The following is a 121896-nucleotide window of genomic DNA, read 5'->3' as shown; positions in this document are numbered from 1 at the left end:
TCAAGCTTGAGTGGTGTGATTGCCGTGACTGAATGCTGGGGGATTTTGAACTCATGCTGTGGAAGGTAATGTCCACTTGAATCAACGTCAGTGACCCATGATTGCTGGATTTAAAAAAGTAGCTTACTATTTATAAGAGCTTCAGTCTCATTAATGACTCAGAGGTGATAATTACATAAAAACTGTCGAAGCACTGGAATTTGTATGGGTATAACTTAATGGAAAGCTGAATATTCAAAATGTAATGTTTTTCACATCATGTTTACTTAGTCACGCAATCAGCCTCTTCATGAATTATTCCAATAACTTGATTGCAACCAAAGTGAACTGGAGTGAGATTGAGTTGTTTTCTTCCTTTGGAAAGCTACTTCTCAGCACCATGAATGACTGCCTTCATCCCCATCTATTTCTTTTGCTCTCTTTTCCTTTCTCAAGGACAACTGTCGGTTATTCACAAGTATGTGCCCTGGTCTCTAAGATACTGTGTGTGTGTGTGTGTGTGTGTGTGTGTGTGTGTGTGTGTGTGTGTGTATGTGTGTGTGTGTGTGTCTTCGCATGCTTGTGTGTGCCTGCCAAGTTTCATTTTCAATTTTGCTGTGTTTATCCAGCAGATTCTCTGCAATCTGTTGACAAAAAGCCGGCCGTGACAGCTAGGGCAAATGTGGCGGAATTGCTCAAGAGGCTGACAGAAAAAGTGAAACTGATGGCTGTCAACCCTGAACAACTCTTTATAAAGAGGACAGATCTATAGAGACACTATGGTTGAGTGCTGTACCGTGAATGAAAATGTCTCCTCTGACCTACCAGCTGAACTGCACCATATGTTACGTAGGTGTTCAATTTTCTCCATTATCACGCACCAAATGTTGAGTCCTGACGTAATCAAAATATTATTCTGCATGTTGAGGAAGTCTTTGGAGGTTTTGAACAACTGGCACACTTTGGCCTCTTGAAATGGTTGGTGAAATCATTTCACTCGTGACAGGATTTTCAACATACGGAGGTTTACTGAGGATGTGCAGGAGGCAGTGTTGCGGGAAAGAAGTCTTGGGGTGATGAAGACATTGATTAGCTTCACAGCTGTGAAATATACAGGTTGTGTCAGAGATAGGCAGCTTTCCTCAGCTCTGAGAGGCGATGTTTCCCCTTGTCACTGACGTCCTCGGAGGCAAGGAGGGTGCCAAGGTTGAGGACTATACAGGATGCGGTGTGTGTTATGAGCGGAGTGGGGGCAGGAGCAAGTTTATGATTTCAAATTTATCGCAGTCGTGTTTGAGGAAGATTACTTTCTCTTAAAGCAGGCAGTTGGGGAGGAATTAGGAGGTGTCAGACATAATGAATCTGGTGGCGAGGTGGAGCTCGATCCAGCAGTGATAAATTCAAATTTGTTTATGGAGATATATCATCGTCTGTCACTACAAATTTGACTGCGGACCAGGAGGAGGATGTGTCCCACGATGCCAAGAGCTGACTTAAATTAGAAGTAAATGCTAAGTTGTCAAAAGCAGCACTCCAGGCCAAAAGGACGATGACGTAAGTTTATCCGGCATCAGGACAGAGGGGGGCAACGTACATGCAGTGTAGGAGTCTTGAAGGTGTAACGTGTGAGATATGGTCAGAATTCAAAGGTAGTTACAAAAACATAGGGGGCAGCATAATCACCAGAATAGCCGATAACTACAGCTCATTATATTCTTAAATGTAGCTGTCTTTGACTGTTGCTAGCTATCGTTTGCAAGTTGAGTTAGTTAGCCGTGAGGGCCACTAGCTGCCCTATTAGCTGACTGGAACCTGTCTTTAGCAACCTCCCAGTTAACATAGCTGAACACCAGACTGGGACAGGACACAGCCTCCGAGACCGTTTGAAGACACAGTACGGAGGCGATTTACAGCGGCTCTCACCAGGACTTTGACTTCAGGGGTGAGAAGAGCGTGCATCAGCAGAGGAGCGAGAGAGTCGGAAATAAGCTGTGGGCAAAATTGGCGCTTATAGAGCCAGAACTTTGTCACATCTTATCCTGTAAATTAAGAAAAAGAAGAAGAATTTATTTCAGCCAAACCAGAGATGATGGGGGAAAACCAAACCAAGACTGTTTTAGTGACTTTTATGTCTTTTCTGTATGTTTTATTATGCATGAACAAGAAAATTAAGCTTGTCTTAACAGAATTCAGAAAGCATAAAAAATGTTGTTTTGTAAGGAAAATAGGCTTAACAATTAACCTTTACATTTTGAGTTTACTTTGCTTCAGACTTCAAAGATGTCTTGACACAACATCAAAACTGTTTCTTTACATTCTGTTGATAATGTTAGTTCATTTTTTCAATTTTTTCTTTTTACTAAAATTCTGGCAATATCACACACATTGCACCTTTAAGGTGAGAGTACAAAAACTTTCCCCCTTCAGTAGATGAATGTGAAAAAAGCTGTCTAGTGCCAAACTCTGCACAGTCAAGATTAAACACCCAAGTGTAGCAACAATAAAAAGCTAAATTTATGAACGGAGGAGCACGATGTTGTTTCAGAATAATTTGATTTCAAATTAATATGAGCAATAACACACTTGCTGTTATTTTACATGGTATTGTTATCTGATCGGCTTAAGAGATCGTGCCCTGGCTCAATGAGATCCCTATGACAACATCAGCAGACCAATTTTAAGTCAGGACTTTTGAAGAAAACCCTTTGGGCAACAGTGCAGAGACAATCCGTCCATCTAGAGGCTAAACTACAAGCGTACTACTCCACTCTCCCGGGGACCAGCTAGACACTAGAGCTGGTTCTTGGTTTCAGGATTTAACAGAAGAGCCAGTCTGGGCTGAGACCTGAAGGCTATGTGAGAGCAGGTGTAGACACATTTGCAGTATCAGCATGCAAATGTCCTTTTCTGTATTTACCTTAATGCCCTCTATCAGAGACCTCCAGGACAGACTTTGCCTCTTTGTCAGTGGCACAACATGCAGTGGTAACATGAAAGAAGTAGATGAAGCAGTGGGGTGAACAAGATGAAAATTAATTGGTCACTGAGGGAGCTAAAGGCCAGGAGACCACTGGCCTTTAGCTTACCCTCAGGGTAGCTGAGCCACAGAGCGGGACCAGCAGTCTCAGGTGGGGTGCATGTGAACCGCCACACTGTACCAATGTTGCAATTAGCCAAATGTCATGAGTCACAAATCAGCCGTTCAAGGCAATGTTACACATAATCATAGTGAAAAGGTTGTCCACCACATGTTGGGAAAGTTTCATGAAATGGTGCAGCTCATGCAGTATTGAGATCTAAAAGAAAAGGGTGACTGGTTGCTTTTCTTCTCCCCTTAAAGCAGACATAATGAATAAGTGCAGAGTGAGATACTACAGCAGTTCATAAAGCTTATACTGAATCTAATATGTGGCTCGTGTGCAGTATTCAAATGCTCAACAAAATAAAGTATAAGGAACGTAGTCAGGTGCCTGAGCCTCACACTGTTAAATATAACAATCTAATTTGCAATTCATAATGTGGGTCGTGTTTCAAAATATACAGTGGAGCTTTACAAGCTCTGTCATCACACTGTCTACGGTGAAAATGTATGATTCTGACATTTCTTATGTCTAAAATTGGCTCCTCAGTCGGACAGCTCATACAAATATGCTAATAATTTTTGCATGTTGTTATATCTTGAATAAATATGACTACTGTCAGAATTGTGTGAGGCTGATTCTGCTAATGCAAGCTGCAGCCTGTGTTTATTTACTTTCATCTAATTTCAAGTTCAACCAGATGAGAGGGTGGTTCACTCAGAGATTTTTCCTTTTTTGCATCCATCAAAAAGCCCCTCTCACAGGAAACACTGATGGATTTTGTTAGAATTACTTTCAATTTTAATATCCTCATCTGGCTAGTTTTGCGGTGGCAAATGCATCTGCAGAGTGACGAAAACCAAAACATTGGGTTTGATGTGGGTACTCACAATTTGTTGAGATGAAGTATGTGATTTTGTCAGTGTGTTTGTCATTAACCTGAAACGGCAGAGGGTTTGTCACAGGATCACGTGATTTTGCAAATTTCAACAGCCTCACAAGGTAAGTTTGTCATAGACTCTGCTGAATAGAGATCAACCCGTATTGTAACTATCCTCTGCTATGAGAAGGAAATAATAATAAAACATTTAACCTGAAAAATTCACAAAAAACTTTCTTTTGGCTTTACTAAAGGCAGAATGTTCAGCTCTCCTGCTCCTCACCCCAGGTCTTCAAGTTGAAAGAAACAACATGAATTTTACATTAAAGATGAAAAGATAACAGAAAAAACACGACTCTTAACACCCACTCATTCAGTGGGTTCCAACACCTTTCATCTTCAGCTTTAACTTTTAAACGAGGTGGAAAAGGAATAGATTGTTCACACTCACTTTATCACATTATTATCAGTTTACACCTGGTCAGAAGGACGGAGGATTTCAGTCATGGAATACAAGAGGTGTTTGAAAAATAATGGATCTTTATGTAGATGGACTTCTTTTGATCAATTATATTGGAGATATCAAACCACTACTTCAAATAGATGCAGTTAAAAGACTACAAGTCATCAAAATATGTTGTATTGTATTGTTTGCATAATAGTACTGAATCAACACTAGACAAATAAAGTGCTTACTTAATTTACCTAGTCCCTTTAAATTGACATTACGTAACTGTTCTTCCATAAACTAACAGCTTCAAAATCGTTTTGATGGTACAGTGTCTTGTAAAAGGGCGAATGGTGTCTCTGTCTCAGCGTTGCATTCATGTTTACTTCAAGATACAAGTTTTCAACACATAACATTGTTACAATTTTTTGTTTGTAGTTAGCACCTACACCTACCACATTACGTCTGACAAATTGTCACAGACCTGGGATTTGTATTTACAACGGTGATGTTTCACTCAAACTGCAGGGGGCGGCAAATTGCAGAAGGTGACAATTTTTACATAATGTTGCTTTAAATGCTAAACTGTGTTTGCTTGGGATGCATCGGTTATATAAGAGATTTTAAACAATGGAGGGAAATGTTTTATTTGTATCCTATTCCAAACCAGCAGTGCAAATTAAGTGTGTGTGTGTGTGTGCGTCTGTAATGTACATATTACTGTTGTACTGTTTCTGTATGTTTCATTAATGAGATGTTATAACATGAGGAAGTGGAAAAATAAGATTATTTCTTTTAAATATGAATCCAAAATAAAATGATTGAATTATGGTCCCAAATGCTTCCTGTAATCTTTTCTACTCATGCTTTCTGTAGATAAAAGGTTGCCACTACAAATAGTTTACCGTCTTTTGTAGCAATGTTCAAAGAAAGTGAAGCAGTTTGAGGCCAAATTGCTCCCTTGAGTGCTGGGGAAAAAAATAATAATCCCAGCAGTAAATAACGGTTACAGGAAACTGCTTTTTCATCCAATCAAAAACCACAACAGCCCATAAAGTGAGTGCACCATTCCAATGACGGTACTGGAACTCTGTGAATGCAGGTGGAGCCTCGTAATTGGCCTCTGTGGGCTCGGCTGGCTGTGTATTTCCGCTCTTCCATTAAATTTGCGTGTACTACAAGCCTGGCAAATTAGGAGCAGCTGACTCACGATTTGGTGGTGGGATTGTGTCGGGGGAGGGCGGTCTGGTCAAGGCAGCCAAATTGTGTCAAAGCGAGTATAGAATTGACTACACAATACCAATTCATCTGTCCCCGTAACACTTCTCGAGACCGAACCAGTTGGATTTAAAGCTTAAATGGTAGATTGCACATGATGCCCCCTGTCTGCACAGTATCAGCAGACCAGTCCTAATCCCTGTCTATCCGTCTCAGGATACAAATATTGACAGGGTGTCCCACACTGTGCATAACACCTTTTGCACCAGTGTTGTCCAGATCTGAGCTATAGGGGAGCTGTCGTCTGGCCAAAGATATCATAATGACTTTCACTCCTGGTTCATCTGGATGGAATTAAGTTGAATGTGAAACTTCATAGGGACATTGGACAACCTTTTTCTTAGAATTTTTAAGATTTCATGAACTGTCCCTGACAAACAGCGTGTCTGGGATGCACATCAAGAAAAAACATTTATAGGTGCTGGATAAAAGAACAGACTGACGGCAAAAGAGACAGAAGATCAACACTGTGTACCGACAGCTTTCAGCAGCTTTAACAGAGCAGCGTTTTTATCTGAAGAGATCTTCTTCAGGCATTGTAAAATAACCCTCAGAAAGTGGAACAAGCAAATATGGGCACAAACACATTGATCACTCAGGTGGTCGTGATCAACACGATTGAGAGTCAGTCTGCGCTCAGACTAGCAGAGCTACATGTGACTGTGATACTCCTATATAGAGGACAAAGCATGCCTGCCTGTATGGAAAGCCCAAAAAATAGACAAAAACATTAAGAAAGATATTGAACAAACACATTGATCTTTTTTGAAATGGTTAGGGTTAGGTTAAAGGCAGGCTTAGAGTCAATACAAAGAGGTAACAATCGACTCCAAGTGGCCTGAAACGTGCTCCTAAACACTTTCTGGAAGCACAATTTTGGCCCTGACACTCCCCTCTGATCCATCCCATTCACTTTGCAAGCCTGCCTCTAGGATAGGCCTACCAACCTACTCCAAATGACCCGAAACGCGCTCCTCTACACCTGCTGGAGGAACATTTGAAAAATTTCGCCCCTGACACTTAGTCAAATTTCCCCTCTGATCCATCCCATGCACTTTGCAAGCCTGCCTCTCACCTGCCAGAAACCCTAACCCCAGATGAAAAAAAATGTCACTACAGATAGGCAGCAACCGACTCCAAATGGCCCGAAACGCGCTCCTAAACACCTCCTGGTTGGAGGATTTTCGCCCTGACAATTTCACCTCTGATCCGTCACATTCACTTTAACCCAGCCTAAACTCTTTGAGTTTCTATGGTCATAGATTCCTCTGAATGATTCATAAATTTTGCCTTACATCTGACAGTTTTTGATTAGATGTATTATGTTCTTGTGTAGGTTATAATATCTTTTCTCATCTATTTTTAGCCTTTAAATAGACGCATGCTTTGTGTTATCCAGCCCTTCTCTAATTAGTCCAGTCTCACTGTAGATCGCAACCACCTGAGTGATGAATGTGTTTATGTCAATACTTTATATTACTTGACTCCATTTTCTAATGGTTGTTTGACAATGCCTGATGAAGATCTCTGCTTGATGGAAACATTGTTCTCTTAAATAAAATGTTCTGGGAGTTACACTGTGTTGATCTTCTGTCTTACTTCTGCCAGAAGCTGTCTTTAAGAAATAGAATCACACTGGATCAATAAAGTCAGAACAACCCAGGAAAAAATAATACATCATCATTGTGTTTTAAAATCACATGCATCTGGCTGCTTTCTAATACTTTTAACACTGATTTACTGAATCTCTGAAGTGTTTGAATAAGACGAAGATAACTGTCTAGGCACAGGTGACAACATGGATATTTTACCTACTGAAAAAGAATATTTTATTCCTTTAGCTATGTGTCTTTGTTGCTAAAACCAATTGCATATATCATTTAAAAAAGAAAAGATTGACATTTATAGAAAGAATGCTTAATTTAGAAACACTGTTGAAAATATAATGAGTGTATGAGTATGAGGTGAGTGTACAAGAGGGATTTCCAAATACCAAAATGGACTTTGGTGTGTAAATGTGAAGAATGTGTCAGACAGACTCATAGGCACGGTGAGGAGAAATGGTTTTCACATACACATTTTATTTTGCATCAAAGGATTGAAAAACGGCCCTACTGTATGTGGCTGTGTATTCCTGAGGGCAAACCAATCTGGCAGGTAAAGATTCTTCAAAGGGAGAGAGCCGTTACCGGAACAATGATCAGAACAAAACCATCCAAACAAGTGTAAAGACATGGCATCATGAATCTCATTGGCAGAAAATGCTAATTGGAAAGCTGGAAAATGTTTTTAAATGATCTTTAAATTTGGCAGTCGTTCTAGGTTATACATCTTCGTAAGGTGATAGTGCCAATCTCTAACCACTCAACAGTGTAATACATAAGAACAAATCTAGTATAATTTATTTGATGTTTAACATCATATATAGTTAAACTCTGCATCTCATTTGTCGTGAGGTGACATCAGGACATTTTGGCCTGTGGCTTCCACTGACATTTCCCTTTACTGTCATATTGCCCTTTCAATATTGCACTGTCATTATGTCACTGTATGTAATTGGAAAAAAATTACCAAAAACAATATATAGACATTTTTTATTAACATACTCTTTTTGGGAATGGCAGAGAAGTGACACATGCCTATTTTCCTTTGTCTTTGCTTTGGATATCACAACTGATGTGTTGCCTTGTTACCATAAAAGTGTTCTGGTAACGATCACTGAGAACCATCGCTAGTATAATGCATAATAGGATCCCCAGTAGAATGAAACACAGTTTGTTATATTGGCATATCATTCTCAAGTAATTAACTGTGTTTTTCTCCGTGTAACTCTCAATATATGAGTATTTGTCAAAACAATTACAGCACAGCCAAGTATATATCTTCTGTTTAGGTTCTGTTTAACATAGACGTCCCTCTTTGCCATTATTGATTCTCCTCCTCAGCTCAGCTGACAATGGGTTTGTGCTTATTTTTACCAAAACGCTCTGTGCAAAGTACAACAATACAGTAGCTTCATCAAAATAAGCTAACAGTTTGAGCATTAATGAAAAATGATTCACAGTAATAAATCACAAAAGAGACGACATTGGGTTTGGCTTGCATAGCAAAGCAAAAGAAAGAGAAAAACATTAAAAAATATATTTACAAATTATGCAAGTCCTTTTTCTTTTTAATTAGTCATTTTGTTGTGATGTTCTTCTTCTTCTTCTTCTTCTTCTTCGTCTTCTTCTCCACAGTGTGAATCTTTGTACAGCGTGTGACAGAAAATAGAAGCGGACATATAACATACTGTTTACTCTTTTGAAGAGGGGGGATGAAAATAACACTGTGTGTGAGACTGGTGTCTGTGTCTGTACATGACATTTACAGCTCTGCATTTTTATCTCGCACTCTGCTTCTTTGTCTCCATTCTGTCTCCTCTCCGTCTTCCAGACATCATTCTGTGTCACTCGCAGAGAGAAAATCTCATAGCGCTTACAAACAAGGTGTCCTGGGACAGGCAGCAACTGCAGGGAATGATGCTTCACAAAGACTCTGGAAGAGAGACACAGCAACAACAACAATGTAAAATCTTGCTGATATTGAACACTTCATTCTCAATATCGCCATCTCAATTTCACAGTCACAGAGTGTATCTCAGTTTGGGTGCAAGCTTAAAATTGGAGGGATTCCAACTTTCATTCTTATTAAAATAGTGGAGGATAATTCTTCTAAATCTACAATTATGTCAGAGTGACAGTTGAAATTGTGAAACATTTTAGGAGTTTTTCCTCTGTAAAGTATGCTAGTTTGGGGAAAATTAAACTGTATTAAACTCCCTTTTGTTATTTTTTGTCAAATCAAAAATCAGACTACAAATGGATATAAAGGATAAATAGACAGTTTCAGTTAAACCTGCATATTATATCTCTCTGCAGACAGATCGCATTGGATTGCATCCATCCTGTGTACTGTTACCGATACGTCCTCATGAGGATTGACACTTACAGTGTTCCCTTTTCTCTGTGCTGTTTGTGGAAGGATGCCCGTTGTGGGAGGGATCTGTGCCAGGTCTCTTGTGGGATCCCCTGGTCAGGGTGGCCCGGTTGGATGTTGTCGTGCCGCTCCAGGAAGCCATATGCTGCCGCTCCAGCGTCGACACAGTCACCATGCACTCCTCAGAGGGGTCTGAGGCTGCAGCTGCCCACGAGCTGTGCATGCGGGAACCCACACTGTGCAGGGACTTCATGACCGGTGTGTGGGCTGTGGAGTGGACGGTAGATGAGGGTGTTTGGCAAAGGATGCAAATGAGGCACCGTGATAGAGGCACTCCTCGTTGAGTTTACAGTAATCGAGGAGTCTCTGATAAATAATGTCTGAGGGTGTAAAAGACTTACCGTCTGTGTTGGTGTCTCTTCGTCTGGGCAGAGTCCCGACCTTGTCTGTCTGCGGTTTGAGGCCAGTCAGTGGTGCCATCTTGTGGCCAAGGCTATGTGTACCCTGTGCACCGTGGTCTGGTGTCCCAGAGCTGTCTGAGCGACAGTGCTGCGAGCTTTTACCTACAATGAACAACAAAGAGAGAGTTCATGAAGATAAACATTTTGTCAGGCTCACATAAAGTGGATTGCGACAGTGAAGTGTGGATATTTGTGTCAATAAAATTGAACTACTTCGTACTTACTACTTAATTTAAAGTCTTCGAGAACAGTGTTTCTAAAGGCCTTAAAACCACTTTTCTTCAAAACTTACAGCAGCGTTTGAATGTTTTATGTCAAACAGACCTCATGGAAATGTGTATTAAGAGACGTGCCATTCAAAGCATAAACCACAACTGCAATATGGAACCCCCTGTGGAAATACTGCCACCACACTGGGTCTGTTGAAGATATTTTCTCAAAGTTTCCCCTTGAACGCACTTCTGATACGACTCACAATATGTGACAGCTAAACATGAGACGATAAAATGTTTGCATTGCTAATTGTTTGTAAATATTTTTAGTCACACTGGCCTGTGTTTTGGCCTGGTTATCAGAAGTACTGAAAAACACATATTCTCAATGCACAAGTCAATCTCTTAACCTATCAAACAATGGAGTCTAAAAATGGTACACTTCTGTCCCTGTGGGAGAAGCCTTCAAGTGTCTCTCTAAAGAAATGCTTTCAGACAGAAACCCTATTTATAAATGCATCAAATCTTAAATGTAAGACGTGTGACTTCTCGCTACAGCGCTACTAAAGTTTGTAAAATATTCTATGTTATGGTTTTGATGTCTAGGCAAGAACGTCTTCAAATAACTTTCAACACACTGTCTGGATATCTCTTTGACAAAGAGAAGTGAAAAAAGGGTGCCCATGATTTAGACGAGGATATCGGAATATTCTGGGGCTGATCAAGGAGTTTTACTTCTCACTAATTAGGGTTTCTACAACACCTTTGAGTGTCAATCACCGTCCCTGCTGACTACATAAACATGTCCCTGATCTGCTATGTAATACCCTAAAAGACAACCACTAGATTACTAGCATGTGCAGGCTTGTGTGTGTGATTAAATAGGCTATTGTATGCCTTGTTCTTTGTTCTGTGCAGTGTGTCTGTAGGTGATAGTTCAGCCAGCCAACAGACTGTGTTTTGTGCCTCAGTGGCCCAAACCCTATTGGCAGCCAGAACGTAAATATTGGTCAATTGTGCAAAACCCTGGTTTGTGGTAAAAGATTGCATTTTTTTAACATTCAATGACAAACTTTTTTTTTTACACTATTTACTCCTAGAATATCTGTGCATGGGGACTAAACACATTCACAAGGGAAAGCTTGTAGTTATGGTAAAAAAACCAGAAGCCAACATTGTTGGTCAGAAACACACAATCGCTGCATTCACTACCCTGACCGCCACACGTTCCCTTTTATAACTCTATATATACAAACACACACACTTCTTCCTGCACTGACACCAAACATTGTCAAGAGAGTTAAATTGCCAACTGCAAAATCATCCAATATGAACAAAATTCCTAGGGGTACCAAGCTGAGTGGCTGCAGCCTCTTCAGCTACATGGGGGAGGCAAAAAAAGGATTGTGTCGGCACTTTTTTAATGTTCTGTCCACAGCTATTTTACACAAATGCATGACAAATTCTGATAAAACATACATTTATTTATTTATATTCTTACATCGGTATCTTTAGGGATATGTTTTGAACGCATGCTCCATTTGTTAGTGATAATCGGACGATAAAAGAATCCATTTTGGTGCACAGGGATCAATAAATATGTCCAAATCTGCATATTCTGTGGTGCAGTGAAGAATATTGTAAATACATCCTTAGATAAAAAGCTTTGTCCTTTTTAATAACAATGGAGCAAATTATGTGTAACATTTTTTATACATTTATGATCATATTCTATTGTTGAAATGTATTAGCGTATGCATTAGTGTATGTTAATAAGTAATGCGGGTCTTATAAATCCATGTGACATGCTTGTAATAAACATTAATAAGACTATATAAGTGTTAATAATAATAGCATAATAAACGTTCATGTTTATTGTTAGACTACAAGACATTATAAGCACTTGTAAGATACTTGTCAACAGTGTATAGATGCTGAATTTCTTATAATTGTTTGTTATAGCATTACAAACGCAACTGAGTTTAACTAACTCAATAAAATTCTTAAGTGCATAATAAAAGATTTATTAAGCTTAATAAGGCATTGTTATCGCTTGAGCTCCAGTGACTGCAAATGTCTGGTTAACTGCTAATAAATGTAAAACAGTATCACAGTAACAGTAAGAGTATTTAGTAATGTTAATAAAAAACATAAACGCTTAGGAAATGTAGTTAAGTGAGTTGAACTCAATAACTATTTTTATAATTCTATTATAAATAAGTATAAATATAACAAATAGGGCTTTGATTGATGTTCTTAAGCAGTTTATAAAGTGCAATAATGATATAATAACTTATAAATGTGTTAATTGTGCTATTATTAGCACTTAAGCATCTCATAAGGATTTATAAGGACCTTATAACCTATTATAACTATAACTAGCGCTTATTAAAAGGACCTTAATGTAAACCTTTACCAATATATTTAAACAGTAACATTTTCTATGAAGCCCATGTCTATAATGCATTATATTACATTATGAACATACTTATAAAACATTATAATGCACCTGCAGCACCGTGTAATCGTAGTTATACCCATATCTGTTATGCTTTTTATCTATCTACATTTATCTGCAGCTGCATTGTCCAAATTTCAAGCTATCTTGTGCAGCGGAAACGATGTGGTGATGCCTTTTCTACTGTCCATGACCTGTTAGTCTATTCGCATAAAAGCAATGATTTCAGTCAAATTACCACATGCAAAACATACCTGAGCCATCAAGGTTATCCACGCTGTGACCAGGTGTGTATTCAAAGCCACACAAATTCTTTGACACCACAGCGTATCTTTCCTCCTCCTCCTCCTCGTCTTCTTCAGAAAGGAGAGTGGCTCCCAAGTCAGAGCCCAGTGTACCAGACATGAAGTCCATCGGAGGGATGGGGGTGTTGGACACGTTTGGACTGCTCTTCATGTGCCTAATTAATTGTAGGGAAATACGGTATATTAATGAACAAAATACGTACGAAAAAGCAACGGAGGTCAGATAATGAGCAGGGAAAATACTGCAAAACAAGTTTTAGAATGCAGAATCAGTGTATATTCAGAAAGGTAGCAAAGCAGAGACTGTGAATGCCTGCAGTGATTTCACTGATTACTTTCTCAGCGCTGCTGTGTGTTGTGCTAACACAATGGAGTTGTAATTGGACTGGATAAAGGATATCTGGATGGGCAGGGCTGTCACCAACATGCCTGTTATCTCCCCCACAGCTGTCCTCCATGATGGCTCACATCCCGCCATAGAGGAGATGCATGCATAATTACCAACTCTATTTACTGATGTCAGAACAGCATGTTAAACTAAACCCAGTCATTACCCTCCAACACGTGTCGCCACTGACTTGTCAAGTTTTCCAATGCTCCATCAAAGGTGTAATCAATGGAGAGCTGTTTTTATCGCTTGCAAGAAACATAGACTGCAGGTTGGGGGGTGACACATGTAAATACCAGCATTATAAGATGCTCAAACATCGGTCATTGATATGCAAAACCCAAACTATCAACAGAATGAAATGAATAAAATTACAGGTATCTCTCCTACTCTGCCACGCAAATGTATTTGAACAAAATTGTGATGCATACACACAGTATGACCAGAAAAGACATCAAATTATAGAAGGAAGGTCTTAAAAACTAGTTAACTGGAGCTTTAAAGCAACATCAGGCAAGAATTGCTCATTTTTGCAATGTGACACCTCCACAGGGTCAGATTGCAATTCAGTGTTGGGGGTACAGTTAGCCTACTACATCCAGCAATGCATTACCACCCTATTACCAATGCACTACCACCATTTATTGATGTTTTATCCACACCACAAAATATGAATATAGGTATACTGCCATTACTTTGAGGACAACAACATAGGCCTACAATCATTATCCGCCCAGATTCATTATTAATCAGCTTGATCCTTTGTCTGCCTGCACATGGCTGTTTGTTTATTTAAAAGGTCTGGGCTATATACTTGTTATATATCATCATCACAATATTGAAATATAAGCAGACGATTTTAATCCACGGCATGTGAACGCATGAACAGAGAGAGAGAGAGAGAGAGAGAGAGAGAGAGAGAGAGAGAGAGAGAGAGAGAGAGAGAGAGAGCCTTAATTAGGCTATACAATATGACCGACTACTGGATTTGTAATGAAAAGCAATAAGCTTGAGCTTCTGTGCTTTGATTACCCGCTATGAAACAAAATTGCCCTCTTCCATTTCATAATGCATAGCTGTTATGTATCAGTAACGCATTGATCTCCACAGACAGAAATACTGTCAGGTAACTTAATACTTTCAAATGAAAGTAACTAGTTATATGTAATACCTAAAATTTTGGAAGTAACTCGCCCAACACTGTACACTAGTGTAAATATGGACAGCTATACATGTGCGTTTGCATGACATTATCTCTGATCAAAAAGTGAGTCTACAAATAGCTAGCAAACATAGAGCAAGAGCAAAAACACAAGACGCAGCAAGCCAGCTAGTAATAGCACAAAGCTAGTGGTGCAAACACCAACAATCCCCTGATGCTTCATGCTCCCAGTCTAGTCTGACCAGAGTCTGCTAGTTGCACGGCTAACTGAGCTAACTAGCTAACAGCAGGTACGGTAAACAGCAGTTAGTGGTTACTTTAACAACAAGTAGAGCTTACTGTCCATCAGGAAACTTCGTAAATCAGTGATTGTTGAGGCAGATCTGCTGGAAGATGTTTTCTCCATAAAATATCACTTTTTTCACTGATATAGTTGGTGGTGTGCTACAAAGTGCCATCAAGTGTAAGGCACTTCTCATCTGAGATTGAACCCATGTCGCATAGTGCATGAACACACGGTTGATTCACAAATTGGGAATCAACCGCTTGTTCAAGCCACCTCTTGAATTCCTACTCAACTTTAGCTGCCGTTAGCTAGTTAGCTTTGTTCGCCTGGCAGTAAGCAGTCTGGACTGGAAGCTCGAAGCGGTTTTATGAGAAAGGCCAGGCCGGGGCTAGCTGCTTAGCATGCTAACTTCAATAGAAATCTCTGTAACACAATACATAGATATCTTTGACATAACGTCAAAACTATTATTTCTTCATAACTTAAAAAATGTTGTTAATCTTTTAACTAAGATTCTTACATAATGCACCTTTAAGGGAAAAAGTTACATAATATTGCTTTAAAAGATCCTTACCATGCCTGCTTGGCCACCTCATATTGGTAAGCTCTGGTCAGCTCATCCAAGTGGGCTTGTAAAATGGATTGCATTTCCTCGTGGTGGGCAGAGCTAAGGGAGGAAGATGAGGGCTGTCCGAAGGGAGCTGCTGCCGGCGAGGAGGATCTACCTCTCAGGGGAGGAGTGGGACCCCTCTCCTCCTCCACCCCGTTGTCCAGATTCTGGTGGCGGTAGGTCTGGACAGACATAGGCGGGGCCCAACTGTTGCTGTCATATCTGGCATTTGGGCAAAATGATTCTGAATTAATCGTCACATTGCCTGACTGCATATTTAGATTGAAGACAACAGGATATATGTAAGGATCTAAAAATACAAAAAATGTTCTTATCACTTACAATTCTTACAATCACTTTATAATAAAGATAAGAAAAATCTACCAAACTGATCCTTGACTGATCTTACTCTAATCTAAATTGAATGTTGAGAATCCGTTTTTCTTCCACTGGCAATTTAATATTAGTCTGTTTTTTCTATATTAGGAAAGTAGGCAGCTGGAGGTCTATTGAAGCGTTATGTGAACTGAGGCTCTTGACCAAGCTCTTCGATGGAAAAACACACAAATACACAGAGTCTGGCCACAGGTGCAGGATATTGTGACCTCTGTGTTTCCATGTGTTTCTTCTCTCGACGTGTGCTTTTGTGTTTGTGTGCATCTCTTCCGGGGCCGAGATTGATGAGATATGAATGTATCTTACCCTCCTCCGTGGTTTTCCTGAGGGTAACGGTCAAGGTCAACCTCGGTACCAGGGAGAGGGTGCATGGGTGGTGGAGGCAGGGGCATGTTAGCCCAACATGTCCCATTTGATTTAGAGGCCTTTGTTCCACCCTTCACCTTCTTTTTCTTCCCAACCTTTGCACCTGGGGGTAGGCAAAGAGCGAGGGAAGTTAAGTCTTCTCTACACGATACTAAGAAATCCCTGTACGCTTTACACACAAACATTATTCTACACTGAATTTACACACACTGCCCTTAAAGCTATCTTCTATCTGTCTCTGCTATCTGAACGTTTTTAGAACCGTCTCCCACCCAGTGTTCATTATTTCTCCTTTTTGTGTGCTGACAGCGTATTAGGACTTTTTCTAAATGTTGACATTTCTTAAAGAGGCATCAAAACCTGCGGCAAACCACTTTAAGTTGCTTTCGTACAGCTTCCGCACTTGCTCTACTTTATCTCTGACATTTAGCTCTAGCACACAGCCTATTGTACGGACAGAAATGCCTCCATGACTTCACTAAATGTATATACGTTGCATAAATAACACTGAACACTGAGGGATTTTTCTGCCTCTGCTAATCAAGTTCACCCAAAGAAATGCGTCATGATTGTGTGACATTTCTGGGCTAGATAAGCTCTCAGGGTAGAATTGTGATGAAGACAGAAGAGTAATTAAGAACATTATCCTAAGGGTCCGTTTTCAGTGAATATGTAAATAAATTACCTCCTTTTTTATTTTGCTCTTATTTTCCAACCCCTTTGTAGTAATTTTCCTTCTACCTGAAATTTTATTTGGCAAAATGTTGCTTTAACTGGGCATTCAAGCACTGCTGCAGCCCACAGACACACACGATACGTACACGAGTGCAAACATCACACAAAAATACAAAAACAGAACTGAGCTCTATTTTCATCACGGCTCGTACCACTGCCAGGGCGTCTGTCAGTTAGCGAGTAGCCCAGGTTTGCTATCTCCTGCTGGGCTTGGAGAGACGCCTTCCAGCGGGGATCTGGCCGGTCCACAGCCAGCTCGTGGAAGCTGTTGGACTGGAGTATCTGAGTGGTGGCGTAGGGAGTGGGCTGACTGCCTCGCGCTGGGCTGCTGTAGCCTGCCTTCCCCATGAAGTCAATACTGCTGTAGATGGCACCATCAGACAGCATGGTGCCCGTCTTCTCCACCGCAGCGGACGGCAAAACATCTGAGATGAGAGAGGAGAGTGACGGAACGAGGGAGGGACAAGGGAGAAGGGATCATGGAGAGATGCGCTGGCACGAAGTTAACGATCTTTAAGGTCATTAACACTCCCTGCTGCTCTGGCACTCTGTATTAGTTAAATACAGGTCTCAAATGGACTTGATATAAATGAAAGTGATTATCTACAACCGTAATTAGCATGCAACACGCTGTGGGAGCCCGGTGGAGTGTTCACAAGAGGGATATTCAAACAGCGCTAACCTTCAGCTCTACTGTCTTGCACACATAAAGCCTGCAGCTCATCGGGGTTCCAATGGGCTGAGGGAACATGCAAACACACAAATACACAACACATACACATACTTGAACTATTTGTCTCATACAAACTTGAAAAAATACACAATGGCAGGGCATCAGAAAGAACGACAGGGAAAAAAAGTATATGCAAATACCACAACTTAAGCCAAATATCAGGCTTGTCAAATTACATTAGTAAAGCAAAGCCCTCAAAGGCTCTTTTAATTTGTGTGTGTGTGTTTGTGTGTGTGTGTGTGTGTTACGTCCTGTCACTGTGCTTCCCAATGAATGAGCATCAAAAGTGTCTGACCAGGCTACGCTAAAGCTTTATTTTCCATCACCCCAGCCTGTTTATGTTTCTTACCTCCCCGGCCAAAGTTGCTGCTGCCCTTCGGACTCCCTAAGCCGCCGTTAGCTGGGAGGCTCGTGGAGGGCCAGGAGTCAGCCAACCAGGGGAGGCCTGGGTCACCAGCTTTCAGCAGCCCTGGACGGCTGAGAGACAAAGAGAGGTGAGACAGAGAGCCGTTGACACGGTTAAACATCCAGCCTGCATCGTAACACTATCGCTCATTTTCTCCCTGCTGCATCAACAACAAATTGATGTGAAAACTCATTCAGCATATTCTCGCCCGTGGAGCAGCTCAGCGCACAGGCGACAATAAACAACAGAGAGACATAAAATGGCAAGTCTATAAATCAGACTTCTGCCTCCCCTTAACTCCACCACCCCTAACTCTCCCCGGAGATACAAGGCAGGCCTAAATACACACTAAATCCACTTTAGAGCCTTAGCACAACAGAAATTTACATTTTAAATTGAGAATCATGGACAGCCTCTGGCAGATCAGCTACCCTGGTGCACTGTCTCCATAGCAACAGAGACAGCAAAAGCCCATTAGGTGGTTTAGGAAAAGCTACCGTGTCATTTTGTCTTAGTGAAATACAACGGTCATGAATACAGGCTTTGACTTCAAGGTAGGAAAGTTGTGGGCAGCAATTCAGGGAGGGAAAAAAAAGCAATTTACAACCACTTCGTATCAGCTGCTGTAAAAATGGCACAACATTCACGTGCCTCGTGCATCCTGTTGGCATATGTTTACCTAATGTGCAGCCACACAGTGAATTTCTCAACTGAGCCTGAATGTGTCAAGGGAATTGTTCACAGCTGACTTGGTGATGGCTCAAAGGTGTTCAAACAATTACGTCAATAATTTCCATTTTAAAATAAATACGCACACACATGCGTTTACATACATTTACTTAGAAACACGTGCCAACAGCAACACAATGGCGCGTATGTGAGTTGGAAGACGAACGCTCACGCACACAGAGGAGTTAGGCAAGAAACTGTTTATTTTTAGTCCATTATTTGCATCATTTGTTCTAGCCCTGGGCTTATCTGCTTGTTTAGGTGTGACAAAAAGGAACGAGGGAATGAATAGGAATAAAAAGGCGATCCCTTTTCTCTTTTTGCAAAGCAAAATTTGCCATTTTCCCTTGTCGTTTCTGCACACTTTGAAATTCAGCGGCTACAAAGCACGGCTGCACTTTGGCGTTTTGGAGCAGGCTGGAAATTCTCATGGCCACCGAGTGGAGTCTCAAGGTCCAAGGCTTTGTTGTTGCGGCCCCACACACGAGCCATCACCGAATACTGTACGCCAACCTTTTTAAGCAGCAACATTCATCACCTCTCCCCTCCTCCCACGACCTCTCGCTCTGCCAACAACCTCACATGAACCGAGCGGGAGCCAGTGAACAAAAACAGCGGCCCACCTGCATTAATTGGTAGCACTCACTTCAAAGGAGTGATTAATGATTTCATCAAGTGTACATCAGCGCAAATCATACACTGATATGAGCAGGCGACGGGGTGGGGGGTAGTATTGGAACGTGTATGCAAATTGCATTCATCATGAAAGAACTCTTCATTACAGGTTATACAATGGGCTCGTGTCAGACCCCACACTACATTGCGTGGCAGTCATGTGTCAAATGTCAGGCTCTACGGTAGGGTTTCTTGTTTTTTAAAAAGTTAATTTACATTCTCACCTTCCGTTTCTGATCAGGCCTCTGTCTCTTTGGAACGTAACTTGGAGAGAAAAGAGGGAGGACAGAGGAAAAGCATTCCATTACAATTATTCTGTCTAAAAATGTACCACCATCAATTTGAATGACTGATCCATTACTGCTGTCAAGAGGCAGGCAGGTAGGCAGATATTTCAGTATACTATAATGCACAAACGCATAGACATACCTGCACGAGTGAAGGTGAAGGACTGAACTGCAATTCAAAAGACAGGGAAATTGTTTAGAAGGCAGCGAGTGTCATGATGAAAACATATGAAAGGAGACCTATTGTGCTTTTTCATTTTTTCATTTCCTTCAGTGTTTTATAGGTTCTTCTGCAAGTAAAAGATCTTGAAAGTTAAAAAGGTCAAAGTCCACACCTACAGAAGCTCCTTTCTCCCACAGAAAACACTGCTCCTGAAACGCCTCATCAGTAGTCCCGATTTTACATCACACTACGTCACACATTTGTATAATTTATGCATAGCGGCTACTTTGGCATGTAAGAAAAGTTTTAGCACAGCTATCCTGGTGTTACTAGCGGTGCTGGGTCAGGCGTGTGTGAGCTGACCAATCATAGCAGACTGGCTATTTTGGAGGGGGGTCTTTAAAGAGACAGGAGCTAAAACAGAGCTTTTCAGACAGTATGAGAAAACTGATGTGTTTTTTGAGCACTAAAGCTTTCTAGTAGCAACCCAAAATAAAGCTACGAACCTGATAATGAGCATAATATGTCTCCTTTAAAATCAAAAAGATGCAGCCATATGAAACAAACAAAACATTCATGAAATCAGGTGTGGAAATGAGAAGCGAGGCCTTTCATCTTTGCTTTGTTTGTACATTTATCACCGGCGGTATGTCAGCACCGATCACATTTTAATGAAACTCGCGGGTAGTAATGAATCCAACTACTGCGTGCCAGCAGTTTCTGAATTACGCTGATTGCCCTGAGGGATAAAGTTCAAATGAAGGTGACACATTTGACCCCCTTTGCCCTGGGCGTCTGCATCAATTTATTGAATTATTTCTTCAATTCTACAAATTGGAGAGAGGAATGAGAGGTTTACTCTGAAACGAATTTCTTATCTGACAAATGCGACACTTGAAAACAAAGCAAAGAACAGGTAACGCTGCCTTTAAGTGTTTGATATAACTGTAATTTAACTGAAGTTAGTTCAAGGAAATCACATGATATTTTATATTTGAACCATTCCTGTGAGAATTTGCAATATTTTTTCTCTAAACATGGAAATGCGGTGTTTTGGAATTAAACTCTTCAATTTGTTTTGAGAGAAGGGATCAGAGAAGCAGCACTCAATCATGTAAATCCCTATTGAATTAGGAAATCACAGCACTCTCCTCCCCAAGTCACTACTATGAAAGCTCCAATACACATTATGATAATGGCACAAGGCTATATGCTTGACTCACAGAGGGATACGAATATTTCAGACGTAAACCTAGACGCGCCTCGTGTTAATGTGCAAACAACACCAGCCATGGTCTGATAATGGAAGGGGATGTTAAATTACTTATCTCGCATGAATGTCGAGGTGCGGTGCTGATGGAACTCAGCACAGTTGATGCACATCAGTGCACAGTGAATTAAAGTCAATAGGGCCTATTTCCATCTGCGCTGAATATATTTCCTTTGTTCTGCATTTTAGCCAGCTCAAATGGAGTCGCATCTGTGATGACATCAGTTTTCATTGGAGGGAGAGACTTAGCGTGCTTTGAGATTCTGTGTCGATGCAGAACCATGTAAATTGATTTTTTTTTACCTGCATAGTTGCTGAGTCCCTTCCTCTTTTTTCTCCTCCAGTACAGCCAGGCACTGAAGCCCATGAGGACAATCCAGCAGGCCCCTCCCAAACCAGCAATGAAGGCCGGCTGCTTCACCACGTCTGAGATGCTATTGTTGCCCTCCGATCCCGTCATTATGTCCCTCAGCTCTGCACCTGGGGGCACCCGCACACACACGAGAGAGGCAAGTGAATGGCTGAATGTCAATTTTACTACATCAGGATGAACAAATGATTATATTTCAATAGTTGTTATGAATGAAAATCATTTGGAATAAAAAATAAATAAACCTGAAAATCAATTCCATCTCCATTGTAGTAAAAACATGTCTCAAATGTGAACCAAACAAACAAAGAGAAAAACCCCAAAATGAGTAAAAAATGTGACAAAACAGGAAAATGTGATTAAAAAAACTAACAAAAACCAAAAAACAATTACCGGGGTATTTGTCTAAGTGCGTCTATGGGTTCATTTTATGGGATTACACACCTAGGGCTCAGTTAAGAGAAAAGGGATAACTAACAAAAAGCAAAAGATCAATTGTTCAGCTCAAATAATGGATTTTGAAGTGAATCAAGACGGCATATATCAAACACAAAGACATGTGGACCACAGGAACAGACAAAAGATGAGGGTGCAACTGTGTTACAAGCAAAAAAAAACAAAAAAAACAGCATCAGTATATCCAATATGTAGGCAGAGTAAATCAATTCAGCAGTGCACTTATCAACTTGAGCTGCAAGACACGAGATTGACAGAGCAGCTCTGACAGAGTTTGATTTTCTGTTGTGGCTACTGTGCTGTGAAATTAGATTCACAGTCTCCTGCAGGAACACCCCACAGCACCCCCCCATCATTAAGCCCCAGTCCACAGGCCTGTGTTTCCCTTTCCCCAGCGCGTTAAGGGTGTTATTATATATCAGTCAAAAGTCACAGATGAAGAGCATCTGGCCTGGGCTCCGATATTGATTCTGGGCTTATATACTCTGGGCATCCTTTAGCTATTTGATAAGATGTGATAGTCTGATAAGCTCCTACAAAAACACTGTCTACTTTGTTAGCGCCAGCTGCCCACATATTGAAGAGGATTATTGATATGGCTAACAGTACTTGGCACAGTGTTACCAGACACTACACTTAATGAAACGCTATTGATTTCTCAGTAGACGTCTGCGTTGTAAAGCGCAATCTTCTTTCTTCAAGTGCAATAAATTGATAAATCATTTTTCCAGACCCCCCCAATCTGTGATGGAGACCCAGGTCCCCCATTATGAGGTCATTTCATTTGACTCAAGGTTCGGTGTGTGTGAGAGTGGATTACCTAAAATGATGAGCTGGGGTTTGCTCTTGACCCCCACCCCTGCGCTGGTGCCCGCAGCCACCTCCACGCGGTACTGCACTCCAGCCTGCAGGCCCCCAACCACCACGGAACGGATGGTTGCGTCCACAGACTTATTGACATGAAAGCGGGTTTCGTTGGCCAAACACCAGATCTGACAAAGACAGACACGCCAGAGAGAATTCATTGTCAGGTTGTACAGTTCATTACTAAAATATTCAGTTTGTTTCAGTGTATCAGGTGCAAGAGTTTGATCCTACCTTGTACTCCTGGATGATGCCGTTCTGTTGGTCGGAGGGAGGTGGGTCCCATGACACGCTGATGGATGTGCTGTTATGGCTCCCGACTGTCAACACTGTCACTTGCTGCGGAGGCGCGCCGGGTGCTGATGGGTCAGAGGGGGGTTCAAAGATTAAAGAAACAAAGGCGATACATAAGACAACGGAGTAAAATAATTCAGAATATTGTTTTTAACAGAAAAGTGAGCGTCTCCTGTTTTTTTATCATGTGAAAAAAGGATTTGTCTCACTCACTACCTCACTTCATATTCATACAGCACGCCATACAACAAGGTATTTTCTAAGCCAGCGTGGCAGATGGCTACCAGAGCACTTCATCTCAATTTCTCAATCTTAACGGTAGGATTTTTTTTGTATAACTTGGAAGCACTGGTACTTGAAAAATGCACCATTCTTCCATTATATTTTCCAGAGTTTAAGATTCTGTTATCTTTCTGGCATCATAACTTATAGACCAAGTCCAAATTGTACTTAACTAATCTCACAAATGATAGCCGTTCCAAGCAGATGAGCAAGCTTAGATAGGAGTGGAATTTCCTCTGCCAAGAAAAAATGGCTGAGCTCAGTAGCTGACATCACTTCCATAATGGATTAGAACCATTAAGGCCACGTGTAAAGGCTTCCAGAATAGCTGTCTCATTTTGCATATCTCATCTGAATCAAAACGGTCAATGTCCATGTCCCCTAATGAGGATGCCGAGATGGTTTGTCAACAGAAATGTGGCGCTATGCTTCACGTTGCCAAATTTAAAGCTCCTCCGTAATGGGTCATTTTAAATGTACCAGGCCCGTCTGATAACCTGCGCGGACAGATCGGCCATTCAAAGAGACGGCAGGCAGCGGGAGGCGAACACCATGTCTACGCAACTGAGCAAATCATCATCTCTTACTGAACGGACTACATGACTGCTCTGAGTGCTTACTTTCTCACGATTCCCATTAAAACCATCATTATGTTCTGACTGAGCGGATGAAATAACTACTCTGAACCCAATTAAGGAGCTACAAAAAAATAATGCTATCTGCAGTGTAATGTAAGCAAGGCTCTGAATGCCACACCGGTGCAGAGAGGCCAGAGCAGGTGGGCTATGACGGTTTTGTCTTGTTTGCCACCTGGCCAGAGAGCAACATGGTTACTGTGACTTAAAGTCTCCAGATGGGATTGGTTCAGTGAATTGCTGGAGAGAAATGCGATGAACATGTGCACGGTGTGTCGGTGCAGAGTGGAGAGTGCACAGTGCTTGTATTGGTAGATCGGAGTAATAAAGCCTGTGCCAGTCTTGAGACTGACCTCTGCCGTCTATGTGACATCTGGACATCTGGCTCAGTCACTCTTAAAGTAAATAAAAGCAAAACAAAAGATTTTTTGGAGCTGGAAAGATGAAACAAACCCTGTGTGATTTAACTCGTGCTAAAAAGAGAGGCTCTAAACAGATATGGCATGTCGGCAAAATATCTGACAGCCTGCCAGCACAAAGGAATTAAATCTGCCATTTGAGAAGCTGTCTATTTCTATTACATTTAACAAATCGACTCAACCCAGTTTGAGGATATCTATATTCAGCCATTTAAACTGTATTGACTTTCTGATGTAATTGCTGTTAAACCAACTCGCACAGATGTACTATCACAGTATAGTGACAACTAGACTGCTTGGAAAGTAAATGACTTATTAATAACAGGCTAACCAAATATAAAAGAAATGACCCTACACTTCTGATGTCTTACCATACCATTTGGCATGGACACAAATCATTTTAAAGGAGACTTATTTTTCTTTATCATTTCCTTCAGTGTGTTCTTGTGTATGTAAAAGATCTTGAAAGTCCACACCAGCAGAAGCTCCTCTCGCCCACAGAAAACACTGCTCCTGAAACGCCTCGTCATTAGTCTCGCCTTTACTTCCGTGACTTTGTGACATCGCTCTACGCTACAGAGTCACACATTTGTATAATTTATGCCTTGCTGCTAGCTTGACACATAAGAATTGATTTAGCACAGCTGCTCTGTTGTTGTTGTTTGCGGTGCTGGGTCGAGCATGTGTGAGCTGATCAATCAGAGGACACTGGGTATGGGGGGGGCCCTTCTGATAAACAGACTCTTCTGATAAACAGCATCAATGCTGACATACCATTTGGCAAGGACACAATAATCTTAACTCTTTGCAAACAAACATTAACAAGTTAAAATGCAAGTGGACTGAAGTGGAAGGAAGTCAACTGGGATTTCCAATCAACATTCTGAAAACAACAAGACCTTCTATGTGGCTCCTTGGCTCATAATTTCGAGCAATCCATCAGTTTTTGTCGTCCAAATTTCACAAAATTAAATCATCATCACAAATCTGTTGATGGAAAAAAACAAACAAAAACATCCAGTGGGCTGCCGCCCATGTTGGAGCCTTCTCAAGTTAACGGAACCTCAGCCAGGAACAGTTTATTCAACATTTGTCTTTTTGATTCAATTTCCTGACAAAACTAGTACATGGACACAAAGCCGCTCCGTAGCCGAGCTGCAATATCCAGATGTTGGACTTTTGCACGAGCACATGGACACAGAATAATAGCTATGGTTTGAAATAACTAAATGTTCAATTGTGGCAAAGCTAGACAGCTGGAATGTCACCACAATTGGTGGGCTTGGGCCAGAAGCTAGCCGTCTACAATTTTTTTCAAATACCTTTAAAAAAAACACAACTAATATCAGTATTGGCAGTTAAATCTCATAATCACTTGTGGTTATACTGCATTTTAGTGATTATTTCAAAGGATTTTGATTTCCTTTTGTCAAAACACTGTGTCATGAACAGTGCTCGCTGCTGCAAACAGTCCCAGCAAAGAAGGCAGTGAATGTACATCCCGATTACCTCTTCATAGCCGCTTCATACAATTCCCAATAGACAGCTGTAAGCATAGAATATCAGCAACTGTTACACAGTGTTTGTGTAAATGAGTGGAATGAACAATAAAGAAAACAGGACGACAGCAAAATGGGAGAGGAGAAATCTCGATGGAAAAGAGGAGATTTAAATTTAACTATCTATAAATACATATTTTTCGGAAGCTATTGTGAAAGCATTATCAACCGTGCAAGCTCCACATTTCCAAATGTCATTCCAGTGGTGCTGTTTCAGCAAACTGATGGAGCTTGCCCAGTCAGTCAGAGGTTTACATCAGGAGAAGACAGGAACCATTAAGTGTAGTTCTGCAATTTCCGCATGTACGAGAACAATCCCAGAGGATGAATAATGGCTACAATACCAGTAATGACTCAGGATAACATTACAATAAATGGTCACAACAGCAGAAAAAGGTCAAAGAGCATGCTCTTAATAATGTGACTAATACTGATATTTGGACTGATGAACACAGTAGCTGGAGAGTAATTTTAAGCAATTAATGCTTCCAGTGACTGAGGGAACATTTTCGTTTTTTACTCACAGCTGTGCAATTAAAAAAAAGGCACTTAAGCTGCCTAATGTCCCAGTATACAGGGTATAAAGTGGTAGACATAACCTGTAATGCAAATGAGTGCATCAATTAAGCTAATTCATTCATGAATTAGTAAACATTTTCGTGTCAACATACCTGTCCGTATATGACAAATGTGTAATGTAAATGTATATCTAGTAGGATCAGGGAGCACCGCTCTGCACGGGATGGCCTTGTCTCTTCACTGACCCTCCTGCTCTCCTCTCATGATATCAGTGTATCATCTTAACAGCTATATCTGCCTGGGACTTTAGCACACCATAGCATTTCCTCTGATTTGCCATCAGCACTACTGGAAAGCCTCAGGATCCTATGGATGACAGTGATGATGGTGACGTCAAACAGGCCTCTGGCCACATCGCTCTCAGCGACAACTCAGTGCAGGGTTGTGAGGATCATTAATCTTAACACACAATTTGCCCCCGTATGCAGTGGGACACATCAGCTGTTTTGACCTCCGAGGCCCCAAAGACGCCCTCTGCTAGGGCACCTTCCAAACCTGCCTTTGATGGATATCCAATGTTTTCTCTTATAATTCTGCACATCAGCACATTTCAGGGCTCTAGAGTATCTGTAGATCAAGCCAATTTTTCCTCAACCATGATGCCTTGTTTCCAGGATCCAAGTAACTAGAAAACTGTGCACCAGTCCACAAAGACCTCTGGCAATCCTGTGTGACCATTTTAATTGGGCCACGCTGAGGTGAGTTTCTCTGTTCCTCCACCGGCTCTATCCCCTGTTCATAGCCTGTTCAGAGTCCATATCTTCCTACTGGGAGGAAGATGCATTAATGACCCCAGCATGACTTGCTCTCAGCAGAGGCCATGTTCCACACAGTCCAGCTGATGCAGCAGTTGAAACTACATGAAAATGTCTGCCTAATCAGTGGGCAAAACACAACTTTTTTGTGCAAGTGTGCAATTTCATTCTCGCCATCGGAAACACAAGTCTGACAAAACAATCTCAATTCTGGCGCTGCTGACTAGCTTTTTTCTGAGCTTTCAACCTTAACAAATGTTCCTCATCTGTGGAGGGAGTTTGCTCAGTTGTTACGGAGATGCATCTGTTACCGTCATCCAGACCTTATCTACACGGCGGCCGTTTTCCTCCGATGTCAGGCTCAGGGTGGGAAGCTCAAATGATGGGATAATATTATGCTACTGTGTTCCAGGTTTGAAGTCATATAAACGCAGCCAAATTTCAAGGTAAAACAACATATTTAATAACCCTTCAGCTAACGTTAGCAATCAGCTCATCAATTGACCTGCACAGGAGAAGAAAAAGTGTTATCACCAATAAAACTAATTGGAGATTGAGACTGTGTGTGTGTTGGTTAAGGCGAATCATATCACGCAGGTCTGCTTGGTGTGTGACGGAGACATGGCAGCAGGGGTCCACAGAGGAGCAGTGAGAGAGTTGAGCTTATGTCAAAAGAGACAGTTCCTGCCCTCCCCCTTTGCCCACCAACCCACAGAGGCACAGGCTTGTCAAAGACCCCCACTGCGCTGTCTGGGAGACCTGTTTTCACACACTGGGGACATGGCACTGCAGCAGTGTGCGTGTGTGGGTGGGAGTACTTGAAATGCCATTATCCATTACTATCTAGCCATGAAGCCATTACTAGCGGCAACTAAATATAAAAGTAGGTAGAATCATTTACACAAGAGCGTCCGCTCATGCATAAGTAACTGAATCTTACATTTCTTGCAACATAAAGTAAGCTGAGAAATGGATTTTTGGTGGGAAATGGGAATTAATTTGTCGCTTACCTTCTTCCATAGTGCGTGCTGTCATGGATTCACTGTCTGCACCCTGGAACTCATTGAAGTATGGCCGCACTTTAATCTCATAGACGATGCCTTTCTTGAGACCAGAGAGAGTTATGTCCCTCTCGGAGGCAACCTTCAAGTCCTGTATCTGCCATGGCCCTGGGGAGGGGAGACCTGACGTCTGCCGGAACAGGACACGGTAGCCTTGAATAAACTGGGATGGATTCTCCACCTGAGAGAAGCGGAGAAGGAGAGAGAGTGGGATGAAGACATGCTGTATGGTAATGATGTGGGAGGTTTCATACATCTGTGCCTGAACTGCTTTGGAGCTTCTGGATCAGCATTCAGTTTGTGTCCTCTGTCGGAGACAATGCACGCTTAGTTAATCATACAGTTTAATTAGCAGCAGAGAAACAAGAAAACCACATGAAGAGTGTTGTGGTGTGTTTCCCAAAGCTGAACAGTAATCCTGAGTCAGAGACCTTCAGCAGAATATGAGCACTGAGTCCTGGATCAAAATACTCTGTTTTTTTCTCTTTGCGCGGTAAAATATGTAACAGATACAACTCATAGTAATGGCTTGTTAACAAGGACAGAAGCAAGAAAATGCTTTTACAAGTGATATAAAGTGGCTGTTTATTATCAGACCAGTCCAAATATGTTAGGATGGATCCCTTTTTCTTCTCTCTCTCTCACTTCTAAAAAGAATTTACATGTTTGAAGTCGTGTATCAAAATAAATTACCCTCCCCTGTGTTCACTTTCTCACTGTCTTAGAAGAGAGCTGCAGAGAGAATAAAGACTGACTGTCAAACTTGTACAGAGTGGTGAAATCTTGCATGAAGTTTCTGTAACATGAAACTGCAAACATACAGTATATCTGACAAATATACCTGCAGACGACATTAACGATTAAATGTATAGTTGTTTAAGTTGTTTGATTCTGCTGCTGGACTGTGGATTTCTTTGTGAAGGACTCAGTTTGGATTTTCTGCGAAAGTCCAAAGGATGTGACTTTATGTACGTTCTGGAGTGCTGCGTCCTAGTGCCTCTCTCCGATCGTAGTAGCTACTGTTAGTTTAGAAATGGAGTCCGCTTATATAAACTTATGACTGGCTTCCAGGACAGCACGGAAGTTCAACAGAGCCCCTTTAATTGGCAGATAGGAAGCAAGAAACGGTTTGGCTCGGGACTTGTGGCATTTATTCACTAACAACCAGCCTAAACACGCTATGTTGACCTAGGTAAAGTCACTGCAAACTTCCTACCAGGGCTGTCAGGGTACCAGGTTTTCACTACACAATTATCAGGGCCAAACAAATTCATGATTACAATATTCTCACAATATCAATAGAAATTTGAAAAAAAAGAGAAATGCTGGCAATCTGTAAATGTATCTTTAACTTTGTTCGATGTGTGTTTTGTGTCTTTTTTGGCAAACACATTACTCTAAAAACATGTGTAGGGAGGTGGAGAGAGAGTCTGTAACCATAACTGTAAAAAACAATTGTACAAAAAGAACAATCGCTCTCAATTACTTGCCAAAAGACAACCAGATGAACTGATAAGCAGAAGATGCACAAGGCTGATCTGCTGATGTAGATCTTTTAATATTGTGGTTATTGTGAATATTGCAACATTGCAACACCCTCATGGTCACACATCAGCTCTCCATTTCTCACTCTCTTGGTAATGTTACGCACACGACTTGCACGCTGAGTTATTCGTAAAACGATTTTTTAGTTTGAAAAACAACTTAAAAATTCATTTGAAAAAGACTCCACGACACTTAGGCTCAGCATGCCTCCAGTCTTACAATACACTGGCGGAAACCCTGAGTGTGTGTGTGTCGACTTGCTGCCCTAATGAAGAGAGAGTGAGAAAGAGCAGCTGGTACCTGCGCATCGATAGTGCAGAAAATGAGTCATGAAACCATTTCAAATATTCAGAATCAATATGTATTGAAAAGTACTCCAAGTACTCCATGTTTGATGAAATCTAGAATGTGGGTTATTGTGACACCTAAGCAACTGTCTGTGGCTGTGTTCCCACCTAACATTAGCTAGTAACAGATTGTCCAATTAAAGTTTACTGAAATATTTACGCTAGGTCCAACTGTTCCCACAGGGCAACAAACACTCCAGACCAAATCCAACAGTGCACACAAACAACATTAATACAGCAACCTTTGCTTGACATCGGGTAATAAATGAATGTTTTCTGGCGAATGGAGCCTGGTTCAGATCGACCCCAAACAAGTTTATCCTGTCACTGTGTCAGTCTGCAGGCAGCATTACAGTACACGGTTGTCGTACTGACAAGCATGAAATAACAGACTAGTGTAAGCCCATCCTAGGTGTGTCATTAACCTACAGCAGCAGGCAATAGGGACACCTTGCCAACAGACAGAAATAACATTTCCCAGATAAAGGGCTGACTGCAAACTGCCTCCAGAAGTGACACATGTACCTCCTAATGGTGATATATTTTTCCCGAATAGAAACATTAGTCTTGATTCCTGCATCACCTCAAACCATTCTAAATTGATGGAGCACCAGCTGTTCAGACTATGAATCCCACAGTGTTTACTCTGTGTGTGCCAACAAATCCAAACCGCAGCGACATGCCAAGTATAAAGTTCTCAAACAAGCTTAGACATGGCTGTTTGAGAGTTGTTTGCTGCTCTGAGGGTAAAAGAACCACAACTTCCATGAACCACTGTCAATTTTGTAAATGTTGCAAGTACTCACAGTCCACGTGACCTGCACTGAAGTGGAGCTAAGCACCACGGGGTTATGCATGCTGACCACCACATCGCCCAACTCCTTCTGCACGCGACGATGGTCCACACCCTGAGCAGTTGGACTGATGTCTGGAGAGAGAAAGAAATGCAGGCATGTAGAGTGGAACAGTGATGCTTCTCACTATAAGCCATTACAATCCATTCTTATTTATGTACCTTGGGTCCGGACAGGCTCAGACATGGGGCTGGGGTCCCCGAGCCCTTGAGCATTGACTGCCCTGATGATAAATAGGTAGACAGTGTTGGGTCGCAGGTCCTTGACGGTGAACTCGGTGGTCTTCACATGGTCTGCAACCGTCTGCCAGCTGTTACTCACTGACTGACTGTAGAAAGAGCATGATGAAATCTTATTTATTAGGAATAATCTTTTCATTTCTATAGAAATAACCTAGGCCCGCTCCTGGTGCAAAAATCACATGTCACACAGTGATGACATGCCATACTCATTTGTGAAATCTTTTGAAATACTTCCTGTCATCATTAAAAAGAATAATTAGAATAACAATCATCTATGTCTTTGCAGTCCTTTTAGTCAAGTATTTGTTAAGGGAAGCAAAAAGCTAATTCTTACATGCCAATCATTTTCTGCTTGAAGTGAACCAGATAATTAGCATTCAAATTTAAATAGCAGAACATTCTTCTCTCTTGTACAACTGTACGAGATAAACCATCCTGAATATTCTGTTTGAAACTGTTCTAGCTTGATTGAATTGCCCACAGAAACACCCCACATCTGTTACTGCCATGAAAAGTTTGGGGTCACTAAATGTGGCTCGAGGCCATAGGTCACAGACGTACCCAAAGGCCTCAATGACATAGGAGGACACTGGGGAGCCGGCCTCTGGCCCCGGTTCCCATGACAACGAGATACTGCTCTTGGTAACATCCGTGACCTCAGGCTTGGAGGGCGGCCCTGGGAGGGCAGTTGCATTGTGAGACATGAAGTCTATGAGGTCAGTTGAGTCTGATAAAGGAGAAAAAGTAGAGACACAAAATGAATACCTGCAAAAGCTTTGATATGCTTGATATGCATAGGATTGTGTTCATTTTTCATAGTTCAGTTGAGTTATTTCTACTGAAGCAGACCTCTGACATCCAAGTAGGCACTCCAGGATGTTTCTCCACTGGAGCTGGTAGCAACACAGGTGTACAACCCGAAGTCGGACAGCTAAGGAAAACAGATTATGATGTTATCGTTAATGTTCAAACAAGCTCCCATTTAAAAGTCCCACATTATGCTCAGTTTCAGGTTCATAAGTTAATTTTGGAAAAAAATGTTTAATGCTTTCGTATCATTTTCTCATACCATCCATTGCTGCAGCATCTCTATTCACCCTCTGACTGAATGCTCTGTTTTAGTACCTGTCTGTTTAAGCCCCCCCTGCCGAAAAGGCCAATCTGCTCTGATTGGTCAGCTCACACAGGCCTGAGCAAGTACCGTCCACTCGGCATCAGCTCTGGGCACAACGGGACTTGTGCATTTCACCATGGATTGAGAGTTTTAATACTGTCACAGTAATTATACAGGACCTGGAATTTATAATTAAAAAAAGACATGGAAATCTCACATTCTACAATATGGGACCCTTTTACAGTTGGGTTAATTTCATAGTTGTAAAAGAAACCAAATTCAACACTCAAAACCAAATACCCATAAAGTTTTCCTCTGCTCATTGCAAACGATACAGCTTTCAGTCTGTGCTGTGTTGCTGCGTTAGAGTGAATCCAATAGCTTTTGTAGCTCTGATCCCTGATGGTTTCTACAAGCTCTTGCGTCAGTCTGGGCTTTTGAAGGAGGTTCACAGCTAGTTGTACAGTAAAAATGCATTAACCTCCACTGGCCTGCATTTGGCTCGAGAAAAGCCGGAGAGTGGATGAGTGGAAACTTTAACACCGGCCAATGAAAAAAAAAAGAGCCCAGTAAGAGCTTACATTAATTTTCTTAATTGATTTCCTCCAATAATAGTCACCCCCCATTCCCAGAGCCATCAACATTATCATCATCAGTGCTGACGCAGGAAATAAGTGATATCACAATCTATTTTATACAGCAATGCCTTAGGAGCCACTGATGACTGGCTATCAGTCTCAAGAGAGAGTAGAAGTGAGAGTGACATGGAGAGAGCACTTTGACACTGCGACAGGACACTGTATATTGCCCTTCCTCCACTATATTAGCCCTGTTAAGACTCCTCTCACAGGTCCCTGTCCTTGAGTCCTTGAGTCTAACTGCGGCCTCTGAGAATCAGAATAAAATAGAAGCATTTAACAACTTATAAAAATCAATACAAGCTATTCATCTTTTAAAAGCAACCCGACTGCACTTGTCCATTTGAATTACATTCAGCTGACATCAGCTGGCAGATAAGAGAATCTCTCTATTGTTTTTAACATGCAATAGAAGGATGTGATGTGCAAACAAGACTTCAGAAGGAGTCCTTTCCCCTGAAGAAGAACAGTTTCATTGCACTGTATCTATGTATAGACCTGCAGGTAAGAGGAATGTGAAATGTGTGCAGTTTGATTATTTTCAGGAACACATCTAAAAGGTGTTTCAACTGATATGGTGCTTAGAGGAAAACAACTCTATTTCCATTCTGGGTTAAACATTCTCTTAAAGATCAATTAACAATCCTTTGTTTTTATTAATTAATCCTCAGGTCCTGATGGAGCCATTTCAAGAGAAACTTGCAAAAAAAAACAAGCTGCAATTGCCGGAACCACTTCAGGTAGAGCAGGGAATCTTGGTTAAAGATTATGTCCTTCAGCAGGATGCTTGTTATCACGCATTTAAGCTCAGAATCAGTTAGCTTAACTGATAATTCTGGCTTATTAAAACTTCATGATTTTGGTGGTTTGGGCCATTATTTCTATCAGTAATAATAAGATTGGAAGTTCATTTTTGAGATCCTGAGACAAACTCTGACAGGGCAACAAACAGGTTTAAAACACACAGGCTTGTTTACAACCTATCAATTTGTCTAACTGACCTTTTCAATTGGACTTCATTGTAGCAACAACAAGAATACAGCCTGGGATCCAGAGGATTCCACCAAGCTCATTTGTTCTGGAAGATGCGTCTGATCCCCTTGCCATTCAGAGATTTACATCCACTCTGGTCTGTATTGGGCCAATCACAACCATTTATCTAATATTTGCCGGGTTTAATATGATGGCTGACATTACTGGTCCAGATTTGAACATTTTTGATGCTCTCATTGGGTGTAGGGCTTTCCAGTGGCGTGCGAATGAAGTTTCTGTAACTGCATTGCCTATTTCTCACCCGCAGGTTTTCAGAAATAAATGTGTAAAAAACTGTGTACTTTTTTGGCTGAAATACAAGATCTCTTGTGATCAGGCTGCCATTTTTTTATGCTTAAAGCTGGACCAACTTACCTTACCAACCATAACCCCAACAGGAACCCTAACCCTTGGACTCAACAATAACTCACATTTCATTGGTCTGATTGGATTTGGATCACAATTCATTACTCTGATAAGTTGCAGGTCTATCCAATTGTGTCCTAAGGCACTCTGGTCGGCGTCCTTGGAAATCAAAATACTTTGAGAGGGCCAGACTAATACACGTTTGCCAACTACTCTGGTGATGCCAGGCTAACAAAAACAAGATATTGCATTAATTAGAGTTGTCCTTAAATTCACTATATAACTAGTAGTCTAGTAGTTGTGCCACATAATGCTACAGGTACAATGCTAACTCTTATGTATATCACTGTGATCACCCACCCTGGTATTCTGGATCTGAAGGCTGCCGTGCTCCAGCAGGGAAAACCGCGGGTCCTTTCCAAGCAGACTGACCCCATTCTTTCTCCAGGTGACCGTAGGCTCTGGGTCCCCTGACGCCTGACACCTCAGTAGGGACACGCCTCCCAACCCCTGCGTTTGGTTGGACGGGCCCTGCCGGATGATGGGTGGTGGGCGGTCCTTCAGGGCTAAGGATAATAATCAAGGCACAGGTGTTACTATTCACATACAATAGCAGCACTGTAATTTGGATGTCATGGTCTCGGCATAGAACAATGAGTCTCTGTTCTAACTGGTTTGATGTGGCTTGATTTGTGAAAAAATAAAGACATGACCTTATCACAAGGTGTTAATTTGTGATCGCAGTAATTGCATTAGTGGTTGCAGACCCAAGATGTTAGGGTTCAAACTGTTGGGTTTGTTGTGAGAGGAAGTGACTGTTTTGTGAGCCTTTTCCGCAGTAGGGCAGTGCGCTCATGGCACTGCATCACACCTTTGAGCTTTAATTACTAGGTGAGGATTAACGATGCTTCACCCGTGGTGCTAATTACCATACCTTCTTTATAACACCTCTCAACACATTCATGCCTGTCCTCTCTCTTCCTACTGTGACTCATGAATGCAGCCCACCATCCCCTCCCCGACACAGACACACACGGCCATACACACGAAACTAAACTATGAATTAGCATGCCAAGCAGAACAACAATTCATCTCTTTTAAAGCTTTTTAAAGCATGTTATATCATCCAGAAAACAGCCTCTGCACTCTGCAACAGTAATTTCTGCAGCGTTGAAGCTCTCGAGGCCTTGTAACTACCCCCCGCTTCCAATTTCCTCACTGCTGCTCTCCACTGTTATCAGGCCTGTCTCCATTCGCACAAGTGTTTACAGCTGGTTCCCCCTGCCTTATCTTTCATCACACCTCCTTCAGCACAATGAGGAACACGGCAACTCAAGCAGAATAGCCGAGAAATCGGGTACAACTACGAGCAGGGATGGTTAGAAGAACCACATGTAATACAGCCAGTTATTATGGAGGCTGAATTGTTTGCATTTATATGGAGACAGAAAATGCTATGAACACAAAATAAATGCTTCACTGACCAGGCCTTCATGTGGAAAACATATATCTTCTTTTCAGCAAGCTATCATTACCCAAGTGATTAGAGAGCCAACAACATCATAACACTGTTCCTAATTTAGCTGTGAAAAGAAATCCAAAAGTTGCTTTTCAAGATTGTTTATCACTTATCATAACCAGCGGCTATTCACTCTGCAAAATATAATGAATAATTTCACAGAAGTTTTGCAGATAAACCAATGCTGGGAGACCTAATTATTAGCTGTGTGCCTGCTACTGAGGGGATGCTGATTATTATAACATTTATTAGATGAGTATCTAATCTGAGCAACCATTTCTACAAATACCCCTCTACTGCTGCTAAAAACTAGAGTTGAACCTCTCAGGGTCCTTGTGTGGACTCAAACAATTCACCTCAAGGCATCCTCAGTATCAGTAGGAATCTGTCAGACATATGTGAAGTGATACTACACTCAAATCTGGTATCAGACACTCAACCCCCAAAGGCTTGAAATATGGCTTTTGAAAAAAGTGTAGCTTGCAACTGTGTGGAGGGCAGTGGCTATGGTCCGTTTGGACTCTAATGGTGACCCAGTTTCACCTTCTATAGAAAATTGGCGAAATCTCTTGCATCACTGCAGTATCTCAACTGTCCATTTATATGTTCAGCAAAAAAACGCTAAAACTGTCTTCCTCAGCTTGAAAGCTAGTGTATACAGTGATGTGTGTGCATTAAAATGCGTGATTGCAGTTCTTACAGTGGTCAGAGGAAGTATGCTGAACTTGCTTATCCTACACAAGCATAGCTTCACTTCCAAGTTGCAGCACATATAGTGTGTCATGTCCAACTGGATAATTAATAAACCATCAGTCAAACATCCAAGGCAACGTCAAGGTTGGAGCACTACTCCATATCTGAAGCCTCAGAAAATGTTGTGCAGGCTTCCAACACTTAACTTGGTATCATGGCAACTATTTGCTTACAGCCATCAATCAAGTACATTTCTTTCGTCCCCCATACTCTGCACCAAACATTTGGATATTGATCCATCTCCTCTGAGTGACAGAACAAGAGTCGTTTCCTCTCCAAAAAACACTTCAACAGATGTTAATTTAATAATGTGTGGGAGAAAAAGCCAAGAAACAAATGGAGTGAAGGGCATAAACAGCTCCCAGCTGGCAGCGGCGCGGCACTTAATGCTGACATTAAAGCTTTGTCAAAAAAGTGTAAAGTGTCTCTCCATCAAGGAGAGGTTTATTTTACATCATTTCAGTCTTTTCAGATTATTCAGACTTAGCGCAGTGAGGTGATAATGAAAAGGATGATTGTGGTTGATTGGCATTTAGAACATACTGTAGAGACGTATCTTTATAAGTGTGGGCAGAAAAACAACCTTTGATATGCTGGTATTCAATGTTTTATAAGGTCTGGACAAAGCTTATGTGTGTATTTTTTGTATGATTTATGCATAACAACGTCACGCTGAAAAATGCACTAAATCACATACAGACTACTATTGACAAAGCTCTAAAATTATATGCATGTTGTAGGATGCTGCCCTAGTTTGAACAGCATTGCTAAAACAATGTGACTTCAGGAAGCAGAGTGAAATATGTTGGATGATCATATAAAAGTGGGTATTAAGCATCAAAAATTCTTCAAATCAAGTTCAACAAGGAGTTTACTGTGTGTATGCTGTAAGTACTGCCATCATTAAGTTTGAATATACTTTCCCCTTTTTACATTTAATTGCATCAGAAAAGCAGTGGTGTTTCTGTCATCTACCAGCTATTTGGAGAAATCCCTCCAGATGATACCATGTGGGAAAAAAAGTAATGGCTCCATTCAGGTGAAATTACCTGTGTATTGAGCCATGCAATCATGCAATAGTGTTTTAAACATTCACTAATATTGTGCATGTAACTCCCTGATGCATAATATAGTTAACAGGGTGTAACAACAGAAGGCAAGTAGAAAATGTTCATACAGAATTGTTTTTAGTGCATGTTGGTGCTGTTAAATCCAATAGCTAAAAAAGGTAACTTGCATATGTTAGTACACTGTATAGATTATCATTTGCTTTCAGTCAGTCTGTGTGTATGTGTGTGTGTGTGTTGCCTTACCATCTGATACCTCAAGCTGGGCCTTGGCCATGATGCTGCCTGCTACAGTGAGTGCCTGGCAGATATAATACCCTGCATCAGAGCGTTGAACAGATGAAATGGTCAACTCCCCGTTCACGGACACCGAGACACGGCTATCTCCTTTTGTCGGCTGGCTGGGAAACAGAAGATCCTACAGGGAGTGAAAGTGGGAGAAAATGTGAACAAAATCGGATTGGTATTCTTGCAGCAAGCCAAAAATGTATAAGCTGGAACATCCTTAAAATAAGTAGTTGTTCTTATCTTTCTTATCTCTTATTGATGACATATTTTCCATCTGAATGTGAAAAATTCCTAGCTTTCTTCTTCAGTGATCTTAATATTGTTCACAATGTATTTGAGGAGTTTTGAAAGGATACACCATCTGTACAAAACCTCATAAACTAGATATTGTGTCCCACACAAACTTCTCCACTGCTTTAAATATTTTCGCTTATTACTGTATTTGTGCATATTTTCATTTTATGCAGATGACACTCATTTCTATCTTCCTGTAACATGGTGACTTAAGCTTTTTTCTAAGTAATTACTTTGCCAAATTAATCGTCGATTTTCGTTGAAAACTGAATGTATTGTATTTTATGTATTTTAACTTCACATCATAGGCCAAGTGACTTTAAAAAATCTGCCCAGAATATGCTGACATATTCAAACAAATGTACATTTCAGTTAGAAAACTGGGTCAGTGTCGCTTTCCTACTTTGTCTGAATGGCAGTTTACCCCCAGAGTGATAATCCTGCTGTGATAACCTGCAGTCATGGCCACGAAATTGAGGCATCAGCGTTGTCTGTTTCTGCACCCGAAGCAGACAGGCTGATGGGCAGGAAAGGACATTAGCTAGCTTTCATTATGTCTAATGACTCTAATGCAGCACATGACATTGTTTCTTGCTCAGTGAATTGGCCGGTCGGACTGGTGCAGATTGATGATAAATGACCACTTCATTATCTGTATGTGGAACAGAACCACACTCTGCTGTCCCCTGGTTTGATCCTTTTAGTCAGTTCATTAGCTATTTTTTATACTTTAGATACTTTATTCTGGATGTTGCTGCTAAATTTATATCACGGTTGGCCTAAAAGAAAAATCATAAATTCCGCATTATGCACAGATACACACAGGTACATTCTGTCAAAATTGGTATCCTCACCTGGCTACCTTCTCGCTGCCAGAAGACAGTGGGCTGAGGTTTACCCCTGGTCTCGCAGGGAAAGGTAGCTGTTCGCCCTTGCGTGACAATCTGGTCACGGGGTCGCACCACAAACTGGGGCGCCTCTGAGGTTAAAGGTAAAATAAACCATAACACAATAGCAACACATTTGTTCAGACTTCCAAAGTGTGTATTACTGGGAAACTAGCTTGAAGAGAAAAATGCTTGACTGAAGTTCCAGCTACAAACTAAAATATTCATGCATTAGGTCTTTAATCATTACGTAACTATTTCTTGACTATGCCATTCATTCTGCTGCCAGGACATCAGAATGAATGATATCTAATGAACATCCTAATCAATTCAAGTTCTTGAACTTAGGCATATCAACCAAACTGCATCTAGACCCCCATTTAGAAAGAAGTGTGGTGATAAATCCACTGTTTCTTCAAAAACCTGCCAGGGGAAGTCAGGAGTTGATAGTAACAATGTAGATATGCATGTCCAATATTAGTTTGATGAATGCGTTTGTGGAATGCCACAACAGTCCATGCATACATGTGTGTGATCAAAAACAGAAAAATAGCAATGCATGCACAATGGGATCAGCTCTTACTTACCAACGGGCCGAGCTGGTGACACAACAATGGTGTGGGTGAGATCAACACACAACACAGAGAGAAGGACAGCAGAGGAGTAGAACAGAGGGACAGAAAAAAAAAAGAATGAAAATCAGAAATGAATGAGGTGAAGTCGGGTTTCCATCCATGAAGTTGAGGGGGGAGGAGGGGGGAGCTCAGTCACCAAAAGCAGGTGATGGCATGGGCCTCAAGGAAATAGCACCTTGGCACGATAGGGGGAATGATAACAAATGCCAAAAAAACACTGGCTGAACAATTTATCTGTAACACTTAACCAGCTGAGTCGTCACAATAAAATGTTGGCATTGTACGTATCATACACGTCATATCAACATTTACATTGCATGAAAGCACTGGGTCATGCTAATGAGACACCACTGTTCGAGACTGCAATTTAACATTTGTAACAAGACGTTTAGACATTTTCCTGCTTTGTTAGTGGCATCAAAACCTAATATTTTTGACGGGATGTCGGGACAATTTCCTGCTGTTTTAGTGCCAACGAAAACAAGGTATTTTTAATGAGATGTCAGAACAATTTCCAACTGTGTTAGTGGCATCTGAACTAGGCAAGCCAAAACATAGATTATTTCTAACCATAATCAAGTGTTTTTTGTGGCTTACCAGACCATACGGACAGAGATGTCACAACATAAAATTGAAAATTTAGTGTAAGGAAATGTCAAAATTAACCAATATTGGTGTTTTGCAGAAACGTACATTGCCAACATTTATTCTGGGGATTAGGTTGACCTTACTTTCTGCCTCAAGAATAAAACATTCACACAGTTAACAGATCTGATTTATATCAAGTGCCTCATCCAAATGAAACAAACCTTTGACAGGCAGGTTTACAATAGAATTAACTTAAAATGATTAAATAGCCAATTATCATTATTAAGCAATTTTAATTATTGATATATGGCTGACTTTCATTTTGTTTTGCTATGTTTATCTTCAATATCAGTCTAATTATAACTTTAAAAAGGGAAAATATTGCAAAACATATCGAAACCCACAATTAAAAATACAACAAAATGAAGTGATACAATTCCATTAGGATCTAGTTTTCCTTCCCTCGAAATAGTCACGTCTTTTTCTTTTTTTTTTTTTTTTTTAAATGGACAGCCTTTGTACGGATTTTGTAATAGTGGTCTGTATTAACTCGCTATATACGTATGACCTTTAGTATTTTACTCAAGCCCAAGCATAAATCTGGCTTAATATAGGGGACATATTGCTCTAAATATTTATTGTTTGACTTTAACGCCAAGCCAAACCAGGTCTTTAGATTGGATCTGGATTGTTTTGAAGATATGACAATTCATGCATGATGGGTAATAGGAACAAGAATAAGAATCCAGTATATGAGTTATATAATAAAGAAGGAATGAACAGTCCATGTAATGAGATTTTTGATGTAGAGTATGTATGACGATGTATGATATACTTATTAAGGTGTAACGGATGTGTTATTGGTTGGTTCCAAGTAAACTGTTACTTATCTTAATGGTTTCACACACACAGTTATAATGGCAGTTTAAAGAGCAGAAAGCAGAGGGGAGCTGACTCCCCCAAAAAAGCATTACTTGTATTTTTACAATATCAACCTTTACTATGAAATACTATAGCTTCCTCTGATTGATATTGTGTAAATATGGAGTTAGAGGGCTGGATGGAGAATAAGCCCCTCAGGATATGTCATAAGAGGTGGTTGGATTGTTCATATCTGGAGCCTAGCTGGAGATCTGAAACAATCAACTACATCAGCCTGCTTTATGAAAGAAAGGCTGAGGCCAGGCAGAGCCTTTCAGCAGGGGGGCAATAATGCTCGTAAAGTGGGCAATAAAGGACTGATTGTCCTGTGGCCTGCTTTGGGAGATACAAAAAATATCAGGGATGGGTTATGAGCTTCGCCCCAAGTGAGTCCAAAGGCAGTTACCCACCTCTGATAGTAAGGTAGGCAGAGGCCTCCACTTTACCCACACGGTTCTCTGCTAGGCAGGTGAAGGTTCCCTGATCGCTGACTGATGCTTTCTTTATCCTCAGCAGGAAGTCCTCTTTTTCATATCTGATGTCATACCTGGTGACAGAGAGGAGCAGTGACAACAAGTTAAGGTTGACTTCATGAAATGGGAAGATCAATACAATTACATGCATATTGAAATGCTCTCTTTTTAATCAAGCAAATACAATCAACAAACAATGAAATGAAATCGGGGTTGTGTAAACCTCTGTGATGCTTTAGATGGAAGCTTTTATAAAGGATGTGTCATTTTTGATAGAATAAAGACAGACTTTCTAAGGCAATTAAGACTCCCTGCTGCATACACTCTGCTACAGAGGCAGAAAAAAGGGGAGCAATTATGCTGAGATGAAGGCATGGCAAAATGAAAGGTGCTTTCAGCTGGAACCCTAGCTGTTCCACTATTTCAATATTTATAAAGACGAGCCACCCACTGTGGTGTGGGCTATGCAGTATGCTATACTATGTGTGTGTGTGTGTGTATTTGTGTGGGAGAGAGAGGAAAAGAAAGGGAGACAGAGAGAGAAGGAGAGACAGACAAACAGTCTGAGAGTAAGGGAGTGGCACAGTCTGACAAACTGAATCTGATGAATGAGCAGAGCAGTAAGAAATGACTAATTCATAGATATGTTCCATGCATCAGTGTGTATCCTCCAGTGCAGCATACTGTAAGGCTGCAGTGGTGCAGTTAGAGCGAGAGAAACATCTCAACGACTAGAGTTTAGATAAGCGCCTCAGAGGGGCTACACACAGAACGAGTCGAGGAGCAAGGAGTCGGGCTCTCCCTCTCTGGGGTCCCTTTTGGCGTGAGAGATCCTGTGAAATTGTCTAGCCAGCCATACTGATTCAGAGATGGGAGGCAAGTCAGGCAGAGAAATGGCACAAGGGGTGAGAAAAAGTCACATCTGAAATAGATGTTCCAAAGGGTGTGGGCAGAATATCGATGGGGGCGGTGGGGTCTGTCCGGAGTCTGCCGAGGACTCCATTCACAGCACATCTCTGACCCAGATACAGACTTCCCAGGAGGCTGACGGGTTTAGGAGAAGAATGAAAGAAGTGGAAGGAGGGAAGTGAGGCGAGGCGGGTCTGAAAGTAGGACATGTTTCTAGAGTCAAGGGGTGCCGAGGTAGAGGGTACAACTCAGGTAGGCAGACAGAGAGACAGACAGTTAATATAGTCTACCTCACAATATATTCTTACACCGTGACACACCAGAGAGGGTACCATTTTGTTTTATATAGCATTAATGGCTAACAGGTGTTAGTTACACTTGTAGCACAAGTAGATGTTTCTCTGTTTTCAGGGGATGAAAGGCTTTTAGAACTCTGATTGAAAGCTGAATAAACAATTTAACAGTCGACTCACAAGGTTTTGAAGATCACAGACTTAATTTACCTTAATTTTCTCTGCTGTTAAATCTGGGGTTGGTAAGATTAGAGAAACCAGCGAGAGCAAGCTAAATTTTCAAGCTAAGAACTTCTAGCCACGTTCAACAAGCTCTCTTAGGTTTTTTAGTCTGAAATATTCACAAACAACTCTGTTAATTGCCAAAATCGTATAAACACAAGAAAAACAGCTGTCACGAATGTACCTCAGTCCGAAAAGGCCACCTGGCACGACAGTTACTGCTCTGCTGTGGGTGTGTGCTAGCTTACTGGGTTAGCCTCTGAACCAGTCTGTCAGGGGCAGTGCATCGTTATCATCGCGAACCACATCCAGCTACCTTATGTCTCATTCACATGTAAGAAAACAGCAAACTATATCATGATAAACAACATGGCTATCGCTATTACTCACCGCTTTCAAGCTAGCATGTTAGTATTGGGAAATTTCGGCTGCACACTTGCCATTCTTGTGTGGCTAGCTCGCTATTAGCTTTAGCAACATATTCACCTAGCCTCGTGGCAGACACTGGCCCGGGTAAAAGAGCCACACTGGATTTTTATTTTTATTTTGTCAGAGCATTTGATTTATTGTTTTTCGTTGAGATGCTAAGAGATTTTCTACAGCTATATTACGCATAATACTAACACTAATAAAATATTTTAATACTAAAACTAATAAAACCGTATTACCTTATTTTATATTTCTAAAATAACTCACCAACCGTAGCTTTAATACCCTGGTATTTGATTTATTGATAGCAATTCTAGTAGTAATTGAATACATATCCAAGAACATGATCTTTAATTAGCTTTAGATGTTAAATTTCCATCAATCACAAGCAGGAGAGCAGTAAAAAGCGATGAATGAATCAGTCCGATTATAAAACTACATGTAAATGCACTGCTTCAGCTGCCTGAAACATCAAATATACGGACTGCTTAAACCTAGCCGATAAATTCAAAGGTTTTGATCGATGGCCAGATTGTATAATGAGACGTGCTGTAATTAAAAGCATAAAGCGCTGAGCATTAACTATTAAGACCCACATGACAGGCTGATAATGACTTATAAAAATAAGTGTTCTTAATGGGATTGCAATGCAATTAATGCGTGCTTGTGATGTGGGTGAACAAAGGTGAACAAAACCACAGGAACATCTTATAATATGATGCAAACTACCAACTACTATTAGCTGTGCTTCAACATTTATCCATTATGACTTTTATTGTAAAAATACACACACACACACAAACGTATGCACGCATACCACAGAGCACTAGAGCACTCCACACATCCACACACATCCCTCACCTGCCACGGGGAATATCAACGTCCTCCTTTTTCCAGCGCAGTGTAGGCTGCGGGTCACCGTGGACCTGACACCTGAACTCTACGCTCTCGTCAACTAAGACCACCTGGTTCACAGGCCGTTGCACAAACACTGGTCTTTCTGGATGTGGGCAGTAAACACAACATAGATGCTCAGTATACTTCCGACTGAGCGATAAATACTGCATGTGCTAGTGTGCAGTAAATACATGAGAGAAAAAGTCATGTTTTATTCCTTTTGAGCCAGGGAGTGTCTTACCGAACACCGAGAGCTGAGCTTTTTCACTTTCTCTTTCTCCGACCATGTTGGCCGCCACGCACACATATATCCCCCCGTCAGTCTTCTTGGTATTTGAGATGGTCAGCTTTCCTCCACGAACCTGGCAAAAAAAAAAAAAAGCATGTTATTATGATGAACCAGTTATAAAAAACAGTTCCGGATATATGTGAATGGTTGAATCTTAAGGTAAGCGTATAGGTTTCATGTATATTGCAGAAGAGAGCTCCCTGGGGGGTAACTCACCGTGATTCTGTCATCTTTGAGGTCAAGACGAGCTTTATCTTTCCTCCAGAAGGTCGTGGGTTCAGGATGCCCACGTGGAGCCTGACACTCAAAACTGGCAGTCTCCCCGACCGCCACCACCATATCCTGTGGGTTCAGTCTGAAGTCATCACGTAACACTACGAGACAAAATAAAGGGAACAGGGGCCGTTACTTTGACTGCAACAAAGGCTTATTCAGTTGATTAGCTTGAAATTTAATCAGATTCCATTATGTGAAGCAGGGAGTCGCTCTGAGACTGAGATGTCTCAGGTTAACTGACCTCCAGGACCTTTTTCTAATGTGAGAATCCAAAGACAATTTTATCAAGACCGCCTCACAGAATCTTCAGCCGTCTCTCAGTCTTTAATAATACAGCTGTCCCCCTGAGGGGGAAGGGGCTCTTCTTTGATCTCACTGGCTAAATATAAGAGCATGTTAAGCCAGGTAGGTAGGATTAACAGTACAATATACTGTACATATAGGAAAGACACCTAGAAGGAGAGCGGAGAACATTAAAGAAAGGGGAAATTCAGAAGCAACACAAAAGGGGGGGTCTAGAAGATTAAGCAAAAGCAACATTTGTAGAGCTCTATAATGGCATCCAGTTTTTCCCACACATTGATTTTACTTGGGTGGGTTGTTACCTTCACCATCTCCCTTCGCTCTACGCTTCCCATCTATTGACATTCGCACATGATCTGCAGGGACCAGCCCAGAGATGTTCTCTGGTACAATGCCACTCCTGCAAATGCACTTATTGTGCGTTCTTATGCCGCTGTTTCATAAAAGCTTGTAAGCGCACTCGGTTGTTGCTATGTCAGTCTGTATCATGTTGGCTTTGACAGTTCACCTGCCCTTGTGAAAACGCTATCATGGGTGAACAGATCCAACGCAGAAGTAGTTTTTAAGCCGACTTGTGTGATTTTATAGGTTCATTGTCGTCGTCAAATATCAACATTCTTGGCTGGTCCTCCCAACCATTCTCGCACACACGTCCACCACCGCCTGCCAGATACACAGTCATTCTGTGGGAAACCCTGGACGTCTAAACACAAAGTTCCTGACCTCCGACAAAGTGATAGTGAAGGATGGAACAAGAGTTGCACAGAGGTAGCAGCAGGGCACATGTTGGGGTGGGTGGACAATTTAACCTAAACCCTTTTCTAGAGCAAACTTTATGGAGTCAATAATCTAACAGGTTCAGCGCTGGGGAGTATGAATGGGCATTGATTTCAGTTTCTTGTATACAGGAAGTGTATTAATAGTAAAGCCTGATTATTGTGCTCAAGAGGAAGTCAGAGGGTCACCAAATCATTCAAAATCTTCCTCTGGGAACATATTAGAAAATGAAATACACTACATGAGAGAGGGTCTTGACTCTCTCATGTACTGTATCCAAGTTTAATGGCCTTATTATGCCCGAAATGAATCTGATGGTTATGAGTAGTATTGCATGTCCATCTCAGCCATGAAAGTGCATCTCTGCTACAGTTAAGATCATGTTGCTTATGATGGCTTAACATTGCAATGTTATGTTAAGATTTGAACCAAGGCTATGGTCTACTCTGAAGTATGTGCTGTGTGCTAATTCAAACATTTATTGGACATCTGCAGAATTTAAGGTCAATAGTGATCAATAGTGCTGTGAAATTCACTATATTCAAACTCCAATTTCCAAAGTTATTATTTTGACCAATAAAAAAAAAAACCTGTTCGGCTGAGCCTCTTTGGGGATTTTCTGTGAAACCTTGGATGAAAACAGCAGTTTGAAGATGGGCCTGCACTTTGTGAAGGTGAGACCTTGGTTACTTGAAAAGAGGCTGCACTGTCGCATGTACAAATTGGAAGAGAAAGCACCAGTGACCATGGATATTGACTGAATCAAACACTCCTTTATGAAGCTTTATGGAATGACTACAGAGGAGGTGCAAGGTCTCATTCAAGACCTGGGGAAAAACGATTTCAAAATATCTCATTAACAGCAGCAAATGTCACTGAGATGTTCCTGTTGGATAGTTAGAATGTTTCTTTTGAGAAATACGCTGAAAGTCTGTCATACTTTGCTTGAGAGGGATCAATACTGTTGCTAGCAGAGAGGCAACAACTCTATAATATGAAAAAAGAGCCTGGAATTATGACAGCTACTTGAAATACAGATGGTGAAATATGACAAAATCCCCTTTTTTAAAAACGCACACAGCTTTAGTTCTTTAGAATTCCATTCATGAGCAGTCCTTTCGGCGCTCTATCACTGTCGGACAAGCATTTTAATTTATCCATGCGTGCCAAGGGTGTCTGTTTCTTGATTTTGTACGTTCAAAGCCGCGGCAACATCAATAATTGTCAAGCAATGCCTGTAAAAGCCATACTCATGCATTTTGAACAGAAGTATGAGCTAACTGCCGCTAAGTTAAAAGGTTACAGCTTCAAAACTTCCCCATTCTGTCACAATAGTTATACCGAATATCAGTTCAAAGTCGGCTGCTTTAAGTAGCTACAGAAATCACTGCACTGTTAAAAATAGAGATCATGATTTAGATCTTGCAACGAGCTGCGGCCGCTTTGCATTAATACATCGTGACATGTTGTTTTTGCGGAAAGTGTTACTGTAGGCCAAATTTAAATAATAAAGTGCCTGGTGTGACAACAATCGTGACTGCGAGTACAAAAGAAAAATTGTTGCAAAGAACTCCAATTAAGAGTTAGCAGCTTGTGATAAAAGATTCACTGATGAGCGTCATTTTAGGTGTGAATGACTGGTGAAAAACTAGTGAACCCTAATTATAAATCACACTTGCTGTATGTAGTTAACATCAGTCAAGTATCTTAACATTTTTTTTTTTGCTTTTTAATTGCCCCATTTATGTCCAGCTAGTAAAATGGTTGACAGTGTTACGTCCCGTTTCCCAAGAAATGTCTAATGCAAATCAAATGCACGGTGCAGAACTAAAACTTAATGGCAGTTTGTAAAACTCAGAGCAGCATAGAATGAAAGAAAAACACTGGCTCAGTGTTCAGTTTGCTTTTCATCCTCATTACAGCCATAAGCCGTTCTGCTGATATACTGTAGCATGAATTCTAAGTCCCAGAGGACACCTCTAGTGAGAAAGAAAAATCAGGGAAGGAGCCAAAGGCCCTTTGGCCCAGCTGTCAATCACATGTGCTGCAGTAGTCTCAGTTGAAGACACTGCTTTGGCTCAGGCATATTCCTAGCTGGCTGTCATATGTTGCTATACGCTTAATGACCCAACACTCATCCAGTCACAAAACTACCTTCCTGTTTCTGAGTTGTCACATTAAAGGTGCTACTATTACAACAAAGCTTGTCTCAAGAGACTGTGAAGCCCAGACACGCGTAGAAAAACTGGATAATTGAAGCCACTAAGAGACAACCAAATTCCACAGAATAAAGCAGAAAATTGGTATTGTGTTAGATTTAACAGTGCTGAGAGTTTAACAACACAACAGAGTTTATTAACACCATCTGTGACAAATCTAAAAACCCTATTCTGATAAAAGACACAACTAATAACTTGCTGCAGGTAAAGGTCTATCATTTTAAAGTCCCCACAATTCTTACTTCCTCCTGTTTTACTTATTGTCTCAGTTTCAGGGATATTTCAAAATTGCACGTAACCCCTAAGACCCCATTTGTTTTATGATTGGTGGTGTACATAATAAATCATGTCCAAATAAATGGGAAGTGAAAAACTTATTATATACAATCTCTTGGTAATAGGCTACTGAAAATTTGAAAGGGTACGGGGGTGGGTTCCTTGTCCAAATACATAAATTCTGTCCATTTTGTGGTTGTGATTTATTCCATCCTGACAGTATACATTACCGCACTGCAATGACAGCTATCCCACACCCCCAACACTGCTGTGGGTGCCCCCCCATTTCCTGCTGGCCTCTGCAGGATTTTGTAGGTGGTGTTCATGAAGGCATGTGAGATGCGGGGTGGGGGGTTGTTGTTGTAATCTATTGTTATCAAATGTGGAACCCTGTGGAGGCAGCACCCATGTGTAGGCTGCTGTCGGGTGGCAATTATTTCTGATGGTGGGGCCCGCCACGGCTGCCTAATGTTGCCTGATTGAGTATTGCTCAATTATTCAAACAAGCTATTCACGGGACTCACTCATTCACCAGTTTCATTTATCAAATCAGAAGGAGAATGATTTGTAAATGGGCTTCATTTCATGGCACAATGGGTGGTAAAAATATGTGACAAGGTGGAAGTATCTGAATTCAAATAACTATACAGGGACTCATTATATGATTAATGGGAGAAGCGTGGTAAATTTTGAGATATTCCATCTGAGCATCCTGATTTCTTGAGACCCTCTTCAGCTACAGCAGCACTCTATAACTGAATTTAATCTCGGCATTTCACCACAACATCAAATCCAAGAAGATCCCACTTGAGATCTTGAGGCGTGTTGCTCAGCTTGCGAGCCACAATCATTCAAAAGTGGAAAATCAGATCCATTTTTGGTATCAGGTACTACAAGGTTTTTGAGCAGCCTGTTCATTCCTATGCAGACTGTGCTGTTTCAAAACGCTGCAGTACATTTAATAGATATTAACAGACAGACATGCATTTATTATTTTCTCTGGTACACTTAATGTCTCCTGTGTCCATTAAGCTTGCATGCATTTACTGCAGCGTCTCTCTTCAAGGATGCAAGTCAGACTGAATATCTCTACAACTATTCATGGTCCCTAGAGGGGGGATCCTACTGAGTGCTATCGTCTGTCTTTTTATATATTGCCACAAAAAGGTTAACATATTTCATTTCTTAGCAGCACGTTTTGACAACTATTGGATTTATTGTCATGGCATTTGGTATTGTCATGTATTCAAGGTATGAATTGCACGACCATCATTAAAGCAACTACAAGGAACTTTCCTTTTTGTTATTCTGGCGGCCCCTGTGGACAGAAGTGGTACGAGCATCATCGCCTGTGTCTAAAGATCTTGATCTGGCTAGCTTATGCGTTTGTTTTTAAATCAGTGAACGCAAGATGCAACTCTCTTTTTCTTTTTTAAACAGCACTGTTTACTGGAACATGTTGATGAGGTAATGTATCTATTCGTGGCTATGTAAGATTAATAACTGTAATATAACGATGGTGAACCAAAGTAAACTTTGTCTTAGTGCCATACCACCAAATTACAGAGCAGCTTCTTCTCCCATGCTGTGACCCGGTGACAGGCATCAACAATAAATATATATTTTATGGTTGACAATAGAATGCAAAGTGCCCAGATACAGAACCGATTTCAGCTATAAAATGTCTACGTCTGACTTGAGTTATCTTGTGTATAATGTTCAAAATTAGACACGTGCTCAGCGTATCCATGTATGTTCACGCATCCGTGCAAGAAACAGCAGACTTGGCGAGATGCAAACTCCAAAGCGATTAACGACTTAAATTTTCTAATCATTTTTGACCTATTAATTTAGCACTAATTGAGTCAGTTCAAAACATTAATTTATCGAAGAAGACGTGACTTCATAACTCAAAGTGGTAAATAAACAAGGTGTGACAGACAGATGGTGATGGGTGACAAAGCTGCACCCTAATTAACTCGTGCATCATTTTGTTGATTTTGTAGTGATCTGCTTGTTTGTCTTTGCATGTGTATGTGTGTGTGTGTGTGTGTCTGTGTGTGCATATGGTGAGCAGGCTGGTGGTCCGCTGAGGAAATATACTGTATAACCTCACACCTTACAACCCCACCCAGAAGATACGGTTGTGGTATCTGCGCATTGCAATGCTGGCAAAGGCACAAAGAAACAGAATTGTTTATGAGGAGAGAGGACTGACGAAGACACCAACACCTTGCTAGTGGTTGCATGTGGCAGATGGCTGCATTTCCATCCGGGAGTCACAGATGCAGAGAAGAAATGATGTGCTGCAGGTGGACGAAGCTCACCACATAGCAGGTTTAAACAGCAATCAGGTGGTTGAAATAGTTAAATAGCAGCTATTTCTTCACATGCAGTGTGCCTTAGCCTGTGTCAGGCATCGTGACGCTAAAACAACCATAAAACTGCTGTAAAGATGTATACAGATAGTGATCTAGTGACAGAAAATGCATTACAGCAGCTCAGTGATTTCTTCTGACAGTGGTCTGCTAAATTGTGGTTTGGAGTTTGCTGAAGATTCTTTTTGAACACGATCGCCTGTAGGGGTGTGTCACTTTCTCAAGGATGTCCCATATCTGTCACATGCATAAAACGCACACTGACGCATACGCACATACACACACATGCATAAACAACAAAAACAGCTGCCCTGCTGTTATATCACAAAGTTTGCTGATGACCACAACATATCATCGCTGTTTAGGAGGCAGATGCAGAAACTGAGACAGATATGCCGACACGCACTTGGGGGGGGGGGGGGAGCGAGGAGAGATATAGAGTGGAGAGAGGGCGATTTGCATTGGGGATTTTTTGAATAAATAAACAACTTAACATGTCTGTGCCCTAAAAAAGTCATCAGCAATCAGTCAGGACTACGATCAGCGGGGAGATGAGGAGCGTTTACACAATGTCCCCTGAGGCTACGAGCCCAGCACAGGCGTACATTACCTATTATAATTCTGCCTTTACAACAGCAGGACACAGCATGAGTAAACCTAGGCCCACTTTAAAAGAAAAAATATGGTACCAAGCAAATAGAACCATGTATTTCGGGTACGGCGCTAAAGGAGAAAAAGGACACAAAATGAGAATCAGCTTTTGTTTGGAATTTGAATCTTTACAGTCTCATTGGATGTACAACTACCACCTCTAATTTGCATTATTGGCCACTGCTGGAGTGTGTGGATAAAAAATTCCCCATATTTTATCCAAACATATTTATCAGCAGTTGGTTCAAGCATTAAGACCAAAAATGACCCAAGTTCATTTCCATTTTTAAAACTCGACAAAAAAAATCAAATCTCGAAGGCAGGGTTAGGTCAGTAGCTCCATGGTAACCGAAGTCAGCAGTCTCCAAAATTATAAGCAGGCAGCAACCTAGCACCGCTTCGCTTTGCTTTTTTGGCATCATTAGTGTCGAGTCCAATTAGCGTCAATATGAGGGTTGGAAATAGATGAGCGGTGAAAAGTGAGCACGCCTCTGGCAACCCAAAATTTAGTTTTAAATGCAATTTAGTTTCTCGAAACTGTTTCTCCCGCTGTTTCCGTTAGAATTAACCCCCATAGCTTTGCTCTTAAACATGGAGATGGCTTTTACTTTTTTTTTTCCTTTTCACCCAAATTTGCACACACACACAACCGTAGGGCCCATTTCACCCAATTCCATACTCGCAACCGCTCTTTCCAAGAGATATTTGAATGTGAATTTACACTAAAACATTTTCTTTATGCATTCTTTGGCCTTTTGAGTTAGAAGCCAGTCAACCACCATGAAGGGTTAACAATAAACGCCCTACCGATTGTCATGTTTAATTAACCTCCATTCTCCTGTCATGTAATGTAAATTGAAGTTGTGGATGGTATAGGAGGAGGGTTCTCCCTTCCCCCTCCCCACATCTCCATTCCCCTCATTTCTCACTTGCTATGCCTCTAGTTACAGTAACAGCATTCCCTCAGACCACATTTCCCCATCTATAATTAATTACTCCTGTCTCCATGCGTTTCTTCACTAGAACGCATTCCTCTATCTCTCAGACTAGCCTATGCAAATCTGCTCCTTCCTGCTCCCCAGACTATCTCATCTACTTACACCTGTAAATCCAGATGCTCTTTTGTGTGCGTGGCATTATGCAAACATTTGTACATGACCTTATAGTCCATGATTATGCATTTAAGGATGCTAAATCCCTCCTCTTTAACTGTGATTTCATTTCATTGTCTTCTGGAGTAAACCATTCCCAAATCTGACTGGGCTGGGAGGCACATATGACCCCGTGCTCATAAACTTGGAAGCTGCTCTGGTTCCTACTGGAGGAATATTAAAAGTGAGGCGAGAAAAAAAATGGAAGAAAGCAAAATACAGAAAAAGACGATCACATATTTTTTCTCGTAAACCACGGATATCATAGACCCTTACAGCAATATTGTGGAGATGTACAACATGAGCTGGAAAATGAGTCAGGGATCAAAATCTAGCCTTTTATCCGCCTTGTTTCACTAAAGCAGCGGTCACCCAGGGAGAGAGCTTTTTCCTCCATGCACTCGTCTTCTCTAACTGAAATTATGCACGCTGCTGTGTCTCACAGTCATCGTCGTCGTCATCACAATGGAATGAACTGGATAAACAAGCACGAATGCAATCCCTCGCAGACCTTTAAAGGTTAAGAAAAAGGCCTTAATCTGTTTTTCTGCACCTTCCCTGTAATTCTAGCAGCCACTTCTGCTCCTCTCTCCATGTTCTCATGTGATGATGCTTTCACTGTATAGACTCCATAATAGGCTATATCATATTTCCCTATCGCCTTGACTTTTGTGGGATGTAATGGAAGTGATGCTGGAGAAAGCAAAAAATCATCAGTGATAATCTGTGCGCCTACACCACCCGGCATGATCAAACACATCTCATGATGGCCACCAGAGATGGTGGTCCTAAGCTGTGTTTACCACAACATCCTGGTTATATCCTTCTTTGCATGGGTACATACAGATGGGCCACAATATGTGCATGTTTGGATAGCATATAGATATGTATGAATGCATCGGGGGAAAAAAATGCTGGGAGCTATGAAGCAGAGCACAGCACCCCCACTACTGCTGGCATTCGGCACAAAAGAAAACTAATTAATATGGTAATGTCATGCTACCACATTAACTGATAAAATATGGTACGCTTTGCTGCTTTGATTGCACTGATTTGACCTTTGATCTCTAAATGAGTAAATGAACTGAAATGATCGAATATGAGTGTAGTGTACAAGGCTCATGTGACCTGGAGGTGAGGCTCCCACCACCCGCACCCATCCACCATGTTACACACGGCACTGACTGAGGGTTCAAATAAAATTAGAGATGGGAATCAAGATCCAGGTCCAGTATAGACCTGGTTTCATTGGAATTGTATGCCCCTGGCCTGAGCCTCATTTCCTTTTTTCAATTACGACAGTTGAACAGTGATGACAGTGATGTTGCTGGAAACCTGCGACAAGGAGCCATGGCCGGGAGGAAGTAACAGTTGGACGTTGCATCATTTCATGAAGAAAGATAGCAAAGGTGCTAGTTGTAATGTCTGTCAAATGGTTATTTCATGTGCGGCTGGAAACACCAACAATGTGCTGAAACATCTTTCTATGAAACTCAAATTCCATGAATAACATGTGTTTGACTCATAATAGGAACAACCTCAGGAATACAGCCTGAAGTATCCTTCAGCACATGAAATAAGGTAACAAACTCACTAAATCATTCATTCACTGAATAAAGTTTGGTGCCTTAATAAGTGTGCTCAAGTTTACTTTGGACTATATTCCCAAAGTTTTCACTTAACAATAAGTATCACTAATAAAGGGTATATTTATAGTTCTCTTGTTAAAGAGATCTTGATCAATGGGACCTCCTGGTAAAAATATGAAATGAAAGAATCCAAAGAATCCTTAAAAATCCATTGAGGGCTTAAAATAACAATATATCAGCAGATAAGGAGGCTTTTTAACATAAGAATGTTGATCCCATTTTGATCCCTTATATTAGAATTGAATGCACTGTGATTTCTTGTTACTTATTGGTCAATATATATCTGAGACCTACGGATTGGTTATCCATGATGGGGTCCTAGTCAGGCATTTGAAAGCCATAAGTCACCTTCCACAAGACAGGGTTTCAGGTATACAGTATGACTCAGTAACCATAAGCTCCACCCACCTCCACCCCAGCCCCCATCACCACTGCTCCACTGAGCAGCTTAGAAGATTATTCACCCCAAATCTCTGTTAATCACATCCATGCACACCCCCTGGTGAACCAAAGGCCACACAGCACAGATCCTGTACGTACACAGTGAGCAGCTGTTGGCTGCTGCCGCTGACCTGCTGCTCTCCAACACCTTCCCGGAATCTCTTCCTCCCTCTTCTGCCGCGTAAAGCGTCTAAGCAGATTAAAAATGCACAATCTATCAGAAGAAAGACCGTGGTGCCACTTCTGAAAATGGCATACATTTTTTATATGCGACATTTCCATAGACAGATAGGTATGGAAAACCCGTCCAATCTTCCAGTGATCGCCCATCATGGGGTGATCGGTCTCCGGTGAGAGAGCACGTCGCTCCCCGCGTGAACACACACATGCATATTCATGCGCTTTCTGGTGAAGGTACACACTGACACACACAGAGGGAGGTACGTGTGCAAACACAATCGCATATAACATCTCTTCCTCTCTCTCTCTCTTTTCTCTCTCTAACACACACACATGCACATGGAGAAGATAAACTGGCTCAATCCATCAACATCTTTATGCTGCAGACTTTCACGTTTCAAGTTAATCATCTCTCTCTTCATCCCCTGTCAGTCTTCCTCTCCATTTGTTTCACCCACACCGCCCATATATGGTACATTTTGTCAAACAAAGGAGGTGGCCTCCTCCAACTCTTCATATTAGTCCCCACTTTTATGCTTCGCCATCGCAATCTCTCCCTTGAGACATAAAAATACATGCAATGCTTTTCAAAGTGAATCTAAGGCCAAGTATAAGAAAACAGACTTATACAAATATAGCAGTTCATTATTTGAGCAGAGTGTGTGGTGCGCTGGTTGACAAAATAACTGTAAATACTGACATGGCTAATCTCAGCACAGCTGTTAGTATTAGGTCCTTTAATCCTGGTCCAGATCGGTGATGTGCTCACACTGGCTTGGGGACAGATGAGCAACAGCCACCAGGCTGCCAAGTGGGCTAAAGGCAGCAGACTGGCCTGACGCTCACTTTTAGACATGATAAGCTGTGAATCTGTGGGTCCTGGGGGGCAGCTGCAAACAGCACAGCCTTTGTGTTGCATCACACAGCCTTTTGACAAAATATGACGGATTCTGCTGCAATCTCACAGCAAAACTCTGAAAACTCTAAAATGTTTTTTTTCACTTTGCTTTTAAACAGCAACTGTTCCATCCTCACAGGGGGCTCGAAAGTAAAGAAAAACAGTGGTGGCTGACAACAACACCCTCATGACCGGAGGGAAAATTTCACTTGTCGTTGGAACGAGCAATAAAAAGAGACAATTCAGCAGAACTACAGATAATTACTTTAAATAAAAAATGTGTAAGGTTGTTACACCACTATGAATAAGAGTTTTGACATGTTTTCCAAAGGCATTGATGTATTGTGTTGAGAGATATCTCCTGAAGTTAGCAGGCCAACCAGCTAGCCCCAGCCTGTCCTTTTTGATAACACCACACTACCAGCACCCAGTCTGGGCCGCTAGCTGCATGGCTAACTGAGCTAACTAGCAAACAGCAGCCTACAGCAGCGCTTACTGCTGCGCTAGCAGTTACTCTTGCGATATGCTATTTTGTTTGAGAGGTGGCCAATTCTTACATATTGCACCTTTAGGTCACACTGTATTTATACTAATAGTTTCATCAGCCTTTTTTTAATTAGAATAAAATATGTGTAATATTTGGTTGAAACCTGTAGACCTGGCAGCACATAACTGAGCTGTTGTATAAGTAAACTATTGCTATGATTTATCAGCTGCTTCTCTTTGTCCCTTTCTTTCTCTCTTTATATTAGCTTTATTTAAAAAAAAATCTTTTTTAATTCTGCAGGAAACAGCACACAGCTCTGCAAACAAACACACACTACGTATTATGCACCTCACTTCAGTTTGCTCAGATGTCCTCTGTATGACGAAGGATCTGACCCATTTGATTTTCTAGTCCCGTGTTTTATCTGATTTTATCAAAAATCAAATCAAATTTGTCGATGCTTTCATAACCTGTCAATCACGGCTCTAACTGACAGGCTGTTGCCCATCGCAGAGATCTCCCCCTGATGAAACACAACACAGGGACGCTTCTCTTTCCTGCAGGCGATGTAATAAGCCTTTAAATCATGGTAAAATGACTGCTGTGAGAGGCTGACTCTGCAGCACAAGGAGCTGCACTTCTCTGCTGCTGACACACTGGAGCCAGTCTGCACTGACTTTACTGTCTGTTCTGCATACGACGCCGTGTGCCAGAACCAATTGTCTGTGGTCAGATGTACAAAAGAGAGGAAGAGGCAACATCTGTGTCACGTATCGGTAAGAAGAAAGGTCAGAAGTGTAAGACGTGCAATAAATGACTGACAGATGCAAGCATGGACATGGCTGCCAACACGTATTCTCTAGGTACGAGGCGTAAGGAAACTGACAATCCCGTCTTAATCTTCTGGATAAGGAAAATCAACCAACGCTCCCACAGCACACAAACAGGCGGCGCAAACAAAACAGACCCAGTTGGCTTCCGCAGCTTGTTCTCTTCAACTCACGATTGAAATTCAAAGATTATTAGTTGAATTGAAACTATTTAATAAAACATGGAACGAAAAAATGACTACTGTATTTACCTTGAGTTATTTACATGCCATCGAGCAGAGATTAAACAGCCAATCAGCTAAATCTGAAATGTGATGAATGGTGAATGAATTGCCTGATAAAAAGTTCTAGAAATACCAAATGTTTTCCCTTTCATCACTAATTATCAAATGTTCAAATCCTCTAGGCAAGCATCCAAATGCACATTGAAAGAAACTATCATTATTATTATTATAAGGCTTTCTAAGATGGTTGGTGGAGGCGAGAAGTTGTAAAAAGAGGGAGAAAATGAGGAACAAACAAGGGGTCAATCAATAAAAGTTGGCTTTCTATACTTAATAAAGCCGTATTCAGCCTGTGCTCCCGACACCACAAAGACCGCACTTATGATTTTTTAAGTTGCTCCAATTACTGGCTGGCAGAGGCGTTTGAGAAAAGCACCATTAACCTCGGCATCCGAAGAAACAGAAAACAGCCGGGTGTTTTCTCTCAGGGAATGTAATTGATGAGACACCGTGGAACAACACACCCACTGGAGCGTCCAGTCCCACGGCAAATTATTACTTGGCTTACAGTACGTGTGGAGTCTACCTGGTTTCTGTGTTCATGATATTTGGTGCCTGACAGCATAACATACTGTTCTAATACACTCTGAGTCAGTGATGATGAACAGCCCAGTATAGTCAATGTTTCCTTTGGTGCAAAAATATCAAATAATGCTTTTAACTTTCACCATCGCAGTAGTGATTAACACTTCCTGATTGAAGATTAACGTGTGGATGTGTACATGACGTATTCACATTTTCCTGGCAGCAGAAACACAGCTGCATTCAAAGTGTTTTCAGTACACAGCTTAATGAACACAGCAGCAGAGGAACCATCCCTCAGATTGACACACTGAGTCTTGAGCCTCCGAACATCACTAATGCTCTTTTTACCAAATTCTCTCGATCCAAGGCTGCATGTTAATGAACTGTTTCTGTATTAAAAGATCTACTGTATGTATTTCGAAGTTTCTGTCAGAATGAAATCCAAAGGGATGAATGATGTAAAAAGCGATGCTGAAAAAGACCATTAAGCCAGCACGAAGGTCTCGTACTCGAATTGAGTTTGCATGTTCTCACTGTGTGGGTCTCCTCTGGGTGCTCTCTTTCCTCCCACAGTCCAGAGACATGCAGGTTAGGTGAAATGGAAAAGCCTAAATTGCCCGTAGGTGTGAATGTGTTTGTCAGTCCGTGTGTGTGTTAGCCCTGAAGACCTGTCCACAGTGAACCCTGACTCTCACCCAATGTGTGCTGAGATGGACTCCATCCTTTCACTCTAGACAGAATGTGCAGTTTAGTGATATTTCAATAAATACGAAACCCACAGAAGAACTGTACAAAGTCGGTCACCAAACTAGACAGTTCACTTTCGAGTCATGTTTGCACTGCTATTATATCTTATTACTTTATTGAACTGTATGGCTTTAGGGATGGCGATATCAGTCTGTCTGTGTTTTGCTCCACCACTTTGGTCCTGGCTGAAATATCTCAACTAATAGATGGATTGCAATGAAATTTTGTACAGACATTCATCGTCCCCAGAGGATGTGATTTTAGCGATCTCCTGGCATTTCATCAAGCACCACCATTAGGTTGGCACTTTTTGTGTAATGTTACGACAACTATAGCATGGACTCGCATGACATTTGGTACAGACATTCATGACTCGTGCCACCATCAGGCGAAATCTTAACCTCATCCGGTGAAAAGTCTGCTGCAGTGTTTTTTCAATCCCGTTCCTGGTCCTGAGGGCCTCCTGCCCTACATGTTTTAGATGTTTACCTGCTCCAACACACCTGATTCAACTGATCAGCTTGTAACCAGTGAAAGAAACATGGCGATGCGGCATGACAGGCCTCATGGAAGAGGACCAAGCCCCCAGGAAGTTCTCCAAGCTTTGAAGCCAATTTGACCCAAAAATACTTTTTTCCCATAGGCTTACATTTTGAAAGAATTGGCTTTAAAAAGGCAAAAACAAAAAACGCTGAAGACATTTTTTGAGTGTCACAACCCCTTGAAATAACTTCCCATTCAAGTTAACAAAAGGCTAATCTGGAAGTTAGCTGCTCGACCAGGAGAAGTGTCTTGTGTGTAAGCTCTATGGACCGCACAAAATGGAAGCTATGCAGACAATCTGGGTAATTTCACACCCAGGAAGTCAAACTTTTTTGGCTTCATGCGCCACTGAGCAGCTGTAATAGGAATGAACGGGGCCCCACCTCCGATGCTGTATCCAGATATTCACTTATTAGACCCATGAAGAGGACTCGCTCCCTCTGTCGATATTAAAGGTTCTAAGGTGATGAAAACACATTGATTCTTCTGTCAAGGTGGTCCTAGATTGATGAAAACATAATTATGAATATTATTTTCCATTTCTCTTAGTAGGTTCCTATAAATCCTGCACAGAGGGATAAACACTGCTTTATCTCTTTAGCTACTTAACATCGAGCCATCTGAATGTTTAGTTACATGTAGAAAAATGAATGTTATGCAATGAGGTAGCAAATAAGCGTGATGTGCTTTATTTACACAGGTTGTGCTGATTTTAATCCTGTCAGGTTTGTTTGTCAAAATGCAGCTGGTTCTGGAATGAAGCTTCAGCTGTTGTCACAGACACAACCATCTTTAATTGACAGTCTGACGGTGAAATGCCCTTATAAAAAGAATCGGGCATGTTGAAATTCAGGGAATGTTATCAGTAAAAGTCAGGTGAGAAGTATTCATGGATATGCTGGGGTGCAGCCGGATAGATTACCGCAGAGCTTAAAAGTCTCCAATATGTGGAATCACAACTCTGCCCCTATTGGCTTAATGGAGTGAATCCTATGGGAGCCTTCACTCCTGTGTCACTCTGCTGCACCACTTCTGCCTCGACAAATGCTAAAAATATTACAGCATAAAGGTGAGTGGACTCCACATCCCTTTCAAAATTTTCAAAAGGCTACGATTTATCCTGTAAGAGCGAGAATCTTCTTTCAGAGCATGCTTAAGAGCTCGAGGAATCTCATCCACCTCGTCAGCCATTTGGTGTAGGTATTAAACCGCACTCCCCCCCGCCCCCCTCATAATCTCTTCGCTGGGAGATAGGGGCAAAACGTAATCAGCTCAGATAACTAGGCTATCACAGAGGTGTAGGCTTCCGTATCTATCATTTTTTTGCATTACATTCTTTTAAAAGGGAGCACTCGGAATTTTTCACTTAGCTCGGTTGTCTTCATCCTATATGGAGGCTGTCAGAGTTATTGCCAAGCAAACAGTACTCTTTTGTTTCCTTATCATTTAATTGATCAGCAGAACGATCTGTAATAATGAATTGTTTCTGAGCAAATTCCTAAATTACAGAGCGCAGCATGTAGTTACAACTTCATTAGCCGGGGCTTGAGGTTTTATCAGACTGAAGCGTTCATTATAGTGTTACCTTGCATTCACGTTTCCATCTGCAAAATTAGAACAATATTTCCTGAAAAAAAAATTAACATATCCCTTCCTAAGCAATTACAGCTGGATAAATTCTCCCCCAGACTGTTTGTACTCTTACTTCTTTGTTTGAGGAGTGTGTATGAATTAGTAATAGGACCAGTGATCCCCTTGCTGCTAAATAGGTTAGAGGAAAGAATATATAATGATGTATGAGGGAAGTTGGGGGTTGTGAGAGACAGCCCTACAGAGGGAATAACAGACTGCCACATAGCAAGATACAATGTAGAGAGAGAGAGTGTTTATTCTGGATGGGTAGCTGTATGGTTTCAACCTTGGTGGGTGTGCTGTTGAGCGCTGCATGGCTGAGTTGAGCTGCAGTGCAACTCGCTGTGGCTCACTCTCGAAACCCTCACCCACAGAGAGATCCCCCAACTGTCACATGCCACTGAACCACGGTAAACAACACACACACATACGCACACACACGTACACACACGCACACATACACAGCAGAGCCATTTTCATTAACAGAACCACTGGCACACTCAGCCCAGCTGGTCCCTGAGTCGACACTGGAACTGCACATCTGGTGTCAATGCTCTGTTAGAGGGAGGCCATCTGCTTGGATGGAGACGGAGGGAGGTTGGGGGAGACGGGGACAGAGACGGGGAGTTGAAAGAGATTGGGGAGACGAGGGGAAACGGGCCTCTCATCGATACTGCATCGTTCAACATATATGCACATATAAAAAATGGATCCGTTTGTCAGATGCGCTGTATACTCTGCGTGCATTAGTACTCTTCCGGGTAAGAGGATTAGATGTCAAAGTCAGGTTTGCTCTCTGAGCATTTGGAGCTAATGGCAATGAGCAGATAGCATGTTTAATGGCCCCGACTCTCAGCAAAACACACATCTTCTCAACATGAATAATGCTCCCTCTGCATTGTCCTTTGCTTCCACGGGGAACTTAATATTACATAATACATAAAAACATTAATAATTCTTAAGCGTTCCAGTGTGACGTTGCTGTACATCTGAACTTCCCTGTTCCTCTTGCTGTAATGTATTATGTTATTCAGTGTTGCAGTGCCTACCAGTCTGTTTGTATTAGAACGCTGGCTGTTGAAGGCAAGCCCGTATAGAATCCAAGCAACGCTCCAATTAACTCTGTTGAGCCGCGTTTATACTTCACTGGAAACTATACATGCAGAGCCGTGCAGCGGTTGATTGGACATGGTGTTTGACAGTGTCGCAGAGATGCTCCATCTCCAGCTGCAAGCATGAAGCCAATGCTGTCTCTCTCCTCCTGTAGTAACATGGATGAAGTTAAACTACAATGGCAAACACCTAGCACTTGAACATCGGGACACTATTAAAATGTATTCGATCTGAACTTATATAGATAAAGATTTTATACCGATCATATATGACTCCACAGAAGCTGAATATGTCAGATTTCGGAAAAAGAGGATTTTTAAAGGTGCAATATGTGAGAATTTCAGTTTTAAACTTTAAAATATCAACAGAAATTATCAATAGAATACGAAGACATAGCAGTTGTGACATTATCTCAAAGACACCTATGTACTGAGTTGCAGAGATATCTCTCCCAGTCTGGGAGGAGTCAGCCAATAAGACAGCTAGCTGCACGGCTAACTGGGGTATGAATTTAATTCTTACATATGGTGCTTTTTAAAAAGGTGCAATATGTTCAAAATTTTAGCTTAAAAGCTTGAAACATTCAAAGTAACAGTTTTGATGTCGATGTTTGAATTGTGTTGCAGGGATATCTATTGAATTTAGCATGCCGACCAGCTAGCCCCTGGCCAGTTTGTACCTCACGAGGTGAGAGTACGATAGTAAACAACACCAACAGCACCCCGGTGCTCCGAGCTCCCAGTCCGGGCAGAGTCAGCTAATTTGACTGCTAGCTGTCATTTAACTGAGCTAACTAGCTAACAGGTGCTACAGTTAGCAGCAGTTAGCGGTTAATCTGGAGATATGCTGCCCCATGTCAATTTCTTTAATACCTATGATGTGGCACTGCCCAGAAATAAGAACATTTTGAAGAGGAGTCTGAAATATGTTATTTATAATGCTAAATGAAGATGTGCCACTCTTCACAGAAGTGTGTTTGTTGGGACTTAAAGTGTAGGGTGTGAAATCTGGAGTATTGCACTGCCTGTTAACATTTGCTTTTCATTTCTGTGAAAAGAATCATCCTTATGAATTAGAAACTAAGGAAATTAAACTGTTTTGGTCTGAATCACTGGCCGTAGGACTTTATAGAACAAATAATAATGGAACATGCAGCCTCGGCCCTGCAGGGGCTTAATAGAGATAATAGCTTTGATGGGACCACGGATACTCATAAAAGAAAATATAAACAAGAGGCATATCATTTGGTTGAAGAGCTGTTTTGAGTGTTCAAGATAAGCCGGTACAATGAATTGGAAATTGAACCTTGGAAGTAGAAGGCAGAAACTCTCTCAAGAAGTTGCCACATTTCCATTAGAAAGTATTGTCCTTGTGTGGTATTGTGTGGTCTTAAAATGTGAAGAAAAAACAACAACCTTGAAGCAAATGTATAGACACAAGAACTAGCCCCGATAAAATCATCTTATTCATCTGTTGACGCACTGGCACAAGCCCAGAAAGAAGAGGGAAGCCCTGCAGAGGACAGGTGGATAAGCAGAAAACTACCTTCCTGATTACATTACCAATGACTCACGAGGTCAGCTTGTTAATTTTTACTGACCACAGTTTGACCCCGAGGCCGATAGAGACATATAACGCACATTTAAGTCCTACATTTGTGTCAAAGTGAGGCAAAAGGTCAGAAACCCTCGGATACACCAGCAGTAATGCACTTATACTTACCGTTTAGGCACATGTACACACACACACGAATGCCTACAAACACAAAGTACCTCCTGCCGCCAGTGGCCGACTGAATCATGCTCTTATTAAACCTTGATCGGAATTCAAGCCCAGGCATTATCCACTTACAGTTATTAATGCTGCTGCTCTCTTGGGAGGACAGGGCAGGCAGCGAGGGAGGGACGCATACCACACATACAGATGCAGGCATAAAAGCTCTGTGACTGGAGGTAGGATTGTTTACATTACATGCATGGATGAGGTTTGCATTATTTCAATGGGTAGAAAATTGCTGCTGCTCCCGTTAGGTGAGGAAGTGGACAAATGCACATCCACTTACAAAAAGAGATACAAAAAGCAGAGCAGGAAAAAAGTAATCCTCTAACAGACACATTGTTATCAAACCAATCAGGAAAGTGGTGAGTACCCAGATACTCTCACCCTGCACTAGATGCTCGATGAGACATAACAAAATTGCTCCTAAAATCCCCGCCTCAAGGGAGACAAAGAAATGAAGATTCTCATTTTACTTTTTTTCCAATATACTTAAACCTCTGCCTCTGTTAATTAGAAACCCAAAGACATTCCTTCTTTTGGCAAAAGTTAATTAAAAATGTGCACACTTTACCACCACTATGTATGCAGAAAGAAACATAAGAGTAAGAGACGGCTAAACGAGAGGGGAAAGGAAGGGAAATTAATGAAGAGTTCATGTTGCACGTACAGTAATGGCAGACTGAAAGGCAATTAGAAGATGTTAAGTGGTTGGCTGATTGAAGGTCTGTATGTTCGTGATAGAATATGGAGAGGTATAAGAAAAAATGCAAAATTTATGCAACATCGGTACACGTTGCCATGTTACGGAACCGAGATGAATTTGCATTGCTTCCAGGCATATGAGCTAAGAGCTGCGTTCACAGAGCGAAGTAGAAAGCTTGGCAGGCAAAGAAAGAAAATATTAGAGGCCAAACTGCGTGAATCCATTCAGTCTGTGTTTGTGTGAAGACTGTTGAGCTGTTTGCAGTGAGTCATAGTCAATAGCCTTGAATCTTGATCTCCAGTTTGACACAGAAAATCGACAACAATTTTGATAACCAATTAACTGTTGCAGTGCCGAAAGATTTTCTGGTTCCACCTCCACATTTTGCCTGTTTTCTAAGTCTTCCATGGTAATTAATTGAATATATTTGAAACATGTCCACTTGGGCTCTTGGAAATTGTGATGAACATTTTTCTCAATTTGTACACTGAATGCTGACTTGGTGAAAAAAGTAATCATTAGCTGCAGCTCTATTTGACAAAACTACAGATGCAAAAGTCACCTTAAATCTTAGACTCCTGCAGCGGCTATTAGAGAGGATTTAAAGTTTTAGATTTGTTGCTCTAATTAAAGTCCCTCTTAACTGTACTGCTGTGTTGTTGTGCCTGAGGGAGTCTGTTTACAGTGGAGGACTGGAGATTTAAATTGTTGCCACCTACACAGATGCCTTTTAATTGGATAGGACTGACAATGTGGGTGTTTTTGTTGTGTTTTAGGGGAAAAATACATTTCTGGATTGTTTTGTGAGGACAAAGGTCATCAATGTCATCACAATCATAAGATGGCTGCAAACGGATAATGTCCCTTGTCAACAAATCAGGACAAAATGCTGTTCTTCTGATTTTATGAGCTACTGCGTCAATCAGTGTCAATTTGTCATATATCGTTTGACCGTATATCAATAGAAGAAAAAGAAGAAGAAGAAGAAGAAGAGGTTAGTGGAGGGTGGTTACTTTGTGCTTCAGTATATGAGGTAGTGTGTCCCCTCAAAGTTACCATAAGACTGGAGATGCTTACCAGCTCAGCAGTGTAGGCGCCACCACTTCCCAATATGGTTCTGACAGCAGCCTCTAACTATCTCACCCAGCTGAGAAAATAGTCCCCCATCACCAACGAAGGGAGTCGGTTCAACTCCTACATCCCTGCCTGGTGAGCATCCCACAAACATCTCTGTGCCGGGTTTAAAAGTGTCTCAACAAGAGACAGGGCAGAGTTAACTTGCTAGCTAAACTAAGGTAAGAAAATGCAAATAAACACACAACTAGCAGCCCGCAGAAAAGTGTGTGTCAGGTTTAAGGGGGCTCTTTGTAACAATTTGTAGCAATCTACCTGTATTAATCACTTTTTATTGTTCATATGTGAGTGGACTGTAACCTGACATGACAGATGAGACCTTCCCGTCTCTCGGATGGCTTTACAAGCCTGTGGACGATTTGTTTAAGTTGTTTAATGCTGCTGGACTGTGGATTTCTTTGTGAAGGACAAATTTTCCCCGACATGTTCCTCCGCTCCGCTAACAGACAGTAGGTAACGTTAGTTAGTAAATGGGGCCTGGGGTGCCCCAGTAGCTCAGTTGGTAGAGCGTGCAACCCATGTACAGAGGCCTTGTCCTCGCTGCAGTGGCCATTTGGTGGCCATTTGCTGCATGTCACCCCCCCTCTCTCCCATCCCGCCTCCTGTCATCTCTCAAGCTGTCCTGTCAATAAAGCCATGAAAAGGCCAAAAAAATACAAAAAAAAATAAAAATCTAAATATGGGGCCTGCTAACATAAACTAATGACCGGCTTGCAGCTTGACACAAAAGTTCCACACAGCCCCTTCAATAAGAAAAAAACAAACAGGACCACGAACGACAACTTTTCAACAACTCCTACCTTACGGCCTTAGTTTATTCGCTCCAAACCATTAATTCACATACGTGAACATCGCCTCAATTTCACATGAAAATTAGATGGAAACATGGACACTTGGATAGCTGAAACATCTGTTTTGCACCTGCACTTTGCAGTAAAAATGTCTTTCCCTCCTGTGCCACAAACTTAAGGCTTTGTGCTTTCAGCAGTTTGCAGCCCTTCCTAATCCTGAATAGTCCTTCCAAGAGTTACAGCACCTGTATGTACATCCGCCAAGCCGCATGAATTTTCCTCCCAGGGATCATATGATACCAGTGAGGTCTTACTGCTTGGACAACGGCGATACAAGGGGAGTGGCGGCTGTTGAATGCGAGCCAGACCAGCTTGACGGGAGGGGGGGGAGGGTAACAACGGCAGGGAAAGGGAAGCGACAACTGTGGCTGGATCTGGCTTTGATGAGGAGGCATGAGAAGAGGGGAGGCTCAGTCTTCGAGGGAAGCAGGTGTGTGAGGAGGTGATAAGGACGCTGTGGCAGGCACACACACACACACACACACACACACACACGCACACTAGCAAGCACACACACATACATGCAAACAAATAAACATACTCTGCAAATACAGCACTTGCCGAAACCGCTCATTCAACTTCAACACTAAATTGAAATGGCATCCCTTCAAATAACTAAGCTTGCACTGGTGCAGTCCCCAACTCTTTCTGTTCGCTCTCATCATAAGAAGACAGACAGAGAATTGTGGTGTAAGAAAAATTAAAGAGCGGGACGAAGATGATGAGAAAGGGAAAAGAACGGGCAGACAGGTTGATTTAAGGAGCTAATATTGTGGTAAACACCACAGAGGGTGTGGGTTTTATTTTGTGTCTACTGTAAGTGTTTCCGCTCGCACACGCACTATACCGCACGCATATATATTAATGTGCGAGCGTTAAAGCGTCCCTGAGGAGTGCTTTGTGGCAATGTGCGGTACGGAACAGAGGAAAAGTAATTTATGGATAAGATTTTTTTTTCTTTTCTTTTGGCTGGCTTATTTCAGAATCCATTAAGATTAATTAAGTGTTGCTAAATGCGGTGCTATAGAGTTCAGATTTCGCAGATGCATTCTAATCATTAGCTCACAGTTTATTCAGCCTGCTTAACAGCTGCTAATAGCCTGAGTGAAGCCAGTCCAGAGTGTTCTAATGGTTTCAGAACAGCGCGTTCGACCGCCGGACTGGCGGCTGGTGAATTAGTGATTGAGGACGTCTACTGCAGCGTTAATGTATAATCCACGGTGTGTGAATGTAAATCTAAAGCCCACACACATCAACATGGTACGCACCTGTCCGTGCTTGTTAATCAAAGGCAGGGAGAGAGTAAGTGAGACAGAAAGGAGGCAATTAGACACTCTGTCATCAAATATTTGGCGTGTTTGGCAGGAAGACTGCATTAAAGAGTGAAAGAGACACACTGCCAAGCAGGCTCAGCCTACTTCATATCCACTGTTGTTTCAGATAGACTTTGCACAAGCAATTAGCGCCAATCAGGGATTAATTGAGCTAACACAGAAGGAGAAGGGCGGTTTTGGAATTGTTCTGCTTTAGCGTTCGCTCCTGAGGCAATTAAAACATCATCGAACTGATTGCCTGTCTGTTCACCAGAACTGTACGTGCATTTGTCAGCACACACGTGAAAATGTGTATATGTTCGCATGAAGCAGTGCGTTTACGCCTTAACTCTGTTAAAATGTCTGTGATAGTGAGTAGGTGGACGCTGAGCTGAGATTGCTTTGACAACTGCCTTTTCAGAGGTCATGTTTGCAGTTCTAAATACTTGCTTTGTTTTTACTGTTCATTTATGTGCGTTGTCTTTTTGATATCTGCTTATGAGAGCAGCAGAAACAAAATCTGAAAAGATCAACTAGAATGGCACTCAGCAGAGTGCATACCTCTGCCAAAGTCCAACAGTCCCCTTTAATTCAGTTAAGCCTCATCTAGCATCAAACTCTATAGCCCCGTATCACTCTCAATTTTAAACCACCCGCAGCTGCTTAACCATCATTTAAGATCACCAGATCTGAAACAATACAGATGGAATCATAATCTCCATTAAGTTGTGGAAAAATAACAGGCTGAGCTATAAAGAAAAATGCCTTTTTAACCATTTCAGATTACATCAATAAATGCCAAATCTTATTTTTTAATCCTTTTGTTTTTTGCATTTTTATATCAAAAAGTGCTTCCGTAAGCTTGAACCAACCAATTTCAACCAATAATACCATGCTATCCACCCATCAATCAATCTTTAACTATACAACTAGTGGTGAGTGAGTGGCACAGAAAATACTATCTCATGTCAGAAAGATGTGTTTCAGGAGGTCAGTTTGACACCTGTTTTGAACTTTATTCACTTCACTGATTTGGGTGAAAGTGGATCATATTTTATGGAGACCATGTTTTCTGGTTTTCCCTCTAATGTCCTCCGGCTGCTCTGCCTGAACCCTCTCTGATCTACAGAGTTCCAGATGAACAGATGGCTTTACTTGTGGCTAAAGTGACCTCTAACAGCGGCTAACTGTACCGGGCTTCGAGTGAACACACCGGTGCCGGGGCCGAACACAAACTCAGAGTCCAACGGCTGCCAGTTTGACGACGGGGAATCCAGTGCCGAGGTGGATTAAGGACTTAGGCTGCTGTTTGACTGTTACCTTGCTTGCTAGTTTGGTCAGGCAGCTAACGTCAGCGGTCATATTAGCTGATTAGCATTAGGTTTCCAGGAACCAAACTGGCAAGACGACCCTCTTGGTACTATATTCTCTGTTGTCAAATTTATAGAAAGGAGTCTCGCATGCTGTAAAAGGTCCTGCTCGGGCCGTGTTTGGCCAGCCCTCTCATCACTTAGCTTCAGTCGGCCTCGAGAGAGAGTCGGCTACTTCGACATGTAGCTGCAAGGCGGGGGGCGTAATTCACATTCTGTGCCATCACTGTTGGTTACTACAGAGGGCAATCAATTCCTACCTGACCCTTTTACAGGAAACACATAAATACGCGAAAGCAAATAACACTCTGCCTTCCATCTCATGAAGAGAAGAAAATCCTGGATCTGTCCTTTCATCAGGAGCCGCACAAGTATATGTGGTCTATTCTGGGCCGAGACCCATCGTCCATCAGAGTTTATTGAAATCCGTTCAGTAGTTTTTGTGTAAGTCTGCTGACAAACCAACCAACTAACCAACCAACCAACCAACCAACCAACCAACTTACAAATTGACACAGGTAAAAACACAACCTCCTTGGCTTGACTAGTATTTGAAGCAGGTATGAAGTTCTGTGGTTTAAAAGGTATTTCAGTGGGTTAATTAACACTACAGTGGAAGTTGCTTCAGGGAAGGTGCTCTTTGAAGGACTTCACAATGGACAAGACAGCTGTTCCCGACAACAAACTGAAACTGCTTTGATCGGCTGTTTAAATCTGAAAAGTAGCTGCTAGTCCGCTCTAACAAACCCTTAAACGGCAATCGGGTCACAAAATTATTTTAATAATCCGCCCTTCTGCATGGGAGATAATGAATTCAAACACGCTTACTCATAAGTTAAACTACATTTGTCAGGAATTATTTTGGTTAATTAGAATTGTCCTACTGAGTCTGGGCAAGGCTATAAATGAATCCATTTTTAGAATAACACTAAATATTTACAGCCATTTCTCTTTCTGTGGCAGCGTGGCACAGGACACTCAACTGAGCACAATCCTGTAATAAAAAATATAATATTGTAAATACTTAATGCAAACAGGAATTAATTCAATAAAATATGCAAAACAGACAGGGAAAAATGTTCATATTTGATGTTGAAAAACAGCCTGTGTGGATGACTGCACACGGATAGACTTGCAATCTAACTAAGTCATGACGGGAGCTGGTCATCCGAGGCGATGTTAACCGAGCTGGCCGAGAGAAGGAAGGAACGGCCTCTTTACAAGTGCCCTCACACAAACTTGTAGACTGAATTGCATATTCTGAGCTTTTTACACTACCAGTAATGTCACTTTTTACAGTCACCCTTTATGTAAGGTCCACCAATGTTTGCAGCTGTTTGAATTTGGCTCAATGAGTGAAGCTGGCAATGCAATGACCCCCTCAGGAATCGCTCTTCAGAAAATTCCATGTAACTGTCCCCTTCAGAGTTAATATCAGACTTCCGCCTCTGGCCATGTCACTAGTGAATGTCTTCTGGACAAACAATGATGGTACCCTCTGTACTCAACTAAAAACATCACGTGCTTGACTCTCTAAAGAGCCACTTTGCACTTAAAATAAGGACTAACCAAGCTGGAAATGTGACGGACTTTGATGAGATTAAAACAATAATAATCTTTATTTATAGAGCACTTTTCAAAAACAAACTTACAAAGTGCTTCACAAACACACAAGTCATAAAATCATCAGGTTTTAAAAGAAAATAGATGAAAAACAATACAGAGCTAGAAAAAAAAGGTAAGAATGGGAAAAGGAAAACATTTTTTAAGAAATTCAGTTCAAAGCCAAAGTAATACTTGATGCCAATTATCCTCGATGTACAGTAAGAGAACTGCAGAGTCTTTATTTTGTTGTGTCTATAATATCATTTTGGGGATAAGTAGATTTCCAACCACAGTTTAATGAGCAACAAACCGGCTACTTCCATACTTTATCCAGTAAAAGTGGTCAACAATGACACAGAAATTAACTATATTGTATAAAACTGACCGAACATATAAGACAAAACACACTTAAACTCAAAAACGTCCCCATCAGCCATTTGTTCCCATCCCTTCCCTTCAGGTATTTCCATTTCACCACACAATGAGCAAGCAGTTTAGTAAACACATCACTTAAATCCACACAAACACTGCTTTTTGGCTTAGCAAATTACATGAATTGAGTCATTTTGTTAATCTTCTCATCCATTTTCCACTCAATAAGTGACACACCTTAAAAATACAAATTAATTATGTTAAAAGGCCTGTGCCTGTGTTCCTTCCATAATAGCATTAACATGCAAAACTGTGTCTACACGTGGATGATGAATTACATTCTTCATTTCACAAAATGCTAAAAAGCCCTTTAATGTCTGACTCTAATAGTAGTGAGGTAAGCTCCAGCGGACTGTCTGGAAGTTTAATAAGAGTGATTGCGAACGCTTTGGCTGCGCCAGCAACATTCAGAGGAGATGTTTGATTCCAAATCAATAGAACAGGCAGGTCAAGTGTTAAAACTGTAATTGTCTTGCCATTGTTAGGGAACGGGTTTGATATACAAAACACGTCCGTATTTCTCTTTTTTAATTGTCCTTGAGCAAGCTGTTACTCACAAGATTGCAGTCCAAATGTACAGAATCACAACAAAATGTTTTGTTTTCATTCATTCATCCTTACTAAATCACAATCGATCAACTCCCACAATTCAATTCCATAGTGTATTGAGTAAGAGATGTTACATATCATTCAAATACATTTTACACATAATATCAAAAACATTATAACACTGAGCTGAGCCAAGAAGTAGCCCCGCAGATCCAAAACATACTCAGAGAAACAACACCACACAATTCTTATGATTAGTTAAAGATGCAGTATGTAAGAATTGGCCACCTCTGGAACTCAAAACAAATGGGGGCAACATTTCACTAACTGTAACTGCTGTTAGCTAGTTAGCTCAGTTAGCCGTGCAACTAGTGGTATTATGAAAAAGGACAGGCTGGGGCTAGCTGGTTAGCATGCCAACTTAATTAGATATCTCTGAAACACATTACATCAATGTTTTTAAATAATATTAAAACTCTATTTATTTGAATTATGTTAATAGCATTTAGTTGTTGAATGAAAATTTGCTTTTTACATATTGCACCTTTAAAATCAGTCATGAAAGAGTAGCTTTGCAGTTAATGTTTTGATGGTCAGTGTAGGAATCTGTAGTCTACTGTGGCAAGCAAAATATGCAGAAATGGTTTCATGCAAAAGCTCTTTAATAGCATTAAAGGTGCAATATGTAAGAATTTTAGTTGAAAATATAATACAAAAATATGCATTATCAATAAAATGTTAAAAAAATTACCAGAAACAATTAACAATTCATAAAAAGAGTTAGTGATTCATTTTCTTTCTTTCAACTAATTGATTAAGAGGCCAATTGTAACAGCAGACTTGAATGAAGTTGGGTGAGTATACTGAATTTAAGTTGGGACAGTTTCCACAAACAGTTGACTGTATGGTCTGGCTCCATTAAATATTTCCAAGAGAAGTGTTTACAACAGCTCTGGCAGTAACAGTGAGTGAAAGAGACAGAAAATGAATGTCACTCTTTTGTCATTGGGATTTGTGTGAGGCCCAGATCACAGCCATCGCCTGGGGCAAGGCTCAAAGAACTCAACTGACCACAAATTGCTTCATCTGTCGGCTATACGGAAGTGCCTGTTCCCCAGTAGGCAGGCAATTCAAAACCAACAACCTGATTGTTTCAGGGGCTTCATGACCCCTTGTGACAACCGCCTCCCCACCCAACATCCATCAAGGGAAATGATGAGGTGTATGTTTGTCTCTATTTTATATGCATTTCTGCACACTCTGACAGAGAACTGTCAGCTGTGTGGGCTGGAGTGATTTTCCACTGGCATCCATGGAGAAAATCCTGGTTGGATTCTGAGCTGCCTGGCTTTTCTGATGTGTAAGAGTGCTGGAGACAGGCCTAGCAGGTTTAAGCAGATTAATTAGGGTGTAGCGAAGACTGTGAAGAAATCTCTCTTCCATAGATGCTATATCCACTGACACAGCTTTGCATAGCTGCTGCAAGTCCCTGAAATGTGCACAGTACTGCACACATCTCGCACACAAACACACTGCACACACGCACACATGGAGGAGATACTGTTGGAGGGCAAAAAGTCTGCCGTGGCCCCCACTCATCCCGTCTCTCTCCAGGGTTAGTCCAATAACCGTACCCCTCCCCTTTCCCCTGAATGTGTTTATCCTCCCTGTTTTCCCTCTCACTCTGAACATATTTCCCCTTGTGAGGAAAATGCTACTCTATTAAGGATGATTTTCACTTCCTGCCTCTTCTTCTGAACGTGGTGTTCATGCAAACGTGGTTGCTCACGACGCGAACAAAAGAAACAAAACATCCAATACGAGAAGAAAACAGACGATTCAGGGATTAGCAGCTGTGAAAGTGGTGCAGTTCTGGCTGGTCCTTTTGTGTAGCGCGCTGCATGTTGCTCCAACGGCACGGAAAGTGAAAGGGAACCAAACTCGAACCAAAACTTGTTATTTCGTCTCCACTTTCTGTGAACACCCAATTATTCCATCTTATCTCACCGCCCTGATTGATATTGAAGAAAAGACAAGGGCAGAAAATAGAAACAACCCCCCCTCCCCTCCACTCTCCCCACCCAACCCCTGAATCCTCATCACCATCATCATTTTCATCATTACATGAAATATGACCGAGAGCATAATCCCACAATGCCGTGCAAGTGTCGACGTGAGTTAGCATCAAGAAGACACAAGAGATATGCATGCATCATCTGGCCAGGAGAACATCACTTGTGGGGAGACAGCCAGAGGCCCTACGGAGGGGAGGCAGAGAGGAGGAGGAGGAGGAGGGTGGAGGGGGTGAAGAGGAGAGAGAGAATCTTAGAGGGAGAGGAGTTAAGGGTGCAGAACAACAGAGGGGAATTGAGAGGAAAGTGAAAAGAGAATGAGGTACAATATTAGGGAGAGAAGGGATGGAATGAGTGGGATGTTCGCTGTGACACAGGCAGGGAAATAACACAGAGGCAATCAGAGAAAATGGAGGCATAATATCCCAGAGCTGCATAATCTCCACAGATTCAAGCATAATGCATAATCTCCACAGGTTCAACAATACACCATGTGCCCTAATTCTGAGCCAATTACAAACTGTGTGCTGTTTGGTTGCTTTGCATGTGTGCCTGAGCATGGATTTGACGAGGAGGAGCTTGAATATGGGAGTGAATTTAGGATTTAGGTGTGTGTGTGTGTGTGTGTTGGGTGGCGTCCGAAGGGTGCAGACAGCTGGGGTGCCCGTGCACGGCAGCATCCGTGAGCCTTTGCCTTCTATATACTCTAATGCCCTTCAGTGACCAGATTAAAGCCCAAATGACAAACGCACAAAGGCTGGTAACATCTGTTCTGGAACACACTGTCCATCCCTCCCCACGCTGAGCTCCGTTGGTCACTCCTCAGTCGCAGTCCCCATGCGGACAACATCTGCAGCGATGGACTAGTGCACATTAACTACTGGAGCATGAGAACCAAGCTAACCCACTAACCATGAGAGCATCACCCTTTACACAGCAACACATATGAAACTGTTTTACACATGTTTGTCTTGTGTATAATTAAATCGATGTATTAAATTATAAAGTGTGTTTAGATCTTTCTGCTATGGTTTTCTACATGAGTTGTTATCTTCCACCATCTTTCCCTCCCCGGTACTCAGCCTAGGATATAAAGGATAAAGGATAAAGTAAAAATAGGGGATAGCACAGTGTTGTGGCTCCTATGATCCACCAACTGCTGCTATTGTGCAACATCCACTTAGTCTTGTTATGTCTGCGTCACAGTTACACTCAACTCAGCCTACAATAACCCTTTTTTTTTTTTTAACCACCCCACACGGCAGCCAGACACTGGAACGGGAGAGTCATTCTCGAAAGTCTGAGTCTTTGGTTAAAAAAAAAAAAAAGTGTTTCACTTGGACAACAAATGCAATTACACGCCATGCCATCCTTCACTGTGAACTAGTGTAAAGTGTCTTTAAGTATGAAGTTAAGCCAGTATAGGCTCAGCAGCTCCACGACATGTGCTTCCTATCACTTTTAATTCAGATAAGGGATTTTTACAACTACAGAGAGGGACTTAAGAGTCCCCACAGCATACAGCAAATGAAGCATACTTAAAGTGCACAAAAATCCATGATGTGGAAGGCAGCAGATTCATACTAACAACTCTCTCTTAGAAATTATGTTTTTATTGTTGGAGATGAGGTAGTAATCTAGTGAGTGGAGTAGTGAGGGAATATGCAAGGTGCTTATTGAGAAGACTGTTTGGTGTAAAGGACAGAAAGTAAAGCACACCGAGGTTTGAATAGTACATGAAGGACCTCCCCTTCCATTACATGGTGAAAGTAGGGTGTCCTGATTGTTGTTGGGATAGAGGGGTCGGGCAAAGGTTAGGGCTACATGGCCCTCCAAACAGAGGCACACTTCAAACTGTTGCTTCAATGTATAATGGTCAAGCAGAAAACAATTGCTACTAGTTTGCTCTAGTCTCGGTAGCGAACTAGCTAGCTAGCTAACATTACACTAATTAGTGCAGTCCCGCATTTTGCTGTATATCGAAGTTGTAGTCCCCCTCCTTTTGGTGACATGTGCTGCCTGAAATTTAAGTCCAGCAGTGAAGTTGCTGCTCTTGGTCCGGCTCCTCTAATATCAGTGCAGACTGGCAGGATTTTTGTTAAGGCAAAAGTTTGTGAAGTTTTGACGTAATGTCATAGATGTACAGCATATGTACTGTGTTGCAGGGATGTTTATTGAAGTAAGCATGCTAGCCCGTAGCCACTTTGTACATCAAGATGTGACAGTCCAATAGTAAACAACACCAAAACTTCCCGAATGTGCTCCCAGTTCGGGCAGAGTCGACTACGATGGCCCCTAGCTGCATGGTTAACTAAGCTTACTAGATAACAGCAGCTATAGTTAGCGGTTACGCTGATGATATGCTGCCCTGTCAGTATGAATTTGACAGGTGGCCAGTTCCTACATATTGCTCTTTTAATGTCAGTTTGCATTGTGGAAATATCAGTAATGCAAGAGTCATCACAGCATATTGGAAATGTCCAGTTGCATCTGTTCAAATAAATGGATAAATATTAGTTACTACTGGTGACGTATGAGTAACTGTTCTGAGGGGCACTCAAAAACAAGAGAAAGGGGTAAAAATTGGGACTGGAATTGAGGCTTGGTATGCTGGCTCTGAATCCGTCATCCAGTCCAACCCTCTTTCCTCACAACACCAACAACAAGTATGGCTTGCTTCACACAAACAGACGCGTGTCACATGGGATGGAATCTAATTTGCTGCCTTGTTGCAATTACATCCTGTACAAGAGTGGAGAATGAATTGACACACACTGGGGTGCAGCACTTTGAGGCTTCGTCGGCATAAAAAGCAACGACAGGCCACAGAACAGCACTCTCTGTTTTGTAAAAAGCATTTATTTATGAAATAACCTAGGCCAGGTAAAAAGCAGAAGAAAACAGATGCTTGAGTGTGTGGGCTTGGGGGTTGAATAAAAGTAAGATACTACATTCGGTGGATTTCATGAATTAATCAAGCTACCGGATATTCCTTTTCCTTTTTACTCACTGAGGTGTGTAAGGGGGAAGTCTGATGTCATCTTCTTGCTGCCCTAGCCTTGACACTCTCCGCTTCTTGTGAATCGGGAGGATGCAATGGATAGAGTTGTTGACGATTTCTGGGTAAACTGACGTGATGGAGGTGAATGAATGGGCGAACGGAAGTCTGGAAGATGACACTTAGCAACTATAACAGCGCTTTGGCCTAGATTGGTGAAATGTTGTGTGGGCCACATGAATAATGAACCAACTGCAGAGTCCCTCTGGCTGGCTGGTGATGTTCTTCACTCTCATCACCCAGCAGACTGGAGACCACTGAAGGGAGTTTATATATTTACTTAAATTAGGGGCAGTACACCATGAAAATACAAGGTATATTCCAACACAATGACTAGCTTCCAGCCCAGCATAAAATACCAGAAAAGAAACATTCTGTTTGTATGCTACATTACAATACTACTGCATATGAAAGTGCAAAAGTCCCTCTGTGTTATCTTTGTTTCATTAGTAACAAATGTGCCTGAAGATGCCATCTTGCGAGGCTTATGTTTATGCAGAAACTGCACATCAATCACTGCACAGCTACAATTATGTGCTATTATCATTTTGCTGAGAGACACATGACTTAGCTTTGTCACACTCAGATGCACACGCAATCACACACAAGTTAAGACGCTCATGTCCCCGCACACACATACACTGGAAAAAATGCCACTTCAGAAATAAGTTAAAAAAACAAACAATGAATAGAAGATGTTTCTTGCGTTCAAATAAGTTTTAAAGTGACATTTCTGAAAACTAATGTCTTTTCGTCACTGAAATGTTACTTTCTAAGTCACTGTGTCCTATATTTAATGTGCAACATGTAAGACTTGAATTCATTTCCCCCCCAAAAAATGGTGCAGCATTTCGCCAGAGTAACTGCTAACTGTATATTATTTATTCACCCATGACTGTGGCTACTGTTAGCTTGTAAGCTCAGTTAGCCGTGCAGCTAGCCGGACTACCAGGGGAAACAGGGTCCGCCCGCTATTCCGACATGTCTCTACTTAGACATGCAGCTATTCCGACATGTCTCCGACTATGACAAAACAAAATGTCGAAATAGTGGGACGCTTGAAAAATAACTTTAATGCTGCTATTCCGACTATTACAGGTCACTGTCTAAATAGCGGTGTGTCGGAATAGCAGCATGTAACCAGGGGAAACTTGGTGTTGATACCGCTATCACATGCTAACTTCAGTAGATATCTCTTCTCTATCTCTTTGAAAAAAAAACACAATGTCAAACTGTTATTTCTAAATGTTATTAATAATTTTGTTAACTTTTGAAGTGTTTTAATTAAAATTCTTATATATTGCACCTTTAATCATAATTTGATATCTTAACCAGAATGAGGCGCATGCAGTATATTTGGCAGAATTACGATTTTTTTGCAACATACAAAACAGCACATTGCCATGCTCAGGGCCAGTTTGAAAATGACCACTATGATTTTACTGTTTTTGTTCCTATTATCCCTTCTATGAATCCTAATAATGATACCTGACTTTATATAGTGGTTATGAAACATGTCTGGATGCAGCTCTCAGAAAACAGAAGGCAACACCCAGCTGCAGCTTCCATCGATGACAGCAGCAATAAGTTACAGCTGTATCCGTAACAGTGTGAAGGCCTCATTCAAGGTCTGCTAATGGAGTAGCTTAAGCCAGCGCCAACTCATCTAAAAGGAGATGTGTAGCCATATTTCAAATTCAAATGTTGAAACACGACTGCATTAAACTATAGCAAATAATGTACGGTGTGAGGCGGCACAATATATTACCTTGAAAGGTAGACAGCGGTGTGTAATGAATCATTTTGTGATCCATCATATTGAAAATGCATTGTGTCATACGGTCGGTGCCAAGTCCCAGCCCAGACATGTACACACAAAATGATCAAATGTGTTTGTATATATTGCATGGGAGGATGTCAATATATCAGTTATTAACATGTTCAAAAAAGAAATGTGTGGATTCATTTTTATCTCACAGTCTTCTCCTGGACTATAATGTTCAAACTCAAGGCTGCTTTGACAGTAAACATATTTTTTTCCCACTGCAGGAGAAGCAGTGTCTGTCAGAGAGGGAATGGAGGAGCTGGCAGCTGAACCCGTCCACACTGTTTTGCTGGAGGATTTTCAATTTGCGGGCAGGACACCTCAGGCAGACGGGAAGATTTGGTTTATTCATAACAGGGATCCTCAGTCAAGGGCTGTGACAGGTGCATGTGAGCAGCTTGACCCAATATGACCTTTACCAGAGTTTTGCCAGTGACTTCTTAGACATAGCCACTGTTATACTAATGGATCTGACTGATGATATCATTAGAGTGGACTTCACAGTGAATACAGCCGAGTCAAGTTTCAGCCATACTCTTTTCATCGATGTGTCAAGCTGCACTTCTCATGAACTCTTTACGCAACCTTTCACCAGGCAGCAATACACTATATTTAGTCTTGTGTTTTCTTTTGAAGGAAGTCCAACAACAGCCCTAGATGCATTTGATAAAACAATATATCCAGTCGGGTTGAACAAGTACATGGCTGAAATGAGTATCAGTGCAGATCATCTGCTTTACGAATATCATCCCAGTAAAATGTGTCACTATTCAGATGAAGATTATTCATTCAAATGTATTAAAAACTCGTTGTGTAAATAGTTTTCTTGCTCTTTAAATCAAAAACATTGATCTGAAGCTCAATTCTGAGGCTGTTCTGTAAATATATTTTCTATATGGATATAAGTAAAGCAACTTCTGATCAGCCCACTTCCAGTTTAAGCCCCACCCGCTCAAAGTAAAGCTATGGATACAGATAATTTAGTTAAACAGATATAGTTCAGATAATGGTGTACTCGCTCATCCATGCTATCTAGGAAGTTAAATAATTCATATGAGGACAAATAAAAAAAAAAAATCAAACCAGCTAAGCCAAATGCACTCTGGTTATTCTCATGGGAGAAAGCTCGCCGACAAATATCTTTCATCATAATTTTGCTTGACAGCACTTTATTGCTTGTTAATGGGGAAAGCAAGGTAATGGTGACTTGACGTATTGTTGAAATGGAAATCAAACTTCTATATAGATTAAGTAGAACTATTATAGCGACGTATCAGAGATGGTTGGGCAAATTGGAGACTCTTAAAATAAAAGCCAAATTCAAATTAAATATGTAGTAGGAGTTTGTTAAAGTACAACACCTTTAAATGGCAAAACCAGCTCCCACAAAAATTCAAAATGACAGACTTCCTGTTGGGTTTAGCTCATGATACAAAGAAGCTTTTTTGTTGATCTAGGTCTAATGCACATGTGGACCAAATTTCATACATGTAGGTAAAACTTGTCAAGGTCTCTTTAGGGGAAGCTAGCAACAGTTAATTATATATTTAGGTCATAGTAGGTGATGGTGTTGTACTGGACTACAATATACTTTAAGGTGGCTTTATTAACATGCATGAACGGGAGCAGAATATTAGAAACTCATCCCAATACTATGCAGTCCAGTACAACACCAGCACTGACTGCCTTGTTTCAATTTTTTTTTAAATTTTATTCACAGTACACCTTTATCATAGTCTTCACAGAAACTTAAAGGTAGACTTTATGGCAGAGGTGTTTTGCATTCGAATGTAACTGTGTACAGTAATAAAGTGGCCACTGAGTGTAGAAAACCATTTTGCAAAAGACATAAAACTTGGGAGTAAATTTGTTAAAACAACACTAATTGACTGCAAAATGTAACATGTTGAACTAACTCATACATACAGCTGCTTCCGAAAAGAATTTAAAAAAGCTACAACAAGCTGCAACAGAGTAAATCCAGTTAGTATGCTTCTTCACACCAGGCATATGTTTCTTCCAACCGACTGTAAGAAAGTGCACCAGAGCTCTTAAAGGTGTTTGCATGGTCCAATTAACACCAGATGCTAGCCCTTAGCTAACTTACCGAACCTCATAATGCACAGACCTCCAAGGAGTGAGCATGGTCCAGTTAGCACCAGATGCTAGCCCCTTATCTCACTGTCTTCAGCCAAAAAATATGCATAAATTATTTCCACTTGCCTGGCCTGGCCACCTCTATATTCGCACTGTTATACACATCAGCCCACCTTAAACAGATGAAAACAAATCTCCTATATGTTTCTGGTATTGTTTTATTATTGTCTTACACTGACAGAACGTATAATTTAACAAATGATGAGATATGCTGACCTGAGGTTGTGTGCCATCAGCCGTATTAAAATATGCTATTACAATCAGCCACTGCAGTGGACAGCAATTTCAGCAACTATGCACAAAATGCAAATAGTACATTTGTGATTATGCTGCTCTGACTGGAGAGAGAAGACAGATGGCAATCAGCTATACATTATTATTATACATACATCTGAGTTACATTTGAGGGATGCAAATGAATCAGACACGAGGGGATATGTATGCAGACAACTGCTCACAAACGTCATCCTTTATGATTATATTCATCCCAGCACACCACATTATTGCGAGGCCATTCTGAATTCGACGTGCAAACCGGCAAAAAATGATAACCACAGGCTATATAACTGTCATTTGTCGATCAATATGTCAGAGTTTTGAGCGTTTTTGTGTGTTTTGTGTGACTCTCTGAACAGATCCACGCTCTGGGGCACTGCAGCTTCTTCCTCTGCTGCCCAATCGCAAGAGCTCAGGGGTCGCTTCTCCCAACAGCAATGTCAACGACAAAAATGGAGAAAACAGGGCTAGCAGTGCTTATTACTGACCACCCGGAGCTACGGCGTCTGATTAAACGGACACAACTTGCCAGACATAAACAACAAACATCAAGTTTAGAGTAACATTAGTGGAGCACTCAAGCCTTCGGGGCAGTTTCATTTGGATTTGTGTTTCAGTTGCTGTGTTTTGCCTTCATGTAGCTGCTGTAAATAGTCATGTATAGCTTGCTGGCACACAGGACATGGATATCTGATTATGTGTTGCCTAACCACAGCAAGATGTCCAAACTGCAAAAAATGCCTCAGTTTGAGTAGGATTAGACATGCTGGGTGGAAAAGTATTGCGATGCCTCACTTTTTCCAGTGTGATCACCACCTAAGGCTCTTGCAGGTATATTGACAGCTTTAAACATCTTAGTGATGTCTGTGCTTGAGCGATAGATCTTTTACCATGGATCCAAATAGATACCCATCATTTAAAGCATAAGAGATGATAATACTATCAATTAATCCTCCAATCATTTCGATGATTGGTCATTTGATCGTTTATGCTATAAAATGTCAACAAAAATGTGAAAAAAGCTCATCACAATTTCCCAGAGCCCAAAGCGACGTCTTCAAATCGCTTCTTTTGTCCAACCAACAGTCCAAAACCAAACACTCTTCATTTACTACGTTGACTGACAAAGAAAAACAGCAAATGCTTAAGTTAAAGAGGCTGGAAGCAGCAAACATGTGACACTTTTGATTGGAAAATGACTGCAATGCTTAATGAATTATCAAAATAGCTGGCGATTAATTTTCTTTCAATCAACTAATCAACTAATAGTTGCTGGTCTGTCCTCATTCCAATACACTTTTCCATTTTGTATACATACACGTGTACGATTCACATAATAATGAAGGTTGAAGCCCCATCAGTGTGTATATGAAGCTCACGAACATACAGGGCGCTTGTGTGGGAAATTTATGTTTCAATTTGAATGGCCAAGATAACTTATATCGAACAGTTGTTCACAAAAATGTACAACATTGTGAAAATATTTTGCATTACAGCAGACAGAAAACATGAACACTGGCAACTGCAGTCGATAATGGCAAGGAGATGAAGAGGGAGGGAAATTCCCCAGACTCCCTTTTAAAACCTCTCAATTTTGTGAGTTGTTCAATTAGGAGAAATTTAAACGCTTGTGAAATGCTGTCTATCAAAATGTTTAATTATTTGAGCCTTCCTGAAAATTTGGCAGATGTTATACATGTAGTCATTTCTTTCTTTGAGACAAAAACACTGTGTCTGACACGGACATTTCATGGAGGAGAAGGAGCGTATAACGCTGATCTGCCTGTTTGCCACCTTTAACAGAGACTCCAGTCTGCAGTGTAGTTGCATTTTAAGTGTTTTTTAACGTAAGTCAATCAATTTGTATACAATATAATTTCATAATAATGACTGCGAATGATAAATATAATGAGAACGCAAACTTATCCCCGACACCTCGATGGCTGAGAAGGATCAGTTCTGATGATCTGAGTTCACAAAACTCGGTACTCTGCACCGGCTTAACGAGAGCAAGGCAGAGGAAGGCAAACAGGGGATAAGTACACAGGAGGGCTGTTGGACTGGCAACAGATGGTGCAATGTGGCCAACCTATCTACTCACAGAAAACATTGACAATCTGCCTGGGAACACACAGGGCTGGCAGCCACTAACTTTGGATGTTGTCAATGGGTAAGAGTGAAATGCATGATTAATGGCAACTCGCCACTTTCCAAAACACCAGAGAGTGCCTCCCAGTAGACGTCCTTCTGAACCGTACTGTAAGTGGTGTACTACATTTTTACTGAATCTCACTACTAGTGATAACTAGGTGCCTAATAATATTACTGGCGGACCACAACCTAATTTCTAGTATCACAACAAAAATACCACCCAGAACCGAGGCCTGGATCAGGATGCTTGACCAAGCACAAATACTTTCTAATCCATTACCCACGCTGTGTATGCCAGTTGCAAGGCACAAATATGGAAGTGAGGATAAATGATTCCTTCCATGTGATGCATTTTGGAGGGGAAACGCTTTCATGGTTGGAGAAAGCATGGTTAGACTCTCAAATTATCCAAATTAGGCTATTGTTGTTTACAGCATAGTCTTCGGGGCTGAAGAATACTCAGTGACAAGGAAGCAGAGAATGAGGATTATTTCTCAACAGGGAAGAGACGCATCACAAGCTGAGGTCAAAGCTAGATCATTTTCTGGCAACCTTTATGGCCTCAATTGAATAATGTTAATAATAGCAATGCTATTCACACTTCACTTCTCCACACATGTATTTTGCCGGTGATGCAAACATACAAGACATGGATGGTAATGTCTGTCTGTTGGATGGGCTACATCTCAAAAACTATATAGGAGGCTGAGACAAACACCCCTGTCTTCATCACTGGAGCTGAGGTGGAGCAGGTAACCAGTGTTAGTTTTCCTGGCAATCAACATCACAAACAAGCTGTCGTGGTCACCACCGCGGTAAAAGCCTGTTCACCCTGCCTCCATCTGGCAAACGCTACAGAGGTATCTAGTTTGTCAAACTTTTTTTTTTTTTAACTAACTACCTGCAAAACTGAAGGCTTTACCATCAGCTGCAGCTGCACTTTATGATCGGCATTAAGCTGCAACTTTAAGCATGCTGACATATTGAACTCAGGTGAGCAAGGGAAAGTTATACCTGCTAAATATAATTTTGTGAGCATTTGGCTCAAAGCACAATCTCCTAGCATGGCTGTAGACTTGGCTGCAGCCATACAAACATCTACAGTATGTCTATCAAATACTCCATGCTGGGTTAGGCTCCATCTAAAAGTTGCATTACTTCTGTTCAGCATCGCAAGCACTAGTAGCTCGACAACAAAATTGGTGGCACTTCTGAAGCTATTGCTGTTTATTACAAGCGCCTTTTCGTCCACGACTGCACATCAAGGAATGAAACTAAAGCATTAAATCAACTCATTCTATAAAAAAATTCAAATAAACCTCCAGCGTGTTTAATCTCTCATCAAAATAATGACTACAGTGCACTAAAAACACAATCCAGATACCAGATTTATCCAGCATTGTGGTTAGTTTGTTGGCCGCCTTTAACAGGGAAGATTTAATTGATGATTGTCTGGCTGAGTGACTATACTTCTAATTCACTTAGCACAGTCAAACAGAGGGGGGCCCATCTTGCTCTCCAGTTTTGTGCTAATGAACACCCTTGCATCCGCCGCCCCTCCGCCCACACCTCCCTTCAACACATCACTGTTTATGTCGTTCTGTCCCTTCTTAATAGTTTGAGGGAGCTGTTCTAATTCCATCAACAGCCACTCACTCTGATGATTAGTGCCAGTCCACTGGTGGCCTGGAGGTCGCACAGTTGTTTGTTGACGCTGCTCTGAAGTAGCGCTCAGCTGCAGCGTCTGAATAAACAGACCGAAGATGTGAAAAGCTGGCTCAGTGGTTGGCCGTGTGTGATTGTACACATTGACAGCAGGTGACTGTCGATTATTAAAATTACATACTTGGATGTGAGGAACGTGACATGCTGCAACACTAAGAGAAACACAATGAGTCTTGTTTCCCAAGCAAAAAATACAAGACCTTCTAATAATAAACAGACATGGCCTCATTTCTTTGTGAAATGGCTGATGTTATCATTCGTGTCAAATATGCACTGCGCAGGAAATAGAATTTCAACAAGGGTGAAAATACTCCAGATTTGTGCCCAGTGATGGTCTCTCAGCCGATACAGAACGCGGCCTTGGATCAAATTTGCTTCCCTCCAGTGTCTCTCTTTTGGCTTTCTTAATTTTAGCCGTCGAGAAAAGCATGGCTGGGAATTCTTATGTTCAGTCTCTTTCAACTAAATCAAGCTGTGTGTTCAATGTAAACCACTTCAATTACAAACCCAACTTCCTGTAGCTCAAGTGTGCTACAAGACTTGAAATAACCATGCAGATGAATTTAAAGTCTCTCTGTGAAATTGTTCAAAACAAGTTCTGTGGATTATCTTGAGTAACCAGGTCACGATTTCTGGAAAGAGAAAGATTGCGGTTGACTTTTTCAAATGTGTTTGAAAAAGCAGAGTGCCATCTAGTTAGAGAGAAGTCAGACATCCCTATGGTATGGTAATATCTCCAAAACTCAGCAAATCACACCAAAACCATCTAGATGGATAAATAACACCACCGGTGAGAGGGAAAATACGTGTTTTCCATTTTGTGTTGAACTATCCCTTTAATGTACATCATAGTTGTATTGAAGTGAGCCTGAGGGAAACAAATGTGTTAGTATATAATAAGGGAAATAAGATAATAAAGGGAGGAAGGAAGAAAACATACGTAGTTCTTTGTCACGACCTCTACTTTTGCAACATGTAAGGAAAATTCACAGTTTAGAAATAAATGTTTTTCCAGTGAAGCTTGGTAAATTTATAAGATAAACAAATATTCGGAGGTGTATTATCTGGTTTTGCCAGGCTGCCGGCTGTAGATTTGTCAGCCATATCTAAATAATTTACATATTTTAAGCTTCCCTACCATCTTAAACAGCTGAAGTGTTTTGCACCACATGGAATGAATAATGCCCCTTCAAATTTCAGTCAGACTGAGGCTCATAAAATGCACGACGAACCACCAAAATTGAGCTTGTACAGCACAAATGCACCCATGGGAGCGGCGCCCCCTCTAGTTAGCTACATTTTCTAAGCCACTGGTCGAGATACAATACTACAGCCCATTAGGAAATTTGAGGATGTGTGTGGACTCCGAGGAAACAGACCGTTTTTTGAGCCAGGCTCACTGTCAGAGCCTCCCCACAGCACTTTCATCTACCGCTTGCTCCCACCCGCAGCATTGCATGACAACTTTGGCTGCAGCAATACTGGCAGGATCCTGTAGCCCCTGAAGGAGTCATGCGATTATGCATCCCTGTAGCCATGATATTCGGAATTACACAAAGAAGGCTCGAGGCTGCCATGGTCGTACTGTCTTTTATGTAAGAGAAAAAACAACCTATTGACACTGTTTGCACAAGAGGAGACAACACAGAACTAAATTTTAACTGGCAAGAAGCTTCATTTGTGGGTAAACTTTTGAAAAAGATAAGTGGATGTAGCTTCTTCTATGAGGTAGTGAACATTAAAAATATATGGAGTTATAAAAAACGATGCAAAGGGGAAAATTTAATTTGAAGCAACTATATTGCAAAGCCTACACAGTTGTTATATGGCCATCCAGCTTTAAGCTTTGAGTTTCACAGTAGTGAAAATAGCATTTAAAGGTGCAATATGTAAGAAAATGCGTTTAAAACATTCAAAAAGTAAATAAAATTATCGCCAGAATGTGATGAAATAACAGTTTTGACATTATAACATAATTGTCTCTACTGAAGTTAGCATGCTAACAGCTAGCCCCCACCCCACTCCGAGCTCCTATTCTGGACTGCTAGCTGCACGACTAACTGAGCTAACAAGCTAACAGCATCTACAGTTAGCAGCAGTTAGCGGTTACCCCGGTGGTATGTTGCCCCCTTGCTGTATGAATTTGAGAGGACGCCAATTCTTACAAATGGCACCTTTAACATACTTATTGCAGTACAAATTGCACTCTGACATGCTCATACTCATCCCGAAAATGTTATTGTCCCCATACATGGAGCAAAATGCTTAAAAATTGATGAAGAGATCTGAACAAGGCTTCAAGAGTGATCCGATATTCTCCAACACATCCTTCATCACTCACATGACAGCATTTTAAACACTGAAGCCACTCTGGAGCCACAATGAAAACATGTTCCATATTTATTTCCTCATATTTAAATTTAGGTCCTGTCTGTTTAGTACACGATATTTCCAAGAATATAATGCATCTGTTATTTCGCCCTCCACATGTGTTGCTGATACATAAGTAGCATACCTCTTTTCCAACAATAGAGAAAAACGATTTATCAGTAATAATTGCAGCGCCTACACTTACAATAAATGTGACAATTAACTCAGAAAATGAATTCAGGATGCCCGTTTGAGCTGCAAAATACAAATGAGCTTTATTGTATTTAAGGCGAACCAGAAAATCCCCACAAAATCACTCTGACACAGTCATTGTGTTCATAAAGTCGGCGTCTATTCAGTCAAGGGAATCAGTGGAGCAGCTATAAAATTTGTCTCCTGACGCTGTAACGACAGTTTTGGGTCTCTGGTTTCTTTATGAGGAAGAATTATTAAGGATGTTCAAATACAACTGTACTGTTCAAGATGTGCGATGTAAATGTGATGTATAGCACAGGGTGGAATCTGATACTGTTTTAGTCGGTTAGCACGAGATCATAATAATCATAATCAACTAGAATATCACACACCACATTGTCTAATTTTTATATGTCAAAGCTAATCCTGTGTTCTGGAACAGAACATACACGAACACAAAGACACACATGGACACACAATTTCTGTATAGGGGAAAATCTGTGTCCTCTCAAATAACCAGCACCTCCTCAAGCATTAGTATTTCCAGGACAGTTCACCACTATTGATTCGGGAAAAAAGGCGAGGAAACAGCACCAGTAAAAGAAGACAATAGAAATACAATTGTCTAATGTGGAAAAGGCAATAAGACAAAGTGAGGATGCGGTGCACAAAAACACACAATGATCTCAGATAATGTCTCCACTCAGCCTCTATTAGGTTCAGGGCTCTTGTCTCAGTTTTTTTTCCTTTTTCTTCCTCTTCCATGACTTCTTGTTAGAGCCAAACACAGATCCGGAGTGGGTGACACATCTGCACCAGCCTCAACAGGGGCTTCATTACAGAAACGTTTTACAGTAAGTCTGAAATCCTATCTTATCTCAGTTTAAGATGACATATAGGAACATGTTTCCTTCTTTCTGCATTGAATAAAAAAAATCCCTTCTCATCTTGGGATAGCAATTTAGCTATTATGGAAGAGTCCTAACTGGAGAATTTAGGAATCCTAAATTAGGATGGAGACTATCAGCTACATCAACTACATTTGTTCAAGGGCCAGAATTGGTTCTAAGCAGACACAGAGTAAGCCAGACTTTCAAGTTCAGAATTAGCTTAATCAGGCATAATTAGTCACAATTATTATTCTGTTATATTTCACGTTCTTACACAAATTCATGATATTTTTATTAGACTACATCATTTATGATACGTAACTAGATAATATGCTCATATATCCACTAAGGACGCAGTCAGTGATCAATACAAAACCCTCAGTTCAACTACCAATGAGTTGAACTGTGAATGAGTCCTTATCTCAAGGAAAAAACTCTTTGGGATCCCAGGATGCAACACACAAAAAAAAGAGTTTGAGACTAAATACAGTAGTTGGCCAACAAAGAACCCCCAAGTGACGCCTCTTGCTCTGAGAGACAAGCATTGTAATTTTCCGACTACATGCACTGCCCCGCTGGAATGGCCAGCTTGGGAACAGAGCAGTTTTGATGGAGTACATGGGATGAAGTTGGAGAATAATCTTTAAATAACTGACTTTTTGGTTCATTTTCAGGGGTCTGCAAGGTAAGCGACATAACGTACTGGGTCTCTTCCACTGGTACATATTCTGCAGGCTGGACGAGAAGCCTTAGTCCACTTGATGTGGACTGAGACCAGCCAGTTGATGGTCTCTGGTATAGACCATATCCTATATTCAATAAAACTGCCAAAAATACCACTGCTGTTAGATTTGTTCACCTACTGACAATGAAGATGGGGAAAAAACCAAGACTGATATAATGATTGAAAGGTTTCTTAAACTGTATGGTGATGCTTTAAATGGACATGTATTAACTACGGGTATACATGTTTATCGACTGCAGAGGCGATTAATTTTGAGTTTGATCAATGTGTTGTGTCCAGCCCTGGAGAGGCCCCCAAGGGAGCATGGGGCTCTGCCAGAGATGACAAATGCTCTGTTTTTTTGCTAAGTATGACTTCCAGACTGAGGTTGCAGATCTGTCTTTAAAATCCTGGGCTTGCATCTCACGCAACCCCACAGAGGTCACCCAGGCTATCTGTTTTCTGCTTCCGCAATATACTGTAGAGGTTTCCCACAAGGAGAGAAGGTACTACAACTTAAGGACAGAGAGACAGAGCAGGATGCTGAAGGTAACTGTGCCTTTTGATGACAGTTTGCTCTTTCTGGTTAAAGAGCCAGTTTTGTTGGCAATAAAGACTTTTGGGGGACCAAAACATGGTCAAACATTATTTGGTAGCAATGTGGCCTGGATCCACCCGTGATTCATTCGTCTTCAATACCATGTAGGTCCTATAATCCTAAAGCTGTGTATACTGACGTGACAGCATCTGCCGCCTCTTGCCATTTCAAATCCTTATCCTTGGCCAACATTTGGGAAGAAATCTTCCTAATAAGATGCAATTTCCTCTCATCCACCAACATGATTAATGTCTCTGGCTCATCGAAGCTAAAATTGAACGCCCACCTTTTCTTGTCCATTACTGCAAGCTAGCTAGCCAGTGAGAAGTGAGCTGAGACAGCCATTGATATTGCATTTTCATCATGGACACAGGCAGACTCATGTGCACTCTAGACATAGACAGAATCAAGTTAACTGTTCTAGTAGGGATTGAGATAGGAAACAGCAATGAGATGTGGAATTGCTTGTGTGACAGAAACCTAGGATTGTTCCTCTCTTTTAAACTTAAATTCCCAGAACATTATTGGTACCCATCTACCAAGCATCAGTGATATCGATGAAGTGAGGTGTCTGTCACAGTCACAGTCTGTTCACCCTGCTGCCGTCTGACAAAATATACAGAAGTACCCGCTGCCGTACCACCAGACTACAGAGCAGCTTCTTTCCACAGGCTGTGGGACTTCTTAACACTCCACCACAAAAAATGTTTTTTTCTTGTGTAGCATAAAAGGACAACAACCTGCATTTTAATGTGTTGTAGAATGACTCATAAATGAACCTTGAACCTTAATCTAGGACAAGCCGTTAGGGAAGTTTTTTCTATAATGAGGCCCATGGCACTGTAAACACCATAAATCTGATACGGAATGTCCCTTCCAATTAGTATTACATGTCATATTTAATGATTCAGAACAAAAATGTCTACAACGGGAAAATATACAGAAATGCTTGGGCGGATAAATCTTTTGGAAATTTCAAATCAAATCGCAATATACTATTTGCCAGGAATTCCCTATTTCCTGCTTGTGTGCAACATCTCTGCGAGAGTGAGAAAACAGAGAGCAGGGGAGACAGTGTGGGTGTTTGTGTGTGCATGCATGTATATCTGTGTGTGCGTCCGAGCGTGTGTGCATCTTGTTCATGGCAAGAAATCAGCTCAGTTTAGCACATAATGGAAATGTGAATAGCCCAGAGCGCCTCTCTCCCACACAGGGAGAGAACTGGCTGGGAGCATGCTGCATCTTTCCAAATCCAAACAGTGAAAGCTAGGTTAAAATCCTGCCCCCTTTTCTCTCCCTCCCCCGAGCGATTCACATCTCCGCACATACATTACTCAAACAGGTCATCCAGACAGGTCTCACTAGCAGTCTGAAAGCATATTCACACACATGTGCGCACACATGCTATACACACGGCTAAGCATACGCGCGCGCACTTGTGGGTTCAGTGGATAGGTGACGCTGCTCTCATTATGACAGATGACATCTTATATATGGACCCCTTAGCACAACAGCCCCAAAAGGTTATGCTTAATTTAACATAAACTCTACCTTTTTCAGATTCAACATTAACACATTTTCATATTCTCATACACCCCGCAAAGGGTCAACAACCTCAATACATACTGCATTACATTTTTTCCTTCCTGTGTCATGCAACACTGAGATTCCTTTGACCAGGCCTGTACCTCGAGACATGATAAAAACTCAGACTTACGTGCAACTTCTAAAGAAGCGTTCCGGCTTACGGCCTCTCCCAGATAGTTTCGGGCCACGCACACGTAGCTGCCGTCGTCGGGCTTGCTCCGTCGCCCGTGGACGATGCGTAGGAAGAAGAGGGACCCGCTGGGCAGCAACATGCGGTGGGAACGGGGGTTGTCACGGTCCGTCTCAACGCGCTCCCCATCTTTGTACCATTCCACCGTGGGGGTTGGACGGCCCTCTGCCTTGCAGTTGAGAGTGGCTGGTTCCCCTTTGGACACAATGAGGTCAGAAGGGTGCTCCACAATGCGGGGAGGGGAGTCTTCCTGGCGAAGACGAGACCCTGGAGGGAAACGAGAGATTCAGAGAGACCCATTAAAGGAATTGCCATAATATTTACAGACATAAATAATGCATTTTAATTTTGCTGCGGCCTCAACAGCAGTATGTTTGGGATGAGTGCATGGAACTATTTAGTTAGCAAAAAAGCAGCTCCCACTCTGAGTGCTGAGCATCAACAAAATAAAAGCTCAAATGAAAGCAGTTTGTTTATTATCACATGACTGTTGATTAGAAGAAGATGACGGCCAGAAATGTCGAGTCACAGCTCTGAGGAAAAGAAACTAGTTCCCATCTCTCATTAACATTCTGTGTTCCCTACTTTCAAAATGTATATTAGAGATGCACGGACGTTTTGTAAATGTGATCGGCAGAAAAAATCCAAAGTATAATTTCATTACAGTGCTCAAAAGGGAAGTGTGAGGTTCTCACTGGCTGTGTTACTACACTCGGGCTCGCATATTTACTTTCACAGACTGGAGCTGAGGAGTCATTACATCTCATTAGCTTTTTCATTAACACGTTCCATCAAACACTGACATCATCAAACATGTTGTCTCGCTGTGCGCAGAGCAGCGACTGCTATTTGGGATTTTTCACTTTGTACTGTGATGGTGCAGACATGCAAAGTTTAAATGCAGAACATTTAGATTTTAAAAAGAGGATTTGATAGCAAATGTCAAGACAATTCTGAATCCTGACTATCGAGATAATGTCATAATTTGTGTAACCTCAACTCAGTTAACAAACCTCCCTCGGCCCATTCTTTCCCATTAATTTGGCCGTGTGAACACCTTTGACGCTGTGACTTAAATTCCACCTCTGAATGACCCAAATGTAGCGCCACTGTGTTTGTTTCCTGACATGACACCACCACAACTCTCATCTGCTTCATGGTGTATGGGCACATTATAATATCTGTGTTAAAAGGTCTCTCTTTTCTGTAGTGCGCATGCAAACAACCCTTGAGTTTAATTCTGGAGTCACTAAGGAGCAGACTTTTTGGACAAAAAAATAAATAAGATATAAATAAATGAAAATGATGTTACACGCTCTCATGTCTTTATCCCTCTGACGGTGACAAATCACACAAATTGCAAAGGCAACCATGAAGATTGGCTGGAAATAAAGCCCCACATGTGAGTAAAACGGATGTGACAGTCTATAATGTTAAGAGGTTTGTTGACAAAAAGGCTTCCATTAGCTGGCGCCAACGCACCAAACCCTGGCGATATATTATGGTTTTAACCCGACACATGTGTCTCTTGGTTAAGCAACATTACTGTGGATACACAGTGAGGCACAAATACTGACTTCTTCTAATTGGTCGTCCCATTACCCAGTCACCATTGTGGCTAATGCAGACTTTGAGACTTGAGCTGACAGACAACAGAATTGAAATGAGATGATTTAAGTTGTGGGTGGCTCAGTGGCTCAGTGGTTGGTACTGTCATCTAAAAGCAGGAAGGTCCTGCAGGGTCCTGTCACTCAGTTAGCTCTCGATTGGCAACCGGTCCAGGGGGTTTGCTTGCTTTCTGCTCGATGCAGGCTCCAGCACCCCGTGACCCTGAGTATGAATAAATGGGGATGGGAAATGAATAGATGGATATTTTGATTTTTTTCATGCGAGTCCTTGGGTTAAATATTGGCATTTAAACAGCTGAACAGTCCTCGATTGATACCTGCTCAGGTTGTAAATGAAATGATAATTTGGCTGGAGTCTTGGCGAAGATGCATTGAGAATAGCCTAGACAGAGGTCCTTTTTTCTCTGCCAGTTGGTCTGTTTGTGAGGATCTATCCATGGTGCTGAAGCTGAAACTCAAGGCCGCCCAGAGAAAAGCTGAACAGAAACATGCCAGGGCTTGTAAGCAGGGACCACTCTAATAAAAGTCACTTTGAGGTGACATCTGTCTACTAGCGGAGTTCAGGGGAACTCAATTTAGGCTTATAACCAAGGATTCATTTGATTGTCGAGCAAAGAGAACCCGTCTTTCAGGTTCTTTTCGTCATTTGAGAATTAAGTTTGAGATGTCACAACCACAAAGTCAGTCAGAGCCCTGCAGAGTTGAAATCGGCGCTATTGATTAAAGACTTAGGATGGATACAAACAGTCAAAATGGGCACACTGTCCGTGTAATATAAATCGTATTGTGCACGGGCTGCAAACTCCGAGTATTATCCTCTGATAGATCGCAGATTACCTACAGTATTGCCACTGGCGTATTCAGTCAGACACCATCTATCGGGATTATTTGTGCCTCCTTCGCACATATGTTTGAATTTTAACTACTAAAGAGAAAAAAGGGCTGAAATGTGAACCCATTTATTACATTCATCTGTAGAATCAATTCAAGGCAAGGCAACAGCCCTGCGATCGATCCTATTTTTGTGAAGCCTGTAATGTTTATGTCAAGACTGTGACAGAGATGTGTCGATTAAAACCCCCAATGGATGTAAAAGGGGGTCGGGACATTCGAAACTCCTTTCAGCAGCAGCTCAACACAAACTACAGCCTCCAAAGTGACCTTATAGAGGACTCTTTGCACACCACTGCACTGTTTTTTGCTTTTGATTCCAGTTGTGCTGCACCACATAAACCGGTCACATATTTACTCCAACCCCCTGAATCTACAACCACTCCACGTGCAGCTCACACTTCCAGTTTATTTACTACACTGACACAGATTTATGTTCTATAGGCTCCAGGGGACAACGTAATACAAAACTCTCCATGATAAGGACGCTTCCTGTCAAGAATCCCGGAAATGTTTCTTAACTGCAGCTGCATTTGAACATCTGTACAGTAGGCTTGTGCATTGTATGAGAAACCTGTGGACTCATTGTATGAGTAAGCATCTTCTCTATGGCACATTAGACACTTTAGCTATAGGACACACAGTCAGCTCCATCATCCGCCTGAGCAACCTTTCACACAAGGCCACACCGATTATGACCCCAGATAAGTCCCATTACAGCAAACTGGGAGCCCAGGCTGATAAATTAAAGGCTTTAAAAGGTCTTTATAAGCACAAGACAACCAAAATATGAGATCTAGGGAGTTTTAATTAATAAAGATATTAATTTCCTTAGAATATAATAAAGTCTAATGTTGAGTGTGGATTTTTTTCCTATTCATTTCACAGCACTTCCTTCTAAAAAAGAAAAAATACTGGCAATTTTAAAGCTGCCAAAGATCGTATTCAAGTAACAAATGTGTTCAATTATGGCAGCCCTTATGAATAAATGAGCAACTTTCGTCTGGCCAAGCCATTAAATAGTTGGCCTGGAACAATGTCTTGTATCAAGACTAAATTAAGCAGTGAAATGGCGCATGGGGCCGGCGCATTTACGATTTCAAGCACGAATTTAACGAAAAACAACAAATCCACTCTGAATCATGAAGGATAAAACACTCGGTTTCTTTCTTGACGCGCTTGAACTGACAAGACTGTGGGTCGGACACGCTTCAGGTCACAGTCCAGTGTGGTTTTTTTTTTCAACAGTTCATTTCAACCAAACACATTCAGTAACAGATGCATTCACAAACTTACCGTGGGTTTGGGTGTACAGAAGTCCACAGAGAAAGAAATACTGTAGAGGACCCATTCTGGCATATTGGCCCCGTGAGCTATCGGCGCATGAATTCCTCCTCAAGCGAAAAAAAAAAAAAAAAAGGAAAAGAAAAGGAAAAAAAACCCACTCAATGAATGAATCAATCTTCTCTTCACTTTATGACAATTGACTGTTTCGCGGGAGTGAACCAAAACAGTTATTTCAGCCGCTGAAAGGACCCGTTCTCATCCGCATGCCCATTCTCCTTCCTCTCTCCAGGAGCGCACCAGTAAAGCAGTGGTCTGTCTGTCGACTCGCCGACACGTTAGGGGAGATTTCTGCAGTCACCAATTGCAAACATCACCGACGCCCAAAGACGCTCCGACGCTCTCCCCCCTGCATTCTTCTCCTGACACTTTACCGGGTCCCGACGCGGGGGAACGCATCCATCCTGACGCGGGACAAGTTGAGAGATGAAAGGTGGAGATGGGGAATCAGTCAGAGGTGAGTAGCTGCACGGTGCAGCAGCACAGCACAGCCCCTCCTCTCCTCTCTGCTCTGCTCTGCTCTCCTCTCCACCACCACTCCGCTGCTGCCCTGGGAGAGAAACTAACCGGCGGAGAGAACATACACAATAGATGTGAGCGCTAAAAGTCAGGAGCACTTTACATTCAGGACAATCGGAGGCTGATAATGATGCTCATTAGTGTCTCCCTGCCTCTTCTTCTGGGAGGCAATTTAACACGAGCAGCTGATACATGCACGAGACACAGTCTTTGCAAGCATAATCAATACGTATTTAAATGAAAATGATGCTGCTTTGGCCATATGTTGGGGTGGTTTTGTTGTCTTTCTTTCATTTTTTTTTTTCTTTCTCGTGGACAGATTTCCTTCCTTCCTTCGATTTTTAATTGTATTTAATTGCTCTGCTGTCCATATCAGCTCACAAATAACCAAATGAAACCATTAAAGGTGCACTGTGAGGTTTGGGGAAGACATTTTAATCAGAAGAGAAGTGTCTTCTTTTTTTTAACGTCCTAACAAACTAAATAAAACTCTTTTTGTTTTCATGACTGAATAAACTGAATAAGCAAACTGACCTTAAAGGACAACACGATTCATTTTACTTTGTTTATATGTGGCGGACCCTGCCACCTTTCTAGCTTCAAACGGTGTTCTGCAGACCTTATTTTCCTCTGAGAACAGTTTGTTTATTCACTTACGGAAACAAAATAAAACATTTGAATTTATACATTCACCCAATTGTAAATATTAAATTATTTTAAAAAATATATTTTAAAAAGGAGTTTGTATTTCTTCCCCCAAAACTAGATAGATCCCAACCTTTTTATTAATGCAGCATCAGAAAACCAGAAGGACAGCCTGCCAGGTTCACATTTACACATTCAGTAAATATGAACAACACAACTGAAAGAAAAGAAACATTCCCAAGCTAACGCTCTGTTCTGCATTGCAACATAACCGTAACTCGAGATGCAGTTAGTGAGATTTATCACTGGAGCCATTTTGTTTGTCCAACAAACGAACAAGCCTCCTCAGTCTTGCAGATCTGATCTAGCAGAATTGGATGCGTTATGCATCTATTGTTATGTCTGTGCTTTTTTTCTCCAAACCCCTGCTATTCTATAGATTTGTCTGCACCATCCTGTCAAAAAACATGATGTGTTGAGTCAAAGAATTTAAACAAAGCCCTCTGGTTTTTACCAGGCGGCGTTTTATTTTCAGGTTCACGGTTGAAAAAGCTATTACAAAAGGAGTACAGCTGTTAAAAAAAATGGCACTTCAATCCTGCCCTCTGCCCGAGGTGCTTATCCTGCCTTGTCATCAATACTGCTCAATACTGTCGATAGCATTATAAATGCGGTGCCTCGCCATGAGACGAGAATGAGACGGGGCTGCATCAGGTGCTATTGATCTGGGGGGTGAAATTAAACCATTTTTGGCACAGTGTTCACAGCAGTAGATCGAATAATAATTGTGGACGATGGCTAAATCGAGTCTGTATGAAGGGGGTGTGAAGTGAACACAATCATTTAAATTGGATAGATCTCATCCATCAGAGTGATGTTTTCAATGGAATTTTCCTGTCCGATTGTTCTTATTGCAGCTCCGCTCAGTTCGTGGTGTTGTGAAGACCCCTTGCCTCTCACTGGTGTTTTGTTTACACTTGGCTGGAATATATACTGTGTGTATTTTGGGGGGAAAAGGAAGAAGAGTATTGTATTTCCGTTTCTACGCTACCACAGTGCCGTGGAGGATTTTAGTAAGTCCTCACCAATTGTTTTTCAGTTTTTATGCAGAGAGTGACCTTACCTCGCTGCATGTCCTGTCTTTCAGAAGAGCAAGGAGATAATAAATAGGCTTTTCAAGAAATTAATGACCTCACAAAATCCATCAAGGTGAACTTTAATGATGTTACGAAGGAAACTTCAAGAACATACTAATGCTAATTGAGCCGAATGACTTTATACACATTACCGCTGCTATTCATCACGAGCAGGAAGACAAATGTTAGTATCAATCTCATATCTCTTCCAACAAAGAGAACGGAGAGGAGGTAATGGACACAGTGGACAACACCAATGGGGCTAAAACCAAAATAGTAAGGTCAGTGTTTGGGATTAAAACATTCAGTCTAGACACTGACAAATGTGATTAATGAGCTTCAACCACTGACATTGTCGCAGTTAAACACACAGCGTGTAATTACTGCCGCTAGGGGTCTCTTTATCAATAGATTAATTAATAGACAGAAGTGGTGTGGGATTATGGGAGTTGTTCTCATTGTTAAACGACCACCATTGCTAAAGAAAGAAGAAGGAAAGAAAATTCATCTACGTGACTCAGGAGGAAATGTTCACCTACGAGGTACTGTTTTAAAAGTTTTAGTCACGTTTGCAGACTTCCTCCCTCTCTTCCTAATGTATAGGGTATAGAGTACCAAACTACAGATCATATTATGAGAAAGTACTTGAAAGTATAACGTACTTCAGAGTGTATCTTTGGAGTAATGTACTTGAGAGCGTAATGTACTTGAGAGCGTAACATACTTGACAGCGTAACATACTTAAGAGCATAATTTACTTGACAGCACAACGTACTTAACAGCATAACATACTTGCAAGTGATTCTTTGGAGTAACGTTCTAACGTACCAACTAGCTTTAGCCAAAACCTAGCCACTGGCTGCATCCGAAATAGACCCTTTTCACGGCAGACATTCTGACTCGTCAAAGCAGGAAAAGCACAGGTGAAATACAGAACATTAATGATGTCTGTACTCTGTTCCAGGCCTCTGTTTTTGTGCATGTTTTCTCACTGACATGGCTAACTGGGACACTTACAGGATTGGATTTGAGCTATCGGTGATGTTATCGGTCACACATGTGCTTTTCCTAATTCGACAAGTCATGATGTCGGCTGTGAAATGGGTCCATTCCATGCCATCATAGAGTTTAGTATGCTAAAACAGTATGTGAGGTGTTTTAGCATGGCCGAAACCTTAAAATGAAACAAATCACATGTAAATTGCATCCTATTTATGTGGAAGTACTGCTGTAGATGACAACATAACAGACAATGCTGGTGTTCCTTCTTCCTCTTTGGATCAGGCAGACTACATGCTGCAACTGCCTGCAACTGCTTGTAATTAATGCTCCTCTTGACAGGTATTTATATATATTTTTTTATCTAGTCCAGTATGGGACTGATATTCCATTTCTTCATTTAAATTCAGGTATCCAGGTTAAGTAAAACTGCTTTTTCTACAGCTTCCTCTTTTGAAATAATGCAGGCTGTATTTGGTGACTTCATTTTTACAACTAATGACATTTTTGCTATTACAGAGAGAGCACAGCACAGAAAAAATGTATCGTTGGGTACCAGTACCGTATTCGAGGTACAGCACTGGTATCAGTGTTAGTTCAAATGTGAATGGTACATACCCGTACTAAAGTATCATCTTATGTTTCCCTAGAAGTTTTAGCGACAGACGACTAAATAAAATGCACCATTACCTGAATAAGATTACGTACACATCTCTACAAAATATATAGCAAATGTCTTTTTGTTTTAATGCAGTTTGAGTCTTAACTCTGCAAGGTAAAACAATCAGATATTGGTAGTTATCGCTGGTATCAACACACAAATACATCATCTGTAAATAACACAAATGAGAGATTTTTGAATAAGGCATTAACATGTCACAGGATTTGGTTACATCTGTCGGGCCCAGTGCATTTTTAGCTTAGTGACAACCTAGAGCTGATTACATTATAGCATCTCGTTGTGTTATACAAGGCTTATAATTCAGTTTATATGATGTATTTAACAATCAACCATTCTGTTTAAAAATGATGCTCTGCTGTAGTGCTGTTTTCAAGCTGAGAGGAGAGCTCCAGTGAATCACCACATTAATGTATAATTGTATATCACTCATTCTACTTTAATGTTATCCTGCTGAGAAAGCACTCTGAATGGTTTACACAGAGATAAAAATATTACTTGCTATAACAAGTAACTAAAACCTATGTTCAAGCATTACTTGCTCGCTTACTGCACTCACAGAACCCAGTTTGATGTATCAAATCCAGCTGTTATTTTTGTAAATTATAATACTTGAGATCAATTGATGCTAAGATTTATGACTGAGCTGGTCTTTCTTACACCTCAGTAGTGGCTAGAAGACAAGAACTGCCACAACCTTTGAAAATACTGTTCGTATAGCGCATCTGGGAAAAGTGCCTTCATATGTAAGGTTGGGAGGCTGAAAATAGCATTAAAATGGAGAAATCCAGGAGAAAATGGCATGTGGCATGAGTAATTGCATAATGGCATTTCATGTCTAGCATAAGGTCAGAAAAGAGAATGTACGTGTATTGAGTGAGGTGATTTGACGTTTATCTTTGAAGTTGAATAAGATAAGAGAGGCAGAGAAAGCCTCCATCTCTCATCGCACACTGAGACAGACATGTTTCTAGGCAACATAAGACGTTCCACTGCCTTTTCTCTCGCAAACCGAAATCAAAAGGGCTACTGGCTCTCATTAATCTACCTCTCTCTCCCTCTCTCTGTCTCTCTGTTGATCACACTTAGGAGACAGTGTCAAGGTCACAAGTTTTGTCCGCACCATTACCTACTCATAACCGTGTTTGTCCAAGCCAGGAGTGTTGGAGGTAACAGATGGCGTGTGTGACAGTGTGTTCAACACCAGGCATGCTCAGCCTTAGCGAGAGTGGACAGAGTAGACATGTGTCCTGACCACAAAGCAGAGACCTGCACACAAGTGACAAACGTCTGTCTAACAGCTTTAAGGTGTTCACCGCAGTGGATGCCTGAAACAGCGTCTTGAAATGTACACCAATGAGTTTGAGTATTTTCACATTGTGCTCAACTAAAGACATTTTGAAAGCTGAGGCTTTGTCTGGGTTTATTTCCGAGGAGACGAGTAACTTTTTGCTGTAGAATCTGTAGAACCGGTTGTAAAAATAAATATTTGATGCACACTGTGTTGACACTGTAATAGAAACATGACTTTTTCAAGGTTCAAGGTGATTTTACACAATTAAACATTATAGAAACACAGGGTTTCATGTCAAAATGAAAGTTTGTAAAGCTAGAGCATATATACAGTTATTTATACATATATAAATAAACATGAAGTGCATTTTTGGAAATGTGCATCTTTGTGAATGTAAACAGCAGCATTACAGTGGTGCTAATAATATGGTTGGCATTCTCACATTAAAAGTTAGACATTTGGGAAACACTGTCCACCCACTCTAAATGCGTTTGTGTTTATATTATTGATGCTTGGTGCTCAGAGTCCACCTTTCCTCATCCTGCTGTAGGGACTTGTTTTATAACATAAAAAAAAGCATCTGGAAAGAAAAACATCACAATGGCTCCATACAGCTTGTCCGGCATAATCCAAGTCTCTGGAAGCACCAAGATCCATTATTGACATAAAAAGATGTTATTTATCCTTGTTAAGCCAAAATCTTCACTGTAGTTGCTAAGCTCAAAACGTCAGCGCGCACCCGATCTGGTTGCATGAGCTTGACCGGATGTCAAGGGCATAAATGACTTTATCCTTTTACTACTTTAAATATGAGCTGCATTAACATGGCTCCCATCCTGGATCTCTCTTCTCTCTCGGTCTGGCTGGTCAGGTTGGATGGTCGAAAGCATACATGCTAGTTCATTTTCCACGTTATGGGATACAATATAAAACATTCAATAAAACCACTGATTTATAATTCAAGTACCCCAGCCTTTTCCTTTTCCATCAATAAAAAGTGCATTTTTTTAATATATATTTATATTATTGCTCGACTGTACTTTTATCGTGTACCAATATCTTATTTCAACAAAGAAAGACATAAAATGCTGGAAAGAGGAAGAACTCGATATTGTTCCACTGTGACTCCATATAAACTGCATTTAGCAGGCTACTGGTTTCCGCTCATCAATTTAGATTGCACATCACTGAGTCACTCTGGATCTCAAGTTGCTTCATGCGATAAATAAAGTTGAACTGTAAATTGTTCCATATGAGATCAATTATGTTGTAATGTATTACACAATCCATCAGATGCAGTCACTTGTGCCTCTGGTGGCTGTGGTTGGTTTCCGCCTTGCGCTTCTCCCCCTATTGTTCAGATTGGCAGAGTTCCAAATGTTATTAGGATAATGTGTGGGGGTTTTCTCATGGCTGTCAAGGAAACGTGTGCTGTGATTCCTTACGAATGCAGGTAGTCGGGGTCGGACCAAAGAGAGACAGGACAACCTGGCTTTGTAAGTGGGGATGGTCCAGCTGACTGTTCAAGGAGCAAATCCCAATGGAGGATTTCCTGCTTGACGAGTCTCAACACAACGCTGAACAGCAGACTTTGAACCAAGTCATGAAAATTGATAGTCACATGGCAGCCGTTTGTACCTTGTACTGATACTTAGGCAGTATCACCGCGATACTGTAAAGCCTTATTGATTGAAAACATAACAATGCTATTCCAATGGCTGTTCTACTGCTGCAAGAGAAGATGCTAAATCAGCTGATGGGCCAATTTTCTCTGAAAATCCAACATATGCCTCTATGTTGTGAGCTAATGCCTCAATAGGTTGTACGGTAAGTAATTTTCTGACTCATCATGAACAAATAGCTTCCTAATGGACACTTCAGATTTTGATATGTTTTATGCTCTTTATGTGTAGTATCAAAGGTTCCCCAAGCAGGAAGCATCTTTCTTTAAGACCGGCGGAAAGTAGACCACTGGAACTTGCATACCTTGCCTTTTGATCTCACACATACGTGATTTAGATGTCTTGGTAAGCCTCCAGAGTTCTTATGGATTAGCAATAGCTCCTGAGTTCAAACATGCCGGACATGGCAATCACCATGGAAAAGAGGACTAGAATAATTGCTCAAGTAAAAGTACTGTTCCTTTAAGGAAAATTGAGTCAAGTACAAGTAAAAACACTTACTTTTTAAGGGGAATTAAAGCACTGGTAAAGGCAATGTAATGTATAAACCATTCCCCAAACTTAAATATGTAACTTTATTACTATTATTTTTTCCACAACCACCTGGTGACCCCTGGAAATTAACTTGCAACCCCCATGGGCGTTATGACCCCAAGGTTGAGAGCCAAAGCACTCAGATAAAGGTTATAAGTAGGCCAATTAAAATGAAGTCGGGCAAATGTTACTGCACTACATTTTAAAAGGAAAAAGGGGGGGTATAAAACAATCGCAAACTGCATTAGACACAGAGCTTTTATGTCCAATAACATATTCCTTTTCTATACACAGCAGCACACAGTGCAGCCTCACTAGAATCAACCAGAGAGGAAGCCAAACTTACAAACAAAAAGCTATGGACGCTGCAGCACGTGCGACGAGCTTCTGCTAAATTAAATTACCTCTCGTTATAGAATTAACAGCAGAATAAATCATCACAAAGGTAGACAACATGACATGCACAACGAGAGCTGCAGAGTCTTGCACACAGGCAAACAATGGTGTGTTGCCTAGCAAAGTGGACGTACCACTCAAATAGAGAGTTGAAACCAGCACTGAGTTTGTTGTTCAACTCACCTGTCTGAAAGTCTGTAGGCCTTGAGCATTGTGAAGTCCTCCACAAGCAGCTCCAGGTTTAACTGTTTTTGCTTGCTTGAATCTCAGTGTGTACTGTAACCCACTGACCCATGACACACTGTGCTCCACATAGTTTTCACACATTTTTAGGCTGAAAGACCTCACACATTTCACCAAAGGCAGCAGTTCCCTTAAGTTTGAAGAATCCACCATGAGCATTTTAGCATTCAGCGTGTTAGCTTTTTGGACCCAGCATGCAACTTTTAATTCAGCAAAATCTTGGCTGTGTCTGAGTTTGGTCATTAGCATTAAACCAGTAATTATTAATTAAGGTAAATATAACATTATTTTTTTAACCCATTCTCCATTGCAATAATGCTAACCATAATGACATAAATCTTCACTAATGCATCATTTTACTGTTTACTGAGTGGGCTTCTAAGCCAGGCCCTGCATCTCTCGACCCCACCCCCAACCCTCGGCCAGTGAACCTTTACATTTAGAACATGTATCTTTTCCAGAGTGTCAGCTCTCTGGAGCTCTGCTCTCTCGGGGATGCAGACACACCAGCAGCCTCTGCCCTGCTGCAGCTGCTGATTTGGCTAGTTTTTGCTCCGTTCTTAGTCAGTTTCCTGTTATTTTTTACACTTGACTTTTCCGCTGTAATAGATGCAATACTTAAATAAAGAAACTAAAAAACTAAACATTTTTTAGTGTAACCATACATCTACGTGTAGTGTTGCAGAGATATCTACTAAAGTTAGCATGCTAATCAGCTAGCCTGTTCCTCAGAAGTAGATAGTCTGATAGTCGCTCCAGTGCTCTGAGCTCCCAGTCCAGGCAGATTAGGAGCCAATGGCCGCAGTTGGCACTTACTCTGGTAGTAAGCTGCTCCTTATTAGGCGTATGAATTCCACAGGTGGCTAGTTCTTACATATTGCACTTTTCAGAGAAAAAAAAACCCTCAAAAAAGTACTGTTATGGACAGTGATCAGAGATTCCCCCAAGGCCCTATTGTTAACAGAGATTTCCCAAGATCTTGGCCACAGGTCATCAGGAGCTATTGGATGCACCTGTTCTGTTCTCCCTCAGGTGACTGCAATCAGTCAGCTGGGAGGCTGTATAAGAGGGTTGCAGTTCCCCTGCTCAGATGGTTGTGTGTCTCAAGGGAGTCAACACTATCAGTTGGAGTGCTGCGTTTTCTGTGTTTAAGATTTTTTATTTTGGCCTGTTTCCATAGATTTTGTTTCCCCCCTGTCCAGCGACTCCCACTTCACCTTTGGTTTTTGGGTCCGATCCTTTTGTTCATCTATCATTTTGATAGAATCAGTGGGCGGCCGTGTGTTTTATTCCCACCGCCACCTTTTAGACACCGAGGGACCAATTAGCTATGACCCTTTTTGTGGTTTGTTCAGTATTTTGTTAGTTTCCCAACCTGCGACCCCTGTCCTTCAGGTCTTTCAAGTACTTGTACACAAATCAACTTCATTACAGTAATTATACTAAATGTAATTAGTTATTTACAACCTGTGATGGAATGTACATTTACTCAAATACCGTACTGAAGTGTACTTGTACTTAAACTTGATTATATTCATACTCTGCTACTTTATACTTCCACTCTACTAAATTTTGGGGGCAAATATTGTACTTTCACTCCACTACATTTGTTTGATAGATGTAGTTACTAGTTACTTTGCAGCACGACATGCTACATCTGAGCAAAAGTAACATAATTTAAATTACTTTATTGGCAATGATTAAAAAAAGAAAAAACACTAATTCTGAGAATTGGATTCAATCATTTTCTGGGCATGATCGTCAGTCAATGTAAATATGTGTATAATTTATTTCTACTTGTATTTTTGATACTTGAGTACATTTAATAGCAGATACTTAGGTTTAGGTACTTATTACAACACTGGTTCAACAATTACTGCAATTATAATTTTGAGTTGCCATTATAGTGAAGTTAGAATGAAATAGGCTATCTACCGGTACCTGCAGTTTGAAATAATGCCATGTTTTTTACTGCATGTGTAGAGAGATCACTTTATGTCACATCACCAGAGGAAGTATTCTTTGGACCATACAGGGGTTTCCATTGCAAAGCAAAGAGAATATTTAACAATAGTCATGTTAATAATTCACTCTACAATATGGATGCTGTCAAGCTGTTGTATTTCTGTGGCTTTCTAGATTGAGGCTGTTCTTCAAATCTCAAACCATACAATACCCCTCAGATCACGCTTGAAGGACACTTGAATCAAAGCTAGACATCACAAGATGTCTCCTCTCGAGAGATGTAGTTTTCTTTCTTGGAGACGAGTGGTGTTGTCAATGTATTACTATCACTTTATTCTGTTGCAGAGAACGCATTGCTTCCTCTGTATACCTTCATGCTCCACAAAACACCATTGAACTTCTGACACACCTTGCTAAAGTAGAGAGAGAAGGAGCCAATCCTTCCAACTCCATTTAAATGCTTTCAAGGTGAAAAAGGCCCCATTCAGCTTCTGGAAGTGGAAGAGGTACTCTGGAGGACACTAGTGAGATATCTCTCTAGCGACATAAGCGTGGAGGAGAAAGAAGGGCTTGTGTTTAATCAGGCGCAAGGACATTTACACCATTTGTTTTTCCTCTGGATGAGCACAGGAAAAAAAAATAGAAAAACAAGGAAGAAAAACGCTGAAAGCAATATGAAGGAGAAACCCCAGGAAGCACTGTGCTCTTAACATTTTCAAATGGCAGATAATAGACTTCTCCCATGCGTGTAAACATTGCATTTCCATAGAAATGGCCTCTTTCCGTGTCTCAAATAGGTAGTCATGGGTGAGAGAGTTATGTAGCACTCACCTCCTAATCTCGTTAGATGTTTCTATAAAGGCACTAGTTCTTTGCTTTAAAGATAAATAAAAACAAACGATATAAGCCAGAGTCGAAAAGAGTGACTGTGTCAGTGCTGGCGCTTTGAATACTGCTTCAAACAGTGTGGTACTTTCAATCAAACGAATATGATTTATTTATTCTGTTGATACAGCTGACCAACAGGCTGCCGGCATGATGCCACGCTTAAATTAAAGTCAAAGTCAAAGTTTATTATAGCCCAATATCGCAGAGCATGCCTCATAGGGCTGTACACAAAGTGCAGTATTTTGCAAAAGCATGAGTAAGAGAATATTATGTACAATATGCAAAATAAAACATCTTTTGTATATACATATTCAACATTATAATGCAAATGTAAAATATTTAAATGTATCTACGGCATCTCTTCTAACAAATGGGTTGCCACAATTTATCATTTTCAATATTTTGCTTTAAAATTGATTTGATTCTATTAAAAAAAGGACTTTTTTGTGTTCTTAGCAGTTGATTAGGTGAATAGTTTTATGCAACTATTCTTTGTATGATCCATAAAATCCAAGAATCACATATTTTATGAATGCCTGCTATTGATAATGCAGTAAACATCATTGGTTAAAAAGTATCTAACTCTGAGCAGCATATAAGAATACTTTGTTCTTTTACCTTTTTTTAAGTATTACTCATTACTATCAGTACTCATACTTAAGTACAGATTTTCCACCGCTGAATTTTATAGATATGGAACTTAAAAATGTGTCAAGCAGAAGCTTGTCCTACTTTTGTATGAATAATATGAATAAATAATGAATTTTAATGCATCTAAGGCCAAGCATTTGATGTTTTTCAAACTACATTTTGAAATAAGATATGTTTTATTTTTACAGACCTACAGTGTCAAACCGAGTCTAAAGGAGAATAATATTTTAATCATCAAGTTTTAATATTATTCTATTGTTTTGTGATGGAAGGATAAAAAGATAATAATTATAGCTTTCTTTTAGTTCGGTGAAGATTATCCACCATCCATTTTCCACATTTAGACAGTTTATGATGACTGAGTTGGAACTGAATGGCAATTATGATTCAAGGATCTTTATTAAAACAGGGCTCAGACAGTACCCACAAAGACAGAGGGGAAGGAGAAGGAACAGAAGCACATCAGGGGAGCACTTAAAACCTGTGGCTGCCCAAACTGGACCTTTGTCAAAACCTCTAAAAGATCCAGAGCAGACAGCGAGGAAGAGAAGGAAAAATGTAACAATATCGTCATTCCTTATGTCGCAGGAACATCTGAGAAACTCAGGAGGATCTTCAATAAACATCAAATCCCAGGCATAAGCAGAGTGATGTAGATTAAGCTGTTCAATGCAGCCAGGACTGCACAGATTTGTACATTGGGTTGACAAAACAACATCTCCATAAAGTTTAAAAGCCTGCAACTCCCCTCCAATTAGTTATAGCTTAAGAAGCCTCTTGGATGAGAGGTGAAACGTCTTCAAGAAACTGAAACAGTTTAGTTGCCCACGATACAGCACTTACGCACAGTACACAGTACTCCTCTGATCATATCTACTAAAATATATAAGCCGGTGAATTCAACTTATAAGAACAGAGCAAAATGTAATGAAAGTTATGTTGTATATTTGAGGAATGATTACCAGACATTGTGTCTCATTTTAGAGTAGCAGGTGTGGGACTGTCTGTGTAGGCACAGTCTTCAGAAAATAATAACTTAAGAACAATACATGCCAGAAACCTAATACATACACCACAGGCTGCCCCTAGAAACCTGTCGGGCACTAGTAGATGATCTGATTAGATTTTGGAGGACTTTTGCTGCATAAATTTGCATTTCTTTGAAGGAAAATACATATATTTAAGACGAGAGTCATGCTCAGGCAGCCCCTCCGTTTCTGAGGACATTGTTCTCTCCTGGATGGGCTGCTCCATTAACTGGTTCCTGTGATCCAAGCAGAAGAGTTCGGGTGTGTCAGAGAGTGGGAGAGGAACAGCGAGTACCTTGACCGCAGATTTTGTGCATCACTTCCAACTCTGTGTTTTTCTCGCCAGTCTTCCGTGTGTCCCTGGCCTATCGTCATGAGGCTTCTGGGTAGTGACCGAAAGAATCCGATTGTGGATACAAGTGACCGGGGGTTTATGGCCTCGCGCTGCGTGACAGGGTGAGGGATTTAGTGATCCGAAAAGACCTCGGTGTCATGCTGCTCCTTCACATTGGCATTAACTGCTAAGGTAGTTCAGGATGCACCCGGGGGTCCTGACAAATCCAGTAGGAAATGTAGTAAAGAAAATGTTTTATTTCACAGTAAAAGGCTATTCCATCATATTAATAGCTGGTTGTTACTACTTTATAGCAGTCGATCCTATCAACTGGTTGTCACCGCCACCTGATTTTCACTGTACTGTCAAAATAAGATGCATGAGAACAGCAGGGATCCCCAGTCCAGTCACCAGAATAAAATGTTGGTGGTCCATGTTTCTGCAAATCACTGTTGTGTTCACATTAGTATGTGTCATATGTACCATATTGAGATTTCTATTATATTTGTCATATCAAGTTCACATTACATGTTTATGACCTGAATTTATGCCAGTGACTCCCAAAACCACACATATCACCATCCCCAAAACAACATGACCGGTGCAGCGCCCAGACACACTGGACCTTTGTCGTCTGCTTGCAGTTAGGTTGGGTTTAGGCAAGAAATCTAGTGAGGTTTTGTAAACAATGTGGTTTGGGGTTAAATAGATGTGCTACTTATGTAAGTTCCGTACATAACTAGACTTAAGTTAAATTATGTGCATCACGTAGGTTAACCATGTTATTAAGTAAAAATAACTTCCCGTTGACTTTTGGTTTCATGCGTAAAGCAGTCTCCCATGTTTGTTTTCCCTAAACCTCCACCCAAACTTCCTCCTTAATCTGTCACCCTTAATTCTACTTCTCCTGACTTCCTCCTTTGCTGCCGCTATAATTACTTTGACCGCTGGAGGTTGTCGACTAACAAGAGTACTGTACATACAGGTATTACTGTAATAAGCTGCTTGCAAAGTCAACCAACATGGAAGTTTTTTTGATGGGCTGTTTTGATTTGGCCTATTCAGCTGCCTGATTTGTCCACAAAGGTTTCTTTTTACACCTTGTATCATACTGGCCTTTCTAAGATAGCTCCTTGGTGCTTCAGATTCAGTCAGCTTTGACAACTGTGGTCAAAGCATTACATTAGAGTCAATCATAACCTGGGTGATGATAGGAACATAGAAATGAGATGGAGCTTAACATTCAGGTGCACACTTAGCTAAGAAAAATTCAATACTCTTGACTCTTAGCCTTGGAAAAAAACTTGTGTACTACACAGCCAAGGGCGCTGTATTATACCGTGTTGCTGTGCGTGACACAAATGGCAGCAGAACTCAGACCTATACTCACATGAAGCCTACTACATCTACACCACCCTGACATTACTCAAACACTTGCATCGGCTCGACGTTGAAGCCAGTCATTTTGGATCTCACCATCAGTCTTTACAAAAGAAACGGGACTGCAGTTCTGATGAGGTTCCAGCAGAACAGAGGATGATGTATGACTCATCATGCAAACGTAGCTGTGCCATTGTTTCATATACATAATGATTCATATCCCATGAAACAGGCCCAGCACTGCAATTCAGCTGCAGGATATTGAAATTTAAAGTGGTTGAGAAAGCAGATATAAGTGTACAGAAAGTACAACCCTACTTTTTTGCCCACTTAAAAGTGAGTATCGAACACCAAAGTGTTTGAAGGAGGCTCACTAGGGCTACTGTTGCTGGGGAAAATGTCACCTTCACATTATTTATATAAAGTTTTCTATTTCAATTGCAAAGTAAGAGGATTGAGAACTTGATTAAACCTGGAGCAGCAACACACAATCTGTAGTGTACTTTTTGTGATTTTTCTTTATTGAGTTTTTGCATGAGTATGCATAACAGATAACTTAAACCACATAAACGTGTTGACGGATTGTTGTACATCATATTGTGTCCACACTGCATAATATTCTGAGCTGTTCTCCAACTCATCCATGTCCTCCATCCAATCTCCAAACGGAAGAAAAAGAACTAAAGAAAAAACCCAGAGGTAACTCTTTTTGCATGTGTGCAGACATGCACACCCACATACATATGCTCCCATGTGCAACAGAAAGCTGTATAAAATATACATTAACAGTGTCTTTGTACACAGTGCTTGACATATTGCTCCCCACATATCTTCTCTCTAAGTATAGATGTGTATGCATGTATGACTGAAAACCTTGTAAGAATGATAATCTACCCCCAGTCCAAGCTGCTGCACTCTTCTTTGAAGTTTAGTTTAATAAATTTTTTGGTGCTTCCCATCAGAGAGAATTACATTATAGAGTTTGCTGCACTGATTGAAGTTCTTAGTGTGTCTCTTTTGATTGTGAGGGACTGTGCAATACAACTCATAACTAAACCTGTTAAACCAACAATATGTAACTTCTGCTGCCAGGGGTCTCTATCAAAAGGCATACTGCCTAGTGTTGTGTGTGGAGGACCGGGTGGGGATATAGCTGCTGATCAGAGCTGGCCAGCTCTTGAGGAGAGAGTCCATGCAGACCTACTGGAGGAATAAACACCCGGAGTCACATTGGCTTCTGCACTGATCTGGAGCTGTTTACTGGCGAAAGAAGATTTAAGGCATTACTGCTGAATTTCTGGGATTAAAAGTGGATTTATCTTCACTCCCATTTATCAACCTGACTGCAGCAGTGATCCACGGAGGTGAGTGTAAGTAATTTATGTACTGTAATGTTTACTTTTGACTTGAGCTGGAGGGTAAGTGTGTTGCTACTTTATGAAGAGAGGAAAGGGAGTTTAATGAGAGTTGACCTGAATTCAAAAACACAGACACACACCCTTGGTGCGTGCCATTGCTTGCTGTTTTACAGACATTTTATTGTCTTATATGTTATATCTTGTATGATCGAAAGTTAGGACTGATTGCATTTATTCTTTATGTCAATGTCCTACTCTAAGGAGCTTTAAGTGTTTTAAATGGAATAAACAGGAATCCCTCTTATTATAGAGTCAGTTTGATCCACGACATAATGGATTCTTTTTTTCATAAAATACATTAAAGGAGGTTTAAAGTTTAGATTCGCTGTAAATTTGTTTTGTTAAATCTCTACATGTTATGGTGTGGCCATGTAGAAGCATTCAAATTCAAAACAGGTAGAGTGAATTTGAGTTTCAGGATTAAAATTATTCGACAATTCAAACTAAACCATTTAAATATGGTGCATTACCTCTTACCGCAGTGTAACTATACTCATCTTACCAGATCCTTGACTCCAACCACATTGCACAAAATTTAAAAAATGCTGAAACTTGAAACACTATCTGGGATTTAAAAGTTAACCCGCCTGCTGCTCTCTGGTGCCTGACATCAAAACGATCCTTGCAGCCTATGCAAAATGCATGGTGGTTAGAAGGGCAGAGAGAGTATTTCAACTAATGCTGAAGAAACAGCACAAGGCTCTTTCTTCTCCCCGAACTCTGCTCATGTCTCTCAGTCAGTTCCATCATCATACCTATTCATCTCTATCTATGAGAGCAGATGAAAAATGCAGTATTGTTCACTGTCTAAAAAGATTATGCAACCATTGCTTTGTATTTCTACAAGCTATCAATTGCCAATGACAACGAGAAGTTCAATCATGGTTGATTCAGTTAACATTTTGGCTTATTTTGCCTAGTTGTAAAACTGTAGCTTACCTTACAGTGCGGCTTCATGATGGTCTCCTTTTCCCTCTCGTTGGATTTCTTTCCTGTGTGTGTGTGTGTGGGGGGGAATGGGCACCAATAGAGCTCAAACAGGAAGGCTGTGATATAGCCGGAGGGTTTTTTAGACAGGTCTTGGTAGATCTTCATTAAAGAGATCAATGTCCAAGGAGAAGTTCATTACTTGTGGCTAAATCAGGTAATAAACTTAGATTAACTGATGAGGGATTAGGTTTAGAAAAAGAGGAACGTGTGAGGCTGTTCGACTGAGAACATGCATGTGAACGTGAGACGTTTAACAGGACAGCAATGGGCTATGTATGCAAAACTGTTCTGAATCTGTGATGTATATCTTTGTTCCTGAGCTTAGTTAATGCCACAACTTCATTTGTCAGCTCTAATAGTAGACGTAGCTATGTTGATGGCCCCAGGAGTCACTGCAGGAACTCGGCTTAACTATAGTTCTTCCACGATCCACTTGATGTCAGAGGAAGCATGAAGTGAATGGCAGAGGCAGCTTCTATGGCTGGCCTTGGTGATAGAGAACATTGTCAAGTATTGTTAGTGTCACATGTCATCCCTAATACTGTACACAGGATTAAATATTGGCTGAGTGAATTCTTGTAATAAATGAGAGCACATTACTTTTTTTTTTCTCTTGACATCAGACTGATTTGTATGATGAGTGATATTTTTGTAGGCGATGTTTGTGAGAGATGATGATAATATGAGCAGGCAGATGGATTATTTCTGTTCTTGTCATTAGGCCTAATTTTCTTTTGCTGTTTTAAATTCAGATAACGCAAAGCTACCTGGCTCACAAAGCAATGTCAGTGCTGGGTATGAATGAGAACGGCTAACCCGAGGAATACGCTACATTACAACAGTGATTGACAAAAGATTTGGCAGTACACATCATGTGGCTGGCATTTTGAGTAAGATTATACTGATGTGCAAAATAATGTGCTTTTCCTATTGAACCATAAACATTATACATAACATTATACTGTAGAAGATTTTTAGTCATTACAAACATTCTTAGTTTGAAACATGGCTATACAGCTAAAGTAGCTGATAAGTTATTTATAAGTAACTATTTACAACACATGTTGAACTGTTTCCCCATGCAGCAACATCTGTTCCAAAAACTGCAGTTCCCCCAATGGCCACTTGAGGCTGGCTCAGAAAAGCAGTTCAACACTACAGGCCCTAATGTTAAAATGGCCAACTCTAGCTGCTAGCCTTCTAGCTAGCTGTAAGCAACCCAGCTTCTTTCAGCTTGCCTAGGCTCCACCTGCTTTCAACATCTTTGCCCATTTTTGGATTAGCCGGAGGTAAGGTGGCGACCACCATACTGAGCATTACAATGGCTCTTCTTAAGAGACCTGTGGGTGATGTTGCAGAGACTAGGTCCCAATTTTATACAGTCTCTGGGTTTTTTGTTATTATTTTCTTCTGTATCCTATGTGTTCAATATACAACACAATTCAAAAGTGTCAGAAAGTATTCATCATCAGAGGTCAAAAGTGCCAGTTCCTGTTGCTAACCCTAACCCAAGCAGCAAAGGCAGAAACTCAAGGATAATTTTGGTAAGTTAAAACTAGTGTTGGAAAGTCATTTTAGAAGCATTTTTGTTGCATTTGTAGAAAATCTCTTGATGTCCAGAAAGAAAAACAGAATAAAATCTGGTGTCTGGTGCAGTTATTAATACAAACCAAGCATTTAATCAATAGAAAAGGCAATGTTGACACATTCAAGCAAAGAAAACAATAATGGAACAGAAAGTAGCAAGTACAGACAGGAATTGTACTGAAAATATTAATGCCACCAAAACCTAAAATAAATGTCTACATGCTGCCATACCTTAAGAAAGTGTTTTGTAGTTCAGACTCCCCTTGTCAACCAGATAAGGCCTTCACAACTCCCTGTGATGCTCCAATGATTACTCCTATCACCAGAGTGAATAGTATGAGAGAGAATGAGCATTCTGCGATGATAGTGTTTTGAAGCATGTTTGTAAATGTTGGAAATATGCCTCCTGCAGATTTATGATGACAGTTGGTATTCTTAAGAATCAAATGCCAAACAGAGATTTGTGGCACTGAGCCATCTTTTGAGGGTCTAGGAAAACAAACACAAATGTAGTGTCGATGTCTCTCTTCTATTGTTTGAAAACTGTTTTTTTGACCCATAATACGTTTGCATCCCATATATACTAAAATGTGCATAGTGCACCACATGTGACTGTTGTTTTTTTCTGAAAGCCACACAAGCAATCATCCAATTATCCAATCGGTATAGTGTGAAATCACCCTATTCTGACTGGCTGCAGTCCTCATGTTGGTCAGCTTAGTGCAGCTTATCAATTCATACACTGGACTTTCCACAGACTCTTCCACATAGTGTATACTTCATGCCTTTTTTTTGTAAAGAGGCTGCTCGCATTACCTTGGGACCAGATTTAACCATGAAATAACTGGTAGTGCTGATGCTGACCCTGAAACACTATGATGACCATTAGAGTGTAACTTTCATTAAAAAAAAACCTGCTTTGCAAATATTTTATGAGGAAGGAAATTCTTTTGAAACATTGGCTAGACCTCAGGGATACACACAATGTGTTGTGGTGAAGAACACTGAATTCAAACCGACAGTAACTTTTGTCTGCCAGAAAACTCCACTCACTTTTGTGCTTGTATACTGAGCAGAAAGAAACGTTTCCCCTTCAGCAGATAACTGTATAAACAGCCTTCAAGTGTCAGACTCTGCACTTCTTGCGTCATCTTGCATAGGAAGACTCAAACATCACAGTCAACAAGGAAGAAAATAAACACATTTTTGAGTGGACAGGGACTTGAACTGAAATAAACTGTTCTCTGCAGTTGAAACAAACTAACCACACATTACTCCCACTTACCCATACAAGTTATGTATCAGAGTGTAATGGCACTGATTGCTTGTGGCCTGCCCTCTCAAAGTCTCTGTGACCCTGTCTGCCCATCAGTCCACCACCAACACAACCTCTCCAGTTGTAATGGCGTCAGCACTGGAATAAAAATATGGGACGTCGTCAAATCTTGAATCTTGATTTGAGAAATGCACTTGGAGCCTCCAATTGGGTGGTTGTATTTTCTCAAGACCATTACTTCTGCATTGATCTTTCAAAACAGATGCACACAAATTCAGAATCTGCAGGTGAGGGACAACATTTTGGAATCAGAAGCCTTCTTGATTCCGATTGTAGTCCGTACGCATCGGTCGAAATGCAATCACGGAGCCCATTAGCCAGGGCCGCAATCTGACTTGGTCTTCTGCTCTGTCAGCAGCCCTGCCATCAGCTATCATCTGACAATGATTTAGCTTTGTTTATCTGTATTCATAGACATACTTAAACTCCATTCTCCAATCGGGCTACAAACAATGACCAGCACATGCTATGTCTTGGCCCGGATATCTGTTACACCGGAAGTCCAAAAACATTGGCTGTTGACCCTCAAGGGCTAAATCATCATTAGACGATAGCCAATGGGTTCCAAGATTGCTCCTGCACATATCATAAGAGAGAAAACATATTCTCCATGGTTTAATGTCTGGAGACTGAACTATATCCATAATCCATTGCTTGGTTGGATACAATGATGGTCCTTGAGCAACATTAATCATGATTTTCCAGGGTCGACACCATCATGGCATCCGATCGTGTGTATCAACTTAGTTCCCAGTTAGATTTACAACATCTGGATTACTTGCATCTCACTCTAGAGACAAAAAACCTAGACCTTTGAGCCAGGTGTGTCAGCCATATCAACATCAGAACAGGAAGCTGTGTAGAAAAAAAATCCAACAATAATTTGTGCACGGATGCAGGGATGAATTTGATGGATTTATTTACCTAGATCTCCAGCTGAAATATGTGCCTCTTGGTTGTTTGTGGGTGTTTTTCTGCAGGTGCAGTAGGTGGCATTTTCAAGGAAAGATTTCATCTTTAGCACACGGTCAGCATGCTGTTCTGCATTGATATAGCTGAATTTACCATGTTGTCAGTTAAAACTAGAATGTATGTAGAACCTGCTGCACCGAGTAGGGAAACGGTAGTTTTCCCTAGCTGTGAATTAACTACATCTCCTTTCAAATCAAGCTCCCTTTAAGTGCTCTATTTAAGTCGGGGGCAGCAGAGAATGCATTTCAACACAGCTGGATATCCTTCCATTCTGTCTACACAAAGTGTATGTGAAGAAATTACGAAGCCCTACTGTATGTTTACTGGAAGCATGTTTGTGTGATGCACAAAGGATTTTCAGAGGTAATCAAAGAGAATGTGCCACAGCTGTGGCAGCTGAGCAGCTGTTGAAGTACTTATTTAAAAAATGTGTGGACACCATTGGCTCACTTTACTTCCTTTTTTTATAGCTTTGTTTTCAGAAAAAATCATTTTGCGTACTAATCTGCATCTAATTATCTGAAGTGGCACATAGTTATATATGATGGTATGTTGCCGCACATTTATGATGCACATTTATTAACTATTTACAGTTGCATTGAATACCAAACATTACATTGTTTATCCAACCTCTGCCACAAGCATCTGCTTTGTTTTCCTCTGTTGTTTTAATAATCTCCTCTCCAATGCAGCAATTAAAAACAGCAACTCACTCTCTGTACTGCACTGCTGCCCCCTGCTTATGGGCTGTGGTAAACAAACCATGTGGGAGAAATGTGACAGCCTTTTTGTGAATGCAGTAGGTGAGAAAGACATCTGTTTCTCAAAAGCAAAACATTTGCTGCCTCCGCCACCCCAGTGTTCACTAAGTTGTACAAAATACTTTGCAGACTTTGTTTGCGTTTTTTAAGAAATGTTCCAGACTTCAGACGAATCTTGCCATTTCCATAAAAATCATCCATTCTATTCCAAACAACATACAAAGGTAAAAATGACAGAAGCCTTCTTAAGCAGCCTCTAGGCACTTGCTCAGTCGGTGCTGTTGTTTTGGGTGTCAAACAGACAGGAGAAAAGCCGATACATAATATACAATAGATGGCACTCTCAAGACTGCAAAGATACAAAGGAATATATCCAGCACATTTGCATTCATTCCCAGGAGAGGTGCTACTCACGGCACATCTAGCTGGAAAATCAACCTATTCTTAGATTTCTCAGAAAAAGATGTGCCTTTCACATAAATAAAATATGGTGTTGTCCTCAGAAACAAGAAATACTCTGTCATTTCACCTCCAATGGAGAGATATGCTACTGAAAAAATTACTCTCAGTTGAGCTGACAGCTCATATAGTTTTCATTGTGATAAGACACATTCTGTACTTTCAGGTAGACTTTGAGAAGGACAGCTGTGTATGCTGGACAAACAATCAGTAAGATCTACTTGCATAAAACCACCAGGCTCTGGTCTTAACATGCAACTCGGCGATGGGGGGGGGGAGCTTAACGGGTCTGCTTGAAGTGATCAGTGCACATGGCTGCATGAAAGGTAAATAGATGGGTGGCAAAGAGAGGGAAAGGGGGTAGTCTGCTAAATCTACACAGCAGCCAATACTAATAAGGGAAAGCTAAGCCGTTAGTGAGGCTTAAAGCAGCTTACAGATGAAGAGAGTCTCAATTTGGCTGCAGTACTTTTTTTTTTTTTCCTCCAAAAACTAAAATCTTGTGGGGGCTTACTCATTTCTTCACATATACTGTATGCCATGACAGAGTGAAAGGAAATCCAGCTGCGTTGAAATGCATCCTCGGCTGCCCGCAGCTTAAGTTGAGAACTTAATATGTAGTAAAGGGAGCTTAATTGGAAAGGAGATGTAGACACTTTAATTCCTGGGTGATGTAATTTTAAACAATGTTAACATTAATGCAAGTGTACCATCCATATCCAGCCATGTCCTTGCGAGATTTAATTTTCTCTAGGTGATGTACAGTATTTTGAACTCGGATTGAAGTTGGCACTTAATAACACACAGCCTCGTACGAATCTGCAGAACCTACTTGCAGAAAAATCCAAATAACTTCACATCCTCGATCCAACTTCATTTTCCTCTTGCTACCATTATGTACTGTTTAATCAATAGTGTATTGTCTTATGTCTATGTGCAGGACTTGACATTGCCCTCATCTGCTTACCTTGCAGTCATTGCTTTATTACACTGCTACTAGTCATCATGTTGCCTACATTTAAGCATAAAAAAAACATTCATACCCCAATTTAAAAATGGGCTATGCATATTTAACTTAAAGGTGCAATATGTTAGAATTGGCCACATGTCTAATTAGTACTAAAAGCTGTAGCTGCTGTTAGCTTGTTTGCTCAGTCAGCCATGCAGCTAGCGGTCTTGACTGGGAGCCTAAGGACCAGGGGGCTGTTGGACCGGGGCTAGCTGGTTAGCATGCTAAATTCAGTGGATACCTATGCAACACAATACATATATGACATAACATTCATAGTGTTCCCTTCCCAAGTTTGTTTTTACAGGTAATCTACGACTCATGCTTCCAATGGTTGCATCACATCTGGTGCTGTGCTAATTGTCACTCCTCCTATATCTAAGACCAGCTGTTTACAACCTCCTTATCAGCTAACTTTGCAGAATTTTGTCACATCCTCACAGCTAATGAATATGCATATCTAAACAACAGCACACACAGATTTAAGACCTGTCAGCTTATGCAAGCTGCTCATCATTTGCTCTAAGTATCTCAGAGTAAACCAGGTAGTTTTTTCTGTCTCTCTACTTTTTTCCGTGATGCAGGCACCACCTTCACTTTCATTTCCTGCAGAATACACTACATTTGACACTTTCTGCACCAGTTTGGATTTATTCTCCATTTCCTGTATCTATAGTTGGCATCTCCATCTGTTACAATATGCACATGAGGATTTCATTTTCCATTTCTTAATAAGTTGAAAAGCAGGCATAAACCAAACTCATCAGAGTTGTTACATTGTCTATATTGGCTCCAGTATGCAAATAAACAATGTTGTGGTAATTCTCTGCATCCAAACTAACAAACTTAGAGCAAGTAGGAATTCTCCTACGACTACTACTTTAGAAACACAAACATGGGGAGATTTCTTGATGAATTACAATTGCATTTATTCATCTTCTCTGTCCCATCAAAATGTTTCATTGACAGCTGTCCTTTGTGCTTAGCATTGACAGCAAAAGTTGAATGCCAGCTCGCTTAACTAAGATTGAAAAGATGGTAAACATTACCTGCTATACATCAGCATGTTAGCAGTGTCATTTTGTAAGTTCAAAACACTGCTGTGCCTATACCACCAAACTGCCAAGTATATGTTGGTAACGTATATGTCTGCAAACCAGATATGGTTTTTTATGTTACAACTGACTATTTGATTTCTAAAAGCCGACGCCCATTAACTGGTAACTAACTGGTTTATTTTTAAGCAAAAAAAAAAGAGCAAAATTACATGAAATACAAGAGGCGCTTTCTTTTTAGTGTGGTGCTCAGTTGACCTAATGAGCTCTGGCACACCCCGTCAGCCCCTGTGAGGCTGTCTGTCATGTACCGGATCGGGGGGCTCTGATCGAGGAGCACAACAGTGTTGCATAACTGGACTTATTTATACACTTTTTGTCACTGTGTTGGCGCTGGAGAAAGGAGCACACTGGACTCCATCCCCCCAGATAGTTGTGAAGTTAACTTTCGGTCACTTGACGGAGCTAACGTTAGCCTGCCCTGGCTATCTTGACTTTTAGCTCATCATTCTTCTTCTCAAAGTGCTTTTCCATGTGTTTAGTCATAGTAGCTCTCAAAGTTATAACTTTCTTAATGTTAGCTCTTTGAATCCCACACCCCCTACCACGCTGGTTGGCAGCATGCAGTATATCTCCTCCAACCGGCTGCCGGCAGTGACGTAATCTTCCATTAATTAATGGAATTCTTCATATTACTGTAGTACTGGTAAACTAACCAATAACGTCACACAATTTAACTTTCATTTGTTGCCGTTCTGGAGGAAATGTTCCCATACTGAGCTTCTTTTGGCGTGCCTGACAGCTGTCGCGAAGCCGTTAGCAGACAGTATGTTTGTATGTATGCAAATTGGCCTTTTAGACCAACATGCATAACTGATCTCTGCAGTTAAGCAATATACAGTTGACAGATATTTTCCATTTAATGTTGTGACATTGTTCTGCTTATGGTCTGTTTAGATTTAGGCACATAAACCACTTGGTTAGGATGAGGAAAAGATCAGGTTTGGTGTAAAATACCTGGTGCTGCCGCCACAAAAACAGCTGAAAAAATGTTGACGCCTGTCTAAAAATATCCATATTGAAACGCCACCTTGTTGTTCATATCACCCAGCTGTCATGCCACCACTGTCACCTCCTGCCCCTGACATAAAAGTCAGCTCATATACATTTAATGTATGACACGCACAAATTCGAACGTGTCTGTGGTTTGCAGAAACATTAAATGCTCCTCAGATATCTCAAAGGCAAATTTGTTTCTTGAAAAAAAAAAAAAAAAAACCCTGAAGGATTTCTGGGTTGTCCTTATGATCTGTTCCAGCCAGCAGTTCTTTTCAAACTATTTTATTTTGTGTTAACTCAGTTGGGATTTGATCCAAAGCGCACAATGTTCTTAAAAGTGCAAATATGCTTCAGCGGGGAAAAGGGGCTTCCAAAAGGCTCAAGGAGAAACGACAAAGAAAAAATGGAAGGACCTTGCCTGGAAAAAAGGAAATATTTGAAGGTTCTGAAGAGCAGAAATCACACAGAAGAAAAGACAAACATAAATGGCTGTAATGTACATACAGATGGGCAACGCTCTTCGCTTAGGGCTCTTTCTCAGGCAGCCTTACAGAAATGTAGAAATAAGAAAAGGAGGGATAACAGAGGAAATGACTTCAGCTCTCCTGGGACATCACATCAAGTCACTATACGGAGGAAAATAAGCACAACTCAATATAAGCAACATCACGTACCGCAGTAATAGGAAAAATAGTGAGGAAGATTGTATTATTAATAAAAACCAGCATTCACCAACCTCCTCCAGAGTGCTCCCTTGTTCCAGACACTGCCAATTTGACTCTCCCATCAAGCGTGACAAGCTGCTGGATATATGCTATCAAAGAGGTTGAACTCGTGCGACCTACTATCCCTAAGCACAAAGTAGCACCCTCACAAGCTGACTTAGAAGCACGAGATAAAGCGCACCGCACACCCTTCACGGCAGGAGACACGACAACG

At 41.0% G+C, this 121896-nt stretch overlaps 1 protein-coding gene across 3 annotated transcripts; it reads right to left on the bottom strand.

Moving 5' to 3' along the window:
- Positions 1 to 7728: 7728 nt before the first annotated feature.
- Positions 7729 to 96423, bottom strand: LOC311268913 (roundabout homolog 2-like). 3 transcript variants are annotated; one of them, XM_084372869.1, is made up of 29 exons: positions 95891 to 96423; positions 92016 to 92342; positions 45378 to 45535; positions 45114 to 45234; positions 44837 to 44975; positions 42060 to 42196; positions 40093 to 40104; positions 39473 to 39597; positions 38283 to 38454; positions 35058 to 35263; positions 32397 to 32478; positions 32109 to 32274; positions 31467 to 31633; positions 31258 to 31379; positions 28509 to 28740; positions 23210 to 23334; positions 22932 to 23103; positions 21589 to 21765; positions 19995 to 20021; positions 19790 to 19829; positions 18105 to 18232; positions 17705 to 17761; positions 17175 to 17447; positions 16228 to 16390; positions 15490 to 15747; positions 13029 to 13234; positions 10045 to 10206; positions 9656 to 9910; positions 7729 to 9202 (listed from the first exon to the last, which is right to left on the bottom strand). In XM_084372869.1, coding segments are annotated over exons 1-29 (4266 nt in total). In that variant the 5' UTR covers positions 95946 to 96423; the 3' UTR covers positions 7729 to 9200. The 3 variants fall into 3 exon arrangements, with proteins under 3 accessions (XP_084228995.1, XP_084228996.1, XP_084228997.1); XM_084372870.1 differs by lacking the exon at positions 40093 to 40104; XM_084372871.1 differs by lacking the exons at positions 17705 to 17761; positions 40093 to 40104.
- Positions 96424 to 121896: the final 25473 nt, after the last annotated feature.

The sequence above is a fragment of the Pagrus pagrus genome (assembly GCF_965226575.1).
Source record: "Pagrus pagrus genome assembly, chromosome: 14".
Classification (NCBI taxonomy): Eukaryota; Metazoa; Chordata; class Actinopteri; order Spariformes; family Sparidae; genus Pagrus; species Pagrus pagrus.
This window is presented reverse-complemented; position numbering and strand designations above follow the sequence as displayed.

Coding starts and splice junctions, on each gene's coding strand:
- LOC311268913 (XM_084372869.1), bottom strand. CDS start 95,945: ATGGGTCCTCTACAGTATTTCTTTCTCTGTGGACTTCTGTACACCCAA. Junction 45,536..92,015: donor CGCTTCTTTAGAAGTTGCAC/GTAAGTCTGAGT, acceptor TTTGTCTCGTAG/TGTTACGTGATGACTTCAGA. Junction 19,830..19,994: donor CTTCACCTTCACTCGTGCAG/GTATGTCTATGC, acceptor TTTCTCTCCAAG/TTACGTTCCAAAGAGACAGA.